This window comes from Schistocerca nitens, chromosome 12 (genome assembly GCF_023898315.1).
Source record: "Schistocerca nitens isolate TAMUIC-IGC-003100 chromosome 12, iqSchNite1.1, whole genome shotgun sequence".
Taxonomy (NCBI): domain Eukaryota; kingdom Metazoa; phylum Arthropoda; class Insecta; order Orthoptera; family Acrididae; genus Schistocerca; species Schistocerca nitens.
In genome coordinates this window covers 91,169,580-91,313,758 of record NC_064625.1, presented here as the reverse complement: position 1 = coordinate 91,313,758, position 144,179 = coordinate 91,169,580, and the positions used below count along the sequence as shown (strand labels likewise).

The 144,179-nt window shown below is 45.4% G+C and overlaps 1 non-coding gene across 1 annotated transcript; it reads right to left on the bottom strand.

The window, feature by feature from the left end:
* Positions 1 to 111,819: 111,819 nt before the first annotated feature.
* LOC126215472 (U6 spliceosomal RNA) lies at positions 111,820 to 111,926 on the bottom strand. Its single transcript, XR_007542135.1, has one exon. It is a non-coding gene; the product is annotated as a U6 spliceosomal RNA (small nuclear RNA).
* Between the last annotated feature and the right edge of the window lie 32,253 nt (positions 111,927 to 144,179).

Below are 144,179 nucleotides of genomic sequence, written 5' to 3'. Positions count from 1 at the left end.
GGCTCTACCCTTCGCACCAACTGAAAACGTCTGGTTAATGATGGCCGAGCAGCTGGCTCGTCACAATACGCCGGTCACTACTCTTAATGAACGGGTGGTATCGTGTTGAAGCTGCATGGGCAGCTGTACCTGTACACGCCATCACAGCTCTGTTTGACTCAATGCCCAGACGTATGAAGGCCTTTATTACGGCCAGAGGTGGTTTTTCTGGGTACTGATTGCTAAGGATCTATGCACCCAAATTGCGTGAAAATGTAATCACATGTCAGTTCTAGTATAATATATTTGTCCAATGAAAACTCGTTTATCATCTGCATTTCTTCCTGGTGTAGCAATTTTAATGGTCAGTAGAGTACATATTCAGCGAAGGTCTGCGAAATGCATGACAGACACTGACTCCTATTATATCATTTGTTAGGGCTTTCCCCCGTTCCAGTAGCGTATGGAATGCAGTAAGGATGTGTACTTCAGCGCCTCTGTGCGGATCTTAGTGGATCTAAACTTGTTTTCACGGGCGCTGTGCCATCAGTACGTAGCCGGCTGAAGAACGTCTCTCATAATACTGATTACTGAAATTTTGTAAGTACGCTTTCGGGGGATAATAATTGGCGTCTGTCCTCTAGAATCCAACAACTCAGGTTTTTCAGCATCTCCGTGACCCTCTCACTAACTTGTACCATTCGTGCTGCCCTTCTCTGTATACGATAAATATCCGCTGTGAGTCACATTTGGTATTGGTCCCACACACTTGAGCAATATTCTATACTGAGACGCACAACTGAATTGCAAACAGTCTCCTTTGTAGATTCCAAGTCTCCTGTCAATGAATCGAATTCGTCCACCTGCCTTATCTAAGACTGAGACTACGTGATCACTGCATTTCGATCGTTCCAGATTCTTAAAAAATTGATGTTTGTATAATATGACTGGTTCTAATTGTGTAAAATTCATTCTGTGGATGTAGGCACGGCATATTTTCGTTTTTGAAGCGCATAATTTTATATTTCTGTACTTTTAAAGCAGACAGACAGTCTTCTACGCCTACATTTACGTGAGTACTCTGCAGTTCAGAATTAACTCCTTGGCAGAGGGTTCATTGAACCACCTTCAGGCTATTTTCTACCGTTGCACTCTCGAACGGCGCGCAGGGAAAACGAGCGCTTAGATTTTTCCTGTGCCAACTCTGATCTCTCTTAACGTAGTTCAGCGCAAACAAAATATTTTCGCAACCGAAGGAGAAAGTTGGTGACTGAAATTTCATGAGATGGTCCTGCCGCAGCGAAAACCGCGTTTTAGTGTCCACCACCACAATTCGTGTGCCATATTGATGGCACTCTCTCTCTACCATTTTTTTTTAGCGTCATTATTCCTCTGGTTTTATGCGGCCCGCCACGAATTCTTCTCCGGTGCCAACCTCTTCATGACACAGTAGCACCTGTATAGTCATCAATTATTTCAAATGTTCAAATGTGTGTGAATTCCGATGGGACCAAACATCTGAGGCCATCGGTCCCTAGACTTACACACGACTTAAACTAACTTACGCTAAGAACAACACACTCACCCATGCCCGAGGGAGGAATCCAACCTCCGGCAGGAGGGGCCGCGCAATCTATGTCACGGCGCCCCAAACCGCACAGCCACTCCGCGCCGCATCAATTATTTGCTGGATGCATTCCAATCTCTGTCGTCCTCTTTTTACCCTCTGCAACTCCTTCTAGTATCATGGAATCTGTTAGATGATGTTTTAACACATGTCCTATCATTCTGTCCCTTCTTCTTGTCAGTGTTTTCTATACTTTCCTTTCCTCTCCGACTCTGCACAGAACCTCCTGATTCCTTACCTATCAGTCCATCTAATTTTCAACATTCTTATATAGCACGACAACTCTGGTTTTCCCACAGTCCAAATTAATCTGTCATACAACGCTGTGCTCGAAACGTACATTGTCAGAAATTTCTTCCTCAAATAAAGGCCTATGTTTATTGTGAGTTGATGCTAGTCAAGAAAGCCTTTAAGAAGATAAAGACGCCATTACCAACTCCTCGTTGAGTTTGAAAGAGGTCGTGTAATAGAGCTACGAGAATTTGCATGTTCTGCGATACTGCAGAAAAAGGCTTGGTAGGAATGTAGCCACTGTACATGACTGCTGTGAGCGGTAATCACGTGAACGTACAGTCGCGAATAGACTGGACTCCGAATGGCCATGTGGCACTACCATGTTCGGCATATGGCTCTGGCATATCTCACTGCATCTCCAGCAGTCGGCGCGCCACAGTGATACAACGAACCGTTCCATCAAGGACAGCTCCGAGCAAGACACCCTGTAGCCTGCTTTCCACAGACCCCAAATCACCGCCATTTTCCACTTCCCTGGTGTCAAGCGACAGCTCATTGGAGGAGAGGGTGGATATCTGCTGGGTTTTCCGACGAAAACTGGTTCTGCCTCGGTGCTAGTAATGGCCGTGTGTTGGTTAGAAACAGGTCAGTTGATGGCCTGCAGCCCGCAGCTGTGGCCGAGCGGTTCTAGGCGCTTCAGTCCGGAATCGCGCTCCTGCTGCGGTCGCAGGTTCGAATCCTGCCTCGGGCATGGATGTGTGCGATGTCCTTAGGTTGGTTAGGTTTAAGTAGTTCTAGGGGACTGATGACCTCAGATGTTAAGTCCCATAGTGCTTAGAGCCATTTGAACCATTTTTGAGGGCCTGCAATTAAACTGTCCGCTTGCTTGACAGCTGGACCCCACAACTGGAGCAGTGGTCTGGGATGCGATTTCATATGACAGCTGAAGCACTCTAGTGATTGTCCCTTGCACTCTGACGGCAAATTTGTACGTCAATGCCGGCCGGAGTGGCCGTGCGGTTCTAGGCGCTACAGTCCGGAACCGAGCGACCGCTACGGTCGCAGCTTCGAATTCTGCCTCGGGCATGGATGTGTGTGATGTCCTTAGGTAAGTTAGGTTTAAGTAGTTCTAAGTTCTAGGGGACTGATGACCCAGAAGTTAAGTCGCATAGTACTCAGAGCCATTTGAACCATTTATTTGTACGTCAATGTGGTGATTCGACCTTTTGTGCTGCTATTCAGAAACATCATTCTAGTGAGTGTTTTCCAACAAGATAACGCTCACTCACATGCCGCTGTTGTAACCCAACATGCTCTACAGTGTGTCGATATGTTGCCCTTGCCTGCTCAAATACCTGATCTGTCGCCAATCGAGCGTGTATGTGACAAACGGACGACAACTCTGTGTCATCCACAAACAGCATTAACATCACTGTATTGACCGAACAAGTGCAACAGGCATGGAACTCCATCCCATAAACTGACATCCGGTACCTGTACGACACAATACATGCATGGTTTCATGCTTGCACTCAACATTCTGACAGCTACACAGGTTATTAAGGTACCATCATTTCCCATTTTCAAGGGCTTAGCTCGCGCTTTTATTAACCTGTGATCTTGTAATGTTGATGATGATGAAGTCCCATACTCCGTGACAGAGCGTAGGGGAACGATGCTGGAGACCCACACCGCCGTACTAGGCATTGCCGTAATGGGGATGAATGATGACGATGAAGACGACACAACTACACCCAGTCATCTCGAGGCAGGGAAAATACCTGACCCCGCCGGGGATCGAACCCGGGAGCCCGAGCTCGGGAAGCCAGAACGCTACCGCGAAACCACGAGCAGCGGACTCTTGTAATATTAATTACTTACATATGTCACGTAGACAAATGTATCTCCTAAATTTCATTAAACATAACTCCTCCCGAACACGCTATGAAGGCCCAACGGTACCGACCGGCCGCCGTGTCCTCCTCAGCCCACAGACATCACTGGATGCGGATATGGAGGGGCATGTGGTCAGCACACCGTTCTCCCGGCCGTATGTCAGTTTCCGAGACCGTAGCCGCTACTTCTCAATGAAGTAGCTCGTCAGTTTGCCTCACAAGGGCAAAATTTCATTACTCTATGTTAATTATTTTTGGTGTTGCCATTTTTTCCATCAGCGTAATTGCGGGAAACTAGGTTTTACATATGAGCGGTAGCAGCTGTATGCGTGAGAGAAAGGGCTGGGAGATGAATAGGGAAACACGGGATAACACGCATTAATGAATATAAGGGTAGAGGAGGTGGCACGACTCAGAGACAGCGGAAGAGAACGAACCGTAACTGGGAAAAGCTTTGGTTTTACTGTTTCATGGAGGGAGAGCTGGCCACATACGTTAACTTGGGAAACGTTATGATGTTGACAGAAGGAGTGCTTCAGCGTCCTCTTAAAGGAAACAGGGAAACTTAATTGTACACAGACTGCAGGGCAGCTTGTTCCTGAGGCGGATTCTTAAAAACCGGGTTCGCCAAGATCGCTTCTAAATATTTTTATTGATTCTGTGCTGTTCTCATGGGATATGAAAGTTTAGTAAACAAACATTTCAAGGTCAAGGTGGCTAATACATGCACTGTATGAGTTCATACAAACACTGTATACCTTACTGAAGCATTAGAACGTACCTTGTAACAGATTAACAAAAGTTGATGATCTTCACAAACTTGCAAGCCACATTGTGATGTGTGGTTTTTTACAGTCTGTCCTACTGGTAAACCATTTTTCTCGAGAACGGGTAGATATATCGAGCTGAAATGTAAGTCACACAGTAAGGTCTACAGTCCTTTGGCGCTGTAAAAGATTGAAGCTTCTAAGTCAAAGCAAATACAAGATTCGGCCATTTATGTCATATATTTTAATACAAACTCATTTATCAAAACCTCTAGGTTAGCTGGCGTTGGCGTAGAATCATGAAATTTGGCAAGAAGTAAGGCTTCGCTGTGCAAGTGAAGGAAAAGAATCTGAAAATTCTGAATTTGTGATTCTGTCACTCTAGAACTTTTAACTTGCTTTAGTCTGTCTCTTCGTCCTTCTGTTAAGTGGCCCTTTTTCTCAGGAACGGCTAGACGTATTAACGTGAAATTGATGTCAAATTGTAAGATCTACAATCCGTTGACGGTATGCCAAATTTTAGCCTCTAAATCAATGTACCCAAAAGATACGGTAATTTACGTCACATATTTTGGTATACACAAGCTCAATAATGAAAATCTATAGGGCACTTGCCGTTGGCCTAGAATCATGACATTTGGTAAGAAGCAAGGTTTCGCTATACAAATAAAGCCAAAAAAATCTGAAACTTGTTAATTTGTAATTATATCACACGAATTATTTCTTGTTCTTGCACTGCCTAAATGTCACTCCGTCTGTTAAGATCCGTTTTTATCTGGGAGGGATGGACGTTGAAGCTGAATTTTATATCACATACTGAGATCTACATTCCTTGACGCTGTAATAACAGGCAAAAATGGTCGAAATTATCGGTTCCCGTAATGGATGAACTGTCTACATACATACGACGGTGAGTCAAATGAAAACATTAAATATTTTAAATATTATTTATTGTGCAGAAGTGGTACAAAGCTGTATCACTTTTCAACATGATCTGCCTCACGCTCAATTCAAGTTCTCCAGCGCTTACAAAATGCATAAATTCCGTTAGAAAAAAATTCTTTTGGTAGCCCGCGCAATCACTCATGCACCGCGTGGCGTACCTCTTCATCAGAACGGAACTTCTTTCCTCCCATTGCGTCTTTCAGTGGTCCAAACATATGGAGATCACTTATGGCAAGGTCTGGTGAGTATGGTGGATGAGGAAGACACTCAAAATGCGTGTCTGTGATTGTTGCAACTATTGTACGGGCAGCGTGGGACCTTGCATTGTCATGTTGCAAAAGGACACCTGCTGACAGCCATCCACGTCGCTTTGATTTGATTGCAGGCCACAGATGATTTTTTAGGAGATCTGTGTTTGATGCACTGGCGACAGTGGTCCCCCTAGGCATGTAATGCTCCAAAATGACGCCTTTTTCGTCCCAAAAGAGATCGGCATAACCTTCCCTTCTCCTGGTTCTGTTCTAAACTTCTTTGGTTTTGGTGATGAGGAATGGCGCCATTCCTTGCTCGCTCTCTTCGTTTCTGATTGGTGGAAGTGAATCCAAGTTTCATCCCCAGTAACGATTCTTGCAAGGAAGCCATCACTTTCTCGTTCAAAGCACAGAAGAAGTTTTTCACGAGCATCAATACGTCGTTCTCTCATTTCAGGAGGCAGCTGCCGTGGCACCCATCTTGCAAACACTTTGTGAAACTGGAGCACATCATGCACAGTGTGGTGTGCTGACCCATGACTAATCTGTGAACATGCTGCAATGCCATTCAGTGTCACTCGACGGTTTTCCTCCACTATGGCTTCAACTGCTGCATTGTTCTGTGGTCACAACTCCTTGTGCCTGACCTAGACGAGGAAGATCTTCCACTGAAGTCACGCCATTTGCGAACTTCGTACTCCATTCATAGACTTGCTGCTGTGACAAACATGCATCACCGTACTGAACCTTCATTCGTCGATGAATTTTAAAAAAATGGTTCAAATGGCTCTGAGCACTATGGGACTTAAATTCTAAGGTCATCAGTCCCCTAGAACTTAGAACTACTTAAACCCAACTAACCTAAGGACATCACACACACCCATGCCCGAGGCAGGAATCGAACCTGCGACCGTAGCGGTCGTGAGGTTCCGGACTGTAGCGCCTAGAACCGCTCGGTCACCCCGGCCGGCCGATGAATTTCAATAGGTTTCACACCTTCACTACGCAAAAACCGAATAACAGAACGCTGTTCTTCCCTGGTGCAAGTCGCAAGTGAGGCGGCCATCTTTATACTGATACTGCGACGGTATGTGTGCATCTGCACTATGCTGCCACCTACAGGCCATTCTGCACGCTGTTTGTAGCACGCTTACCAACTTACAGGATAACGGCGCGAAATTTCGATTTGTTATTACAAATTTGTTTTCGTTTGACTCACCCTCGTAATTATGTACGGAACCTCCGGTACGCGAGCCTTACATCTGGCCAATTTTTCTAGTATGAGAATTTTGATCTTGTTGATGCTCCGCTGTAATTATCGATAATTTTCGTATCTGTTATTAAATGGTCTTGGTTCTTTACTGCTGTTCCAACATCACTGTGGTGTCGGTACTCACTGCTCCAGAGAGTATCCCACCGCAATCGATAAGCCGCATTCGAAACACTTGTAGCGCAGCAGCTGTATGGGTTGGCAGTACCAACTGTACCAAGGCCCGCTAGGGGCCGCAGCTGCCAACCTATGGGCATCACGTGTGTCGATAGCGATTGGTCGGCGTTTCTTTAAATACCGGAGCACTGCTACGTCGGACAGTTGTCTTCAGTGGGTCGAGTCGTGTACAGTCTGCAGTTACCGCCGAGTCTACAAGTTGCAGTGTTCGTCCGTCGCCTCCGAGACTAAGGCGCTCCGTAGGCCAGCTCTGGAGTCCGCGTAGGCGTCACCGAGAAGCACAGAGAGAGGACTTTAATATTTTAGGGGACCTGTAAAGTTAAGTATTTCTTCATATTTGATAAGTATCATTTTATTACTAATCGTTGGGAATCTTTCCGATTGAAGATAACCTACGCCGTCCTCCCGCCTTCATAAGATTTACGTGTAAAATCTAACCTGAGACATTTAATGGCAAAATTTGGTGTCTTGCCACTAACAAAAGGAGATCTATCGCTACGGCGAACATCGTCATAGCTGAGGGCTCGATTTATATTAATGAAATCCGTCATTTCTTCATTTATCACAATTGTCGAACTTGACGAACAGTATATGGTAGGATTGCTGCACTTAACTTAGGATCCACTAAACAACTAATAAATACACGAAACCATCCGTTGCTAAATTTACCTTTATTGTAATTTTAATTAACGTGGAATACATAAAAACTCCAAACATGGAGGCAAAATGTACGCATGTAAAGGCTACTTAAAAAAGGAATAAAATCGCTTAAATTTGCTTCCACAAGAGGAAAATACAACGTCCCAATTCGGACCTCGCTAACAGATTCGAGTCTCAGTCCGGCACACAGTTTTAATCTGCCAGGAAGTTTCATATCAGCGCACACTCCGCTGCAGAGTGAAAATCTCATTCTGGAAACATCCCCCAGGCTGTGGCTAAGCCATGTCTCCGCAATATCCTTTCTTTCAGGAGTGCTAGTTCTGCAAGATTCGCAGGAGAGCTTCTGTATAGTTTGGAAGGTAGGAGACGAGGTACTGGAGAAGTAAAGCTGTGAGGACGGGGCGTGAGTCGTGCTTGGGTAGCTCAGTTGGTAGAGCGCTTGCCCGCGAAAGGCAAAGGTCCCGAGTTCGAGTCTCGGTCCGACACACAGTTTTAATCTGCCAGGAAGTTTTATATCAGCGCACACTCCGCTGCAGAGTGAAAATCTCATTCTGGAAACAATCTTTATAGATGAGAATACGACTATATCCACGAAGGGTCGCGCCCTGGCAAGGGAGATAGTTAACTTCATCATATAAGGTGATTACAGTAAGCCATAATTCCACTCGACAAACGTAGTAACGATATAAGCGAGACAAATGTACTGGAGGAGGCTAGCCGGATGTGCCGTAACGTAGTAAAAAGGGCCACTATCAACACCGTCAGGACGCGACCCTCGTGAACACGTCAGTTTCAGCTACCTGCAACACACACAGAGTCATTTGTAGCTTCTTAAAAACAATTAACACGAAAAGGCACAACGCGTAACACACCAATAAAATATAAACTACTACTACACAGAACTAGCTCCTCTCTAGACAAAGCAAACAGCAGAATATTAATAACACGTAAAATACTTCTAACCTATAACAAACTAAGGTACCACGTAATAGGATATCGTCTTGAGCTCATAGAATACTCAATTTCACTTGCCTGTTTATAGATCTTACAACTCAACAGCGTCAGCTTAAGCAAACCCGCGAATACAGAACTCGAAATATGACAGGAATAATGATTGAAGCCACTGACAATGCTGGGCTGCCACACAGAGGAGACAATAGTAATTTATAGCGGCACACATCCGAGCTTACATCTCCAATTTAGTATAATCAGAATAAACAATTTTGTGTATAATAATTACTTACAGTACCATGACAACCGCCGAATAACACCTATTACCCAAGGTAGGTGCTAGTATCGAAAGGCACCTTTAGTAATACAGAGTTCGAGTGTATTCACTTATTGGAAGGGTTTCAACTTTACATCCCTTTCCACATAACTCTCTGTTTACACAGTTTTATAACTTCTGGAACTAAAGAAGGGCATATAAATGCACATATAACTGACACAGATTTAAGCAGAATAAAACAGTACCTTAGTATGGCGCAAATGGCTTCATTTGGTTTACACGTGGGATATCTTTACCATTCAGTAATTCCGAAATATATTCAACAAGGCGTGAGAGCAAGACGTCGCCGTGGTATCAGCTATTTACTTCACATAATTTCCTGCACGGACACAAGGCAGACGAAGCGTTTTCACGTCCAACAGCGGCGAGCATCACACATTTCGTCCGTCACGCCATAGAGACATGTCAATTTCAGTGGCCAGTAACAAGAACCTATACATGCCCTCGCAGCAGAAAAGCCCCAAAAACACAACAGTGCACCACAGCGATACCAAACCAGAGGTCCCATCAAGTCATTGCCGGGATCGCTCGCTGAGATGTCAAGGGGTAGCGTCTTCCATTAAAAATCTAAACGGAGCCCGGCTTCGAACCCCGCCACCGCTAAAATTTTTAATAAAAATCATCAGCAGTGGCGGCCGAAGACTTCCGGCATAAGAACTCGCCCCTCATTCTGCCAACGGCCTTGTCAAAGGGGGTGGAGGAGCGGACAGAGGTTCACGACACTTTCTTGCCCTTGGGGGTGGGAAACTGCCGCTATAGGCGGAAGAATCAGCAATGATCAACGGCATGAGGATGCGGAAGGCAATGGAAACCACTGCATTAAAAACATATGATGTGTATCCACAGGACATGTGGCCTGTAATTGTGACGGGCCTCATCACACCAGTCAGAAGACTGAGGACTCAAAAAAACAAAAAACAAAAAAAAAAAAAAAACGAAACGAAGCTACTAGTGAGTTAATCTGTCAAACACAATAACTCAATTCATATTATGAGCTGCACTCTCTTTTGTTGTCGACTTTGCCTCCATCAAGCTCTTACAATCAGTTACGGACTGTACTACGGATTTGGCCTAATGGGTGATTGTCGGGTGTATGATATGATTCAATTCACCACATGTTTCAGTCTAATCTCCAGTGCTCTACTTAATATCTTATAATAGAAGTTCAAAAGCCAGGAATGAGAACGACTATAACATTTTTAAAATCTTATGTAATATCGTCGTGTGCCCAAAATTCCGGTTATCGACACCACCATTTTGGTACAAAACTTGGCAGGTAGTCCACCCAAGCCTGGTGACATCCCTTTTGCGACTTGTCTTACTGATTCAAGAATAGTTTCCACGCCGGCCGTAGTGGCCGACCGGTTCTAGAGACTTCAGCCCGGAACCTCGCGACTGCTACGGTCGCAGGTTCGAATCCTGCCTCGGGCATGGATGTGTGTGATGTCCTTAGGCTAGATAGGTTTAAGTAGTTCTAAGTTCTAGGGGACTGATGACCATAGATGTTAAGTCCCATAGTGTTCAGTCATACACTCCTGGAAATGGAAAAAAGAACACATTGACACCGGTGTGTCAGACCCACCATACTTGCTCCGGACACTGCGAGAGGGCTGTACAAGCAATGATCACACGCACGGCACAGCGGACACACCAGGAACCGCGGTGTTGGCCGTCGAATGGCGCTAGCTGCGCAGCATTTGTGCACCGCCGCCGTCAGTGTCAGCCAGTTTGCCGTGGCATACGGAGCTCCATCGCAGTCTTTAACACTGGTAGCATGCCGCGACAGTGTGGACGTGAACCGTATGTGCAGTTGACGGACTTTGAGCGAGGGCGTATAGTGGGCATGCGGGAGGCCGGGTGGACGTACCGCCGAATTGCTCAACACGTGGGGCGTGAGGTCTCCACAGTACATCGATGTTGTCGCCAGTGGTCGGCGGAAGGTGCACGTGCCCGTCGACCTGGGACCGGACCGCAGCGACGCACGGATGCACGACAAGACCGTAGGATCCTACGCAGTGCCGTAGGGGACCGCACCGCCACTTCCCAGCAAATTAGGGACACTGTTGCTCCTGGGGTATCGGCGAGGACCATTCGCAACCGTCTCCATGAAGCTGGGCTACGGTCCCGCACACCGTTAGGCCGTTTTCCGCTCACGCCCCAACATCGTGCAGCCCGCCTCCAGTGGTGTCGCGACAGGCGTGAATGGAGGGACGAATGGAGACGTGTCGTCTTCAGCGATGAGAGTCGCTTCTGCCTTGGTGCCAATGATGGTCGTATGCGTGTTTGGCGCCGTGCAGGTGAGCGCCACAATCAGGACTGCATACGACCGAGGCACACAGGGCCAACACCCGGCATCATGGTGTGGGGAGCGATCTCCTACACTGGCCGTACTCCACTGGTGATCGTCGAGGGGACACTGAATAGTGCACGGTACATCCAAACCGTCATCGAACCCATCGTTCTACCATTCCTAGACCGGCAAGGGAACTTGCTGTTCCAACAGGACAATGCACGTCCGCATGTATCCCGTGCCACCCAACGTGCTCTAGAAGGTGTAAGTCAACTACCCTGGCCAGCAAGATCTCCGGATCTGTCCCCCATTGAGCATGTTTGGGACTGGATGAAGCGTCGTCTCACGCGGTCTGCACGTCCAGCACGAACGCTGGTCCAACTGAGGCGCCAGGTGGAATTGGCATGGCAAGCCGTTCCACAGGACTACATCCAGCATCTCTACGATCGTCTCCGTGGGAGAATAGCAGCCTGCATTGCTGCGAAAGGTGGATATACACTGTACTAGTGCCGACATTGTGCATGCTCCGTTGCCTGTGTCTATGTGCCTGTGGTTCTGTCAGTGTGATCATGTGATGTATCTGACCCCAGGAATGTGTCACTAAAGTTGCCCCTTCCTGGGACAATGAATTCACGGTGTACTTATTTCAATTTCCAGGAGTGTATGAACCAATAGTTTCCACGACGTAGCGCCTGCGTAGTTATGTCCTGCGACTAGATTGTTTGTCACATACCGCAAAAGGTCGTGAGGGTCTTTATCATCGGCAACACACTCTCCACGCAGGTTTTGAAGGAGTATTCACGAACATCTCGTAGAATACCTTTATGGTCTCAAATGGTACGAGGCTGTTGGTGACCGACTTCGATGGCTAGTTTGGCTCCTAGTTTCGGGGCATGCAGATGTAGCGATTTGATACGTAAGTTTTTGCCTTGACCTCATTACTACCTTGTCTCTCACACAACATACGTCTTATTCACGGAGACATGAATAGCAGAAATTTAAGGTGCCCTCTAGTTCCCTCTTCCTGCAGTTTGAAATGTTTATTAACCGTTTTCTACTCATTTGCTTTGCCAGTTTTACCCACCAGTCCAGGGCATTAGGATATTTCTGTCCATCCTTTGTACAGGACCCCCATACGCCTTGAGAGTCGTGTTCTAATTCAGCCCCCATAGCCATTTTGCTCGTCTGACTTGCTGTGGTTGTCTGTCGTGTGGCAGCAGTGGCCTACAGGGCGAGAGGAGCTACACTACTGGCCATTAAAATTGCTACACCACGACGTGCTACAGACGCGAAATTTAACCGACAGGAAGAATATGCTGTGATATGCAAACGAATAGTTTTTCAGAGCATTCTCACAAGGTTGGCGCCCGTGGCGTTGCCTGGTCAAACGTTGTCGTGATGCCTCGTATAAGGAGGAGAAATGCGTACCATCACGTTTCCGACATTGACGAAGGTCTGATTGTAGCCTATCGCGATTGTGGTTTATCGTATCGCGACATTGCTGCTCGCGTTGGTCGGGATCCAATGACTGTTAGCAGAATATGGAATCGGTGGGTTCAGGAGGGTAATACCGAACACCGTGCTGGATCCCAACGGCCTCGTGTCACTAGCAGTCGAGATGACAGGCATCTTATCCGCATGGCTGTAACGGTTCGTGCAGCCACGTATCGAAATGTTCGACTGTTACCCCGGCCAGCTCATTCTCTAGATCTCTCACCAATTGAAAACGTCTGGTCAATGGTGGCCGAGCAACTGGCTCGTCACAATGCGCCAGTCACTACTCTTGATGAACTGCGGTATGGTGTTAAAATTGCTTGGGCAGCTGTACCTGTACACGCCATCCACGCTCTGTTTGACTCAATGCCCAAGCGTATCGAGGCCGTTATTACCGCCAGAGGTGGTTGTTCTGGGTACTGATTTCTCAGGATCTATGCACCAAATTGCTTGAAAATGTAATGTCAGTTCTAGTATAATATATTTTTCCAATGAATACCCGTTTATCATCTGCATTTCTTCTCGGTGTAGCAATTTTAATGGCCAGTATTGTATTTCTGAAGGGCATTCCAGGGAGTGTTTTCCAACAGGATAACGCTCGCTCACATAACCCTGTTGTAACCCAACGTGCTCTACAGAGTGTCGACATGTTGCCTTGGCCTGCTCGATCAACAGATCTCTCTCCAGTCGAGCACATATGGGACATCACCGGACGACGACTGCAGCGTAATCCACAAACAACCTTAACTTTCCCTGTATTGATCGGCCAAATGCAGCAGGCATGCGACTCAATCACACAAACTGACACCCAGAACTTGTACAATACGATTCTTGTACGTTTGCATGCAGCATTCTGGCGATTACACCGGTTATTAATGTGCCAGCATTTCATATTCTCAATGGCTTATCTCATGCTCACATTATCCTGTGATCTTGCAATGTTAATAATTGGAATATGTTATCTAGACAAGAGAGAGAGAGAGAGAGAGAGAGAGAGATGTGTTCGTGCAAGCAGGATCTTAAGGGGGGGCTTACTATCTTTTGGTTCAAGAAATCGATATTTTTAAAATTGCATTTTTGGGTCCATAAAAGTGTTTAGAATCGACCCCTGAAAATGTTTCCTCCGAATACGGAACGGAAATGTTTGTTAACGCGTTTGAACAAAAAACTGCACCTGCCTGAAATCGGACTTTCTCACGCACCTGTGTTTTTCTTTCGGAGGACTAGTTATTGCACCGGTGCTTAGGAGGAAACACACAAAATTCAAATGAAAGTTTGAACGCGTGTGTTTGGAAGTTAGCCCCCAAGCATTTGCATTCTGGTGCGAAGACTGTGGATATTGCGACTTTCCTGGCAGTGAGTAGCTTCAACGAAGGATATTCAGCAATTCTGAAGATCATGACAAGATGGACGTCACCCTGGGACTCTATTCGACGCAGTTCGTCAAGCATTCGGACGACCACCGGATTCAAGCGGCCGAAAACCGCTTGCCACCGGCCGTACGAGCGGCTCTGGAGCAGCGCAGGATGGCCCAGATCGAGCAGAACGCCCTCTACGAGGAAGAGGAAAGCCTAGTTTATGAACCCGGAATAGCAGCTTGAACGTACGTTGCATAATATTGCATTTATATGTAGTCAAAACTTCAAACGCGTTTTTCGCGAAATGACTTTTTTTCGCGCGGTACGGTAACTTCAAATCTACTGAACCGATTGGCATGATTCTATGTTTCCGACGAAGCTAACTAAATTGTGTAGGAGTTGTACCACTTTTATTTCGATCCATCAACTATAAATATTTTTACTTGGCCGACGAAATCGAAAAATCGATGAAAAAACCGTATTTTTTAAAATGCCGCCGTTTTTTTTCTTATGGTCCAAATAACTTAAGCGAGGTTCAACTCCTAAAGAATCTTATATACTTCGCTAACGTCAACTCAATTTTGATTTCAGACGAGCCGGCTGATCTGTGACATACAGCGCGTGGGGGTCTACATCGAAATTTTGTTTCGTTCTGACGGCACTTCCGCCTTTGCTCTTAGACATTTCCGGTCGAAAAAATTTCAGTTTGTAGAGGAAATATCAAAAACATTTTCACCAAATTTGACATTAATATCTATAACACATCCCGAGAAGTCGGCCGGGGTGGCCGAGCGGTTCTAGGCACTACAGTTTGGAACCGCGCGACCGCTACGGTCGCAGGTTCGAATCCTGCCTCGGGCATCGATGTGTGTGATATCCTTAGGTTAGTTAGGTTTAAGTAGTTCTAAGTTCTAGGGGACTGATTACCTCAGAAGTTAAGTCCCATTGTGCTCAGAGCAATTTTGAACATCCCGAGAAAAAAATTCTCAAAGAACATGCTTTTTTCGGGCCAAAGAACTTAAGAACGCATTTAAAGATTGGTGAACTTCCTATTTTAAACTTATAAAATATCCTAGTGGCTATTTATTTTAAGGATAGATCCGACAACAGAACTTTTAGGTGATGAGACACCGAATTCGCAGCTATCAAGGCTTGTTCCATACAGGCGGGTTTAATTTCGTGACAGGGTATGGCTCCCAGCAGAATCATAGGTATGTCGCATTTTTCGAATCGCTGCTGTATCGCCTTCCAAAGGTGAACCAATTTTCTGTGAAGCGTGTGGTCATAATGTTTTGACTCATCAGTGATGAACAAGAAAGCGAGCGAGATTCTGTGTTCCTGACAGATTTGCAATTTCTAAGCTTTCGAGTTGCTTTGTTCCTCTTCCTCTTCATTAGTTCAGAGTAAAAGTGCCCTTCTTCGGTGGCCGGCTTGAACAAGTCAGTGGTTTTCTTCAGGTCCTCGTCGGGGGGCTGCTACCTCCTTTCCCTCCGTTGAACTACATTATCGCGCCAGCTGTACGGAGATATCCTGCCTTACGTAGACCCCAAATCACAGTGTAATTTAAGGTTTTTCTACGTATACCAAACTTTATCAGAGCTGAAATAAGCAATAAGTGGAAAAAAACTAGCACCAACCGGGGAATGATCTTCGTATCTTCAATATCGTGGACTTAACACATGCCGATATTGCCACATAGTCCCCGAGACCGCATAGAATAAATCTAAACGCGCACCCAAGATTGCTCTCTACTATACATTTTCTAGGCATACCGTGTACATCTTTCCCAACTGATATTATGTTATACTGATGAGAGAACGTGGTCTTTGCTACTACAAGGGAATTTCCCCATGGCAACCCCCTCAGATTTAGTTATAAGTTGACACAGTGGATAGGCCTTGAAAAACTGAACACAGATCAATCGATAAAACAGGAATACGTTGTGTGGAACTATGAAAAAAATAAGCAAAATATACAAACGAAGTAGTCCATGCGCAAGGTAGGCAACATCAAGGATAGTTAAGCTCAGGAGCGCCGTGGTCCCGTGGTAGCGTGAGCAGCTGCGCAACGAGAGGTCCTTGGTTCAAGTCTTCCCTCGAGTGAAAAGATTACTTTCTTTATTTTCGCAAAGTTATGATCTGTCCGTTTGTTCATTGACGTCTCTGTTCACTGTAATAAGTTTAGTGTCTGTGTTTTGCGACCGCACCGCAAAACCGTGCGATTAGTAGACGAAATGACGTGCCTCTCCAATGGGAACTGAAAACATTTGATCGCAAGGTCATAGGTCAACCGATTCCTCCACAGGAAAACACGTCTGTATATTCTATACGACACTCGTGACGGCATGTGCGTCACATGACAGGAATATGTTGTCGACCCACCTAACTTGTACACTTGGCGAATGGGTAAAAAGATTCTTCTACCTTGCCCGATTTAGGTTTTCTTGTGGATGTGATACTCTCCCAAAAAAGTGATGAAAACAAGAGTTTGTCACATAAACTGCAACAAATGAATGCAACTGTTTCACAGTCGCACAGTTTTCCCTGTGCTCCGTCAAAACATGTTTTTAACGTTTTCAAATTTTTCCCTTTGTAGACCGTCAAATCCTGCATTTGTCCAAGCATATCTGTACATGTCCTGGAATTTTGGAGAGCGAAGTGGATTATGTGTGACTGCCTGAACTTTGATAATTGTCTGAAAATAAAAAATTAAACTTTTCACTCGAGGGAAGACTGGAACCAAGTAGCTCTCGTTCCGCATCTGCTCACGCTAACCACGGGACCACGGCGCTCCTGAGTTCACGTTATCCTTCATTTTGCATATCTTGCGCATGGACTACTCAGTTTGTATATTTTGCTTATTTTTCTCATAGCTCCACACAACTCTTTCCTGTGTTCTCTATTGATCTGTGTTCAGTTTTTCAAGGCCTATCCACTGTGCCAACTTATAACTAAATCTGAGGGGGGTGCGATGGGGAGGTTCCCTTGTTAGCGTCGGTTCATAAATGAAATAAGTGTCTTCAATTGTTGTGAATATATACGATACGAAGTTCTGGTATTTCAGGCACTAAATACAAAAAGAGTTGTTTAATTAAAGACTGTAATATTTGAAGAAATACTTCAGAGCAAGATCGCGCTTAAACATTTATTTTGAATTGATAACCGCTTTCTGTAGCATTATGCTGTCATCTTCGGATCTCATCTTCTTCAAATTAAAAATAATTATTTAAACGCTACCTCGCCTCTGAAGTATTTCTTCAAATATTACAGTTTGCCCCCTAATCAGATTATCTGTAATATATTAGCGAAGAATTTTTAACTGCAAAGCAATTTCATGAAGTGGACCTACATTTATTTTCCTCTTTCGGAGGATGCTTCAGATCGTTGACAGCATCACAGTACCAGGACCATCAGAATGTGCGATTCAGGTGAATACAAAAATTATCCTTCTTGGACGATATACTTCGGGTTGAAACTTGCTTTAACACTTTCGAACTTCGGCAGCTTTCTCCACGAATTCGTCCTCCCACACACATACGTACTGCAAAATTTAAAAGTCGAAGAATGTTCCAATAACCCGCAGCTGAATTATATGATTCATGATACTTAAAATATTCCTAGAGGATTGAAATGTGTGTTGTTGCTGGTTAATCAGGAACTCAGTTCTCACTGGTCGTTGATTGGTTTGTCTAAGGCGTGTCTGATAGCAAGTTTAGTCTGCTGGATGACAAGAAGATACAGATAAGGTTACGAATAAATTTCGTCGTAATGTGTTCGTTTTCACATTGCCGTTTGCAACGAAACGTTGTGTTTCAAGTCTACATGAGCGTATTATGCACTTAGCGAGCTACTGTGAAGTACAAGCCGAATTGTCGTACTCTTCCCATCGCATTAAGAATGGCTTTTTAAAGATTCCTTTGCCGGCCGGAGTGGCCGAGCGGCTCTAGGCGCTACAGTCTGGAAACGCGCGACCGCTACGGTCGCAGGTTCGAATCCTGCCTCAGGCATGGATGTGTGTGATGGATGTCCTTAGTTAGGTTTAAGTAGTTCTAGGGGACTGATGACCTCAGAAGTCAAGTCCCATAGTGTTCAGAGCCATTTGAACCATTTTTGAAATATTCCTTTGTCCGCTCTATAATGAGTGTAACCTTGTCTTCATCGCCCCCACAGGTGTAGTACGTAGAGAGGTGTTTGCACGTGATGCTGTCGTTTATCGTCCAGTAAAGTCACGAGAAGAGCAAAACGACTTACAAAAGATATCCGTATAGTATGAAAAGTGGCTATTGACCCTAACTGATGAATAGTTAAGATCATCCATATGAGTGCTAATAGGAATACGCTAAACTTCGATAAATCAGTCAATTCTAAAGGCCGTAAATTCAACTAAATACCTAGGAACTACAGTTACGAACAAGTTCCAAATTACGAAGGATCACATAAAATATTGTGGGGAAGGCAAACCGAAGACTACGTTTTGTTGGCAGAAGTCTTAGAGTATGTAACAGATCGACTAAAGAGACTGCCTACACTACCACTGTCCGTTCTCTTTTGGATTGCTGCTGAGCGGTCTGGCATCCTTACAAAAGAGGATTAACGAAGTACATCGAGAAACTTCAAAGAACAGCAGCACATTATGTATTACCGCAAAATATTGGAGAGAATGTCACTATGATACATAATTTGGGGTTCTTCGTTTGTGTGGCTATTGTGTCCGTAGTTGCTTCATAATTCTTGGGGGTATTTTTGGTCTGTCGTTGCAACTACAAAAAGTGTGATTTTTTTCACCAGACGCGTTTCGCTTTATTGAGGTAAAGCATCATCAGTGGTCTGTAATAAAGTTATTTGCATATTAGTTTGCTTTTTAGATCGAAAAACAGTTCGTTAAGAATAGGTTGATTTGTACTTATGGTGATTTTCCGGCTGATTTCTCGCTTATATTGGGAAATGCGGTCTGACACTGATAATTTTGGTCTAATTTTTAGATGTTCTACAGTACTATGCGTTTCTCACACCACGCTTTTATACGCACCACTGTATTCTGTTTCTTTTTGTCCTTTAAGTATGTGTTGTTGTTTGTGTTTTGTAGTGTTGCCAACACAACCTTTCGCTACTTTGTCTTCTACCTACAACATTTTTTTTTATAATTTAGATTGTTGTATGTGTGTAATTCTATTTAATTATGTTTCTGTGTATTTATGTACTGTGTAAGAGTAGAGAAACAATAGCGATGTAGAGATTTTTTATGTTTATTTCCATTTTTTTTTTTTTTAGGTGAGGGCGAAACTATGAATGAATGAACGAACGATCATAATTTTTTTGTGGTCATAATTTCTTGCGCTATTTAATCTTATGATATGCTGTTAGCTTAATGTGCAACAAATGTGTGTGAAATCTTATGGGACCGAACTACTAAGGTCATCAGTCCCTAAGCTTACACACTACTTAACCTAAATTATCCTAAGGACAAACACACACCCATGCCCGAGGGAGGACTCGAACCTCCGGCGGGACCAGCCACACAGTGCATGACTGAAGCGCCTCAGACCGCTCGGATAATCACGCGTGGCAATGTGCAACCGTTTCATTGTTGGGACTCCTGGTTCCCGTCTGTCAGAGGCAGGCAAGGTCGGACACATTCAGTATCGCCTACCGCTGCAATAGAGGTAACATGCGAGGGACAATATGCGCCTTTGAAATTCTGCTTTCGCCTCAACAGATCTTCACCTGAGGCTTGCTCACACGTCAGTAACTGGATGGTACTACAGGGATGTCCTGGGAACATTGCAAGTCCATATCAGGCGCAAAAGACCAAATTTCCGTGGAGCAGGCCGGATGCTGCACTACGATAATGCGTGGCCGCATATTGCCAATGTGGTTGCTGAGTATCTTGCAAAAATCAACGTGAAATGCATCTCTCACCCTCCTTACAGCCCGGATTTAGCCCCATTTGCCTTTTTTCTATTCCCTAACACGAAGAAACGCCTTCGCGGGAGGCATTATCAATCATCAGAAGCAATGGTGAAGGCCGCCGAGCCGATTTTGAAGGTCCTCTCAGAAAATGGTTTCCAGCATGTATTTGAAGACTGGCAGATACGCTGGGACAAGTGTATCTCATTCATAGGAGACTACTTTGAGAAGCACTATCAAAGTTATGAGGATGAATAAAGGTGTGTTGTCAAAAAAAATTATAATCATTCTTTACTGAACAACACTCATATATATATATATATATATATATATATATATATATATATATATATATATATATATATATATATATAGGGTGTTACAGAAAGGTACGGCCAAACTTTCAGGAAACATTCCTCACACACAAATAAAGATGTTATGTGGACATGTGTCCGGAAACGCTTAATTTCCATGTTAGAGCTCATTTTAGTTTCGTCAGTATGTACTGTACGTCCTCGATTCACCGCCAGTTGGCCCAATTGAAGGAAGGTAATGTTGACTTCGGTGCTTGTGCTGACATGCGACTCTTTGCTCTACAGTACTAGCATCAAGCACATCAGTACGTAGCATCAACAGGTTAGTGTTCATCACGAACGTGGTTTTGCAGTCAGTGCAATGTTTACAAATGCGGAGTTGGCAGATGCCCATTTGATGTATGGATTAGCACGGGGCAATAGCCGTGGCACGGTACGTTTGTATCGAGACAGATTTCCAGAACGAAGGTGTCCCGACAGGAAGACGTTCGAAGCAATTGAGCGGCGTCTTAGGGAGCACGGAAAATTCCAGCCTATGACTCGCGACTGGGAAAGACCTAGAACGACGAGGACACCTGCAATGGACGAGGCAATTCTTCGTGCAGTTGACGATAACCCTAATGTCAGCGTCAGAGAAGTTGCTGCTGTACAAGGTAACGTTGAGCACGTCACTGTATGGAGAGTGCTACGGGAGAACCAGTTGTTTCCGTATCGTGTACAGCGTGTGCAGGCACTATCAGCAGCTCATTGGCCTCCACGGGTACACTTCTGCGAATGGTTCATCCAGCAACGTGTCAATCCTCATTTCAGTGCAAAAGTTCTCTTTACGGATGAGGCTTCATTCCAACGTGATCAAATTGTAAATTTTCACAATCATCATGGCTGACGAGAATCCGCACACAATTGTGCAATCACGTCATCAACACAGATTTTCTGTGAACGTTTGGGCAGGCATTGTTGGTGATGTCTCGATTGGGCCCCATGTTCTTCCACCTACGTTCAATAGAGCACGTTATCATGATTTCATACGGGATACTCTACCTGTGCTGCTAGAACATGTGCCTTTACAAGTACGACACAACATGTGGTTCATGCACGATGGAGCTCCTGCACATTTCAGTCGAAGTGTTGGTACGCTTCTCAACAACAGATTCGGTGACCGATGGATTGGTAGAGGCGGACCAGTTCCATGGCCTCCACGCTCTCCTGACAACCCTCTTGACTTTCATTTATGGGGGCATTTGAAAGCTCTTGTCTACGCAATCCCGGTACCAAATGTAGAGACTCTTCGTGCTCGTATTGTGGTCGGCTGTGATACAATACGCCATTATCCAGGGCTGCATCAGCGCATCAGGGATTCCATGCGAGGGAGGGTGGATGCATGTATCCTCGCTAACGGAGGACATTTTGAACATTTCCTGTAACCAAGTGTTTGAAGTCACGCTGGTACGTTCTGTTGTTGTGTGTTTCCATTCCATGATTAATGTGATGTGAAGAGAAGTAATAAAATGAGCTCTAACATGGAAAGTAAGCGTTTCCGGACACATGTCCACATATTTTCTTTCTTTGTGTGTGAGGAATGTTTCCTGAAAGTTTGGCCGTACCTTTTTGTAACACCCTGTATATATATATATATATATATATATATATATATATATATATATATATATATATATATATATATACGAGGTTTGTTCAATAAAGAATGATTATAATTATATATATACCAACAGAAAAGCCCAGCCGTGCAGCGAGATGTTTGATTGCGATCCCTCGATCTTCTCGAATGAGAGTGTCCGCACGTTCCAACAGTGCAGCAGTCATAGATGTGTGCGGCTGGCCGGCAAGCGGGACATCGGATAGGTTGGCGCGACCTTGTTGCGATGATGACAGACGCCTCCCCAACGACTCACCGTTCTTTTGTTGACTGCTAAGTCTCCGTAGACTTCCTGGAAGCGCCTATAAATACCTGCCATGCTTTGGTTTTTTTCAAAAAGAAAGTCAATGGCAGCTCTCTGCTTGAAACGCACCTCCCTCTGAAACGACATTTGAGGGTTACTCATAGCGCCGCTAGGTGTCGGAACTTTATGGAACTATAGGTACCGAAGGGGAAGTATTCGACGACGTCCCACAACAAATTCCACACCTTTCCAGCCGAATCTGGCAGAGACGCAAATGCGTTGCATTACTTACTGAACGCCCCACAATTAACTGTAAATCTATACATATTATAAAGTACCCCTACGCATTTTTCTGTCTGTATTTGAAGACTGATCTCAGGAACTTCTGTAGGGATTATGATACTGTTTTGGCCAATAGGGAGATTGACTGACATAAAAGGTTTTTGTGTATGATTTACCACCCCTAAACCAGATGAGTCGTCTGAAAGCAGTTACTTTGTACTACCCGTGCGAAGCCGGCCTAGGTCGCTATTGTAAGAAGCAGAAATAAATGAAGAGTTGCCACAGGTACAAGGCCTTTGAGGACTCGATAAAGAAACAGTCAGTGCTCGGTCACGCTTGAGAGGCAGGGAAAATCGCAGCCCCAAGGGTTCCATCGTACCACGCGCAGAGATGAGGCGGCATTTCCACGCAGCCCGCGTAGCGCGGGTTGCCGCGTCGGCAGGGGTTCCCACACTCGCGCGTTCCCATCGTATCGCGTCGGAGCGTAATTGAAACGTCGCATCGGCAGGCGCGGATGGGGTCGCCGATAGAATCCGGGAGGGGAGAGTCTGCCAGAGCCAGGGGTAGATCAGCAGGATTACAGGGGCGCGGCGTATAGGGGAGGGGCTGCCTAGAGGTGAGGGGAAATTGCGTCGAATGATTCCCACTCATCACTCACTCAGCAAGCCTCTGGAAGGGATATTTCCCGTCGACGTTTCTAGCACCCCAGTATATCACCTCGAATGCCGTAAATATACAATTGCTCAGCAATGGCTTACCTCACCGGTGAAGGCCAACGTGACGTCTTGCACTAGTTCTACACCATCCTTTTTTAAAGAGATTTGGCCCCTCCGCGCTCACACAGACGTGATGGCTAACACAAAAGGTCTACTGCCATCTCTCCAAAGGGATTAGTTTTCACTACAGTGAGGTCTCGCAGGATGTGGATACTGCGATGTCTGGTTAAGGTTAACCATTAATACGCGCTCAGCTGGAGATAGATTGGGTAGCGGTTTGAAGGGCACAGGGGAAAAAAGTGCCAAGGCAAGAGCCAAGGGAAAAAAAAATTTGCGGTAGTTGGGTCGGGCTGTAAGAGCAGTAGCGGTTTTCTTGCTGCCTGCGACAGGTCATATAAAGGTAGGCTTTGTTAGTAGTGGGTATCATGCAGGTCGATACCTTTGACGTTGAGCGGTGGTGTTACTTGGCGGTATAATTTTATGTGAGCCTCACTGACCCACCCCCTATTTTAACCAATTTGTCATCATCATCATCATCATAATTTAAGACTGATTATGCCTTTCAGCGTTCAGTCTGGAGCATAGCCCCCTTATAAAATTCCTCCATGATCCCCTATTCAGTGCTATCATTGGTGCTTCTTCTGATGTTAAATCTATTACTTCAAAATCATTCTTAACTGAGTCCAGGTACCTTCTCCTTGGTCTGCCACGACTCCTCCTACCCTCTACTGCTGAACCCATGAGTCTCTTGGGTAACCTTGCTTCTCCCATGCGTGTAACATGACCCCACCATCTAAGCCTGTTCGTCCTGACTGCTACATCTATTGAGTTCATTCTCAGTTTTTCTTTGATTTCCTCATTGTGGACACCCTCCTGCCATTGTTCCCATCTACTAGTACCTGCAATCATCCTAGCTACTTTCATATCCGTAACCTCAACCTTATTGATAAGGTAACCTGAATCCACGCAGCTTTCGCTCCCATACAACAAAGTTGGTCGAAAGATTGAACGGTGCACAGATAACTTAGTCTTGGTACTGACTTCCTTCTTGCAGAAGAGAGTAGATCGTAGCTGAGCGCTCACTGCATTAGCTTTGCTACACCTCGCTTCCAGTTCTTTCACTATGTTGCCATCCTGTGAGAATATGCATCCTACGTACTTGAAACCGTCCACCTGTTCTAACTTTGTTCCTCCTATTTGGCACTCAATCCGTTTATATTTCTTTCCCACTGACATTACTTTCGTTTTGGAGATGCTAATCTTCATACCATAGTCCTTATATTTCTGATCTAGCTCTGAAATATTACGTTGCAAACTTTCAATCGAATCTGCCATCACAACTAAGTCATCGGCATATGCAAGACTGCTTATTTTGTGTTCACATATCTTGATCTCACCCAGCCAGTCTACTGTTTTCAACATATGATCCATAAATAATATGAACAACAGTGGAGACAGGTTGCAGCCTTGTCTTACCCCTGAGACTACTCTGAACCATGAACTCAATTTACCGTCAACTCTAACTGCTGCCTGACTATCCATGTAAAGACCTTTAATTGCTTGCAAAAGTTTGCCTTCTATTCCATAATCTCGTAGAACAGACATTAACTTCCTCCTAGGACCCCGGCCATATGGCTTTTCTAGATCTATAAAGCATAGATACAATTCCCTGTTCCACACATAACACTACTCCATTATTTGCCGTAAGCTAAAGATCTGGTCCTGACAACCTCTAAGAGGCCTAAACCCACACTGATTTTCATCCAATTTGTCCTTAACTAATACTCGCACTTTCCTTTCAACAATACCTGAGAAGATTTTATCCACAATTCGTGTCTGATTTTATTCTGGGAAGCTCAGTAATGTATGTACATACCGTAAATGTAAATTTGATTCAAAAAGTACTTGAAGTGAAGTGAAGCGCAGTTGGACAGCAACAAACTCTTTAGCGTCAAATCCCTGCAACGATAGTAGTTGTGAATCTTTGAGTATAGACTGTAAAAAAAAAAAAGACAATTGATTTATTAAAAAAAAAAAAAAAAGAGGACTGTTAATCTGTATCTTCTGGAAAGAGGGCGTGTTGCTAGGCCGTCGCTCAGAACGTATTGTTACATTTAATGAAAATTGATATTTTAGTGATAAAACCGAGTAAAGTATGTGTAAGAGTTGCCAAACATTTATGTATACAAATTGTCTGGAAGTGAAGAATAGAAATATCTTGTTTTTGGAAATGGAGGTGAACTTCATTGTCGTCGCCGTCAATCAATCGACAGAATTGTAGATGTACAAAGTTCACTAAAATACAGGAAAAGAAATGCATTCTCTACAGTTCTCATTCAATAAGTAACAACCTCTCATAATTTCTTAATTACAGTAATTGGATTATGTTCTTGTACAACAGTATGGTGCTGAACTCCACTGACCAATTTTGATGTAGCAGGACGTGTAGTTTGAAGGAAGTTTGTGTGCCAAACATTCTCCTTTTCTCACGAAAAGCAGATTGCTGTTTGATCTTATTTACTTACAACAGTGGTCCCTTAGGTATGAAAAGCTACGAAAACTTGGGCTCAAAGCTATCCGCAATACGGCCCAGTAACTAACAGAGTCGTATTTTAAACCTTAAAGAACAATAACTTCCTCCAAATTGTAATACGTCACCAACTGGTGCAGAAGCTGATCATTCAAGGCGGCAGCTACCAAAATTCAGGTACCAGTAACGACTTAAAGTAAAAAATCTCAATCAAAAATCATTCTCTCTTTCTCCAAACTCATATATCAATATTCATATTATTTAACAAAAAAGTCATTTTATAGCGGCTGCCGCTGAGTGCCGGTGTTGATTTCTCCGTCAGCGTCAGCATACCTGTCACAGTTAGCTTTATCATCGTTTTCTGTCCGATAGGTCATATACCAGATTCACAGTGTAGGGCAATGTTGGCAGTTTGTTTGTGCGTCAGTGTGCGAGCTTGTCGGTTTTCCTGCTGTAGCCTGTTGGTCGATTTTAATAGCATCTGGTATATCCAGTCAACGTTGCTGATATGCAGGGGCTTGCCAACGTTGTCACTTGTGGGTGTATGTTAAGTTGCCATAGGTGGTTATGCCCTAGCTAGTAGTGTCTTTGGCCGCTTATGCTTCGACCTATGGTTGTGATCATAGTTTCCCAGAGTAAGCATGAAAGGTCACTGTGAGCTCAGAAATGCGAAGCGCGACGTGATGCTATCTAGGGTGATACTAGAGACACTGCCCAACACATCTTTGCAGAGCTTTATCGGATTTTCATAGTCGTTTCCACTTCGCGACTGACCGGAATGTACTTTCTGGACACCGCTCGTAATATCTGTGTGGTGTGTTTTTTTAATACTTCCTTGAGGGTTTCAAGGCGGTATTCATTGTGAAGGTCCACGGTGCATGTGTAGCGTGGAGCGTTGCTAATGATGCGTAGCACTTTGTTCTGTATGATCTGCAGGCGGTGCTGGCGTGTAGGAGCTGCGTATCCCTAGACGGGAGTTGCGTACGTCATCACAGTTCTAACCAGTGCCATGTATATGGACCTCGACACCCTCCTATTCAGTGTACTTTCCCTGTTCTACACCATCTCCAGGGCACCTATCTATATATAGGGTGATGTCATTTTATGCAACCCATAATGTTATATCGGGTCTGCCTGCCGGTGTGGCCGAGCGGTTCAAGCCGCTTGTCTGGAACCGCGCGACCACTACGGCCGCAGGTTCGAATCCGGCCTCGGGCATGGATGTGTGTGATGTCCTTAGGTTAGTTAGGTTTACGTAGTTCTAAGTTCTAGGGGACTGGTGACTTCAGATGTTAAGTCCCATGTTGCTCAGAGCCATTTGAACTATTTTTTGACTTTCATTGACTGGCCGTATTACTCCATCTGCGTAGCCGAGCACTTTCAAATTGTAAAACTGATGTTTGTGTAAATTTTACCAAATAATTTGTGAGTTTTAACAACATAAAGTAAACAATAACATCGTTGTATTCGTCAGGCCTTCCGACAACGAAACTACTGTGCTTGTAAGGATTAACTTTGCCTCGCTGTCAATGTAATTAGTTATAGCGTAACAGCTGCATAAATCGTATTTCGTTCATTGCCGTCACGGCCACATTTAAATTAATAATGCTAACGAAATAAACACCAACGCTGATGGCGTAATAGCCCAATCAACGAAGATAAAAAAAGAGTTCGAATAACGGTAATAATACATGTAGTTCGAAATTTTAGCTACTGTGTTGGGGAGGGGAGGGGGGGGGGGAGTTCCTCGAACAACATACTGATGAGGCATACGCGTGGGGCTGCAGCTGCGTTCGAAGGTCACTTTTGTAAGTTTTTCTTGAATGGCTCAAAAACCGTGACCGCCAGCGAAAACGTATCTCATTTCAAAATTTAACTACATGAAACTTCCTACAAAAAAGGTCCTGTTCATTTTTTTCTGTAGGACAACAATTCGCGCGTACCAAACGAGAGAATATGAAAAATCATCAAATGTTTCTGAAATTTCAATCGTTTGTTTGTCTGTACATGTACAACACATCTATTGATTTCCGTCTCATTTGTACGATTCGACGTTGCGCGTCTTTTTGTCTGTGTTAGTTATACGTTCACAATGATACACAGCAGTTATATAGATAAGTTTACCGTATTGTCCGAAATGCACCGTGCATCTATAAGTAGACTCCTACGGGAAATGTGATCCTCATGTCTTAAAATGACTGCATAGTACAGACTTTTTACAGCTGTGAGGTCATCACCATAGAGCTGTGAGTACCGGGCGTGAGTCGTGCTTCGGTAGCCCAGTTGGTAGAGCACTTGCCCGCGAAAGGCAAAGGTCCCGAGTTCGAGTCTCGGTCGGGCACACAGTTTTAATCTGCCAGGAAGTTTCATATCAGCGCACACTCCGCTGCAGAGTGAAAATCTCATTCTGGAGATTTTACCTTCATTGCCAACGGCCACGAAGTGCACATACAAACTACCGGCAGGTGTGTGAATAGGTATGACTGCTGTTCTCTCAGGCAGATGGAACGACCACCATATTGCAAAAAGAGAGTTACGAAATTGGTGGCAAAGTGTCAACGGATGACGAGGGAACATTTACTGCAGTTTTAACTGATTGTGGCTGCTTTGCTGCCAATAAAGTTTGTAGCTGTTGACTAGTCTGTTCATTAAGTACTTCCTGTTTCTCATTGTAGGGAACTTGCTCCACAAGAGAGTCCATCGACTTGTTAGTACTAACTGACCGTGTCTGTGCCTATCTCATGCATTTTATGTTTCTCTCTTTTATCTAAATCAAACTAGTATTACTTCCAATACCTCAATAGCCGCAATTGCAAAAACAATCCAATTATTTCCAATTCCTAAGCCTATTCATTAACCAACCACACTCCGAATAATCGTCTGCTGTGTGAATATATTTTCTACACGTAGTACACGTTGTTGGTACACGTCTACCACACGGTGCACTAGAACAAGATACTCTTGCCGACTGTTATTCTTGAACTGCGATAAATCTGCCGATTGTCACGGTCTATGCAAGGTAATTTCAAAGTCTTCAGGTGGACATTGCAAAGAATACAATTTCTCCTATTCAGAACAAATGACATCTTCTCCTTGACTCACCCTCTGTGACTGTTGCTGATGTTGGTGTGCCAGATCGTTGTCCTCCAGCTCTTACTGGCGCTATGATGGAGCACAAATTTGCAGGGGTCACCCACTGCTGGGCTGGACACCCGCTACTGTTTTCTCAGAATGCAGACCGAGAACCTGTGTGCCATCATTAGACTCAATAAAACAGTATTCAAGATTATTCCACTTACTGCTGTGTGTTCCGTAACAGCTGGTGTCTACATAATCCGGGACCTTTGCCTTTCGCGGGCAAGTGCTCTACCATCTAACCGAAGCACGACTCACGCCCCGTCCTCACAGCTTTACTTCTGCCAGTACCTCACCTTAACTTTACAGAAGCTCTCCTGCGAACCTTGCAGAACCAGCAGTCCTGAAAGAAAGGAGGCGCGAGTCGTGCTTGGGTAGCTCAGATGGTAGGGCACTTGCCCACGAAAGGCAAAGGTCCAGAGTTCGAGTCTCGGTCCGGAAGTTTAATATGTGATGTGTTCACTCTTAGCCATTATGATGGCTTGCACTCCGCTGGGGTCACTTTCAGTGGCGAGTCTGAATGTGGAGGATTGGAGACCCAGTCTTCCCCATGAGCGGGAACCAGAGAATGTTATGATGTTGGACCCTTCGGTTTGCAGTGAAGTAGACTTTCTAACTCATCCCAAAGGTGTTCCACTGGATTCAGGTCGCTATTCTGGGCAGGCCAGTCCATTTCAGGGATGTTATTGTCCACAAACCATCGCCTCGAAGATGGTGCTTTATGATAGGATGGTTAGACCTGCTGATACAATCATCGTCTCTGAACTGTTCCTCTGCTCTATGCTGTACTCACTGCTGTAAAATTTGATCATACCCTTCCGTCTTTAGCGTTTTCTGAACCACAATAGGGGGACTACACGGTCATTTATCGGTTCCTTCTCCGTGCACAGACATCCTCCGATGTTGCTCAAGGGCTGAAGATGATCTTATGATGATCGGAACCAGTCAGCTTTTAATAAAAGTGCCTTGCGGTCTAGAATGTTTTATAATTAATTTCAAATATTCAAGTCTTGGTTTTGAAATGCTGAAGTAACCACTGTACACTCCTGGCCTATACTGCCTGACAAATAAGGTGAAGTAAGCAGAAGTGAAGAAGGAAAAGAGTTGAAAGGGTATATGATATCATTGCAGTAATAACACAATAGAATTGAGTGGACAAAGAAATTGTCAGTAGGAGCCCTGATATCAGATTGACCAACAACTGTAGCAACTGCCCTTGATATGTTGGATACTTGCTCTGGAACAGAATCGATGTAAGAGCTGGTCCCACACGTGTTGTACCGAGGACAGAGCTGTGGATCTTTCTCCACGCATCGCACAGACAGTTCACAATGAAAGTGCATTGTCATGCTGAAAAATGGCACCATTATGCTGTTGCATGAGGGGTGACACATGAGGAGCCAGATGTCAGTGACGTACTGCTGGGCCATCAGAATTCCCTGTATCACTACCAGCCATGACTTGAAGTCACACCCGATGGCTCCCCACACCTATAGAGGACAGACCTGTGAATCGTCCTCCACACATGAGTACCTCAGCATCACACACACACAGTTCATAGAGACAGGTGCTGTGTGAAAGTGTATTGTCATGTTGAAAAATAGCACCATGATACTGTCGCATGTGGGGTGACACCTGAGGAGCCAAATGTCTCTGACATACTGTTGGGCCATCAGAATTCCCTGTATCACTACCAGCCATGACTTGAAGTCATACCAGATGGCTCCCCACACCTATAGAGGACAGACATGTGGATCTTCCTCCACACATGAGTACCTCACCATCACACACACAGTTCATAGAGACAAGTGCTGTGCGAAAGTGTATTGTCATGTTGAAAAATAGCACCATGATACTGTCGCATGTGGGGTGACACCTGAGGAGCCGAATGTCTCTGACATACTGTTGGCCATCAGAATTCCCTGTATCACTACTGGCCATGACTTGAAGCCACACCAGATGGCTCCCACACATGTTCTATAGAGGACAGACCTGTGGATCTTTCTCCACACATGAGTGCCTCAGCATCGCACAGACAGTTCACAGAGGAAAGTGCTTTGTGAAAGTGTATTGTCATGTTGAAAAATAGCACCATGATACTGTCGCATGTGGGGTGACACCTGTGGAGCCAAATGTCTCTGACATACTGTTGGCCATCAGAATTCCCTGTATCACTACCAGCCATGACTTGAAGTCACACCAGATGGCTCCCCACACTATTACGCCACTGCTGCACCTCTCCAAAACATTGCAACAATGGGACACTTCCCAAGGATGCCAAAATACTTGCCAACAATGGTCATTCAGGATAGAGCAGAGCTGCATTTAATCACTGAAGAGAATGTCACGATATTCGTCAGCGTGGAGACAAAGAGGGAAAAAATGTACTAACAGTTATGACTTTTGGAAAAAATTTAAGTTTACGTAGTTTGTGAGCACGATGTATGAGACAGGCGAAATTTCCTCAGACTTCAAGAACAATATAATAATTCCAATCCAAAGAAAGCAGGTGTTGACAGATGTGAAAATTACCGAACTATCAGTTTAATAAGACACGGCTGCAAAATACTAACGCGAATTCTTTACAGACGAATGGAAAAACTCGTAGAAGCCGACCTCGGTGAAGATCAGTTTGGATTCCGTGGAAATGTTGGAACACGACAGGCAATACTTATCTTAGAAAATATATTGAGTAAAGGCAAACCTACATTTCTAGCATTTTTAGAATTAGAGAAAGCTTTTGACAATGTCGACTGGAATAGTCTCTTTCAAATTTTGAAGGTGGCAGGGGCAAAATACAGGGAGCGAAAGGCTATTTACAATTTGTACAGAAAGCAGATGGCAGTTATGAGAGTCGAGGGGCATGAAAAGGAAGCAGCGGTTGGGAAGGGAGTGAGACAGGGTTGTAGCCTCTCCCCGATGCTATTCAATCTGTATATTCAGCAAGCAGTAAAAGAAACAAAAGAAAAGGTCGGAGTAGGTATTAAACTCCATGGAGAAGAAATAAAAACTTTGAGGCTCGCCGATGACATTGTAATTCTGTCAGAGACAGCAAAGGACTTGCAAGAGCAGTTGAACGGAATACAAAGTGTCTTGAAAGGAGGATATAAGATGAACATCAACAAAAGCAAAACGAGGATAATGGAATGTAGTCGAATTAAGTCGGGTGATGCTGAGGGAATTAGATTAGAAATGAGACGCTTAAAGTAGTAAAGGAGTTTTGCTATTTGGGGAGCAAAATAACTGATGATGGTAGAAGTAGAGAGGATATAAAATGTAGACTGGCAATGGCAAGGAAAGCGTTTCTGAAGAAGAGAAATTTGTTAACATCGAGTATTGATTTAAGTGTCAGGACGTCGTTTCTGAAAGTATTTGTATGGAGTGTAGCCATGTATGGAAGTGAAACATGGACGATAAATAGTTTGGACAAGAAGAGAATAGAAGCTTTTGAAATGTGGTGCTACAGAAGAATGCTGAAGATTAGATGGGTAGATCACATAACTAATGAGGAGGTATTGAATTGAATTGGAGAGAAGAGGTGTTTGTGGCACAACTTGACGAGAAGAAGGGATCGGTTGGTAGTACATGTTCTGAGGCATCAAAGGATCACCAATTTAGTACTGGAGGGCACCGTGGAGGGTAAAAATCCTAGAGGGACACCTAGAGATGAATACACTAAGCAAATTCAGAAGGATGTAGGCTGCAGTAGGTACTGGGAGATGAAGAAGCTTGCACAGGATAGAGTAGCATGGAGAGCTGCATCAAACCAGTCTCAGGACTGAAGACCACAACAACAGCAGTTTCTTCTATCTTGTTTTCATTTGTCTGTCCCTTATAATAACACTTTTATTCAGAATACAGTTACAGGAAGATATAACACTACGAAGCAACTGTATAATGTGGGATACAACAAGACGCGGCGCTCAACAAGTAACTACCTAGGGGAAGACATCAACATGCTAGTAACTCCGTTAAAATTGTGTGATGGACCCCTATCAGTGATGTGGAAGTTTACTGCGCTGAATATTTCCTCTCATGTGGTTTGCCGAGGGAAAGAATTCTGCACCAGCTATGCCTCCTGCCGTCCATTGTAAAGCCGCCAGACCTCGAACGATAACATGTTGCGTTGTTGGAGTGGCTGTTGTGCTACGCGGAACTGTTGTCTTAGTTCGCTTGCAGACACTTGTACCGACAGCGAATGACGCCTGGGGCTAGGCCACCCGCACGACGGGAGTGCGCGTGCGGTTGCAGTCCAATCAGAGTATAGGTGGTGATATCACAGTAGAAACCGGAGCCTGCTAGATGCCGTGTTCCTTAACTGATGGCTCTGATCACTATGGGACTTAACATCTGAGGCCATCAGTTGTTCCTTAACTTCCGTAAGGCACTTGATTCAGTTGCACACTGCTGCCTAATGAACTAAAGACGAGCGTTCGGCCTGCCGTTGTGACCGAGCGGTTCTAGGCGCTTCAGTCCGGAACCGCGCTGCTGCTACGGTCACAGGTTCGAATCCTGCCTCGGGCATGGATGTGTGTGATGTCCTTAGGTTAGTTAGGTTTCCGTAGTTCTAAGTCTATGGTACTGACAACCTCAGATGTTAAGTCCCATAGCGCTTAGAGCCATTTGAACCATCAACGAGCGTACGGAATATCAAATCGTCTTAACGTACGGAAGAGATTCTTGCGAACAGAACGCAGCATGTCATTCGCAATGTTCCGGTCTTCAAACGAAGAAATAACTTTTGGCTTACCCCGCGGTAGTGTTACAGGATCATACTTCTTATAATATACACTATCCAACAACATTAATGTGATCACCTTCTAAAAGCCTGAATAACTTACTTTTGCAGCCCGGATAGTTGCGATACTGGCAGAAAGAGAGTCGGTGAGGTTTTGGAAGGTACAGACAGGGATGTGGAACCACGCAGAGTCCTGTGGCCAGCTGCTCCAGGTACTTCGGTTGAGGATCAATGGCGAAAACAGCCCAATCAAGTAGGTCCCACATATTCTGGATTGGGTTTAAATCCTGGGAGTTTGGTGGCCATGGGTGCTCTTTGAACGACGCACATACACTACTGCCCACTAAAATTGCTACTAAAAGAAGAAATACAGATGATATTCATCGGACAAAATATATTATACTAGAACTGACATGTGATTACATTTTCACGCGATTTGGGTGTATAGATCCTGAGAAATCAGTACCCAGGACAACCACCTCTGGCCGTAACAACAGCCTTGAGACGCCTGGGCACCGAGTCAAACAGGGCTTGGATGGCGTGTACAGGTATAGCTAACATGCGGTTGTGCATTATCCTGCTGAAATGTAGGGTTTCGCAGGGATCAATTGAAGGGTAGAGCCACGGGCCGTAACACATCTGAAATGTAACGTCCACCGTTCAAAGTGCCGTCAACGCGAACGAAAGGTGACCGATACGTGTAACCAATGGCACCCCATACCATCAAGCCGGGTGATATGCCAGTATGCCGATGACGAATACACGCGGCCGATGTGCATTCAACGCGATGAGACCATCATAATGCTGTAAACGGAACCTGGATTCATCCGAAAAAATGACGTTTTGCCATTCGTGCTCGCAGGTTCGTCGTTAAGAACACCATGTCAGGCGCTCCTGTCTGTGATGCAGCGTCGAGGGTAACCGCAGCCATGGTCTCCGAGCTGGTAGTCCATGCTGCCGCAAAGTACGTCGAACTGTTCGTGCAGATGGTTGTTGTCTTGCAAATGTCTCCATCTGTTGACTCAGGGATCGAGACGTGGCTGCACGATCCGTTACAGCCATGTGGATAAGATGCCTGTCATCTCGACTGCTAGTGATACGAGGCCGTTGGGATCCAGCACGGCGTTCCGTATTATCCTCCCGAACCCACCGATTCCATATTCTGCTAACAGTCATTGTACCTTGAACAACTCGAGCAGCAATGTTGCGATACGATAAACCGCAATCGCGAGAGGCTACAATCCGACCTCAATCAAAGTCGGAAACGTGATGGTACGCATTTCTCCTCCTTACACGAGGCATCACAATAACGTTTCAGCAGGCAACGTCGGTCAACTGCTGTTTTTGTATGAGAGATCGGTTGGAAGCTTTCCTCATGTTAGCACGCTGTAGGTGTCGCCACCGGCGCCAATCTTGTGGGAATGCTCTGAAAAGCTAATCATTTGCAAATCACAACATCTTCCTGTCGGTTAAATTTCGCGTCTGTAGCACGTCATCTTCGTGGTGTAGCAATTTTAATGGCCAGTAGTGTACTTTGAGAGCTGTGTGACACGTTCTATTGTGTTGCTACGAGATGTCCTTGTGCCGAGGCAAAACATACTATATGTAGTGTTGTGCACTCTCGATTAATAGCTGCATAATGGTTTGATCCACAGTGCCTTCCAGAATGATAACATCACCCAGGGAATGACACGAAAACATTCCCCAGATCATAATTCTCCCTTCTTGTTTGCTTCCAGATGTTTAGCAAAAAAAATGGTTCAAATGGCTCTGAGCACTATGGGACTTAACTTCTGAGGTCATCAGTCCCTTAGAACTTAGAACTACTTAAACCTAACTAACCTAAGGACATCACACACATCCATGCCAGAGGCAGGATTCGAACATGAGACCGTACCGGTCACGCGGTTCCAGAATGAAGCGCCTAGAACCGCACCGCCAAACCGGCCGGCACGGAAATGAAACCGCATAATATTGCGCAACGGTATGCCATTTCTTTTTGCGTTAAATTGGGTGAGAACGCGACGACAGCTTACGATAAGTTTCAGACGTCTTTTTGGGATTAGGTTATGTCAAGAGGTGAAGTTTTTCGTTGGTATAAAATGTTTAGTGAAGGCAGAACGAATGTTGAAGACCGCAGTGGACAACCGTCAACCTCACGGACGGATATCAACTTGGCCAGGGTGCGTGAACTCGTACGATCTGAGCGAAGATTATCCGTGAAAATGATTGCAGAAGAACTGAACATCAATCGAGAAACGGTTCATGTAATAATAACTGAAGATCTTGCTATGAGAAAGATTTGTGCAAAAATGGTCCCCAAAAATCTCACTCCACAACAGCGAAAACACGGAAAAATGCGGCAGCCGATCTGTTACAGCAAACGGAAATCAATCCCGGTTCTAGGCGCTCAGTCCGGAGCCGCGTGACTGCTACGGTCGCAGGTTCGAATCCTGCCTCGGGCATGGATGTGTGTGATGTCCTTAGGTTAGTTAGGTTTAAGTAGTTCTAAGTTCTAGGGGACTGATGACCACAGATGTTAAGCCCCATAGTGCTCAGAGCCATTTGAACCATTTTTGAAATCAATCCAGAATTGTTGAGCCGTGTTGTCACTGGTGATGAAAGTTGGTTTTTACAGTACGATCCAAAGACAAAATGCCAAAGTTTGCAATGGTGCTCAAAGGGATCGCCCAGACCAAAAATAGCTCGCATGTCAAAGTCAAAAGTGAAATGCATACTTGTGTGTTTCTTTCATTCCAAAGGAATTGTTCATAAAGAGTGGGTGCCTCCTGGACAAACAGTTAACCGATATTCCTACAAAGACATTTTAGAAAGACTTCGTAAAAGATTTCTTCGTGTCCGTGGCAACATTGCAGATAATTGGATTCTGCATCACGATAACGCACCATCCCATACTGCTCTGTCAGTACAGCAATTTTTAACCTCAAAACAAATTTCAGTACTACCACAGACACCTTATTCACCAGATATTGCTCCGTGCGACTTTTTTCTATTTCCAAGAGTCAAAACGGCGGTCAAGGGACGCCATTTTCAAACAACACAAGATGTCCAAAAAGCTGTGATGAGGGTCTTGGAGGATATTACAGAACATGAGTTCCAGAAATGTTACCAGCAATGGCAGAAGCGCTGGAAAACGTGTGTGCAGTCAGAAGGGAACTACTTACAAGGAGACAACACTAAACTTGACTAACACGGAAAGCAACATTTTTTTTTCACATCAGTCTCATTACTTTATCGTCGCACCTCGTACTACTTCCACTCTCGCAGACATATCTCGTCTCACAACAATGCTTAGAATAGCGCTCCGATGTTTCGCCCTGAGATTGTTACTATCGATGTCTGAGTGCTTACACAATGCAGAGAATAGCGTTAAGTTGGATATATTGTTTTATGTAATGGAGGGTTCTGACATACTCCTTACAATAGGGTCTATCGACCCGAAAAAACGACAATGTAAAATGGTGCAAGATGTTCGACATTCTGAGGAAAATAGGGGTCAGCTATAGGGAAAGACGGATAATATACAATATGTACTAGAGCCAAGAGGGAATAATAAGAGTGGACGACCAAGAACGAAGTGCACGTATTAAGAAGACTGTAAGACAGGGATGCAGCTTTCGCACCTACTGTTCGATCTGTACATCGAAGAAGCAATGATGGGAATAAAAGGAAGGTTCAGTAGTGGAATTAAAATACAAGGTGAAAGGATATCAGTGATCTATCCTAAGTGAAAATTAGGAAGATTTACACAATCTGCTGAATAGAATAAATAGTACGAAACTAATCCCAAAAGTAAGGTCTCCAATTTTTTTATAAGTACAGAAATCTGTTTGTGTGGCAGTTGGTCACACTGTTATGAAGAGTGCTTCACGCGCTCTGCGTAAACGTGCGCACGCCGCGCTGAGGCGCTCAGTCTCGGCTTGGCAGCCGTTGAGAATCGAGCTCCCGTTGGTAGTCCAGTCAAATAGTAGATATACCTTGCAAAAGGTGGGGTAGAAGAGCTTATTTTTTCAACTCGTTCATATGGTTGGAAAGATTAGAGAACCGAGTTTTGCCAACAAAATTTCGCTTGGGAAAACTTTCTGCAGTCAAAAAACTTCGAAAATTTCGGACTTTTTTCAGTTTTTTCAAAATATCTCAGTTTCATTTGCTCCTATCGTTTTAACGTCCTGTTTCTTTTTTTAAAGAGCACAAAATTCTCTACAAATTTGATTCTTCCCATTTTTTTCTACTCCCAATATCTACGGCGCTACAGCGCATCAAAAAATACCAATTTTTCAAATTTTGAGCATAGTGGCAAGATACCTTATTTTTGAACACTATTTTTTCAGTTTCTGTTTGTGTAGTATAAATACATTATACATCATGTTACAAGTTGGAATTTACCACCCCACTTTCAGGTATTCAATTTCTCTGTATGCAACATGAGGATTGCTGAGCACCCAACTATTGTGATTCTTACATCACTACCTGAAGTTCACTATGGGCCACCTCAGCCCTGGTATTTGTAAAACTATAAATATAAAAATACATCATTAAGAGACATAAACACACACACACGCACACAAAATAAATTGTCTTAGGAAACTGAACTATTATTAGCTGCAATAGGCAACCTAATTAGGTAGGTAATTATTCTTGTGTATAAAAGCCACTTAGTTGACATTAAAAATAAGTAGCTTTATTACAGTTAAAATGCATTGTCAGTTACTAAAAAATGTTGACAGTTCTGGGTGTGTAATACTTGTAATATTGCACTTAAGCGCACTTTAGACAGATATGAGCATCACTTCCAACGTTTTGATGGGCCAGGTTCCTCAGTGTCACCACAAATACCTTGAGTTACGGATTCAGGGTCTGTACATAGAGTTGAACCCAGATTGACCTCTTCTTTAAACAGCGAGTCAGCCTCAGGAAGTTCGTTGGTTTCGTCAGCGGTTTCCTCAACATCCTCCATAACATCTTCTTCACTGTCTTCATATAAAAATTTTGGCACGTTTTCACAGTTGACCCCAATACATTTCTTGCAAATTGAAGAACATTTTAAACCCAATTTTCTGCAGGAGCACGCTCCGCCACAGTTCAGCTTGCATGAGCATGAAACAATGTGAAGAAGTGCTTCAGGTGCTGGTTCTTGGCTCATTATAACGGGTATTGGACCGTGGTCACTGTGATTCCAGCCCCATTTCTCAGGAGGTTCCCATCCAACTTTGTACTTGTTGGTAAGCCCGCAACGAATGATGTTGTGCAGCATCTTGTGTAGGTGGCAACCGTGCAAGAATCAGTTTGCTTTTTGTGGCAGACTTGGCGAATAGCTGGTACCGCAAATGGTCTAGTGTGTGGGAACTGCTGACACCTCCACTATACAATGCGATAGTAACCTGTTCTCCTGCAGTTATTATTTCTTCACGGGGAGCAAGTGGTTTATTGAACGTGCAAAGCGCTGAGGAGTTCATTTTTCGCAACAATATTGCAGCACTTAATTTTTCCTTGACCAAAAAAAGCAGATGTTGTATCACATCCGCTAAAGGCGTGAGTGAACAGAATATATTCACTGTCAAACTTGTAAGATGCAGTGGAAAACCACTTGTCTTCTGCATTTCCTCTTCCTGGCTTTAAGAAAAATAAGTTTTCAATGCCTTGCCCCAAACCGGTCATGAGCACAAGCAGGTCAACATCTTCTCCTACAATGACAACACTTCCAAAATCTTTGGTTCTTGAAATGGCAGATGTTACAATTATAACGTCAGCATCTTCTTGTGCCTGGTGCACTTCAATGTTACACTCCAGAAATTCCATTTTAAGAACTTGTCCTGAGGGACTTGGTTCACCATCTCTGATTCAACCAAAACGTCAACCGAAGAATGTTGTTTGGACCTACGAATCCTCTCAGCACTCTTTGTGCTACATTTGTCTCCCTCACATGGATACCCATCAAATACAATAGCAAATTGAGATCCAAAATGACGTTGCAGTAAGAAACATAGCTTTGGGCTATTGACTTGAAGCAAACATTTCGAGTCGAAATCACTTTGTGGATAAGGTACCCTCCATCAATGACAAAAAATTTACTCGGTCCACCTGACTTCACATCATCCACTAGAACGAAGGCATTGTAGAATGAAGATTTTGTTCCTTTTCGCATGCCTTTTTCTGAGAATAGGGACATTGGGTAAGGAGCAAGTTCATATTTCAGAAAGGCTTTTAACTCTTCTTCACTTCGTTTCATTAAATGAATCCTTTGGAAAAGAGTTAAAGGATCAGCATGAGTAATTTTAGTGGTCCCAGGTTTTACAGAATTGAACGTAGAAAGGAGAGTCACAACTCTAACTTTTCTACGGAACTTTACATCGTGGAAATTGTCACCAACTATTCTTTGCTCGAAATTTGAAAAATTGGTATTTTTTGACGCCCTGAAGCGCCTTAGATACTGGGAGTAGAAAAAAATGGTAACAATCAAATTTGTAGAGAATTTTGTGCTCTTTAAAAAAGAAAAAAGACGTCAAAGCGATAGGAGCAAATGAAACTGAGATATTTTGAAAAAACTGTAAAAATTCCGAAATTTTCGAAGTGTTTTGACTGCAGAAAGTTTTCCTAAGAGAAATTTTCTTGGAAAAACTTGGTTTTCTAACCTTTCCAACAATATGAACGTGTTAAAAAAATAAAATCTTCTACCCCACCTTTTCCAAGGTACAGGCTTCTTTTCTGACAGTTTCACTGGACTATGGATGTTACCACCAAGTGCGAACTGTGCGCAGTTATTCGGTTTTTGAACGCAAAGGGCACTGCGCCGATTGAAATCCATCGCCAATTGACGGAAGTTTATGGTGAGTCGTGCATGGATGTCAAAAACGTTCGTAAGTGGTGCAGAGAGTTTGCAGCAGGTCGGACCAAAATTCACGACGAACAAAGGAGCGGGAGACCGTCAATTTCTGAGGAGACAGTGTTGAAGGTTGAGCGAAGCATGCGTGAAGATTGGCGGATCACCCTGGATGACCTCTGCACGTTGTTTCCTGAGGTTTCCCGAAGCACCTCTCACAGGATTTTAACGGAAACATTGAGGACCACATGCGGCAACGAGTTGATGCTTCCTGCGCATTTCTTCACCGCCTTGCAGCCGAACAGGACAACTTTCTGGACTCAACTGTCACGGGTGACGAAACCTGTGCATACCGCTTTACACCTGAGACCAAGCAACAATCACGCCAGTGGCGGCATCCTTCTTCGCCAAAGCCGCGCAATTTCAAACAAATACAGTCTGCCGCTAAAGTCATGACAACCGTTTTTGGGATCGGAAAGAGGTATTTTTGGTTGACTTTACGCCAACTGGGACCACAATTAACGCTGACAGATACTGTACTCATACGGGCAATTCAGAACCAGAGAAGGGGAATGCTGAACAAGGGCGTACACATTATGCGTGACAACGCTCGCCCACATATCGCTCGGCAAACCGTTGCTTTCCTGCAACAGTTTCAGTGGAACACAATCACCCATCCACATTATAGTCCTGACTTGGCGCCCAGTGACTATCACCTGTTCCCTAAGTTAAAAGAACATTTGGTCGGAAAGCGATTCAGATCCGACGACGAGGTGAAAGAAGAGGTTCATAACATTCTGAACAGCATGGCGGCGAGATGGTATGACATGAGCATACAAAAACTGCCACAGTGTCTACAAAAACGCATCGACAGAAATTGTGATTATGTCGAAAAATAGCTAAATGTTCAAGCTGTAAACTGATGTAAACCATTGTAGAAATAAATACACTCATGGAAATGGAAAAAAGAACACATTGACACCGGTGTGTCAGACACACCATACTTGCTCCGGACACTGCGAGAGGGCTGTACAAGCAATGATCACACGCACGGCACAGCGGACGCACCAGGAACCGCGGTGTTGGCCGTCGAATGGCGCTAGCTGTGCAGCATTTGTGCACCGCCGCTGTCAGTGTCAGCCAGTTTGCCGTGGCATACGGAGCTCCATCGCAGTCTTTAACACTGGTAGCATGCCGCGACAGCGTGGACGTGAACCGTATGTGCAGTTGACGGACTTTGAGCGAGGGCGTATACTGGGCATGCGGGAGGCCAGGTGGACGTACCGCCGAATTGCTCAACACGTGGGGCGTGAGGTCTCCACAGTACATCGATGTTGTCGCCAGTGGTCGGCGGAAGGTGCACGTGCCCGTCGACCTGGGACCGGACCGCAGCGACGCACGGATGCACGCCAAGACCGTAGGATCCTACGCAGTGCCGTAGGGGACCGCACCGCCACTTCCCAGCAAATTAGGGACACTGTTGCTCCTGGGGTATCGGCGAGGACCATTCGCAACCATGAAGCTGGGCTACGGTCCCGCACACCGTTAGGCCGTCTTCCGCTCACGCCCCAACATCGTGCAGCCCGCCTCCAGTGGTGTCGCGACAGGCGTGAATGGAGGGACGAATGGAGACGTGTCGTCTTCAGCGATGAGAGTCGCTTCTGCCTTGGTGCCAATGATGGGCGTATGCGTGTTTGGCGCCGTGCAGGTGAGCGCCACAATCAGGACTGCATACGACCGAGGCACACAGGGCCAACACCCGGCGTCACGGTGTGGGGAGCGATCTCCTACACTGGCCGTACACCACTGGTGATCGTCGAGGGGACACTGAATAGTGCACGGTACATCCAAACCGTCATCGAACCCATCGTTCTACCATTCCTAGACCGGCAAGGGAACTTGCTGTTCCAACAGGACAATGCACGTCCGCATGTATCCCGTGCCACCCAACGTGCTCTAGAAGGTGTAAGTCAACTACCCTGGCCAGCAAGATCTCCGGATCTGTCCCCCATTGAGCATGTTTGGGACTGGATGAAGCGTCGTCTCACGCGGTCTGCACGTCCAGCACGAACGCTGGTCCAACTGAGGCGCCAGGTGGAAATGGCGTGGCAAGCCGTTCCACAGGACTACATCCAGCATCTCTACGATCGTCTCCATGGGAGAATAGCAGCCTGCATTGCTGCGAAAGGTGGATATACACGGTACTAGCGCTACGGTCGCAGGTTCGAATCCTGCCTAGGGCATGGATGTTTGTGATGTCCTTAGGTTAGTTAGGTTTAACTAGTTCTAAGTTGTAGGGGACTAATGACCTCAGCAGTTGAGTCCCATAGTGCTCAGAGCCATTTTGAACATTGTACTAGTGCCGACATTGTGCATGCTCTGTTGCCTGTGTCTATGTGCCTGTGGTTCTGTCAGTGTGATCATGTGATGTATCTGACCCCAGGAATGTGTCAATAAAGTTTCCCCTTCCTGGGACAATGAATTCACGGTGTTCTTATTTCAATTTCCAGGAGTGTAGGTCTATGTGCTTATAAAAAAATAGGACACTTTACTTTTGGGTTTACCCTCACACAATGAGTACAGAATATGGTCTGAGAGTTAATCGAAGAGAGACGAGAAGTAGTGGAAATGAGCACAGCGACAAACGTCAGGACTGATGGTCGCGAATTAGGTGAAGTTAAGAAATACCACTACCCAGGCACAAAAATAACCAAAGACGGACGGAACAAGGAAGATATCAGAAGTAGACTAGCACTGACAAAAAGGGCATTCCTCACCAGGAAAAGTCTACTACCATCAAATGTAGGGCCTTAATTTGAGGAAGAAATTTCTGAGAATATACGTTTGCAGCACAGAATTGTATTGTAGCGAAACATGGACTATGGTAAAACTTGAACAGAAGAGAATCGAAGCATTTGAGATGTGGTGCTACAGATGAATGTTGAAAATTAGGTGCACTGATAAGGTAAGGAATGAGGAGAATCGGAGAGGAAAGGAATATGTGGCGAAAAAAAACAGTGATAACGAGAAGGGACAGGGTGATAGGTCACGTGTTGAGACATCAAGGAATGACATCCATGGTACTAGATGGAGCTGCAGAGAGCAGAACCTATAGAGGAAGGCAAAGATTGGAATACATCCAGCAAATAATTGAGGACGCAGGTTGCAAGTGCTACTCTGAGCTGCAGATGTTGGCACAGGAGAGAAATTCGTGGCGGCCCGCATCAGACCAATCTGAAGACTGATGCATAAAACAAAAAAATATTGTTTGTTCTTGGTGTTTCCATATTTTTCTGCATCGCCTGTACATTTAGCATTTTTCTTGAGCAGCTGGCACGCTTAGAGTTTTCGCCTCTGTCTTCCCACGAGTAATTCTATGGTCGAGTACCTCTTTTGATACACTACTAGCCATTAAAATTGCTACACAACGAAGATGACGTGCTACAGACGCGAAATTTAACCGACAGGAAGAAGATGCTGCGATATGCAAATTATTAGCTTTTCAGAGCATTCACACAAGGTTGGCGCCGGTGGCGACACCTACAACGTGCTGACATGAGGGAAGTTTCCAAGCGATTTCTCATACCCAAACAGCGGTTGACCGGCGTTGCCAGGTGAAACGTTGTTCTGATGCCTCGTGTAAGGAGGAGAAATGCGTACCATCACGTTTCCGACTTTGATAAAGGTCGGATTGTAGCCTATCGTGCTTGCGGTTTATCGTATCGCGACATTGCTGCTCGCGTTGGTCGAGATCCAATGACTGTTAGCGGAATATGGAAGCGGTGGGTTCAGGAGGGTAATACGGAACGCCTTGCTGGATCCCAGCGGCCTCGTATCATTGGCAGTCGAGATGACAGGCATCTTATCAGCATGGCTGTAACGGATCGTGCAGCCACGTCTCGATCCCTGAGTCAACAGATGGGGACGTTTCCAACACAACAACCATTTGCACGAACAGTTCGACGACGTTTGCAGCAGTGTGGACTATCAGCTCGGAGACCGTGGCTGCGGTTACCCTTGACGCTGCATCACAGACAGGAGCACCTGCGATGATGTACTCAACGACGAACCTGGGTTCAAGAATGGCAAAACGTCATTTTTTCGGATGCATCCAGGTTCTGTTTATAGCATCATGATGGTCGCATCCGTGTTTGGCGACATCGCGGTGAACGCACATTGGAAGCGTGTATTCGTGATAGCCACACTGGTGTATCACCCGGTGTGATGGTATGGGGTGCCATTGGTTACACGTCTCGGTCACCTCTTGTTCGCATTTACGGCACTTTGAACAGTGGACGTTACATTTCAGATGTGTTACGACCGTGGCTCTACCCTTCATTCGATCCCTGCGAAACCCTACATTTCAGCAGGATAATGCACGGCCGCATGTTGCAGGTCCTGTACGGGTCTTTCTGTATACAGAAAATGTTCGACTGCTGCCGTGGCCAGCACATTCTACAGATCTCTCACCAACTGAAAACGTCTGTTCAATGGTGGCCGAGCAACTGGCTCGTCACAATACGCCAGTCACTACTCTTGATGGCCTGTGGTATCGTGTTGAAGCTGCATGGGCAGCTGTACCTGTCCACGCCATCCAAGCTCTGTTTGACTCAATGCCCAGGTGTATGAAAGCCGTTATTACGGCCTGAGGTGGTTGTTCTGGGTACTGATTTCTCAGGATCTATGCAGCCAAATTGCGTGAAAATGTAATCACATGTCAGTTCTAGTATAATATATTTGTCCAATGAATACACGTTTATCGTCTGCATTTCTTCTTGGTGTAGCAATTTTAATGACCATTTTCTTGAGCAGCTGGCACGCTTCGAGTTTTCTCCTCTGTCTTCCCACGAGTAATTCTAAGACCGAGTATTTCTTTTGATATTTCTGAATGAGGAGTTTCACAGCACTGTCCTAACGGAAAGCAACAAGTGACAGAAAGAAGTGTGCCCTCTAAGTCACGCGCACCTTTTTGAGACCATTAGCAGAACCGGGGCGCAACAGCTGAGACGTGAAAAGCTGGAGAGCCGCGCTTGGCGTGTATGCAAATGAGGGCGGACAGTCCTTCTGGGTGTAAACAGACGGGCAGGCCGCCTTGAGCGATACCTTCTGCCTTCAAAAGGCGGTGCCAAACAACAGAAGCGGCCGTAAACGGACGTTTAAGAAAGAGACGGACGGCCCGACGGAGAGTCCGTTGCTGCAGCGACTCGCGAGCAGAGCGTGATTAATGACTGATTAATAGCGGCACACAGTCTCCTCTGCCATTCTTCCGCGCGAGCAAACAGCGCCGCTTTTATGCTCTGCGACTCTGGCTCCGGCGAGAGTATTCATATGCGGAGGCACACGGTACTGTACCCACAGGGCTGCCAACTGCACGGCGTCATTAATATCGGCGCCGTGACAGCGACGTTGGCAGTGCTCCCAGGCCAAACCGAGCTCCACGTGCAGATGAAATGGCGGCAATCGTTACCAATTGCTGGACGGGCCTAATTTAAATACGCGACGGCTCGTGGAAAAATTAGTGAACCCCTCACGGAATCGTGCATCTTCATCAGCATCGAGGATTAGACAGAAGGGGACTGGTACGTGAATGAGTCGAAAAAGTTTTTGATTTTTATCTTAAAACGCTACGGAACATCAAAATGGGGACATGTCACTCAACAGTAGTTTTGAGGTATATTGAAAATAGTGTGTAACATTGAATAGTGTTGGACTTCAACAGATTCATGCAATGGGAAGCCCGTTGTCACCTATTGTAGCCAATTTGTTTATGGAAGACTTTGAGGAACGAGCATTGGAGTCAGCGACCTTGAAACCTGCGTGTTTTTTCACTTTTGTTGTGTGGCCTCATGATAGTGAGAATTGAAACCGGTTTTTGGAACATCTGAATTCAATCCACCCGAATATTTAGTTCACTATGGAGGTGGAAAAGAATTGATGCCTTCCTTTCCTTAGCCGGCCGAAGTGGCCGTGCGGTTAAAGGCGCTGCAGTCTGGAACCGCAAGACCACTACGGTCGCAGGTTCGAATCCTGCCTCGGGCATGGATGTTTGTGATGTCCTTAGGTTAGTTAGGTTTAACTAGTTCTAAGTTCTAGGGGACTAATGACCTCAGCAGTTGAGTCCCATAGTGCTCAGAGCCATTTTTTGAACCTTCCTTTCCTTGTGTTGGTCAAAAGGAAGACTGATGGTACGTTGGGACATTCTGTTTATAGGAAGCCCACCCACACTGACTTGTATCTGCGAGCTGATAGTTGTCACCATCCAGCTCAGCCTGAAGGAGTACTTCGCACCTTGGTTCACAGGGCCCATGTTATCTCAGACCCTGAAAGTTTGGCAGCTGAGCTATCACATCTCGAAGTCACCTTTTGTCAGAATGGTTATAGTGAGAGGCAGATCAAATGAGCGTTGCGCCATCAGCCTTCTGTGCAACGGGTGAGTGACGATAGCAACGAAGTGGCACCTAAGTCTACGGCCTTTTTGCCTTACGCAGGAAGCATTTCCAACAGGATTGCCCTTATTTTGCGGAAATATGATGTGAAATGTGTTTTTCGACCACCTTCTAAGGTAAGGCCCTGTTGGCATCTGTAAAAGATGATCTTGGTTTACGTAAGGCTGAGGTCTATCGTATTCCTTGCAGTTGTGGCATGTCATATATTGTTCAGACAATCAGGACTGTGGGAGACCGGTGTATTGAACATTAGCGTCACACACGCTTACAACAGCCGAGCAAATCCGCTATTGTAGAACATTGCCTTTACACCGGTCATCCTATGGAATACAACAACACGGAGATTCTGGCTTGCACGTCCAGCTATTGGGATAGTATTATTAAGGAAGCTGTTGAAATCAGACTGTCAAGCAACCTTATTAACAGAGATGGTGGATTTTGTTTAAATGCTGCTTGGAATCCGGCTCTATCTCTCATCAAAAAACAGAGGGAGAGAATTAGTGCTACCTCACCTGTTGATTAATAGTAACTATCGATATTTCTGATGTTGGTTATCTTTGGTTGTGTTGACACTTGTTCTGTGTGTGGTATCTTCCTTGTTTCTCCTCTATGAACCGAGGTATTAAATTTGCTTGCACATTTTTTCTTCCTTGCATTTGTGCCTTGAGAATGGTAGGGTGTGATCCTGTCGAAATATCGGCGGTGTTCGACGACGTCACCCGGCAGCAAACCCGTAAGTTATTTGAACGTTGAATAGTGTTATTCCCAAACCCTGTAGTTAATACCACATGCTCGTCAGGAAGAATACAACCTTATACCAAAATCTGAAATCATAGAATAAAGGCTGTAAGGTGGTTATAATTTCGCACCTTACAAGAAATCGTCCACATACTTTACCGTGATCTACAAACACAGTTAGGTATCATGTGATAGGTTGTACATCGTATATACACTCCTGGAAATGGAAAAAAGAACACATTGACACCGGTGTGTCAGACCCACCATACTTGCTCCGGACACTGCGAGAGGGCTGTACAAGCAATGATCACACGCACGGCACAGCGGACACACCAGGAACCGCGGTGTTGGCCGTCGAATGGCGCTAGCTGCGCAGCATTTGTGCACCGCCGCCGTCAGTGTCAGCCAGTTTGCCGTGGCATACGGAGCTCCATCGCAGTCTTTAACACTGGTAGCATGCCGCGACAGCGTGGACGTGAACCGTATGTGCAGTTGACGGACTTTGAGCGAGGGCGTATAGTGGGCATGCGGGAGGCCGGGTGGACGTACCGCCGAATTGCTCAACACGTGGGGCGTGAGGTCTCCACAGTACATCGATGTTGTCGCCAGTGGTCGGCGGAAGGTGCACGTGCCCGTCGACCTGGGACCGGACCGCAGCGACGCACGGATGCACGCCAAGACCGTAGGATCCTACGCAGTGCCGTAGGGGACCGCACCGCCACTTCCCAGCAAATTAGGGACACTGCTGCTCCTGGGGTATCGGCGAGGACCATTCGCAACCGTCTCCATGAAGCTGGGCTACGGTCCCGCACACCGTTAGGCCGTCTTCCGCTCACGCCCCAACATCGTGCAGCCCGCCTCCAGTGGTGTCGCGACAGGCGTGAATGGAGGGACGAATGGAGACGTGTCGTCTTCAGCGATGAGAGTCGCTTCTGCCTTGGTGCCAATGATGGTCGTATGCGTGTTTGGCGCCGTGCAGTGAGCGCCACAATCAGGACTGCATACGACCGAGGCACACAGGGCCAACACCCGGCATCATGGTGTGGGGAGCGATCTCCTACACTGGCCGTACACCACTGGTGATCGTCGAGGGGACACTGAATAGTGCACGGTACATCCAAACCGTCATCGAACCCATCGTTCTACCATTCCTAGACCGGCAAGGGAACTTGCTGTTCCAACAGGACAATGCACGTCCGCATGTATCCCGTGCCACCCAACGTGCTCTAGAAGGTGTAAGTCAACTACCCTGGCCAGCAAGATCTCCGGATCTGTCCCCCATTGAGCATGTTTGGGACTGGATGAAGCGTCGTCTCACGCGGTCTGCACGTCCAGCACGAACGCTGGTCCAACTGAGGCGCCAGGTGGAAATGGCATGGCAAGCCGTTCCACAGGACTACATCCAGCATCTCTACGATCGTCTCCATGGGAGAATAGCAGCCTGCATTGCTGCGAAAGGTGGATATACGCTGTACTAGTGCCGACATGGTGCATGCTCTGTTGCCTGTGTCTATGTGCCTGTGGTTCTGTCAGTGTGATCATGTGATGTATCTGACCCCAGGAATGTGTCAATAAAGTTTCCCCTTCCTGGGACAATGAATTCACGGTGTTCTTATTTCAATTTCCAGGAGTGTATGAATATATAAAGGAGACTGACATTGTCACGAACGTCTTGTAAATAATTGTTAACGCTTAATGCATGAAAGGTGACGGAGTGTCTTTATTATAATGCCTATACTAGTAGGGAGATGAAACGGCAGGCAGAACTCAAGCTCTTTGTGAAGGACCCGCACGGGTGTTGCCCCTGCGTAAAGACAGGAAGTAGCTTTACGGACGTCGTGTCACCTGAGCTTTAGAGCACAATAGGGTGGCGGCCGGCCGCTATTGTAGTAGGGGCCGGAAGGATAACCGGATAATACTTCCGAACGCTGAAAATCTTGGACGCAGGTGAGAGGAACGAAGAAGCGGCACCTCGGAAACCACGCACGCAGGGTTATTTTCAAGGATTTTTACTCAGAAACGTACCATTGGACGAGTATAGGTTTTCCTTCGCAAACTTTCCGCGCTGGACGTCAGCGTTCGAAAGAATCCGTAGAAAGGAAGAATATTCTGCAGTTTTGGTAATATGATTCGTTTTCGTAATTACGATGGTGGGGAGCCGAGCCTTGCTGGGAAGCCAGCGCTGGAGAGACGAGGTCTTCTGTTGTGACCGCCCGTGTGTGACGGTCGCTCGGTATCAGCTTTGTTCGTACAGAGGGACTTGCTGTCTTTGCTCTCAGTAGAGTTTATAGTTAGAACAGTTAGGAACTATACTGTTGCGAACCTATAGGTTTCTGGACTTCACCTCCGGGTTGGAAGTCGTAGAGTACGCAGCGTTCCGTAATCGAGAGCACTTCCTCTGCCTATATTTGCGTTGAGACGTTATCTGAACTCCGTCCTCGTGGTTGGGAGTTCGCGTTTCTCGTCTGTAGAACACAGAGAGGAGAAGAGAGTATTAGATCGTCCGCAGCTCGTGGTCTTGCGGTAGCGTTCTCGCTTCCCGCGCACGGGGTCCCGGGTTCGATTCCCGGCGGGGCCAGGGATTTTCTCTGGCTCGTGATGACTGGGTGTTGTGTGTTCATCATCATTTCATCATCCATTGACTCGCAAGTCGCCGAAGTGGCGTCAACTAAAAAGGACTTGCAATACGGCGGCCGAACTTCCCCACATGGGGCCTCCCGGCCAACAATGCCATTCGTTCATTTCAGTTTTCAGTATTAGATTATACTAGTCACAGGACCGCCTTCTGCCGTCCTAGTGTTTGAAAGAGTTTATTTGTGGCTGGAGTTCTTCCATCGTCTCAGGCGCGTGCGAGAACCATCACTTCGACGCACCGTACGCAATACATACGGTGATATCGAAATTTGCTTCGGCTTATTAGGGCTATAAAAGCTAAACAGCAGTGATCACGTTAGTTTATTTCCACTGAGGTTCCACACCATCACAGATCATCTTTGAAAGGGGGGCTCTGAGCACTATGGGACTTAACATCTATGCTCATCAGTCCCCTAGAACTTAGAACTACTTAAACCTAAGGACAGCACACAACACCCAGCCATCACGAGGCAGAGAAAATGCCTGACCCCGCCGGGAATCGAACCCGGGAACCCGGGCGTGGGAAGCGAGAACGCTACCGCACGACCACGAGATGCGGGCCATCTTTGAAAGCAGTGTCTTCTAGTGTTTGATACGTAGATGATATCACTCATTTCGCGTTGGTGATATTAGATCGCGCAGTCATAATAAGGAGCAGAGTTGAGCAGTTGATTAGTAATTTTACTTACAAGGGAACCTCCCCATCGCACCCCCCTCAGATTTAGTTATAAGTTGGCACAGTCGATAGGCCTTGATAAACTGAACACAGATCAATTGAGAAAACAGGAAGTTGTGTGGAACTATGAAAAAATAAGCAAAATATACAAACTGAGTAGTCCACGGGTCGCATAAGCAACATAATGGACAATATGAGCCCAGGCGCGCCGTGGTCCCGTGGTAGCGTAAGCAGCTACGAAACGGGAGGTCCTTGGTTCAAGTCTTCCCTCAAGTGCAAAGTTTACTTTCTTTTTTTTTTTGCATAGTTATTATCTGTCCATTCGTTCATTGACGTCTCTGTTCACTGTAATAAGTTTAGTGTCTGTGTTTTGCGACCGCATCGCAAAACAGTGCGATTAGTAGACGAAAGGATGTGCCTCTCCAATGGGAACCGAAAACATTTGATCGCAAGGTCATAGGTCAACCGATTCCTCCACAGGAAAACACATCTGATATATTCTATACGACACTGGTGACGACATGTGCGTCACATTACAGGAATATGTTGTCGACCCACCTAACTTGTACACTTGGCGAATGGGTAAAAAGATTCTTCTACCTTGCCCAATTTAGGTTTTCTTCTGGATGTGATAATCACTCCCAAAAAAGTGATGAAAACATAAGAGTTTGTCACGTAAACTGAAAATAAAAAATTAAACTTTTCACTCGATGGAAGATTAGAACCAACGACCTTTCGTTCCGCAGCTGCTCACGTTACCACGAGACCACGGCGCTCCTACGTTCCCAGTGTCCTTGATGTTGCATATCTTCCCAAGAACTAATCAGTTTGTATATTTTGCTTATTTTTTCACAGTTCCACACAACTTCTTCCTGTTTTCTCAATTGATCTGTGTTCAGTTTTTCAAGGCCTATCCACTGTGCCAACTTATAACTAAATCTGAGGGGCGTGCGATGGGGAGGTTCCCTTGTTAGGAAATGTAAACTTTGTAATATAAAGGCTTTTTTTTACTCTTCAATAAATAGGCAGGAACAACGTCTATCATTTAGTAGGATTAGTTGCCTTCATCATTCATTTATGTTTAGATTGTAATTTATAGAATTAAGATGGATGGGATGTTTTGGGGGAAGGGACCAAACAGCGAGGTCATCGGTCTCGTCGGATTAGGGAAGGATGGGGAAGGAAGTCGGCCGTGCCCTTTCAAAGGAACCATCCCGGCATTTGCCTGGACCAATTTAGGGAAATCACGGAAAACCTAAATCAGGATGGCCGGACGCGGGATTGAACCGTCCTCCTTCCGAATGCGAGTCCAGTTAGAATTAAGAGATCCTAAGATCTGCTACAGGGGGTAGTCAGACAGGGCCAAATCTTCATTTTAGCTTTTATTATTTTCCGTTGCGCACATTCTTTTTACACCCGCTTGGAGTGGCATCTTGGAAGGCAAATGATAGAGAACGGCAATAGAAAATGACTGACATATACCCTTTTTGATTTAAACAACACTTATTTCATCATAAATATCGTAAACTGAAAAAGAGTATATTTTCAAGAAAAATATTCTTTTTAATTATTTCAACATATTCGTACACGTTCCTTTTTTTTGTGCCATTCACAACTAAACAATACATATCAAAATAGACAATATAATGGAACTCAAAATGCTTTTTCAGTTCTTCGCTTGTGACATAGGAGATACAGTCCACATTTTTTACTTGTTGAACAATCCTGTTTATTTTGTCACACACACACACATGGTCATAAATTTATCACTCTTGATCACTGTCCCTAACTTCAGTTCCAGATTCATTATCTTCCTCTCCACCAGCCACCTGTCTAGAATGTTACAAAATACGTACGTCAATGCCATGTGACGATCTCAATTATGCATGAAATGTCCTGTAGTTTCTCCGTTTTCAGAGGATTTACGTCCATTTGTTCTTGGCACTTTATGAGTATGAGGGACTGTCCCAGTCTTTGTTGTTGTTGTTGTTGTGGGGGTCTTCAGTCCAGAGACTGGTTTGATGCAGCTCTCCACGCTACTCCATCCTGTGCAAGCTTCTTCTCCTCCGAGTAACTACTGCAACCTACGTCCTTCTGAACCTGTTTAGTGTATTCATGCCTTGGTCTCCCTCTACGATTTTTACCCTCCACGCTGCCCTCCAATACTAAATTGGTGATCCCTTGATGCCTCAGAACATGTCCTACCAACCGATCCATTCTTCTAGTCAAGTTGTGCCACAAACTCCTCTTCTCCCCTCATTAGTTACGTGATCTTTTTTTTTTCTCCTCCCCTCATTAGTTACGTGATCTTTTTTTTTTTTTTCCATCAGTCTACTGACTGGTTTGATGCGGCCCGCCACGAATTCCTTTCCTGTGCTAACCTCTTCATCTCAGAGTAGCACTTGCAACCTACGTGATCTACCCATCTAATATTCAGCATTCTTCTGTAGCACGACATTTCAAAAGCTTCTATGCTCTTCTTGACTAAACTATTTATCGTCCATGTTTCACTGCCACACATGGCTAGACTCCATACAAATACTTTCCGAAAACACTTCCTTACACTTAAATCTACACTCGATATTGAAAAATTTCTCTTCTTCATAAACGTTTTCCTTGCCACTGCCAGTCTCCATTTTACATCGTCTCTACTTTCAGCATCATCAGTTATTTTTCTCCCCAAATAGCAAAACTCATTCACTACTTTAAGTGTGTCATTTACTAATCTAATGCCCTCGGTATCACATGATTTAATTCAGCTACATTCCATTACCCTCGTTTTGCTTTTGTTGATGTTCATCTTATATCCTCCTTTCAAGACACTATCCATTCCGTTCAGCTGCTCTTCCAGCTCTCAGACAGAATTACAATATCTTCGACAAACCTCGAGGTTGTTATTTCTTCTCCATGGATTTTAATTGCTACTCCAAATTCCCAGACTTAACCAGAGGAAACTCATATTTCACCATTCCCCTGCTGTTGGGTGAAACAGAGATGCCTGGAAATGGAAAAAAGAACACATTGACACCGGTGTGTCAGACCCACCATACTTGCTCCGGACACTGCGAGAGGGCTGTACAAGCAATGATCACACGCACGGCACAGCGGACACACCAGGAACCGCGGTGTTGGCCGTCGAATGGCGCTAGCTGCGCAGCATTTGTGCACCGCCGCCGTCAGTGTCAGCCAGTTTGCCGTGGCATACGGAGCTCCATCGCAGTCTTTAACACTGGTAGCATGCCGCGACAGCGTGGACGTGGACCGTATGTGCAGTTGACGGACTTTGAGCGAGGGCGTATAGTGGGCATGCGGGAGGCCGGGTGGACGTACCGCCGAATTGCTCAACACGTGGGGCGTGAGGTCTCCACAGTACATCGATGTTGTCGCCAGTGGTCGGCGGAAGGTGCACGTGCCCGTCGACCTGGGACCGGACCGCAGCGACGCACGGATGCACGCCAAGACCGTAGGATCCTACGCAGTGCCGTAGGGGACCGCACCGCCACTTCCCAGCAAATTAGGGACACTGCTGCTCCTGGGGTATCGGCGAGGACCATTCGCAACCGTCTCCATGAAGCTGGGCTACGGTCCCGCACACCGTTAGGCCGTCTTCCGCTCACGCCCCAACATCGTGCAGCCCGCCTCCAGTGGTGTCGCGACAGGCGTGAATGGAGGGACAAATGGAGACGTGTCGTCTTCAGCGATGAGAGTCGCTTCTGCCTTGGTGCCAGTGATGGTCGTATGCGTGTTTGGCGCCGTGCAGGTGAGCGCCACAATCAGGACTGCATACGACCGAGGCACACGGGGCCAACACCCGGCATCATGGTGTGGGGAGCGATCTCCTACACTGGCCGTACACCACTGGTGATCGTCGAGGGGACACTGAATAGTGCACGGTACATCCAAACCGTCATCGAACCCATCGTTCTACCATTCCTAGACCGGCAAGGGAACTTGCTGTTCCAACAGGACAATGCACGTCCGCATGTATCCCGTGCCACCCAACGTGCTCTAGAAGGTGTAAGTCAACTACCCTGGCCAGCAAGATCTCCGGATCTGTCCCCCATTGAGCATGTTTGGGACTGGATGAAGCGTCGTCTCACGCGGTCTGCACGTCCAGCACGAACGCTGGTCCAACTGAGGCGCCAGGTGGAAATGGCATGGCAAGCCGTTCCACAGGACTACATCCAGCATCTGTACGATCGTCTCCATGGGAGAATAGCAGCCTGCATTGCTGCGAAAGGTGGATATACACTGTACTAGTGCCGACATTGTGCATGCTCTGTTGCCTGTGTCTATGTGCCTGTGGTTCTGTCAGTGTGATCATGTGATGTATCTGACCCCAGGAATGTGTCAATAAAGTTTCCCCTTCCTGGGACAATGAATTCACGGTGTTCTTATTTCAATTTCCAGGAGTATATATATATATATATATATATATATATATATATATATATATATATATATATATATATAGGGGACCCATATCACTATAACAGCACACGCCCCACACCATTACAGAGCCTCCTTGAGAATCCGCTGCCGACATCCAGGGTGCAGGGATTCATGAGGTTGTCTTCATACGCGCACACTTCCATCCGCTCGATACAATTTGAAACGAGACTCGTCCGACCACGCAACATCCTTCTATTTATCAACAGTCGATTGTCGGTGTTTACGGCTCCAGGCGAGGTGTAAAGCTTTGTGTCGTGCATTCATCAAGGGTACACGAGTGGGCCTTCGTCTCTGAAAGACCATATCGATGACGTTTAGTTGCGAATGTTGACACCTGTTGATGGCCCAGCATTGAAATCTGCAGCAATTTGCTGAAGGGTACCACTTCTTTCTGTCACGTGAACCATTCTCTTCAGTCGTGGTAGGTTCCGTTCTTGTAGGATCTTTTTGCAGGCCGCAGCGATGTCTGATATTTGATGTTTTATCGGATTCCTGATATCCACGGTACACTCGTGAAATGGTCGTACGGGGAAATCCCCACTTCATCGCCACCTAGAGGACGCTGTGTCCCATTGCTCATGCGCCGACTATAACGCCACGTTCAAACTCACTTAAATGTTGATAACCTGCCATTGTAGCAGCAGTAACCGATCTAACAACTGCGCCAGAAACTTGTCTTATATACGCTTTGCCGACCGCAGCGCTGTACGAGGTGTGGCTAGAAAAAAACCGGACTAGTACTGGTGAAACAATAAAACGAATGCAATAAGGCTGAAAGTCGCGTGGCCTGTCACGTGACTCTCGCTCCGCCTACTGCTCGAGTTTCATCTGCCTCCTGCACTCAGTCTGCCCGTGGCGTCTGTTTTAAGTAGTTGACGTTTTGTCTGTGCGTCGGAAAATGTTGAGTGTACAGAAAGAACAGCGTGTTAACATCAAATTTTGTTTCAAACTAGGAAAATCTGCAAGTGAAACGTTTGTAATGTTACAACAAGTGTACGGCGATGATTGTTTATCGCGAACACAAGTGTTTGAGTGGTTTAAACGATTTAAAGATGGCCGCGAAGACACCAGTGATGACACTCGCACTGGCAGACCATTGTCAGCAAAAACTGATGCAAACATTGAAAAAATCGGTAAACTTGTTCGACACTTTCCTTGTCAACTCCTGTTAACTCAGACACTGCTCTGATTGTTAAACGGCTATCTTGTCGAACAAGTTTACCGATTGTTCCGTTACATTCCCTACTACACTGGTAGAAAACATCCTCTTCAACCTCTTCCACACTTAGTCGGGTTTGGAAGATTGCCCACTGGAACATTTCGTGTTTTATCTGCCTTCCTACGTGGCAGTTAATGGCTCCTGCACACACATGTCGTCTACATGTTAAAATATCTTTGCTGTATTGTGTCACACATTTGCAGCTATAAAAGTTTGTTCGTTTCTAGATCTGTTAATTGTGCTACATCCACATGTTGTCGCCAAGCGACTGCAGATCACCAGTCTCTCGTTTTAGTCGGTGGAGGCTTATGTTTGCGCTTGCATGCATAGTTGTTTAGCATGTCTGTAACTGTATTTAAGGGGGGCTTTAATGTCTGACTGTCATAGCTGTACTCCGTGTTAATGTACATTGTCGGTAATGTCATACCGGTGCGTTTTATTTGCCTGTAGTACAATTGCTTGCAGTTAGGGCAGTCAGGTTGTCCTGCCTTGTCCCATGTCCTGTTTCCATACCTACGTGGTATACATCCAATCATGGCTTCCTCCCGGAATTCTGACGTCTTGTGGCCTGGCTTCGTACATTTTCCGTAGACTGGTTCTTTACGGTAATGTTTTGGCGGGTGACCTAGGCCCCAGAGACTGAATCATCTCCAAACAGCCACAAAATCTTTGATGTATATGGACTCGAACTGAATAGAGACTCTATCCCTTTGCAGCAGCAGAAAATGAAACCTTAGAGTGTCTTCCATTTACCTTTTTAGCCTGTTTTGAGCTTCATTTTGAGTTCCTCGTAGAACTCTTCCTTAGAAATGTGTTCCCTTAAGTGGACCCAATGTAGTTCCTCCCGGAAGTCCTAATCAGGTCGACTTATTGCGACGTGATACACTGCAAAGAGAGGTCCTCACGTCTAATATCTTTTACTTGGGCTGTATTTGCTATGATTTTACTGTTATCTGCTTGTGTTTCCGTCTCTAAGATGACTGCGTTTGCTGTGGATCTAATTGCTTTTATTTTTAGCCCGCATCTCGTGGTCGTGCGGTAGCGTTCTCGCTTCCCACGCCCGGGTTACCGGGTTCGATTCCCCGGCGGGGTCAGGGATTTTCTCTGCCTCGTGATGGCCGGGTGTTGTGTGCTGTCCTTAGGTTAGTTAGGTTTAAGTAGTTCTAAGTTACAGGGGACTGATGACCATAGATGTTAAGTCCCACAGTGCTCAGAGCCATTTTTATTTTTACTTTGTCTTGTCTGGGACTGATTATTTTAGTGACTGTTTCACGTATGGCCTTTGTAAGGGGTCCGTAGGCCCTTACTATAAGTTTGCACTCGGCACAGGTCGACAGGGCAAACAATCGATAGTGTCGGGTTGCGAGAGCGAGCGTGAGTTGAGTCAGTTCCCAGGTTGCGGGCCGAGCCGTGTGGAGGCCTGTTGATGTAATGCATGGTTTACCGACAAAGGGAGTGGCCATCGCCGCGGTTTAACCCCTTTGTGTTAGAATAATACGGGAAAGTGAAAAAAAGTATAATTACGAGAGTAATCAGTGAGATTTCTGTGCCGATATTTTTGGTTTCGCGTCTACCGCGCCGGCATCATTTGGATTGCAGTGTTGGATTGCAGTGTTGGATTACAGTGATTGAATTTGCGTGTGACGATAATGAATAGAGAGGAAGCCTGTGCTGAGATTAGCCGTTATTAAATATGTATGACGAAGGCAGTCGCTATCTCCTTTTTCTTGTGTTTTTGAAACGAATATAGGTCTTGATTAGTAAAGCTGTGTTGGCGTTCTTCTTGTCACCAGACATTTCATTATTGCAGGATTTGAGAAGGACAAAATGGAATGTAACAACTCCGTAGCAGTCAAATCCGATTGCCAGCCCCGTTTGGTACACGGTCACATTAATTAATATTTATTTGGGCTGCTATTCAGATCCCGATCGAGCGGGAAACATAAATCAGAGGTGTTACACCCTGGCGTCTTGGTTGTTTTCCGATTTGAAGAAGAGAGCACTCGACTGTTCTGATTTGGCTCGCCGCATCCGTTCTTCTATTTTCCTCTTCCGTTCTGAAGCTGAGCCAGCGGCCACAACTGCCGCAAAGGACAGTGGTGTTGAAATACTTTCTCTTCTCTGATTTTCTGATTTGAGATGGGTTATTCCTGATTACAGGCGGCATATTCATTCCAGCGCATCTTGTACATTGCCTTTAGCTAATTCTTCACGTAAACGCTCATTTTCTTTACTTCTAATTCTGCCCGTCTAGTTTTGCTTGGGTGATGACGAGAACCGAAATTTTTGTTTTTCACTGTTGCTGGAATAACTGTTTTTCTTCTATGCCTCAGTTAGTTTTGAAGGTCCGTAAAAGAGCGTCGACTACGGCGATCTTTTCCACACGCGACGTATTTGAAGGTATTACCATTGATGCCACTTCGGCAAAAGTACTTCGTTTTATGGCTTCTGTTTTCTGACGCTCGGTGTGCTGTCATTCTGTTTACTACTTTTGGTGATCCGCTGTCGCTACAACGACTAACGGCAGTTATTGCCAGCAGAAAAAGAATGGTTCAAATGGCTCTGAGCACTATGCGACTTAACTTCTGAGGTCATCAGTCTCCTAGAACTTAGAATTAATTCACCCTAACTAACCTAAGGACATCACACACATCCATGCCCGACGCAGGATTCAAACCTGCGACCGTAGCGGTCGCTCGGTTCCAGACTGTAGCGCCTAGAACCGCACAGCCACTCCGGTCGGCGTCGCCAGCAGGGACTAAGTAGTTTTCTCCAGTATCCACGCATTCACGTGGATATGGAGACAGCGCAATCAGAGGTAAAAAGAGCAAGTCCCAAATTCTTCACAAAATGAGGTGTTGGGGGCGAAATTCACTTCCGTTTTTCTAAAATACACTACTGGCCATTAAAATTGCTACACCAAGAAGAAATGCATATGATAAATGGGTACAGGACCTGCAACATGCGGTCGTACATTGTCCTGGTGAAATGTCGGGTTTCGCACGGATCGAATGAAGGGTAGAGCCACGGGTCGTAACACATCTGAAATGTAACGTCCACTGTTCAAAGTGCCGTCAGTGCGAAAAAAGAGGTTACCGAGACGTGTAACCGATGGCACCCCATACCATCACGCCAGGTGATACGGCAGTATGGCGATGACGAATACACGCTTCCAATGTACGTTCACCGCGATGTCGCTAAACACGGATGCGACCATCATGATGCTGTAAACAGAACCTGGATTCGTCCGAAAACATGACGTTTCGCCATTCGTACACCCAGGTTCGTCGTTGAGTACACCATCGCAGGCGATCCTGTCTGTGATGCAGCGTCAAGGGTAACCGCAGCCGTGGTCGAGCTGATAGTCCATGCCGCTGCAAACGTCGTCCAACTGTTCGTTCAGATGGTTGTTGTCTTGCAAACGTCCCCATCTGTTGACTCAGGGATCGAGACGTGGCTGCACGATCCGTTACAGTCATGCGGATAAGATGCCTGTCGTCTCGACTGCCAGTGATACGAGGACGTTGGGATCCAGCACGGCGTTCCGTATTACCCTCCTGAACCCACCGATTCCATATTCTGGTAACAGTCATTGGATCTCGGGCAACGGGAGCAGCAATGTCGAGATACGATAAACCGCAGCCGCGATAGCCTACAATCCGACCTTTATCAAAGTCGGAAACGTGATGGTACGCATTTCTCCTCCTTACACGAGGCATCACAACAACGTTTCACCAGGAAACGCCGGTCAACTGGTGTTTGTGTATGAGAAATCGGTTGGAAACTTTCCTCATGTCAGCACGTTGTAGGTGTCGCCACTGGCGCCAACCTTGTCTGAATGCTCTGAAAAACTAATCATTGCATATCACAGCATCTTCTACCTGTCGGTTAAATTTCGCGTCTGTAGCATGTCATCTTCGTGGTGTAGCAATTTTAATGGCCAGTAGTGCAGTTTTATAGGCTGCCAAATTACGGATGTAAGTCTAGATGTCTACAGTGAGGAGAGGAATGCTGATTATTTCTGAGCACGCTGTTTTTGCAGACTGGTTTACTTTCGCCGTACCTGGCTCCTGGCACGGTCGCCAGCCGTCATTAATCGCATTTAAACGGCGCGCCTTGTCTATGCCGCGGCCGGCGCCTTTGAAAGCGACGCCTGCAGCTCCCGGCAGCGGCAACCATTAATCACCAGCCCAAAGAAGCCCCGGGCAAGCGGGCAGGCCTCTGAGGAACGGAAGAAGGCGCGCAGCAGCTACTGCCTCGCCACGCCACATCGCCGCCGTGCCGAGAATCGCCACAGTGGATCAGCGAAGGACAGCGCTCGATGGAAAATTTGCAACGTCTTGCTAGCTCTCTCCTCAAGAAAAGTCTAATAGAATAGCAGCTTTTCTGCACTCACTATATCTCAAGGTGGCCGCCGTGTCGCCAATGCGTTAACGTCCGCTCTGGTATTTATGGTGGCAAGTGCAATCCAGTAACTTACGCTCTAGGATGGCGAGTGCATGTAGAGCCATTGATGCCACTGTGAGTGCACTCTGTGCAGTTCATACAGTAACCATACAAGACGTGTAAATACACTTCGTCATTTCGCCTGTGTTTAGCAGTTGTTATGAGGGCCGTTTGAAGTCCGTGCAAAAATAAAAACTGCTTACGTGTTTGGGGTAAACCTTTTTTATTTTTCGACATAGTCTCCTTTTAGATTTAAACACTTCGTCCAACGCTGTTCTAATTTGTTGATCGCTTACGAATAATAGGAATTGTCCAAGTGTGCAAAATAGCTATTAGTTGCTGCAATCACCTCCTTGTTTGAATAAAATCTTAGTCCCACCAACCATTTCTTCAAATTGGGGAACAAATAGTAGTCCAAGGGACCCAAGTCTGGAGAATAGGGGGTATGTGAAACGAGTCGGAATCCTATTTCCAATAATTTTGCCACCACAACTGCTGAGGTGTGTGCTGGTGCATTGTCGTGATGGAAAAGGACTTTTTTGCGGTCCGATCGCCGGAGTTTTTCTTGCAGCTCGGTTTTCAAACGGTCCAATAACGATGAATAATATGCACCTGTAATAGTTTTACCCTTTTTCAGATAGTCGATGAGGATTATCCCTTGCGAATCCCAAAAGACAGTCGCCATAACCTTTCCGGCCGAAGGAATGGTCTTCGCCGTTTTTGGTGCAGATTCTCCCTTGGTAACCCATTGTTTAGATTGTTCTTTGGTCTCAGGAGTATAGTAATGTATCCATGTTTCATCCACAGTGACGAAGCGACGATTAAAGTCCTGCGGATTCTTCCTGAACAGCTGCAAACCATCCTTGCAACACTTCACACGATTCCGTTTTTGGTCGAGCGTGAGCAATCGCGGCTCGCGTCTTGCGGATAGCTTTCTCAAGTCCAAATGTTTATGCAAAATATTACGTACCCGTTCATTCGAGATGCCCACAGCACTAGCAATCTCACGCACCTTAACTCTTCTGTCATCCATCACCATATCATGGAATTTATCAATGATTTCTGGAGTCGTAACCTCCACAGGGCGCCCAGGACGTTCAGCATCACTTGTGCCCGTATGGCCACTCCATAAATTTTGAAACCACTTATAAACTGTTCTAATAGAAGTTGCAGAGTCACCGTAATGTTTATCAAGCTTCTCTTTAGTCTCCTGAGGCGTTTTGCCTTTCATAAAGTAATGTTTAATCACTACACGAAATTCTTTTTCGTCCATTTTTTGACAATCACTCGACTTCCTTGATTCACACCAATGCCAAACACAAGGAAATGGACCAATATGGCTGAAACTTGATGTGCGTTCTTTCCAAAGATGCTACTAACTAAGCATGACCTCTATACGCGCCGGTGGTGCCATCTCTTGGATGCTGCACGGACTTTTCAAACGCGTCTCGTACTCTATGTACCGCGTCATGGCGCGCCGCATCGGTCTGAAAGGTCAGCGCGGCTTAATCAGCAGCAGCGTCAGCACCGGCGACTTCAGGAACACCAGACCCATCAGCAACGTCAGCTCCTGTGTGTGAGTAGCTACAAGAAACGTAGCAACAGGGCTACGAAACGTCGTTCAATCGGCATGTGATTTATTTTGCCCTGTGCTCTCTGTTACTACGCTACAGTCAGACTAGAAACAGACTATATTTTTGAAAAACAGTAGTCATGGCTCTATGCAGTATGGGACTTAACATCTGAGGTCGTCAGTCCCCTAGACTTAGAAGTACACTACTGGCCATTAAAATTGCTACACCACGAAGATGACGTGCTACAGACGCGAAATTTACAGACAGGAAGAAGATACTGTGATATGCAAATGATTAGCTTTTCAGAGCATTCACACAAGGTTGGCGCCGGTGGCGACACCTAAAACATGCTGACATGAGGACAGTTTCCAAACGAATTTCTCATACACAAACAGTAGTTGACCGGCGTTGCCTGTTCAAACGTTGTTGTGATGCCTCGTGTAAGGAAGAGAAATGCGTACCGTTTTCGACTTTGATAAAGGTCGGATTGTACCCTATCGCGATTGCGGTTTGTCGTATAGCGACATTGCTGCTCGCGTTGGTCGAAGTCCATTGACTGTTAGCAGAATATGGAATAGTATCACTAGCTGTCGAGATGTTCGACTGCTGCCCTGGCCAGCACATTCTCCACATCTCTCACCAATTGAAAACGTCTGGTCAATGGTGGAGGAGCAACTGGCCCGTAACAATACGCCAGTCACTACTCTGGATGAACTGGAGCAGCTGTACCTGTACACGCCATCGAAGCTCTTTTGACTCAATGCCCAGGCGTATCAAGGCCGTTATTACGGCCAGAGGTGGTTGTCCTGGGTACTGATTTCTCAGGATCTATGCACCCCAATTGCGTGAAAATGTAATCACATGTCACTTCTAGTATAATATATTTGTCGAATGAATACCCTTTTATCATCTGCATCTCTTCTTGGTGTAGCAATTTCAATGGCCAGTAGTGTATACTTTGGAAGGGATCTCACTGTGGCCCTCCATTTGGCTCCCTGGTCGAATCGTGCAATGTTCAGATTTGTTGGGCATTCAGATGTGACAATGGCCTGATGTTGGACTGCATAGAGACGTGAGAATAGGCATAGTCGTCATCAAGATTCCAGTCAATAATACTTCCAGAAGGGAGGCCGGCCTCTGTGGCCGAATGGTTCTAGGCGCTTCAGTCCAGAGCCGCGCTGCTGCTACGCTCGCAGGTTCGAATCCTACCTGCCGGCCGGAGTGGCCGAGCGGTTCTAGGAGCTACAGTCTGGAACCGCGCGACCGCTACGGTCGCAGGTTCGAATCCTGCCTTGGGCATGGATGTGTGTGATTTCCTTAGGTTAGTTAGGTTTAAGTAGTTCTAAGTTCTAGGGGACTGATGACCTCAGAAGTTGAGTCCCATAGTGCTCAGAGCCATTTGAACCATTTGAATCCTGCCTCGGGCATGGATGTGTGTGATGTCCTTAGGTGGTTGTTGTTGTTGTTGTTGTTGTCTTCAGTCCTGAGACTGGTTTGATGCAGCTCTCCATGCTATTCTATCCTGTGCAAACGTCTTCATCTCCCACTACTTACTGCAACCTACATCCTTCTGAATCTGCTTAAGGTATTCATCTCTTGATCTCCGGGCCCGCATCTCGTGGTCGTGCGGTAGCGTTCTCGCTTCGCACGCCCGGGTTCCCGGGTTCGATTCCCGGCGGGGTCAGGGATTTTCTCTGCATCCTGATGGCTGGGTGTTGTGTGCTGTCCTTAGGTTAGTTAGGTTTAAGTAGTTCTAAGTTCTAGGGGACTGATGACCATAGCTGTTAAGTCCCATAGTGCTCAGAGCCATTTGAACCATTTTTTTTCTTGATCTCCCTCTACGATTTTTACCCTCCACGTTGCCCTCCAATGGTAACTTTATGATCCCTTGATGCCTCAGAACATGTCCTACCATCCGGTCCCTTCTTCTTGTCAAGTTGTAACACAATCTCCTCTTCTCCCCAATTCTGTTCAATACATCCTCATTAGTTATGTGATCTACCTATCTAATCTTCAGCATTATTCTGTAATACCACATTTCGAAAGCTTCTAGTCTCTTCTTGTCCAAACTATTTATCGTCCATTTTCACTTCCATACATGGCTACACTCCATACAAATACTTTCATAAACGACTTTCTGACACTTAAATCTATACTCGATGTTAACAAATTTCTCTTCTTCAGAAACGCTTTCCTTACCATTGCCAGTCTACATTTTATATCCTCTCTACTTCGACCACCATCAGTTATTTTGCTCCCTAGATAGCAAAACTCCTGTACTACTTTAAGTATCTCATTTCCTAATCTAATTCCCTCAGCATCACCCGACTTAATTCGACTACATTCCATTATCCTCGTTTTGCTTTTGAGGATGTTCATCTTATATCCTCCTTTCAAGACACTGTCCATTCCGTTCAACTGATCTTCCAAGTCCTTTGCTGTCCCTGACAGAATTACAATGTCCTTAGGTAAGTTAGGTTTAAGTAGTTCTAAGATCTAGCGGACTGATGACTTCAGATGTTAAGTCCCATAGTGCTCAGAGCCGTTTGAACCATTTTTCTGAACCAGAAGGGGGGAACGATGTATTTTGCACCAAGCACATCGTAACACCTTCTAATCTACTCCTGCCATATGGGAAAACGTCATGAACAGAAATGGCTGCATTTGGAGTGTTGCCGTAACCGAAAATAATGGACTGTTGGTCAGTGACGTAGCATTGTGTCCAGAAATGAATTGCGGCACTTCCCTGGATGACCATCGCCTACGATTACAGCAGCGAGCTTGGGAGACATCACATTCTTCTAATGGTTTAGAGACGCACATCGCTATTACTCCAGCCGTGATGGCGTGCGGACTCAGGTCACAGCTCGTGCTGACTGAGGGAACTCTGGCAGAACAGCGATACTTCACGGGCCAGAAATTGAATGAATTACATACTTTCTCAAATGCTGATTCATAGATCAGCCGTTCCTTGCCGCAGTGATTAGACCGGTTCCGGTGAGATCACCGAAGCTCTGTCGGGCGTGGTCGGCACTTGGATGGGTGACCATCCAGGCCGCCATTCGCTGTTGCCGTTTTTCGGGGTGCCCTCAGCCTCGTGATACCAATTGAGGAGTTACTCGACCGAATAGTAGCGGCTTCGGTCAAGAATACCATCACAACGACTGGGAGAGCGGTGTGTTGACCCCACGCCCCTCCTATCCGCATCCTCCGCTGAGGATGACACGGCGGTTGGATGGTCCAGATAGGCCACTCGTGGCATGACGACGGAGTGCTTTTTTTATATAGATCAGCCGTTGTCAGTAAATCTTTACATTAAGCAAAGATTTAATAACAGTAATAACATGGCGATAAACAGACCGACTATAACAAACTTCTCGTACACATACCAAATTTTTTTGTGATTAACATAAATGATTTTAATTGTTCTTGTAGAACATTTTCTGCGTGCTACGTTACATATTGGTTGAAATTAGGGAAATTTAACAGCAGAACTACACCGAAGATCCAAAGAAACAGCTGTAGACATGCGTATTCGAATACAGAGATATGTAAACGGGCAGAATACGTCGCAGTGGTCGACAAAGCCTACACACGACAACAAGTGCCTGGCGCAGTTGTTGGGTCGGTTACTGCTGCTACAATGGCGGGTTACCAAGATTTTAAGTGAGTTTGAACGTGGTGCTATACTTAGTGCACGAGCGATGGGACACAGCATCTCCGAGGTAGCGATGAAGTGGGGATTTTCCAGTACGACCATTTTACGAGCGTACGTGAATATCGGGAATCCGGTAAAACATCAAAAAATGCGGCCGGGAAAAGATCCTTCAAGAACGGAACCAACGACGACTGAAGAGAATCGCTCAACGTGACAGAAGAACAACCCGTCCGCAAATTGCAGCAGATTTCAATACTGGGCCATCAACAAGTGTTAGCGCGCAAACCATTCAACGAAACATCATCGAAATGGGCTTTCGCAGCCGAAGACCTACTCTTGTTCCCTTGATGACTGCACCACACAAAACTTTATGCCTGTCTATGCTCGTCAACACCGACATTGGATTGTAGATGACTGGAAACAAGTTTCTTTGTCAGACGAATTTTTTAAATTGTAACGAGCGTGTGAACGTGTACGGGTACGGAGACAACGTCATGAATCCACGGACCCTGCATGTCAGCAGGCGACTGTTCAAGTTGGTGAAGGCTTTGTAGTGGTGTGGGGCGTGTGCAGTTGGAGTGATATGCGAACCGTGATACATCTAGTTAGGACACTGACAGGCGACAAGTACGCGAGGATCCTGTCTGATCATCTACATCCATTCATGTCCATTGTGCACGCCGGCGGACTTGGGCAATTCCAGCAGGATAATGCGACAGACCAAACGTCCAGAATTGCTACGAAGTGGCTCCTGGAACACTATTCTGAGCTAAACACCTCCGCTGGCCACAAAATACCCCATACGTGCGCAGTGGTAAGACACTGGACTCGCATTCGGGAGGACGACGGTTCAATCCCGCGTACGGCCATCCTGATTTAGGTTTTCCGTGATTTCCCTAAATCACTCCAGGCAAATGCCGGGATGGTTGCTCTGAAAGGGCACGGCCGACTTCCTTCCCCATCCTTCCCTAATCCGATGAGACCGATGACCACGCTGTCTGGTCTCCTTCCCCAAACCAACCAACCAACCAACCCCAGACGTGAACAGTTTTGAACATGAAACTTCCTGGCAGATTAAAACTGTGTGCCGGACCAAGACTCTAACTCGGGACCTTTGCCTTTCGCGGGCAAGTGCTCTACAAACTGAGCTATCCAAGCACGACTCACCCCCCGTCATCACAGCATTCATTCCGCAGGAGAGCTTCTGTGAAGTTTGGAAGGTAGGAGACGAGGTACTGGCGGAATTAGTGCTCTGAGGACGGGGCGTGAGTCGTGCTTAGGTAGCTCAGACGGTAGAGCACTTGCCCGCGAAAGGCAAAGGTTCCGAGTTCTAGTCTCGGTCCGGCACACAGTTTTAATCTGCCAGGAAGTTTCATATCAGCGCACACTCTGCTGCAGAGTGTAAATTTCATTCTAGTTTTGAAAGTATCTGGAATGCCTTGCAACGTGGTGTTCAGAAGAGATCTCAATTCCCCCCCCCCGTACTCTTACGGATTTATGCAAGATTCATGGTGTCAGTTCCTTCCAGCACTACGAGGTGCATTCAAGTTCTAAGGCCTCTGATTTTTTTTTCTCCGGACTGGGAAGAGATAGAAATATGCGCATTGTTTTAAAATGAGGCCGCGTTCATTGTGAATACGTCCCAGAGATGGCAGCACCGTACGGCAGATGGAATTTTACCACCAGCGGCGAGAATGAGAACTGTTTTAAATACTTAAAATAGCGACGTTTTCCTTACTTGAACAGCGTGCAATCATTCGTTTTCTGAATTTGCGTGGTGTGAAACCAACTGAAATTCATCGACAGTTGAAGGAGATATGTGGTGATGCAGTTATGGATGTGTCGAAAGTGCGTTCGTGGGTGCGACAGTTTAATGAAGGCAGAACATCGTGTGACAACAAACCGAAACAACCTCGGGCTCGCACAAGCCGGTCTCACGACATGATCGAGAAAGTGGAGAGAATTGTTTTGGGGGATCGCCGAATGACTGTTGAACAGATCGCCTCCAGAGTTGGCATTTCTGTGGGTTCTGTGCACACAATCCTGCATGACGACCTGAAAATGCGAAAAGTGTCATCCAGGTGGATGCCACGAATGCTGACGGATGACCACATTGCTGCCCGTGTGGCATGTTGCCAAGCAATGTTGACGCGCAACGACAGCACGAATGGGACTTTCTTTTCGTCGGTTGTGACAATGGATGAGACGTGGATGCCATTTTTAAATCCAGAAACAAAGCGCCAGTCAGCTCAATGGAAGCACACAGATTCACCGCCACCCAAAAAATTTCGGGTAACCGGCAGTGCTGAAAAAATGTTGGTGTCCATGTTCTGGGACAGCGAGGGCGTAATCCTTACCCATTGCCTTCCAAAGGGCACTACGGTAACAGGTGCATCCTACGAAAATGTTTTGAGGAACAAATTCCCTCCTGCACTGCGACGAAAACGTCCGGGAAAGGCTGCGCGTGTGCTGTTTCACCGAGACAACGCAACCGCACATCGAGCTAACGTTACGCAACAGTTTCTTCGTGATAACAACTTTGAAGCGATTCCTCATGCTCCCTACTCACCTGACCTGGCTCCTAGTGACTTTTGGCTTTTTCCAACAATGAAAGACACTCTCCGTGGCCGCACATTCACCAGCCGTGCTGCTATTGCCTCAGCGATTTTCCAGTGGTCAAAACAGACTCCTGAAGAAGCCTTCGCCGCTGCCATGGAATCATGGCGTCAGCGTTGTGAAAAATGTGTGCGTCTGCAGGGCGAATACGTCGAGAAGTAACGCCAGTTTCATCGATTTCGGGTGAGTAGTTAATTAGAAAAAAAATCGGAGGCCTTAGAACTTGAATGCACCTCGTACTTCATACATTAGTCGACCCCATGCCACGTCGTGTTGCGGCACTTCTGCGTGCTTGCAGGGGCTCTACACGATATTAGGCAGGTGTACCAGTTTCTATGGCTTTTCAGTGTATAACAATTGCTGTAAGTGTTAAGTTTATCCCTTAAACTATGAATTTCACATGTATTAAGAGAAAATGGACAAGTGATAAGTGTGTTAATGCTATGAATGATCTCTTCAAATTTTCTGTAGACGATAGTTATCTGTCCCATATTAGCTATTTAAGGCTGTATACATAATAAAAGTTACGGTGAGATGATAAACGTATCTTTTAAGTCGTTTACACCTTAAGAATAATAATAATAATAATAATAATAAATTTTAAAAAGCAATATTAGCAAACTTTAATTCACGAAACTCTAACAAAGACTATACGTAGAGTTAAATTTATGGGAGTACTATTTCAAACACTTCAAATAAAAACTGGTTTAGTCAAAAGTAGTGGTTTATCACCTTTACTGTTTGAGTTGTAGAAAAAATGTAATGATCGGGAATTTGAAGCTAAAGAAACACAAAATGGATCCAAAAATTCTAGGATGGAAAGAAAATGGAATAAAGTTAAGTTGCGCGCCTTTTGCAGATGATTTTGCGTTTTTTTCGAAAAATCTGACAGATGCAGCTATTCAAGTAAAGCTTCTGAAAGCAATAACAAATAGAGGGCGGTTAGTTGGGGAAGGAGACCAGACAGCGAGGTCATCGGTCTCATCGGATTAGGGAAGGACGGGGAAGGAAGTCAGCCGTGCCCTTTGAAAGGAACCATCCCGGCATTTGCCTGGAGTGATTTAGGGAAATCAAGGAAAACCTAAATCAGGATGGCCGGACGCGGGATTGAACCGTCGTCCTCCCGAATGCGAGTCCAGTGTCTAACCACTGCGCCACCTCGCTCGGTAATAACAAAGAGAACTGGTCTCAACATTTCAGCTGAAAAAAATTAATGCAAACATAAAAAATCCCCCAAAACTCAGAGAGACTGAAACAAGTATCAATAGAACGGGTAAGTAAATTTAAATATCTTTAGAAAACTGCAGAACAGAATAGACTAGGAAAATTTGAAGTTAATGTCAGATTTAACCAAATGGAGGAAAAAATATGGTTGTACAAAAAATATATACAACAAGAAATGCATATCTAGAAGAACAAAAGTAAAACACTGTTCCACAGTGGTACGACCAGAATGTTTATATAGATGTGAATGCCTAACAATGAACTTAACCTGGACAGAGGTACTTGAAAGATGGATTATTAGAAAAATAATGCGTGCAATACAAACTGTAGATGGCTGGAAAACGAGTAGCAATGAAATCTACTAAAATATTGAGAAAATGTCAGAAGTAAAATCTAAAACAAGATTAATACACGGAATGAATGAGAAAAGGTGCACGAAACAAATACTCCTGTATTTCTGCAAGAAGAAATCGATAGTAGCTTGGACTACAGAAATAAAGAAAGAGCTAGAAAGAAACAATAGCGAAGAATCAGAAATTACAAACAGAAATCTTTCTATGAATAAAATACTTAATTTAGAAGGATTTCAATGCGTAAGCAATAAGAAACCGGAATCAGTCCCCTAGAACTTAGAACTACTTAAACCTAACTAACCTAAGGACATCACACGCATCCATGCCAGAGACAGGATTCGAACCTGCGACCGCAGCGGTTGCGCGGTTCCAGGATGAAGCGCCTAGAACCGCTCGGTCACTCCGTCCGGCTCAACGTTTATAAAACGAAGGAAAAGACAACATGGGGAGAACATGAATAAGTCCTGGAAAAATAGGAAACCACAAGGAAAGAAGAGGAAGTTGTTACGCGATCCTAAAAAAAAAAAATAAAAATAATATGTGGCCTGCAAACAGTCTGCATTTTAAGTCTGTTTTCTTTGAAACTTATTGTCATTTTCCCAGCTGCCTTTTTTGCCTGATGTGACTGTGTTACTGAGTGTAATTTGCCCTCTTCATCGTCATTTTCCCTTCTCAATCTGGGTCGAGAATAACACGCAGATAACTGAGAACGTATGGTCCATATCTAGTTCCTAGACGGCGTACAAGACACCAATCTTCCAATAACAAATAGTCGATCAATTCCTAAATGTCGATGCCGTTGCGTTTTACGAGAAAAAAACATCAACTGTCCCATGAGACAGTGTAACGCGTTGTGTTTTGCCTAGGAAAAATTTCCAGTTTCGTATCAAAACGTGGACGAATCACTCAAATTTGACAACGTCCCGTACACCAGAGCATCATCAGCCAACAACCTCAGATTGCTACCCAATAATAGCGGTCCTATTACACTTCCATTGCTTGCTCCTTATGATATTCTTGTGTCTGATGAACTCTCGCCGTCGATGACAACATACTGGGTCGTATTACTTAAGAAGTCTTCGATCCATCCACATATCTGGGAACCTGTTGCATAAGCTCGTACTGTCGCCAACGATCTGCAGTGTGTCCATAAAGTCTGAGTACATAGAGAGTACGAATAAATAATAATAAAGCACATTAGAGTCGCTTTACTGCTAATAAATACGGCCTTGCCGCAGTGGATACACCGGCTCCCGTGAGATCACCGACGTTAAGCGCTGTCGGGCGTGGTCGGCACTTGGATGCGTGACCATCCAGGTCGCCATGCGCTGTAACCATTTTCCGGGTGCACTCAGCCTCGTGATGCCAATTGAGGAGCTACTCGACCGAAGAGTAGCGGCTTCGGTCAAGAATACCATCAAAACTACCGGGAGAGCGGTGCGCTAACCCCACGCCCCTCCTATCCACATCCTCCGCTGAGGATGACACGGCGGTCGGATGGTCCCGGTAGGCCACTAGTGGCCTGAAGACGGAGTGCTTTTTAATGCTAATAAATAATATTTTATACATGATCTCTGTGCTCCTCAATGCATATTTTGATGAGCTTTGTAAGATTAAAGTTAACTCGATGAAACAGGTCTGAATTGCCGTCGATTTTAGCACACTGACTCGTAATGCGCTCTGCCAGGTAGTTTAAAATTTTAATATTCATCGAGTAAACATTCAGCATACCCCAAAAAGAGAAATCAAGATGGAAAAGGTCTGCAGAACGAGGGGAACACTCCACATGACCTCTTCTCCCAATCGAATGGGGAAAACTGTCATTCAACCAGTCTCTGACAGCTGCAGAAAAATGGACAGGGGCCCCATACTGCTGAAACCAGCCTAGAAGTCCATCACCCATGAGAGGTGGCATGAGCCCCCTCTCATATTTCTATCTTACGATTCTCCTCTCTAATTGCATGCGGTGGAAAGTTGCTATTCCTTCACACGCGGACTTCCCACGTAGCGTCTCTCGTCACCCGGGTGGTCCGGTGACAGGCGGGCTCCTCTGACTTTGAAAGGGTAAGCCGACGGGTGTGGGAGAGTCGAGTGAATGCTTTCCAGACGCCGACATTGTCAAGAGGCACGCCCGCAGTGGCCTGAAGTAGCGGCTGGGCTAGAGGTTCCGTTACTTCGCAGAAACTTAGCGAAAACACTTTCTGGCGGGCTACCAGCGAGGCGTGGGAATGACTTGTGTACCCAGGCAGTTGTGGCGGGAAAATTCCCGCGCTTTCTGCAAAATAGTAACTGTGATTGGCTTACTCAGGGCATAGCTCCGTGACGTAGCAAAATCAGCGCAGAAATTGGCGCCAAGAATCTCCATTGATGGAATGGTAGTGCTCCGGCAATGGAGTGGAATTTTCCGCCGGTTTTCGAGTTGCTGATTGGAACGTTTAACCACGGCCACTGTCGTGGGGGCGGGAATGTTCTGTGTTCGGTTTTGTACGGGTGCTCTTGTGAGTAGTCGGCTCTCGCCTTTCGCTCGAGGACGTCGAAGCAACCAGCCGTGGCCTCCTGTACGCCAGATTGTGTTCTGGCAGTTAAGAAGACAGTTTGGTAATGTATGTCCGCAGCATCGGCAGATAGGGATTTTCCTAGGTGATAATCAGAGCTCAGCAGAGCGCGCCTGTTCGTCTTTTTCTAACTTTGTTCTGTCTTGAGTAGCAGCAATTAATGTTAGGTTAGCTGTGTGTCTCTCATAAGATTTGAGTGGCAAGGAATTGGCTCCACATACCACTTCGTCTTAAACCTCACAATCTAGTTCAGGGACAACTCCACCTTTACAGTGTTTGTATGAGTATCCAATTTGAGCCAATTTGATTTATTGTAAATGTTTCATGTGTTTTTGTTTATTATTTTGTGTTTAGTCTTAATAAATCCTATTGTTATTTTGGACAGAACTTTCATTCTGTTAATCGGTAGAGCAACCCATCATTTCTCACTACGTAATGAAACCTTCCTTTATTTAACTTATTTATCAAATTAAATTATTGCAGGTGCCAAACTCTTTTCTACTCCACTTGCAGGGTTGATTACAGTCAGTTCGCGTATAATTTTTATCCATGTGCAAAAGTCGGAGTTAGAATAGGGGGGGGGGGGGGGGGGGCTTAGAGCATCATTTACATATGTAGGTTCTAGAAGAATTTAGTGTTAAATACACTGCTAGCCCCGGCACCTCGCACCCAAATGCTCTGTTTGAGGCATCAAGCCTCTCAGCATGTTCAGATATGTCTCATCCGTAACATGTTCATCAAAGAAGAATGCGCTTTTCACAGACCACACCAGACCTTCACCTTTTGCTAGTCCTCCTGTTTTGATGGACTTATCCAGTGTGGATTGCCTTGAGACCAGTATCGAAAATTTTGTCTGCTCACTTCACCATTGACATAAAACACACTTTCAGCACTTAACAATACACAGTCTTTCGTACATCTACGTGATTACTCTGCTATTCACAATAAAGTGCCTAGCAGAGGGTTCAATGAACCACCTTCAAGCTGTCTCTCTACCGTTCCACTCTGGAACGGCAAGCGGGAAAAACGAGCACTTAAATTTTTCGTTGCAAGCCCTTATTTCTCTTCTTTTATCGTGATCATTTCTCCCTATGTAGGTGGGTGCCAACAGTATGTTTTCGCAATCGGAGGAGAAAACTGGTAATTGAAATTTCGTGAGAAGATCCCACCGCAACGAAAAACGCCTTTGTTTTAATGATTGCCACTCCAATTCACGTATCACGTCTGTGACACTGTCTACCCTATTTCGCGATAATACGAAACGAACCGCCCTTCTTTGAACTTTTTGAAAGTCATCCGTCATTCCCACCTGATACGGGTCCCACACCGCACAGCAATACTCCAGAATGGGACGGACAAGCGTGGTGTAAGCAGTCTCTTTAGTAGACCTGTTGCACCTTCTAAGTGTTCTGCCAATGAATCGCAGTCTTTCGTTTACTCTACCCACAACATTATCTAAGTGGTCGTTTCAACTTAGGTTATTTGTAATTGTAATCCCTAAGAATTTAGTTGAATTTACAGCCTTCAGATTTGTGTGACTTATCGCGTAATCGAAATTTAGCAGATTTCTTTTACTACTCATGTGAATAACTTCACACTTTTCTTTATTCAGACTTAATTGCCACTTTTCGCACCATACAAATATCTTATCTAAATCATTTTGCAAGTTGTTTTGATCATCTGACGATTTACAAGACGGTAAATGACAGCATCATCTGCAAACAATCTAAGACGGCTACTCAGATTGTCTCCTACGTCGTTAATATAGATCAGGAACAATAGACGGCCTCGAACACTTCCTTGGAGAACGCCGGATATTACTTCTGTTTTACTCGATGACTTTCCGTCTATTACTACGAACTGTGATCTTTCTGACAGGAATTCACGAATCCAGTCGCACAACTGTGGCGATACTCCGTAGGCACGCAGTTTGGTTAGAAGACGCCTGTGAGGAACGGTGTCGAAAACATGAAAATCTAAAAATATGGAGTCAATTTGACATCCCCTGTCGATAGCACTTATTACTTCTTGAGTATAAAGAGGTAGTTATGTTCCGCAGGAACGATATTTTCTGAATCCGTGCTCACTATATGTCAGTAAATCGTTTTCTTGGAGGTACTTCATAATGTTCAAATACAGTATATGTTCCAAAACCGTACTGCAAATCGACGTTAGTGATATAGGCCTGTAATTCAGCGGATTAGTCCTATTTCCCTTTTTGGGTATTGGTGTGACTTGAGCAATTTTCCAGTCTTTAGGTACGGAATTTCTGTGAGCGAGCGATCGTATATAATTGCTAAATGTGGAGCTATTGTGTCTGTATACTCCGAGAGGAACCTGACTGGTATACAATCTGGACCGGAAGCCTTGCCTTTATTAAGCGATTTAAGCTGCTTTGCCACACCGAGCATATCTACATCTATGTTTCTCATCTTCGCAGTTGTTCTTGATTGGAATTCGGGAATATTTAATCCGTCTTCTTTGGTGAAGGAGTTCCGGAAAACTGCTTTTAATAACTCTGCCTTAGTGGCACTGTCATCAGTGACTTCACCGTTGTTATCGCACAGTGAAGGTTCAAAATGGCTCTGAGCACTATGGGACTCAACTTCTCAGGTCATTAGTCCCCTAGAACTTAGAACTAGTTAAACCTAACTAACCTAAGGACATCACACACATCCATGCCCGAGGCAGGATTCGAACCTGCGACCGTAGCGGCCTCGCCGTTCCAGACTGCAGCGCCTAGAACCGCACGGCCACTTCGGCCGGCCACAGTGAAGGTATTGATTGCGTCTTGCCACTGGTGTGCTTTATATATGACCAGAATCTCTTTGAGTTTTCTGCCATATTCCGAGACAGAGTTTCGTTGTTGAAATTATTAAAAGCATCTCGCATTGAAGCACGCGCTATACTACGAACATCTGCCAAGGTTTTCCAATCTTCGGGATTTTGCGTTCTTTTAAATTTGGCATGCTTTTTTCGATGCTTCTGCAACAGCGATCTGACCCGTTTTGTGTACCATGGGGTATCAGTACCATCACTTACTAATTTATGTGGTACATGTCTCTGAATTGCCGTCGATACTATCTCCTCGAAATCATTCCACGTCTTCTCTACACTTATGTCATCAGATCGGAAGGAGTGGAGACTGTCTCTTAAAAAGGCGTTAAGAGCATTTTAATCAGCTTTTTTAAACAGATGTCCTTTGCATTTCTTTTTGATGGTTGTGAGTGTTACGGTATTCATCCTAGCAGCAACTGCCTTGTGGATGCTAATCCCTGTATTCGTCACGATACTATTTGTCCAGGATTATTTGTTGCTAAGTTGTCAAGTATGCTTTCGCAACCATTTACGCTTCGAGTGAGCTCATGAGCTAACTGTTCAAAATAATTTTCTAAGAAAGCATTCAGTACAATTTCTTCGTACATCCATATTTAAACTGGATGAAGGTGGGACACAGCTGGTATAATTTTTATTTAAATGAAATTCCTCCTGCTGTACTTAAGATTTTTTATTTACTTCGCTGCTAGTTTCGACGTTGCGTCAACGCCATCTTCAGACTCGTACACTTAGATGAAATCAGTTGTGTGTGGCTCAGTACCAGAAGTACGCGGTGAGACCGACACTTGCTCACATGAATGGCGGGCAGTAACTTCCAGACTGAACCACACGCAACTGATTTCATCTAAGTTTACGAGTCTGAAGATGGCGTTGACGCAACGTCGAAACTAGCAGGGAAGTAAATAAAAAATCTTAAGTACAGTTGGAGGAATTTCATTTTAATAAAAACAGTACAATTTCGGATGACGCTTTATGCCTGCCACTGGCTTTAAACGTATAATTTTTCCAGCATATCGAGGGTAGATTGAAGTCACCACTGACTATAATTGTCTGAGCAGGGTACCTATTTGAAATGAGACTCCAGTTTTCTTCGAACTGTTCAGCAACTATCTTCTGAGTAGGGGGGTTGGTAAAACGATCCAATTAATAGTTTAGTCCGATCGTCAAGTATAGCCTCTACCCATACTATTTCGCAGGAACTATCTACTTCAATTTCACTACAAGGAAAACTACTTCTGACAGCAATAAATACTCCACCGGCAGCTGTACTTAATCTATCCTTTCAGGACACTGCTAGATCGTTTTAAAAAATTTCGGCTGAACTTATTTCCGGCTTTAGCCAGCTTTCTGTACCTATAACTATTTGAGCTTCAGTGCTTTCTATTAGGGCTTGGAGCTCTGATATTTACACCCAGGTTATCTGCAAACCATCCACACCTCTGCATGCGTCTATCGGGGTCACCTTCATTTAAGTGATGCGATATCTGTAACTTACACGCATCAAAACTCCCGACTGTCAGAAATTTGTGGATGGTTGACCTTGTAACACTCAACTCCGTGGATATCCAACGAAGCAATTTTCTTTGGACTAGCATAAGTATTGGCCAAGGCAACCTCTCTCGTGCCGCTGAAGTCTTTGTTCGTCCGATAGGGGGTGTGTCCAGCATAGTGTCTGTTTCTTTAAACTTGGTGATTGATTTCCCGAAGGCAGTATAACAAATAGGTTGACGATGAGGGTTGTTGTTGTTGTTGTTGTTGTTGTTGTGGTCTTCGGTCCTGAGACTGGTTTGATGCAGCTCTCCATGCTACCCTATCCTGTCCAAGCTTCATCATCTCCCAGTACTTACCGCAACCTACATCCTTCTGAATCTGCTTAGTGTATTCATCTCTTGGTCTCCCTCTACGATTTTTTCTTCTACGGTGCCCTCCAATGCTAAATTTGTGATCCCTTGATGCCTCAGAACATGTCCTACTAACCGGTCCTTCTTCTTGTCAAGTTGTGCCACAAACTCCCCTTCTCCCCAATGCTATTCAGCACCTCCCCATTAGTTACTTGATCTACCCATCTAACCTTCAGCATTCTTCTGTAGCACCACATTTCGAAAGCTTCTATTCTCTTCTTGTCCAAACTATTCATCGTCCATGTTTCACTTCCATACACGGCTACACTCCATACAAATACTTTCAGAAACGACTTCCTGACACTTAAATCTATACTAGATGTTAACAAATTTCTCTTCTTCAGAAACGCTTTCCTTGCCATTGATAGTCTACATTTTATATCTTCTCTACTTCGACCATCATCAGTTAGTTTGCTCCCCAAATAGCAAAACTCCTTTACTACTTTAAGTGTCTCATTTGGGTGTCGGAGGTTAAATTCTTCCGCAATTTAGCAGTTTGAACATCCCTCTCAATTTTGTGATACTTAAGAGTACAAACTCGACGGGTTCTTCTTTATACAGACCCATCATTCAATCTGAAAAAAAATGGAATCATTAGAACTTATTTTATTATTATTTATGTATTAATATACATTTTTAATAATTATAGAATGTAGAATATTTACTAGAATTTGTTAGAATTCCGTATACGCTACAGTCTGGGACCGCGCGACCGCTACGGTCGCAGGTTCGAATCCTGCCTCGGGCATGGATGTGTGTGATGTCCTTAGGTTAGTTAGGTTTAAGTAGTTCTAAGTTCTATGGGACTGATGACCTCAGAAGTTAAGTCCCATAGTGCTCAGCGCCAATTCCCAGACTTAGTTCACACCCAGTAGAATAGAAATATGAAAGCTGCCTGTTTTCCTTCACCTACTGCTACTGAGCTTTGCCTGGCCACTTCTCTCGGTTCTCGCCAACATACTTGACTTTTTTAGAAGTCCCATGAATCACTCTTCCCAGTATTCGTGGAATACGACTAATGTAGGCTAATGCAAGAGCAGTTGCTGCACCGCGATAATGTGAAACAGGGAATCGCACTATGAAGGGAGCCTTGCTCTCTGTAACAGCAAATTGCAACCACTGGTGGAGATACGGGCGGCAGACTGCCTTGCTGTTATTACTACTATTTTCTCTCTCACCCTCTCTCCCGCTCCCTGCGCCCGCCCTTTCTACCTGTGAAGGGCGGGCGACTGTTTGCGCGGCATTCCTGGCCAGGTGGGGCCCTTTGAAGGGCGCGCGCGCCCCGCGCGGCGGCCATTAATCCACGCCACGGCGCAGCGGGGCTGTTTTGTGCGCCTCCTGCCACCCCCGCCGCCTGCCACCCCCGCAGATCGCGGTGGCGGCTGCCGCCGTATTAAGTTTTAATTAATCACCCGCCGGCCGCTTCTTCTGCCCGCCTCGCCTGCTCCCATCTCGGATCACGCAGACCCCCCGCCGCCACCCTCGGCCCAATCCGACTTATTTACCCACCCCCACAAACCCACCTCCTCCATCTCTGTCACTCCTCCAGACAGAGCGAGACCTTCGCCCCTTGCCAATATCACTGCCACTTCGCCCTACCTATTCTTTTTTTAAGGTCTTCGGTCTCTCGACTCGTTTAGTATTGTCCCTCCATCGTTTCCTATCTCGTGTAAATCGTTTCGTCTCTACATAACTACACTGATGACTACTAGAAAAACAACAGGAGGAATGACGGGAATTAAGGAAATATCTAATTTTTGGCATGTATGATACAGGAAGAACAAGTCACCTAAATAAAGTTGCAAGTTATTTGGGTCTACAAATGTGGTTCGCCGGCCGCGGTGGTCTAGCGGTTCTGGCGCTGCAGTCCGGAACCGCGGGACTGCTACGGTCGCAGGTTCGAATCCTGCCTCGGGCTTGGGTGTGTGTGATGTCCTTAGGTTAGTTAGGTTTAAGTAGTTATAAGTTCTAGGGGACTTATGACCTAAGATGTTGAGTCCCATAGTGCTCAGAGCCATTTGAACCATTTTACAAATGTGGTTCAAATGGCTCTAAACACTATGGGACTTAACATCTGAGGTCATCAGTCCCCTACACTTACAACTACTTAAACCTCACTAATCTAAGGACGTCACACACATCCATGCCCGAGGCAGGATTCGAAGCTGCGGCTGTAGCAGCAGCGCGGTTCCGGATTGTGTTTACACGCGGTCAAAATACAGGAGGAGCCATCTCTGGCATGAACAATGAGTATAGCCTGGGTCGACATCAAATCGAACTGAGGTTGGATGATATATATGATATACACTATCGAATCAAAAGTATCATTATATCCCTACATAATAAGGAATCCGTACATATTATAGAAGTGTGTCTATGCATGTGCCAATGGCCTTGACATACTAGTAATACCGGTTCGCATCAGATCACTCAAGCTCAGCAATGTTCGGCATGGCTAGCACTTTGATGGGTGACCAGCCGAGTCTGGCGAGTGCTGTTGGCAAGTGGGGTGCACTCAGCCCTTGTGAGGCAAACTGAGAAGTAGCGGCTCTGATCCCGAAAACTGTCAACCGTCGGAAGAGCGGTGTGCTGACCACATGCCCATCCATATCTGCATCCAGTGACGCCTAGCATCTGAGCATAACACGGCGGTCGGTACCTTTATATACGAGGGCGGTTCAGAAAGTAACCTCCGATTGGTCACAGTGCGGGTTGTGGGGGGAGTAGCGACGCCATCTGTGCGTTCACGCACTCAACAGGTCAGTCGGCATCAAGCCGTGGTCGAGTGAACGTCGTACCTGCGCTAGTTTAGTTTTTGTGGCAGTTTGAAATGTCTGCTGCAATAGAAAACCCCGCCAAATGTGAAGTGCATGCTGTCATAAGGTTTTTTACAGCCAAAGGATATTCTGCATCAGCTATTCATCGTGAGCTTTGTGCCGTGTACGGACCAAGAGTTATGAGTGAAGGAGTTGTCCGTGAATGGGTACGTTTATTTAAAAGTGGACGAGAAAACGTTCGTGATGAAGAGAGGAGTGGTAGACCATCATTCGTGACTGACGAACTCGTTCAGACAGTTGATGCAAAAGTTCGTGAAAATCGACGTTTCTCAATGTCGGAGTTGTCTACTGGTTTTCCACAGATTTCTAAGACTCTCTTGTACGAGATAGTGACAGCAAGATTGGGTTACCGTAAGTTCTGTGCACGATGGGTGCCCAAAATTCTTACCGACCACCACAAAACTCAAAGAATGGCCTCTGCATTAGGCTTTCTGTCACGTTATGAGGACGAAAGAGAACCATCGTTAAACAGAATCGTGACTGGTGACGAAACCTGGATTAAGTACGTGAACCCTGAGACAAAAGAACAATCAAAGATGTGGGCACATTCAAATTCGCCTACCAAACCAAGAAAAGCCTCGCAAGATTTTTCTGCCAGAAAACTGATGGCAACGGTGTTTTGGGATGCCAAAGGGGTGTTGTTGGTTGAATTCATGGAACGTGGTACGACCATTAATCAAGACGTGTACTGTGAAACAATAAAAAAGTTACGACGGGCTATACAGAACAAACGCCGTGGTATGCTGACTTCCGGTATCGTTTTTTTGCACGTTAACGCCCGTCCTCACTCTGCTCGCAGAACAACGGCCCTTCTTGAGTTCTTCAAGTGGGACGTTATCAACCATCCACCTTACAGCCCAGACCTGGCGCCAAGTGATTATCACCTCTTCATGCATTTGAAGAAATGGCTCGGGTCACAGCGGTTTGATGACGACGAAGAGCTCAAAGATGCGGTCACAGGCTGGCTCCAGGCACAAGCGGGTGATTTTTATGCAGAAGGAATTTCAAAGCTTGTGAAGAGATACGATAAGTGCCTCAATCGCTATGGAGACTATGTACAAAAATAGTGCAAAGATATAGTTGTAAGATGTATATATTAAAATATTTTTATTTAACTTGGTGTATTTTTTTAAATCAACCGGAGGTTACTTTCTGAACGGCCCTCGTATATATATATATAAGGTACCGACCGACCGCCGTGTTATCCTCAGATGCTAGGCGTCACTGGATGCAGATATGGATGGGCATGTGGTCAGCACACTGCTCTTCCGACCGTTGATATATGAAACGGACGACTTGGGACGTCAGCTAGTATAATATATGTTAAAAAATGATGAAATTCCTCCAGCTGTATTAAGGTGTTGATTTTATTGGCAACTAGTTTCGATGTTGTTACATCATCATCTTCAGGCCCGTACTTATTGACAGCAACCGTATGTGTCTAACACTAGTAGCCAGTGGTGAGACAGGCGTGTTCCACTGCAGTTACTGCCTTCCGCATGGAACACCCCTATCTCACCACTGACTACTAGTTGTTAGGCCGGCCGGAGTGGCCGAGCGGTTCTAGGCGCTATAGTCTGGAACCGCGCGACCGCTATGGTCGCAGGTTCGAATCCTGCCTCGGGCATGGATGTGTGTGATATCCTTAGGTTACTTAGGTTTAAGTAGTTCTAAGTTCTAGGGGTCTGATCACCTTAGCAGTTAAGTCCCATAGTGCTCAGAGCCATTTGAACCATTTTCAACTACTAGTGTTGGACACATTCGGTTGCTGTGAACAAGTATGGGCCTGAAGATGTTGTAACAACATCGAAACTAGTTGCCAATAAAACCAACACCTTAATACAGCTGGAGGAATTTCGTAATTTTTAATATATATATATATATATATATATATATATATATATATATATATATATATATATATATATATATATATATACTGGCACAGGAGCAGAGCCTTTGTGAAGCCTTAATTGAACCTCATCACGCCTGGGGCTGACCACCCAGCCAAATGAGAGAACCAGCTTGGTCCTAGTGTAGTGCTGTGTAGTGTACTGTTGTGGTAGTGTAGTCAAGAATGAAAAATTGTAAACTTTATCACCAACCAATGTCGCATAGGGTAATAGTCCAGTAGTGTGTGCCTTTTGGATTCTGGATGAACAGATATCTATGCGACAGAAGGTCAGATGATGGTATCCAAACTTTTTTTAGTTATTATTATTATTTTGTTTTAGTATAGTTATTCTATGTAGATTCCCCTCCCCGCTCACCCCCTCAAGTAGCACAATACTTAGTTATTACTGACACATTTGAAATCATGTTAAAATATTACGTGGTTTATTCATGTGCAACTTTGAGTCTGTTCTTTTAAATAGATAACAGACTAAGAAAAAAATTGCAAATAAATAAATGTATGTTCCGTATCTCCTGCTAAGCTACTGGACCGATTTCAAACAGATATGGTACACATATCACTTACTGCCTTTAAAGAACGACTGGGCCGGTAAGAACCACAGACCTGTCAAAGAGCTTACAGTGCGGATGGTGGTCGAGAGACGGGGGGTGGGGGGGAGGGGGAGAAGAAAACAAATCAAATGTGTGTGAATTTCTAAGGGGCCATACTGCTTAGGTCATCGGTCCCTAGACTTACACACTGCTTAAACTACAAGGGCAGTTCAATAAGTAATGCAACACATTTTTTTGCTGAAACAGGGGTTGTTTTATTCAGCATTGAAATACACCAGGTTATTCCCCAATCTTTTAGCTACACAACACTATTTTTCAACGTAATCTCCATTCAATGCTACGGCCTTACGCCACCTTGAAATGAGGGCCTGTATGCCTGCACGGTACCATTCCACTGGTCGATGTCGGAGCCAACGTCGTACTGCATCAATAACTTCTCCATCATCCGCGTAGTGCCTCCCACGGATTGCGTCCTTCATTGGGCCAAACATATGGAAATCCGACGGTGCGAGATCGGGGCTGTAGGGTGCATGAGGAAGAACAGTCCACTGAAGTTTTGTGAGCTCCTCTCGGGTGCGAAGACTTGTGTGAGGTCTTGCGTTGTCATGAAGAAGGAGAAGTTCGTTCAGATTTTTGTGGCTACGAACACGCTGAATTCGTTTCTTCCATTTCTGAAGAGTAGCACAATACACTTCAGAGTAGATCGTTTGGCCATGGGGAAGGACATCGAACAGAATAACCCCTTCAGCGTCCCAGAAGACTGTAACCATGACTTTACCGGCTGAGGGTATGGCTTCAAACTTTTTCTTGGTAGGGGAGTGGGTGTGGCGCCACTCCATAGATTGCCGTTTTGTTTCAGGTTCGAAGTGATGAACCCATGTTTCATCGCCTGTAACAATCTTTGACAAGAAATTGTCACCCTCAGCCACATGACGAGCAAGCAATTCCGCACAGATGGTTCTCCTTTGCTCTTTATGGTGTTCGGTTAGACAACGAGGGACCCAGCGGGAACAAACCTTTGAATATCCCAACTGGTGAACAATTGTGACAGCACTACCAACAGAGATGTCAAGTTGAGCACTGAGTTGTTTGATGGTGATCCGTCGATCATCTCGAACGAGTGTGTTCGCACGCTCCGCCATTACAGGAGTCACAGCTGTGCACGGCCGGCCCGCACGCGGGAGATCAGACAGTCTTGCTTGACCTTGCGGCGATGATGACACACGCTTTGCCCAACGACTCACCGTGCTTTTGTCCACTGCCAGATCACCGTAGACATTCTGCAAGCGCCTATGAATATCTGAGATGCCCTGGTTTTCCGCCAAAAGAAACTCGATCACTGCCCGTTGTTTGCAACGCACGTCTGTTACAGACGCCATTTTAACAACTCCGTACAGTGCTGCCACCTGTCGGAAGTCAATGAAACTATACGAGACGAAGCGGGAATGTTTGAAAATATTCCACAAGAAATTTCCGGTTTTTTCAACCAAAATTGGCCGAGAAAAAAAATGTGTTGCATTACTTATTGAACTGCCCTCGTAACTTATGCTAAGAAGAACACATACACCCATGCCTGAGGGAGGACTCGAAACTCCGGCGGGGCGGGGGAGGGGGGTGGGGCTGGGGAAGAAGCAGCGTAGCCCACGAAGCGCAAATACCTAGACTATATTTATCCAGTTTTTCAGAACCACAGCATTTAGTGACTAACAACTAAATTCATACGTATTGTATTGCATTGTATGTTAACCGGGGGCCTATGGACGACAACCCCACGACCACTACCGCAGTCCACTTCACCCCTCCGCCGCCCCACACCGAACCACTCTTTCAGGGTTGGAACCCCCCCCCCCCCCCCCCCCCGCGAACGTCTCACCTAATAACTAACCTGAGGACATCACACACATCCATTCCCGAGGCAGGATTCGAACCTGCGGCTGTAGCGGTCGCGCGTTTCCAGACTGTAGCGCCTAGAACCACTCGGCCACTGCGGCCGGCAGTCAGCGGACCTGCTGACAAGCTAACCTCCGCTTCACACGACCAGCACACAGCATGGAGTTCAAGGGAACAGCTTAGAAGGTATTGCCGCCGACAACCAATTATAGAGGTGTCAAACTACACACCATGCTGGACAGCGACAACACGATGAGGAAAATACACTGCCTGAATCTATGTCAACGGCCAGGGCACGTAACCGGAACGTTAACGGCCACAAGATTTCGCTGGTGCACTTCGATTCAAATAACCAAGTACAGTTTAACTCCACTGGAGGGTGGCTAAAATTTGCCAACTTGAAAACACACGTTGTTGCTCGTGGGAATATCCCACCAGCTGACAACGAACTCCAAACGACACAGTGTGAACAGTCGTGACTTGCTGGTAGATTAAGTCAAAACTCAACCTTCATGTCCAGGATCGGTGACCCACGAACCTCATAGCAATGGGAACAGCACCACACACTCAGACACCACATAGAGACTGCCAGCGGGCCCCGCCAAACTACGCGCCTCGGAGATTTCCTCGCTGCTCCACGCCATCCGACCGATTGCCCAGTACCGGCAGTGGTGTAAGGACGAAATATACGTCGGCCGATGAGACGACCAACCGAACGACTAACCAAGGGTCGTCCCGCTCCAATCTCCCTCTGTCGGACAGTTCGTGTGTGTCGCCAGCGGTCGACGAGCCCTGGCTGTCGGCGCCTCACTGGCACTCCGTCCCCGACTTCACTGCTGCTGTATCCTGACTGCACTGCTGGTCCGTCTCCAACTGACGTCCAGACACACGACGACCCGGAAATACTATCGCTGGCTCCAGAGATGGTACGACAGTACACTTACCGAGACGTCCTGCTGCTGGTGCTCATGGGCAAATAAGGCAGGAAGCTAGTGACGCCAGTAAATGAAATAAGGAAATGTGGCGGCAGTAACGTAATAGAAGATGACAAACAATAAATGGGATAAACGCTAGCCGTGCACAGCTCACATTTCTAACAAGGGAACCTCCCCATCGCACCCTCCTCACATTTAGTTATAAGTTGGCACAGTGGATAGGCCTTGAAAAACTGAAAACAAATCAATTGAGAAAACAGGAAGAAGTTGTGTGGAACTGTGAAAAAATAAGCAAAATATACAAACTGACTAGTTCATGGGAAGATAGGCAACGTGAAGAACACTAGGAACGCAGGAGCGCCGTGGTGTCGTGGTAACGTGAGCAGCTGCGGAACGAAAGGTCCTTGGTTCAAATCTTCCATCGAGTGAAAAGTTTAATTTTTTATTTTCAGTTTATGTGACCAACTCTTATGTTTTCATCACTTTTTTGGGAGTGATTATCACATCCACAAGAAAACCTAAATCGGGCAAGGTAGAAGAATCTTTTTACCCCTTCGCCAAGTGTACAAGTTAGGTGGGTCGACGATATATTCGTGTCATGTGACGCACATGCCGTCACCAGTGTCGTATAGAATATATCAGATGTGTTTTCCTGTGGAGGAATCGGTTGACCTATGACCTTGCGATCAAATGTTTTCGGTTCCAATTGGAGAGGCACGTCCTTTCGTCTACTAATCGCACGGTTTTGCGATGCGGTCGCAAAACACAGACACTAAACTTATTACAGTGAACAAAGACGTCAATGAACGAACGGACAGATAATAAGTATGCAAAAATAAAGAAAATAAAATTTTCACTCGAGGGAAGCTTTGCACCAATGACCTCTCGATCAGCAGCTGCTCACGCTACCACGGGATCACGACGCTCCTTGGCTCACCTTGTCCATGATGTTGTCTATGCGACCCGTGGACTACTCAGTTTGTATATTTTGCTTATTTTTTCACAGTTCCACACAACTTCTTCCTGTTTTCTCAATTGATCTGCGTTCAGTTTATCAAGGCCTATCCACTGCGCCAACTTACAACCAAATCTGAGGGCGGTGCGATGGGGAGGTTCCCTTGTAAGCCACACACTAGTGTAGTGAGTGTTAGGCAGCGCTTCAAGTGGTGGACAGTGGATGTCTGTAAACGAGTGATTTGGAGTGATGAATCACGCTGTACCCTGTGGCAGTCCGATGGAAGATCTCGGTTTGGCAACAGCCTGGAGCAAGTTACCTGCCATCATTGTGTACCGTCGCAGTGAAGTGTGGAGCAGGTGGTGTTACGGTACTGGGGTGTTCTGCGTGGTTCTCTTACGGCGGTGAAGAAAACGGTAAATGCGGTAGGACGTGAACACATTCTGCAGCTTAGCTTATGGCGTACCGTATAAAAAAAAAATTCGGAGACGATGACTGTATTTCAGCACGACAATGCACCCTGGCATAAAGCAGCATTTGTGAGGGAATGATTTGCGGACAATAACATCACCGAAACTTTGTGGCCTGAGCAGAGTCACGACCCGAAACCAATGGAACGTATTTGAGGTCAGATGGAGCAGATAAATAGCCGTGGCAGAACACGCGCTGTGTGAGACCGACCACATTGTAAAATTTGTAGAGACAGAAGTTCTTGCTGTGGGGAAGAACTAACATACCAGAATGTTCAGGGAAGCTATAGAATTCCACAAACTCTGCGACAGTTCCAACAAACTTACTCTATAGAAATCCACATACTTGCCGCAAACACAGATCTTGCGAAGCTCGGCTCGCACTGTTCCTCCATGAAGTCCACAGCGCTGCAGACATCGGCGTTCAGATTGATGTGTTCCTTCCTACTTCAGGAAGGCACTTTCACACCGTCCAGCACTTCCATTTACTGAAAAAAATTCGAGCTTACCAAGTATCGGAGCAGATACGCGACTGGATTCAAGACTTCCTTGCATACAAAAGTTAACACGTCGCTCTCAACGGAACAAAATTGACAGATGTAAAGTTAAGTTCCCCAAATAAGTGAGACAATGTACCGGGTGATCAAAAAGTCAATATAAATTTGAAAACTTAATAAACCACGGAATAACGTAGATAGAGAGATAAAAATTGATACACATGCTTGGAATGACATGAGGTTTTATTAGAACCCAAAAAACCCACAAAGTATTGCTAGACGCGTGAAAAATCTCTTGCGCGCGTCGTTTGGTGATGATCGTGTGCTCAGCCGCCACTTTCCTCATGCTTGGCCTCCCAGGTCCCCAGACCTCAGTCCGTGCGATTATTGGCTTTGGGGTTACCTGAAGTCGCAAGTGTATCGTGATCGACCGACATCTCTAGGGATGCTGAAAGACAACATTCGACGCCAATGCCTCACCGTAACTCCAGACATGCTTTACAGTGCTGTTCACAACATTATTCCTAGACTACAGCTATTGTTGAGGAATGACGGTGGACATATTGGGCATTTCCTGTAAAGAATATCATCTTTGCTTTGTCTTACTTTGTTATGCTAATAATTGCTATTCTGATCAGATGAAGCGCCATCTGTCGGGCATTTTTTCAACTTTTGTATTTTTTGGTTCTAATAAAACCCCATGTCATTCCAAGCATGTGTGTCAATTTGTACCTCTCTATCTACATTATTCCGTGATTTATTAAGTTTTCAAATTTATACTGACTTTTTGACTACCCGGTATTTATTTGTTCCATTCTTGCAGCTTAAACACAGGCTTCTCGATTCTTACAATAATTATGCAACATATTGTTATTGTTGTTGTTCTTGTGGTCTTCAGATCGAACACAATTTGATGCAGCTCTCCGTGCTACTCCACCCTGTGCAAACCTCTTCATCTCCCAGTACCTACTGCAGCCTACATCCTTCTGAGTCTGCTTAGTATATTCATCTTTCGGTCTCCCTCTACGATTTTTACCCCTCCAGTATCTCATGTCCTAACAACCGAACTCTTCTTCCATCACGCTGTGTCACAAATTTCTTTCCTCCACAATTCTATCCAGTACCTTATCATTATTTACCTAAACTTCAGCATTATTCTGTAGCACCACATTTCGAAATCTATTCTTGTCTAAACTGTTTATCATCCATTTTCCACTTCTAAACATGGCAAACATGGCAAAACTGCATATAAATACTTTCATAAAAGACTTCTGGCACTTACACCATGTTAACAAATTTCTCTTCTTCAGAAAAGCTTTTCTTGTCATATCATCTCCTCTTCCGCCATCATCAGTTATTTTGCTCCCCAATTGCAGAAGTCATCTACTACCTTAAGTGTCTCATTTCCTGATCTAATTCCCTCAGCATCAACTGTCTTAATTCGACAACATTCTATTATTCTCGGCCGGCCGCCGTAGCCCAGCGGTTCTAGGCGCTTCATTCTGGAACCGCGCGGCTGCTACGGTCTCAGGTTCGAATCTTGCTTTGGGCATGAGTGTGTGTGATGTCCTTAGGTTACTTAAGTTTAAGTAGTTCTAATTTCTAGGGGACAGATGACCTCAGATGTAAAGTCCCATAGTGCTGAGAAACATTTGAACCATTTTATTATTCTCGTATTGCTTTTGTTGGTGTTTGTAAACACTATATATCTATCAAAACATACTGTGCATGTTGGATGTCTGTTCTGTAACTAAGCTGAAGTGCTCAGCGATACAAATTTACATGTTTAACGATAGAAATATGGTGGAAATCCAATCAGTGACAAATCTGAAGCGCTCAGTTATGCAAGTTTATGTATGCAATGATGTGAATGAGGCGAAAACTACAAACGTTGTCTGCTGGACGAAAACTATGAAACTACAAACCGATATTACAAGATAACTAATCAGTAAAAAACGCAGCACATGTTGTAATGAAAGCATGCAAGCCGTCTGACGAGGAATCGTAATGATTCGAAATCGTTAACGGTACCTTTTGAACAAAGGAACTTAAAATAAATTTGTGTCTGCTATCTCAACAACATCAACATTTCTCTTCAAATAACAGCCAAGGTGTCCAACCATGTCATCATATGAAAAAATCGCATCTTGTATCCTTCTTTCAAGACACTGTTCATTCTGTTCAACTTCTCTTCCAAGTGCTTTGTTGTCTCTGACAAAATTATGATGTCATCGGCAAACCTCAACGTATTTATTTCTTCTCCCTGGACTTTCAAAAATCGTTCAATGGCTCTGAACACTATGGGACTTAACGTCGTAGGTCATCAGTCCCCTAGAACTTAGAACTACTTAAACCTAACTAACCTAAGGACATCACATACATCCATGCCCGACGCAGGATTCGAATCTGCGATCGTAGCAGTCGAGCAGTTCCAGACTGAAGCGCCTAGAACCGCTCGGCCACTCTGGCCGGCTTCCTGGACTTTAATTCCTATTCCAAATCTTTCTTTTGTTTGCTTTATCGTTCACTCAATGTACAGATCGAATAACATAGGGTATAAGCTACAACCCTGTCTCACTCCCTTCTCAACCACTGCTTCTCTTTCATGTCCCTCGATTGTCGTAACTGCACTCTGGTTTCTGTACAAGTTGTAAATAGCCTTTGACTCCGTGTATTTTACCCCTGCTACCATCAAAATTTCAAGGAGACTATAGCAGTTAACATTGTCAAAAGCTTTCTCTAAATCTACAAATGCTATAAACGTTGGTTCGTCTTTCCTTAAAACTGTCTTAGAAGAAAAGTCGTAAAGTTAGTATTGCCTCGTGTGTTCCTTCATTTTTCTGCAATCCACACTAATATTCCCCTTGGTCGGATTCTACAAGTTTTCCCATTCTTCTGTAAAGAATTCATGTTATTAGTAAGCAATCACGACCTAATAACCTGACAGTTCGGTAATTTTCACACCTGTTAGCAACGGCTTTGTATCGAAATTTGCCTTGATGTCTGAGGGTATTCACCTGTCTCATACATTTTGTCACGGCAGGCTCTCCCAAGACTATCAGTAGTTCTGACGGAAATCATGTTTCCGTGGGGCCTTCTTTCGTCTTAGATCCTTCAGAGCTCTGTCATATTCTACTCCCGGTATCACATCTTCAACTGTAGCATTACTGCCGCCTACATTTTGTATTCGGAATATTATAGTCTTCTTGAAGTGTGATGGATTTCGCCTGCCTCATACATCTCGCATCCCTACCATGGGGAACCGTTTTAATCGTGGTTATGTCTCCGACGTACAGTATCCGGACACCCCCAAAAACATAAATTTTTCATATTAGGTGCATTGTGCTGCCACCTACTGCCAGTCACGCCATATCAGCGACCTCACTAGTCATTAGATATCGTGAGAGAGCAGAATGGGACGCGCCGTGGAACTCACGGACTTCGAACGTGGTCAGCTGATTGGATGACAGTTGTGTCATACGTCTGCACGCGAGATTTCCACACTTCTAAATATCCTTAGGCCCACTGTTTCCGATGAGAGAGTGAAGTGAAAACGTGAAGGGACACGTACAGTACAAAAGCGTACAGGCCGACCTCATCTGTTGACTGATAGAGACCGCCGACAGTTGAACAGGGTCGTAATGTGTAATAGGCATACGAGGTGTGGCTAGAAAAAAACCGGACTAGTACTGGTGAAACAATAAAACGAATGCAATAAGGCTGAAAGTCGCGTGGCCTGTCACGTGACTTTCGCTCCGCCTACTGCTCGAGTTTCATCTGCCTCCTGCACTCAGTCTGCCCGTGGCGTCTGTTTTAAGTAGTTGACGTTTTGTCTGTGCGTCGGAAAATGTTGAGTGTACAGAAAGAACAGCGTGTTAACATCAAATTTTGTTTCAAACTAGGAAAATCTGCAAGTGAAACGTTTGTAATGTTACAACAAGTGTACGGCGATGATTGTTTATCGCGAACACAAGTGTTTGAGTGGTTTAAACGATTTAAAGATGGCCGCGAAGACACCAGTGATGACACTCGCACTGGCAGACCATTGTCGGCAAAAACTGATGCAAACATTGAAAAAATCGGTAAACTTGTTCGACAAGATCGCCGTTTAACAATCAGAGCAGTGTCTGAGTTAACAGGAGTTGACAAGGAAAGTGTTAGGCAGATTCTTCATGAAAGTTTCAACATGAACAAAGTGTGTTCAAAAATGGTTCCAAAGTGTCTCACAATTGAACAGAAGGAACGCCGAAGAATGATTTGTTCTGACATCCTGGAAAACATTGAAAGTGATCCCACCTTCTTACAAAATGTTATTACTTGCGATGAATCGTGGCTTTTTACTTACGATCCCGAAACTAAACGCCAATCGATGCATTGGAAAACTCCTGGTTCTCCACGACAAAAAAAAGCACGAATGTCAAAATCGAAATTCAAGGCAATGATGATTGCTTTTTTTTTTTTTTTGACATCAAAGGGATTGTGCACATTGATTGGGTACCAGAGGGATAAACAGTGAATCAGCATTACTACATTAGCGTCCTGGCTACCCTACGTGAGCCAGTACGGATAAAACGGAACGATTTGTGGAGAAAAAAGTCATGGATCCTTCACCAAGACAATGCCCCAGCTCACAGTGCGTTGTCAGTGAAGACGTTTTTGACAAAACACAACATTCCCATCTTAGATCATCCACCCTACTCACCTGATTTGGCCCCCTGCGACTTTTTTCTTTTCCCTAAAGTCAGCTTTGAAAGGAACTAGATTTGAGACTGTTGAAGCAGTAAAAGAAAAAGCGACGGAAGTAATGTATGGACTTACCGAAAATGATCTGCAGCATTGCTATGAACAGTGGAAAATTCGTATGGAGCGGTGTAGAGACCAAGGAGGAGAGTACATTGAAGGAGATAACATGAAATTGTAAATAATTGTAAATAAATGTTTTTTCCAGCATCAGTCCGGTTTTTTTCTAGCCGCACCTCGTACGTCTATTCAGACCATCACACAGGAATTCCAAACTGCATCAGGATCCACTACAAGTACTATGACAGTTAGGCGGGAGGTGAGAAAACTTGGATTTCACCGTCGAGAGGCTGATCATAAGCCACACATCACGCCGGTAAATGCAAAACGACGCCTCGCTTGGTGTAAGGAGCGTAAACATTGGACGACTGAACAATGGAAAAACGTTGTGTGGAGTGACGAATCACGGTACACAATGTGGCGATCCGACGGCAGGGTGTGGGTATGGCGAATGCTCGCTGAACGTCACCTGCCAGCGTGTGTAGTGCCAACAGTAAAATTCGGAGACAGTTGCGTTATGGTGTGGTCGTGGTTTTCGTGGAGGGGGCTTGCACCCCTTCTTGTTTTACGTGGCACTATCACAGCACAAGCCTACACTGATATTTTAAGCGCTTTCTACTTCCCACTGTTGAAGAGCAATTGGCGACTGCATCTTTCAACACGATCGAGCACCTGTTCATAATGCACGGCCTGTGGCGGAGTGGTTACACGACAATAACATCCCTGCAATGGACTGGCCTCTACAGAGTCCTGACCTGAATCCTATAGAACACGTTTGGGATGTTTTGGAACGCCGAATTCGTGCCAGGCCTCACCGACCGACGTCGATACCTCTCCTCAGTGCAGCAGTCCGTGATGAATGGGCTGCCATTCCCCACGAAACCTTCCAGCACCTGACTGAACGCATGTCTGCGAGAGTGGTAGCTGTCATCCAGGCTAAGGTTGGGCCAACACCGTATTGAATTCCAGCATTACCGATCGAGGGCGCCACGAACTTGTAAGTTATTTTGAGTCAAGTGTACGGATACTTTTGGTCACATAGTGTATCTGAATAATTTCGAGGGAATCTCGTCTAATGAAGTCTATTCCAGATCCGTAACATTAGGCAATATCTCTTTTTTTCAACACATAATGTGAATTATTATAAATTATCAGATTACTTTAGTGCAATTCAGCAAATCGTTTAGAATATACCTCGTTGTGTATGCGTCAAACATCATGCTTTTACTTCCTCTCAGCCTACAATTCATCAACAACTTTTGGCGGTAAATTTACTTGAGTATTCATATATAACTTTTGTTAGTGTCCCAAGAGCGGGCATTCCCTGCGTGGAGAGGGACTGTTAAAACTAAATTCTCGTAAACAGCCACAAGTCGAACTTCGTATTTTTTATTGAGCGGTCTCGCTCTTCAAATGGACAAGAACGTTATTAGATTACACATTGAAAAAGATACAAATTGAGATAACAATGAAAAATTACATTGACTTTACATTAAGTACATATTCTAGTTCCGGTATGGTGGCTTACATTTGAAGTTGACTGAAAGTTGATGAAAGAGTGCCTACTACACACACGCCCATAAAAAGAGTCGAATAAAATATAAATTTCGTTTTCTCTAGTTGTAAATTATCTTTGGATACACTACACCATGGACGTTACAAGTACTGTCATACAGTCAGTATCGTCTTTGACCCTGTCATTGTCATCTACTACTACTGTTGGTTGGTTGGTTTGGGGAAGGAGACCAGACAGCGTGGTCATCGGTCTCATCGGATTATGGAAGGATTGGGAAGGAAGGCGGCCGTGCCCTTTCAGAGGAACCATCCCGGCATTTGCCTGGAGTGATTTAGGGAAATCACGGAAAACCTAAATCAGGATGGCCGGACGCGGGATTGAACCGTCGTCCTCCCGAATGCGAGTCCAGTGTCTAACCACTGCGTCACCCCGCTCGGTCTCTACTACTGTTCCTTAAACGTAAGTTTAAGTACACTGAAGCGCCAAAGAAACTAGTATGGGCAAGCGTGTTCAAGTACAGAGATATGTAAACAGCCGCTGCGGCTCGCAACGCCTATATAAGACAGCAAGTGTCTGGCGCTGTTGTTAGATCGATTACTAATGTTATAATGGCAAGTTCTCACGATTTAAGTGAGTTTGAACATGGTGTTATTGTCGGCGCACGAGCGATGGGACACAGCACCTCCGAGGTAGCGGTGAAGTGGGGATTTGTCCATACGACCATTTCACGAGTGTACCGTGAATATCAGGAATCCGGTAAAACATCAAATCTCTGACATCGCTGCGCTCGGAAAAAGATCTTGCAAGAACCGTATCAACGGCTAGCGAAGAAAATCTTTCAGTGTGACAGAAGTGCAACTCTTCGAAAATTGCTGCAGATTTCACTGCTGGGCCATCAAGGAGTGTCAGCTCGCGAACTATTCAATATCATCTACAGGGTGTTTCAAAAATGACCGGTATATTTGAAACGGCAATAAAAACTAAACGAGCAGCGATAGAAATACACCGTTTGTTGCAATATGCTTGGGACAACAGTACATTTTCAGGCAGACAAACTTTCGAAATTACAGTAGTTACAATTTTCAACAACAGATGGCGCTGCGGTCTGGGAAACTCTATAGTACGATATTTTCCACATATCCACCATGCGTAGCAATAATATGGCGTAGTCTCTGAATGAAATTACCCGAAACCTTTGACAACGTGTCTGCCGGAATGGCTTCACATGCAGATGAGATGTACTGCTTCAGCTGTTCAATTGTTTCTGGATTCTGGCGGTACACCTGGTCTTTCACGTGTCCCCACAGAAAGAAGTCACAGGGGTTCATGTCTGGCGAATAGGGAGGCCAATCCACGCCGCCTCCTGTATGTTTCGGATAGCCCAAAGCAATCACACGATCATCGAAATATTCATTCAGGAAATTAAAGACGTCGGCCGTGCGATGTGGCCGGGCACCATCTTGCATAAACCACGAGGTGTTCGCAGTGTCGTCTAAGGCAGTTTGTACCGCCACAAATTCACGAAGAATGTCCAGATAGCGTGATGTAGTAATCGTTTCGGATCTGAAAAATGGGCCAATGATTCCTTCGGAAGAAATGGCGGCCCAGACCAGTACTTTTTGAGGATGCAGGGACGATGGGACTGCAACATGGGGCTTTTCGGTTCCCCATATGCGCCAGTTCTGTTTATTGACGAAGCCGTCCAGGTAAAAATAAGCTTCGTCAGTAAACCAAATGCTGCCCACATGCATATCGCCGTCATCAATCCTGTGCACTATATCGTTAGCGAATGTCTCTCGTGCAGCAATGGTAGCGGTGCTGAGGGGTTGCCGCGTTTGAATTTTGTATGGATAGAGGTGTAAACTCTGGCGCATGAGACGATACGTGGACGTTGGCGTCATTTTGATCGCAGCTGCAACACGGCGAACGGAAACCCGAGGCCGAGCTGCACGTTGCCCTCTGTGGTTGCCGTACGCGGTCGCCCTACCTTTCCAGCACGTTCATCCGTCACGTTCCCAGTCCGTTGAAATTTTTCAAACAGATCCTTTATTGTATCGCTTTTCGGTCCTTTGGTTACATTAAACCTCCGTTGAAAACTTCGTCTTGTTGCAACAACACTGTGTTCTAGGTGGTGGAATTCCAACACCAGAAAAATACTCTGTTCTAAGGAATAAACCATGTTGTCTACAGCACACTTGCACGTTGTGAACAGCACACGCTTACAGCAGAAAGACGACGTACAGAATGGCGCACCCACAGACTGCGTTGTCTTCTATATCATTCACATCACTTGCAGCGCCATCTGTTGTTGAAAATTGTAACTACTGTAATTTCGAAAGTTTGTCTGCCTGAAAATGTACTGTTGTCCCAAGCATATTGCAATAAACGGTGTATTTCTATCGCTGCTCGTTCAGTTTTTATTGCCGTTTCAAATAAACCGGTCATTTTTGAAACACCCTGTATATGTGCTTTCGGAGCCCAAGGCCCACTTGTGTACCCATGATGAGTGCGCGACACAAAGGTTTACGCATCGCCTGGGCCACTCAACTCCGACATTGGACTGTTGAAACATGTTGCCTTGTCGGACGAGTCTCGTTTCAAATTGTATCGAGCGGGTGGACGAGAACGGGTATGGAGACAACCTCAAGAATCCATGGACCCTGCATGTCATCAGGGGACTGTTCACGCTGGTGAAGGCTCTGTTATGGTGTGGGAAGTGTGCAGTTGGAGCGCTATAGGACCTCTGATACCTTTAGATACGACTCTGACAGGTGACACGTACGGAAGCATCCTGTCTGATCACTCGCATCCATTCATGTCCATCGTGCATTCCGACGGACTTGGGCAATTCCAGCAGGGCACTCCGACAGCCCAGACATCCTGAATTGCCACAGAATGGCTCCAGGAACACTCTTCTGAGTTTAAACTACCCAGACATGAACATTGTTTGAGCATACCTGGGATGCCTTGAGACGTGCTGTTCAGAAGAGATCTCCACCTCCTCGTACTCTTACGGATATATGGAGAGTCCTGCAGGACTCATGGTGTCAGTTCCCTGCAGCACGACTTCAGACATGGGTCGAGTCCATGCGACGTCGTGTTGCGGCACTTCTGCGTGCTCCATACACGATATGAAACGTCCCCTTAAAAAAATTATAAATTACTGTGCTGGTGAACCTCTTACGTTATTTGATTTTCAAACAGCTGAGCAAAACTGAACGTAATCAGACAGTTCTCGCTCTAGTTATTCTGATGATCACTAAACTAGCCGGCCGCGGTGGTCTAGCGGTTCTAGGCGCTCAGTCCGGAGCCGCGCGACTGCTACGGTCGCAGGTTCGAATCCTGCCTCGGGCATGGATGTGTGTGATGTCCTTAGGTTAGTTAGCTTTCAGTAGTTCTAAGTTATAGGGGACTTATGACCTCAGCAGTTGAGTCCCATAGTGCTCAGAGCCATTTGAACCATCACTAAACTGACAAACAATATTCTTTTTAGCGCAACGCAACCTATCAATAATCCCTACAAAAGAATGGCCCTGACTAACAATAACCTATACCTTTCATGAATCACTTACCTCACAAAAATCTTCGTTAGTCGAACTACTGCAATACAGCGAGCGCCACTACTGCCAGCTAAATAAAAGATTCTAACTACTGAAGGCACTAACTACTGATAGGCATAGTTGGCAAATGAAAGATTTTGATAGAGAACGAACAATGTATTTACCTTAATAGTGTTCAAAAGTCATCATCATATATAAATATGACATCCATATATATATATATATATATATATATATATATATATATATATATATACAAGTTTCGTTTTTCTGGCGGACACACGTCCAGATCGTCCACTTATAGTAAACTCTCGAAACTCAGGCATCTCTCCCCCACATCCACCCCTGCTGGCGGCTCACCTCCAACTGCCCAACGCTACGAGCTGTTCACATCCAACAGCCCAACACTACACTAGTGAATATTTCAGCAATGAATCCAACCAGCCACAGACTGCACGCAGCGCAGTCAGCGATTTTCATACAGAGCGCTACGTGGCGTTGCCAACATAAAAACCTAAACAGCCTACTTACAGATATTGGCCTGGTGTACCAGTTTGACTCTTCAGTGTACCACAGTACAGCCACTTTAACCTTCAGGGCGGCAAACATTAAAGGCCCTCTTTAATGCTGTCAGCCAACTTTAAACGTCAGTCACCATACTGGAAATAGAATATGTACTGTACGTAACGTCATTGTAAGTTTTTAGTATTATCTCAATCTGCGTCTTTTACGGTGTATGTATTGATGATGCTCCTCTTCACTTGAAGAGAGAAACCGGTCAGAAGTGTGACTTGTGACTGTTTTCAAAACCTTATTTTTGTTAATATTTTACCTTCTCTGTTCACAGTCTGATACTGTTCTCATTCCAGTAGTAGCTGTGATGCTATGCAAATCCGGCGCCGAGGCGACTGTCATGCAACACGGGCCATATATGACAAGGGCGAACGACCGCTGCAGAGGTGTGCACGGGCGAATAGACGTGCAGCTGTTGAATAACTGACAGGCCAGATGAGCCTAGAGGTTACCAACAGCTTCTCCTCAACGACCGTTCGGCGAACGTTGCTGCGTGTGGGCCTACGCAGTTGGTGCCCGGTACGTGCACCGATGCTTCGTCTTCATCTGCGACGGATGATGGAATTTGTACGCTAATGCCGCAACTGGAGGTCGCTGAATGACGACATGTGGCCTCTCCAGATGAATAACGTTTCTAACATTCTGCGTGGTGTCTGTTTGTTCTAACAAGGGAACCTCCCCATCGCACCCCCCTCAGATTTAGTTATAAGTTGGCACAGTGGACAGGCCTTGAAACACTGAACACAGATCAATCGAGAAAACAGGAAGACGTTGTGTGGAACTATGAAAAAAAATAAGCAAAATATAGAAAATGAGTAGTTCATGTGCAAGATATGCAACAGCAAGGATTGCGTGAGCTCATGAGCGCCGTGGTCCCGTGGTTTGCGAGAGCAGCTGCGGAACGAGAGGTCCTTCGTTCTAGTCTTCCCTCGAGTGAAAATTTTAATTTTTTATTTTCAGTTTATGTGACAAACTCTTATGTTTTTGTCACTTTTTTGGGAGTGATTATCACATCCACAAGAAAACCTAAATCGGGGAAGGTAGACGAATCTTTTTACCCATTCGCCAAGTGTACAAGTGGGTCGACAACATATTCCTGTCATGTGACGCACATGCCGTCACCAGTGTCGTATAGAATATATCAGACGTGTTTTCCTGTGGAGGAATCGGTTGACCTACGATCTTGCGATCAAATGTTTTTGGTTCCCATTGGAGAGGCACGTCCTTTCGTCTGCTAATCGCACGGTTTTGCGGTGCGGTCGCAAACCACAGACACTAAACTTATTACAATGAACAGAGACGTCAATGAACAAACGGACAGATCATAACTTTGCGAAAATAAACTTTTCACTCGAGGGCTGACTTGAACCAATGACCTCTCGTGCCGCAGCTGCTCACGCTAACCACGGGACCACGGCGCTCCTTGGCTCACATTATCCTTGATGTTGCCCATCTTGCGCATGGACTACTCAGTTTGTATATTTTGCTTATTTTTTTCATAGTTCCACACAACTTCTTCCTGTTTTCTCGATTGATCTGTGTTCAGTTTTTCAAGGCATATCCACTGTGCCAACTTATAACCAAGTCTGAGGGGGGTGCGATGGGGAGGTTCCCTTGTAAGTCGTGTCTCCCTACCACTTTCGCGCAACGACGCTCTGAGCGTGGGGTTTTTTTTTTTTTTTTTTTTTTTTTTTTTTTTTTTTTTTTTTTTTTTTTTAAGGGAATTGGCTAGTTTGGACCTGGGACGTGTTGCTGGTAAGGAGACGCCAGACCACACATGACATGTACAGTTCAGAAGAGTTCAGTGAGACTAGCGATGATATAATCAAATACTTAATGATTTCAGCGTCAGCTCCACTGCACTCCTTGTAAAAGAATCTTAATACTAACTAAATTTAGTGAAGGGGTTCAAGGCTTTCCTATTTTTAGTTAGCTGGTAAAATAACGTCGAAAAATCAGTTAAGTTTACCATTGGAATTTTTATTCTACTCACAAAACATTGTTTATAAATTGTACTATTGATAAAAGGAAACATTTTAATACAGGATGATAAAAACCAACTGCGTTCAACAAAAACCCTGAATGGGTTTCCAAGTTCTCTAATGGATCGAAGGATGACCTATGCCATATCACATCTATAACCTAGGTTTAAATTAAGTTTCGTAAGAGAGAAAACTATCAAAAATGATCTGCAGTGACCCTCAATTATGTTTAATTACTTATTTAACTTGTCGTAAATTACAGTGGCTGATGTGGCTTCTCAATAACTATATAACAGAAAAATCATCGCGTTTGAGACTTTCTTCAAGTATCAAATGTGAATACTACAAAGTTTAATTGACAATCGACACTAGTATTACGCAAATTACTGTGTAACAGATGAGACTTCTGCAGTTCTGAGTGAAGCCTTATGCGCTGTTATGCGGCATCGCGTGCGTTCATTACCTTGTCGGTGCTTAGGCAGCGTCAGGGGGCGGCGGGCGGCGCAGCTCCATACAGCTCGCCGTCTCGGAAGCAACTCTCTCGAACTTATCGTTATTACTGTTTACCGAAGTTGATTTAAGAAAAAGGTATCTGGCTGTGTTTTCAACTGACCAGTCAGCGTCTCAATGTTAACCTTAAGCTCTGCCTACAAAAATTCTGTCCATCCAATGAGAAACATTATACTTTTCGTGGTGGGGCAATGTTTTTAATGTATGCTATGTAATAGAGACGCGTATAGTCTCACTCAAAAACTTGCAGCTGGTGTGGCCCTTTTAGTGTTATCGTAAGATCTATACTGTTCTTGTGGAGGGCTCTATCTTTTAACATGGGCTGGGGGATCGACCTCTCAGCGGTCGACCGGCGATGCGGGTGTCCCATTGTCCCACTCTCATCGTATGACAAGCCTACACGGTTCTGCTCTCGGCTTGTGTTCTCGTTTCTCACAGTGGGAAGGTATGACATGCATTTAGATGTTCTTGTGTTAGTCTGTGGTATTCCATTTGCTCACTCGTTGATCGTATTACTTTGGTTAATTTAATGTCACGATTTATTCGGAGCTATGTGACATATTGCCGGATTTGCTATCATGTCAGGGATTACATGTGTTGGATTTCTCTGACCCCTTACACGTTTTATTCTCCATCAGTCAGTGTGTAGCGTCAAACGTCTGAAGGCAATCACTCTGCGACAATCGCCGCAAAGGTCCAGGCGACAGGAGGGAGCGATATGGTCTGGGGCAGTGTTCCCCAACATTTCTGAGGCCATTACACGTGAGTGCAGTCAGGTATTACCTAGTACCGCACACCACTAACGTCATCAACAACTGTGCCTAGTTGAATTTGATAATTAAAAAAATCTGTTTGAACACTTTTATTTTTACACTGACATAAAATAGTTTATGTGGGTGTTTTTTTTTTTTTTCTCACTTCGAATCACCCATCTCTGGGGTATGTCCGACTGGAAAGTAGCACAAGTCACAACAATATTCAAGAAAGGAAATAGGAGTAACCCATATTACTGACCTCAATTTGCAGTAGGATTTTGGAGCATATACTGTACTCGAACATTATGAATCATCTTGAAGAAAATGACTTATTGATACATAACCAACACGGATTCAAAAAATATCGTTCTTGTGCAACACAGCTAGCTCTTTATTCCCATGAAGTAATGAGTGCTGTCGACAAGGCATCTCAGATCGATTCCACATTCCTAGATTTAGAAGGCTATTCATACCGTTCCTCACAAGCGACTATTAATCAAATTGCGTGCATATGGAGTATCGTCTGAGTTGTGTGACTGGATTCGTGATTTCCTCTCAGAGAAGTCACAGTACGTAGTGATGGACGATAAATCATCGAGTAGAACAGAAGTGATATCTGGCGTCCCGCAAGGTAGTGTCATAGGCCCTCTGCTCTTTCTTACATAAATGATCTAGGTGATAATCTGAGCAGCCCCCTTAGATTGTTTGCAGATGACGCTGTAATTTACCGTCTAGTAAAACCATCAGACGATCAGTTCCAATTACAAAATGATTTAGAGAGAATTTCTGTATGGTCCGAAAAGTGGCAATTGGCACTAAACAAAGAAAAGTGCGAGGTCATCCACATGAGTACTAAAAGAAATCCGATAAATTTTGGGTATACGATAAATCGCACAAATCTAAGGGCTGTCAATTCGACTAAATGCCTAGGAATTACAATTACGAGCAACTTATATTGGAAAGACCACGCAGATAATACTGTGGGGAAGGCGAAACAAAGACTGTGCTTTGTTGGCAGAAAGAAGACGCGACAAACCCACTAAAGAGACAGCCTACATTACACTTGTCCGTCCTCTGCTGGAATATTGCTGCGCGGTGTGGGATCCTTACCAGGTAGAATTGACGGATGACATCGAAAAAGTGCAAAGAAGGGCAGCTCGCTTCGTGTTATCGCGCAATAGGGGTGAGAGTGTCACTGATATGGTACGCGAGTTGGGGTGGCAGTCACTGAAACAAAGGCGAGATCTATTTACGAAATTTCAAACACCAACTTTCCGTTCCGAATACGAAAATATTTTGTTGACACCCGCCTACATACGGAGAAATGATCATCATAATAAAATAAGAGAAATCAGAGCTCGAACGGAAAGATTTAGGCGTTCCTTTTTCCCACGCGCCATCCGAGAGTGGAATGCTAGAGAAGTGGTATGAAAATGGTTCGATGAACCCTCTGTCAGGGACGTAAGTGTGGATAGCAGAGTAACCATGTAGATGTAGAATCACTTCTTAGATGCTTGTGATCTCTTTTTCTCCCAGTAGTTCTTCATTCTATGTCATCTCTTCTTTCTTTCCTCCTCTGATATCTGAATCGGTTTCCTGTGTTGATCTTAACTTGGAATCTCTTTGTTTTGTCTTTGGTCACGGTATTGGCTGCACCATTGTTTAACATGACGCTGGTAATCGGGAGTTCTGTCAAGTCCTTTTCCATTTCCTTAAACCACCTGGGTTTAGTCTTTTTGTGTAAAAGAAGTGAAAGATTTGTTTAGTTAGTCTGTCGGGATTCATTCGGAGCATGTGTCCATAGAAATCAATCCTACTTTTCCTCATGGTTTCTGGGGCTCTCTCCGACTTTCCATAGAGGGCTTCGTTTCAATAGGAAACTTGTTTGTTATTTTGGAATTTGGTACCCGTGATCTTCCTTGAAATTTTCCTCTCATTGATTTCTGATTTCTCCATTTGCCCTTTTCTCCCCATGACTAATGTCTCTGCTGCATCGAGTGCTTCCGGCATAATTACTATGTTACAATGTCTTATTTTGGTGTTCCAAGAGAGGGTTTTCTTATTGTATGTGTTTATGTTTTGTGGAAGGAATGTTCAATTTTGGTCCTTCTTGCTTCCATTGCTTTCCCTCCAAGGTTGTTCCATTCAATTCATTCTCCTAGGTACTTGAAACTCCAGACCACTTCTACTTTTTGAGTTCCTACTTTAGTTCTCTTAGGAGTCTCTGTTATATTCGTCATAATCTGCCGGCTCTTGTAACTCGGCGATTTGTTCTTCAGCTTCCTCCCACGTTCCCGCCAGCAACGCCATGTCGTCAGCAAACGCCGAACACTTAATCGTGGTGGCCGTGCGGTTCTAGGCGCTTCAGTCTGGAACCGCGCGACCGCTACGGTCGCAGGTTCGAATCCTGCCTCGGGCATGGATGTCTAGGGGACTGATGACCTCAGATGTTAAGTCCCATAGTGCTTAGAGCCATTTGAACCATTTTGAACTTAATCATGATTCCTTTTTTTTTTTTTTGTTCCAAGTCTTATTCCCCCTCTCGCTCTTGCATTGCATTCCCTCACAACTGTATCGAGTGCAAAGTTAAACAGCAGGGGTGAGAGACATTACCTTGTCGGACCCCCTGTTCTGATCTCAAAAGGTTCCGGTAGTTCACCCATGAATCTGGCTTTAGAGGACGTATTCGTGAGGGTCTCCTTGATGATGATTAGAGTTTTCCCGTCCAAGCTAAACTCCTTCAAAATATTGAACAACGACTCTCTGTTTATGTAATCGTAAGCTTTTTGGAAGTCTACAAAAGACACTACATACGGTTTCGCCCTCTGCTTCTCATATGCTAAAATGTTTCTGAGGTTTTAGATATGTTCAGGGCAGGATCTTAATTTCCTAAACTCTGCACGATACTCCCCAATTTGGCAATCTAACTGAGATTCTGCTATTTCTAGTAAAGCTCTGGACAATATGTTGTAGGTCACATCCACCAGGGAAATCCCTCAATAGTCTTTGGGATGTGGGACCTTTTTTGTGATGAGGGTGTAGCAAAGCCATTTTGCATTCCTCTCGAATGATTCCTTTCTTCCATATTTCCTCAAAAAGTTTCTGGAGTAAGACTATTGCATTTTTGCTGTCATACTTCCATAATTCGGCTTTTATGTGATTTTCCGCTGATGCCTTTAAATTTGTGGTGCTTTATTACATGATTTTGCTTATTTCTGACAGACTATTTTTTACAAAAATGGTTCAAATGGCTCTGAGCACTATGGGACTCAACTGCTGTGGTCATAAGTCCCCTAGAACATAGTACTTAAACCTAACTAACCTAGGGACAGCACACAACACCCAGCCATCACGAGGCAGAGAAAATCCCTGACCCCGCCGGGAATCGAACCCGGTAACCCGGGCGTGGGAAGCGAGAACGCTACCGCACGACCACGAGATGCGGGCTATTTTTTACAGAATGATGAAACACTTACCAGTGCGCCGCGAGTGCCACCTATAACTCCTCTCCAGAAGAGAAAGCTGACTAATCAACCGAATTAAAATGCTTGCGATACACTTGCTGTTTGTAAAAAAAATAGTTCAAATGGCTGTGAGCACTATGGGACTTAACATCTGAGGCCATCAGTCCCTTAGAACTTAGAACTACTTAAACCTAACTAACCTAAGGACGTCACACACATCCATGCCAGAGGCAGGATTCGAACCTGCGACCGTAGCAGTCGCGCGCTTATGGACTGAAGCGCCTAGAACCGCTCGGCCACCGCGGCCGGCTTGCTGTTTGTAAGTTACTTCATTATCAGACCCCTTACTTATGCTTCCAACGCTTTATGTCTGACAACTACTACTAATCACAATAACACTGCGAAGGCCCTGTAGTAATTTAGTAACCATTACGCAATTGCGGTTGTATGGATTACCTGATACCAAATGAATAGCGACGCAATTTGTAGTCCATTGTGGGAACTACCTACCACTCAGAGAAGGCGTTTTGATGAGATGCTAAAGCATATGTGATGTTTACGTCTCAGTTTTCGGTTTGAGGCGTCATGTCACGGATTGCGCGACCCCTCCCGCCGAAGGTTCGAGTCCTCCCTCGGGCATCGGTGTGTGTGTGTGTGTATGTGTCTGTGTGTGTGTTGTTCATAGCGTAAGTTAGTTTAAGTTCGTTTAAGTAGTGTGTAAGTCTAGGGACCGATGACCTCAGTAGTTTGGTCTCTCAGGAATTCACATACCTTTGAACGTTTACTGTCATAGATACACTCCTGGAAATTGAAATAAGAACACCGTGAATTCATTGTCCCAGGAAGGGGAAACTTTATTGACACATTCCTGGGGTCAGATACATCACATGATCATACTGACAGAACCACAGGCACATAGACACAGGCAACAGAGCATGCACAATGTCGGCACTAGTACAGTGTATATCCACCTTTCGCAGCAATGCAGGCTGCTATTCTCCCATGGAGACGATCGTAGAGATGCTGGATGTAGTCCTGTGGAACGACTTGCCATGCCATTTCCACCTGGCGCCTCAGTTGGACCAGCGTTCGTGCTGGACGTGCAGACCGCGTGAGACGACGCTTCATCCAGTCCCAAACATGCTCAATGGGGGACAGATCCGGAGATCTTGCTGGCCAGGGTAGTTGACTTACACCTTCTAGAGCACGTTGGGTGGCACGGGATACATGCGGACGTGCATTGTCCTGTTGGAACAGCAAGTTTCCTTGCCGGTCTAGGAATGGTAGAACGATGGGTTCGATGACGGTTTGGATGTACCGTGCACTATTCAGTGTCGCCTCGACGATCACCAGTGGTGTACGGCCAGTGTAGGAGATCGCTCCCCACACCATGATGCCGGGTGTTGGCCCTGTGTGCCTCGGTCATATGCAGTCCTGATTGTGGCGCTCACCTGCACGGCGCCAAACACGCATACGACCATCATTGGCACCAAGGCAGAAGCGACTCTCATCGCTGAAGACGACACGTCTCCATTCGTCCCTCCATTCACGCCTGTCGCGCCACCACTGGAGGCGGGCTGCACGATGTTGGGGCGTGAGCGGAAGACGGCCTAACGGTGTGCGGGACCGTAGCCCAGCTTCATGGAGACGGTTGCGAATGGTCCTCGCCGATACCCCAGGAGCAACAGTGTCCCTAATTTGCTGGGAAGTGGCGGTGCGGTCCCCTACGGCACTGCGTAGGATCCTACGGTCTTGGCGTGCATCCGTGCGTCGCTGCGGTCCGGTCCCAGGTCGACGGGCACGTGCACCTTCCGCCGACCACTGGCGACAACATCGATGTACTGTGGAGACCTCACGCCCCACGTGTTGAGCAATTCGGCGGTACGTCCACCCGGCCTCCCGCATGCCCACGATACGCCCTCGCTCAAAGTCCGTCAACTGCACATACGGTTCACGTCCACGCTGTCGCGGCATGCTACCAGTGTTAAAGACTGCGATGGAGCTCCGTATGCCACGGCAAACTGGCCGACACTGACGGCGGCGGTGCACAAATGCTGCGCAGCTAGCGCCATTCGACGGCCAACACCGCGGTTCCTGGTGTGTCCGCTGTGCCGTGCGTGTGATCATTGCTTGTACAGCCCTCTCGCAGTGTCCGGAGCAAGTATGGTGGGTCTGACACACCGGTGTCAATGTGTTCTTTATTCTATTTCCAGGAGTGTATATAATAATAATGTCATGTGACTAGGGCCTCCCTTCGGGTAGAACCTTCGCCGGGTGCAAGTCTTTTGATTTGACGCCACTTCGGCGACTTGCACGTCGATGGGGATGAAATGATGATGATTAGGACAACACAACACCCAGTCCCCGAGCGGAGAAACTCTCCGACCCAGCCGGGAATCGAACCCAGGCCCTTAGGATTTACATTCAGTCGCGCTGACCACTCAGTTACCGGGGGCGGACTGATAGATACATGACACAAAGTAAAAAGATTTGTGTGTAAAAAGGAGTTTATGTGAGTAGAAGATATTCATACATTCGTTTCATAAGCTTTAACCTCAAACAGAGTGTGTCACAGGTTAATACTGGTGTTTGAGAGAAAAAAAAGGTATGTAACTTAGTATAATGACCTTTAAAAAAAATGCACTTGCACGCGAAAGGCAAAAGTCCCGAGTTCGAGTCACGGTCCGGCACACAGTTTCAATCTGCCAGGAAGTTTCCTATCAGCGCACACTCCGCTGCAGAGTGAAAATTTCATTCTGGAAACATCTCCCAAGCTGTGACTAAGCCATGTCTCTGCAATATCCTTTCTTCCGGGAGTGCTAGTTCTGTTTTTTTGTGATCTCCCAAAGGCTTTTGATCGTGTAAATCATGGAATATTTCTAGATTAGCTCAAGTACTGTGGTATTAATGGGACAGCGCTCAAATGGTCTAAATCATAAAATCATAAATCAAGAATGCAGAAAGTTGAAATAAGCACTTCACATAACATGCAAAAAACTGGTGATTTCTCAAACTGGGGAACAATCAAGAATTGGGTGCGCCAAGGTTCGGTCTTGGGTCTTCTGCTGTTCTTAATACATATTAATAACTTGCCATTCTATATTCACGAAGATGCAAAGCTGGTACTTTTTGCTGATGATACAAGTATAGCTATCACTCCCAACAGACAGGAATTAAATGATGAAATTGTAAATGATGTTTTTCAGAAAATCATTAAGTGCTTCTCTGCAAATGCGTTGTCATTAAACTTTGACAAAACACATTACATACAGTTCCACACAGTAAATGGAATGAAACCATTAATAAATATGGACTTCGATCAGAAATCGGTAGCTAAGATAAAATATTCAAAATTTCTAGGTTTATTCAGTAATGAGGGGTTGAACTGGAAAAAAAACACACTGAAGATCTGCTGAAACGTTTGAGTTCAGCTACTTATGCTATTAGGTTCATTGCAAATTTTGGCGATATACATCTCAGTAAATTAGCTTACCACGCCTATTTTCATTCTCTGCTTTCGTATGGCATCATATTCTGGGGCAACTCATCATTGGATAAAAGAGTGTTCATTGCACAAAAGCGTGTAATTAGAATAATTGCTGGAGCTCATCCAAGATCATCCTACAAACACTTATTTAAAGAGCTATGGATCTTCACTGTAGCCTCACAATATATACGAGGGTTGCCCAGTAAATAATGCCCCATATTTTTTTTCTCCGAAATAAAAAATATGAGAAATGTGAAACTTTAGGTGCGAGTTATTTGAAGTTTCCCGCGTGTGTATGCAAAGTTTCAATTTCCTCCGACAGAGAGCGGTGGTGTAGGAATGTTCTAAAATGGCGTCTGCAAGTGACATCCGTCAGAAACAACGTGCAGTGATTGAATTTCTCGTAGCAGAGGAAGAAACCGTGGGCAATATCCATAAACGCTTGTGCAACGTCTACGGAACATCTGCAGTCGATAGGAGTACTGTTGGTCGCTGGGCACAGAGGGTGAAAGCATCAGAGGGCGGTGCTGCGGAGCTCCGAGATTTGCCGCGGTCGGGAAGGCCTCCCACGGCTGTCACGCTTGACATGTTGCAGCGGGCTGATGTTCTCATTCGACGGGATCGACGCATTACGACTCGACAATTGGCACTGGAGTTGTCAGTAAGCAAAGGAAGTGTGGATGTGATTATCAATCAGCTTGGATACTCAAAAGTGTGTGCAAGATGGGTTCCTCGGTGTCTTACTGTCGATCACAAATCCCAAAGAAAAGACATTTCTTTCGATTTGCTGCGACGCTTTCACGTTGACGGGGAGGCCTTTTTGTCACGGATTGTGACAGGTGATGAAACTTGGGTGCATCATTTTGAGCCCGAAACAAAAAGACAATCGATGGAATGGCGTCATGCTTATTCTCCACAGAAGAAAAAATTCAAAACAGGTCCTTCAGCCGGAAAAGTCATGATGACTGTGTTTTGGGATTGCGAGGGCGTAATTCTCATTCATGTGATGCCAAAAGGCAGTATCATTAATTCAGAGGCTTATGTCAAAACATTAGACAAACTCAAGCAGCGCTTCCGGCGCCTTGGGCGTCATGTTAACCCACAGGATGTTTTGATTCAGCATGATAACGCTCGTCCTCACACAAGTTTGAGGACTTGTGAACACATCGCGAAACTGGGTTGGATAGTGTTACCCCATCCACCCTACAGCCCCGATTTGGCTCCTTCAGACTTTCACTTGTTTGGGCCAATGAAGAATTTCATTCGTGGAAGACGTTTTGCCGATGACGAAGAAGTGATTCACGAAGTGACAACCTGGCTCCGTAGGCAGAGTAAAGATTTTTACCGGCAGGGAATACACGCTCTTGTGTCTCGCTGGAAAAAGGCCGTCGAACTTGAAGGAGATTATGTGGAAAAATAAAGCAAGTAGACAAAACATCAGTCTTTCACATATGTAAATTTGATTGTTGTGGAATAAATACTTCTGGAGAAAAAAAATATGGGGCATTATTTACTGGGCAACCCTCGTATTTTCACATATGAAACTCGTTATTAACAACCCGAACGAATTCAAAAGTAATAGCAGTGTACATGGCTACAACACTAGGAGAAAGGATGATCTTCACTACTCAAGGTTAAATCTGACTTTGGCTCAGAAGGGGGTAAATTTTGTTGCCACAAAAGTCTTTGGTCTAGACTTGGCCACTGTTTCTATGTTTCGATACAGTGTATCGATACGTGGAACTGTTTCAGTGTTTCGGAACGGCTGTGGTTCACTGTTTCGAAACAGTGGGGTTTCATTCCGCCTCTGTCTCGGATAATCGGACCAGATTCGATCTCGAGCCAGACACAGAAACTGTATCGTTGTTTCAAAATAAGGCTGTTTCAGTCCACCTGTGCTTGGAACGGACTAATTGTATCGAAACAGTGACGTTTCATTCCGCTCTGTGTCGGACAAGATTCGGGCTCGGCACAGGTACAGAAACACAACATACCACTTCATGAAACTCTCTGAAGAGTGTCGAAATCTTTTTGACAAGCATTAGCATGAAGCTTAAGATATCCGAAAATAAAGCTTCGTTTCTAGCTAACTGTCCTATTCCGAAATGGCGTAACATCTGCTTTATAAACACTACCCATACTATTCACATTCAAAATAATAAATATGTGAAAATCATTCAGTTAAATTACACTTTTTTCATAACATACGTTTCTCTGGTGATCCACAGTAATCATATTAAGAAACGCAAGTAAGCCTACAACATTTTGAATATAAAAAAAGGCGTAGAGTGACAGTTATTAGACATATTCATAAATTTGATGTAGGTATAATTGCAAGCAATCTGTTTGACATATCACTTATAGTGTAATGGTGAGCGGGAAGGGCTGGGAAGCATGGGGAATTTATAGTAACGGTTCGAAACACTTTGAAAGACAAAATTTTTTGTGTTATATTTTGTTATTTATTCGAATTATTTGGCGTTATTTGTGAGTCTATAGTCACTGTGCCTATTATCCACAATGATTCCCTTTGTGTGCATGGAAATTAGCTGGATGGGTATATTACCCATACTAACGGAATGTGGGAATTCCAGTAGCATATCCGTTGTTTCTGCAGTTTGCTCCCACCTCCAGTTCCGTTCGTGGTGGTTCTTCTGTCTTCAGCTATGGCTGTCCTCAGCCAATTGAAAAGTATGAAAGTCACACGACACGAAAGCAGCGCATTTGCTGCAGGAAATACGAAACTGCCAAGACGCCTAAGTGATAGTTTCATACTTTCTGCGGCATGATTTGCGCTCTCGCTCCTCATTTGTGTTTATATGGACATAAAAAAAATGGTTCAAATGGCGCTGAGCACTATGGGACTCAACTGCTGAGGTCATTAGTCCCCTAGAACTTAGAACTAGTTAAACCTAACTAACCTAAGGACATCACAAACATCCATGCCCGAGGCAGGATTCGAACCTGCGACCGTAGCGGTCTTGCGGTTTCAGACTGCAGCGCCTTTAACCGCACGGCCACTTTTTTTTTTTTTCCTGTCTTCATTTTGTTCGTTGTTGAGCGTTGTGTTTCTTCGTTGCGGACGTCACATGACATCCGGTTAAGTTCGTTTGTTGATCGTTTCACTCAGTTTTTTTATTACAGAGGCCAACCAGCTCTCTGACCGAACACGCTGAGCTACCGTGCCGGCATTAAAAAATGTGGAACGCTTCACGATTTTGCGTGTCATCCTTGCGCAGGGGCCATGCTAATCTTCTCTGTATCGTTCCAATTTTAGTATATGTACCGCCGAAGCGAGTACGCCACTTCGGCCGGCTTATATGGACATACTTATACAGTAGACATTCAAGATGATAAAATGTGTAGGTTTATTAGATTACAAAACACAAACTGTTTCACTGTTTCGAAACAGCGTATCGAAACAATACATTGTACTGTTTCATTTGTTTCGAAACAGTTACATGTTTCAATTTGCCCATCTCTACTTTGGTCACTTACCTAATAGACAGCCATATAGCTTTTAAAAGGAAATTAAAAGAATTTCTGAATGGCAACTCCTTCTACTCATTAGATGAATTTTTGGGTATAGTAAGTGGGTAATTCCCCCCCCCCCCCCCCCACCCAAAAAGATATTAAAAATGTTTTGTGTAATGTAATATCTTGGATAGACAGACACCTTGTATTAACCTGACACGTTCCACATCATTACGAAGTGTCGTATTCATGATGTATGGAACAAGTACTAACCTAATCTAATCTAATCTAGTCAGTTTCGCAGGAGAGCTTCTCTGAAGTTCGGAAGGTAGGAGACGAGGTACTGGTGGAAGAAAAAGGTGTTAGGAGAGGTCGTGAGTCGTGCTTGGATAGCTCAGCTGGGACGCCGGCACGGTAGCTCAGTGTGTTCGGTCAGAGGGTTAGCTGCCTTCTGTAATAAAAATAACTGCGTCAACGGCTCAACACTGAACTTCAACGGGTGTCCTGAGATATCCGCACCGAACAAATGCAACGAACAACATCGAACAAAATGAGAACAAACAAGAAACTGTGTAGTTTCTTGATCAGGAACGAAAATAACGAACAAAAAGATTTCAAGTAAGCCGGCCGAGGTGGCCGAGCGGTTCCAGGCGCTACAGTCTAGAACCGCGCGACCGCTACGGTTGCAGGTTCGAATCCTGCCTCGGGCACAGATGTGTTTGATATCCATAGGTTAGGTTTAAGTAGTTCTAAGTCCTATGGGACTGATGACCTCAGATGCTAAGTCCCGTAGTGCTCAGAGCCATTTGAACCCATTTCAAGTAATCATCAGGCAAAGTCAATAAAAATGCCAGACAGTGATTACAAACGAAAGGGGCGAGTAGACTGCAACGAAACAAGCAAATAATCCCAATAAACATAGGTCCGACAACCAACGTTTCCCCCAATACCACGTACGTATTAAGGCTCACTAGATGAACACCTCATGAGAGACAATCATACACATTACTGTCCACCTAGTAGCTAAACAAAGTTGTTTTTGATACTTTTTTGTTTATTTCGTTTCTGGAAGGAATTTTTTTTTTCGGGTGATGCTAATCGGACACCGTGTACACAACCACGTGTTGAGTTACAATTTGGTGGCATCATTGTTCACAGCTCTAACAATGATTATTCCAAATTGACAGCTCGAATGTAATTCTCTGTACTACAAGTTCGCGCAGTAAAACCGGCGAGGCTTTTCCGTCTAAATGTGGAACGTGTCTGACACTGCTTTGATCTGTTGAGATGTGTCACTTGTGACAACGACGAAGCGCCTGTCCGAAGAGCTGTCGCCATTGCCCCGTTATCTTTTTCCTTTTTTTTTTTTTCTTTTTACGCGACGCCCACCGGAGCGCGACGCCAGCCGTCGTCGGCTTTCCGATCTGGCGGCGCCGACAGCCGACGCGCGTCACGTTCACGTTCACGTTGCTGGCGCCGTGACAGAGATGGCGTGACGGTGAGCAAGCGCGGACGCCCGGACGCAGCCTAGCCTGACATCTGGCGGCCTTCACGCGCACTGCTCGCCGTGCGCCGCCGACCGGAACGCCGCGCGGCGGCCGGGCTGGGAAGCTCTGCAGGGGTTCGGTGGTACCTGCTGCGATATTCGAGTGCACCCTGCCCGGTAGAAGGTTGTGGTATAGAAATAAACAGAGATCTGGCAAAGAACACACACATCTACTCCACATAATTAACATTAGTGCCTGGGAAAATCTCTTATAAATGGAGCACTATACCTCTAATTTCCCATCTCTACTCGCTAGCCAAGGGCGACCAGCAATTGATCACGATTTTAAGGCAGATGACAAACATCTGAAGATGATTTTAAGGGAGGATTAAGGCAGATTTAGTCGCAAAACATTTCACGCCACAACTACGTCGAATTTTCTTGGATAAGCTGTCAACTGAGATATAAAGATGAAAAACTGCAATGTTTAACTTTCTTTGGTATCACATTTTGAGGTAGCTCCACAAACTGAGAAAAAATTTTTAAAATCAAAAAGCGTGTAGTAACACTAATTTATGGTGTAAATTCAGAAATTAGTATTACACTCAAGTGTTCTAAATATATTTTTTATGTTTTCTGCGATCGTATATGTAGGCGTAATTAGATTGTTTTTTCAGAGTCGATTATTGCGATCTACTATGACGCAGTGAAACGGTACTTTGACTTCAAATATTACGTTATTTAGAATTCAGATAGAGGGCTTGCATATATTAGACAGAAGTGAGTTTTAATTAGATAACCTGAAGTTAACACTATTTAAGAAGTGAACACAGACAATTTCATTCGTAACAACTAATGGACTATGCAACTCGGCGATTGATACGAAGCATATAATTGATAATTCCCCCAACACACGGGAAAGCTTTTTCCTCACGGCTCTGTTAGGACGTGACTAGTATTGTGTAATAAACCAGCATATCGTGTCAATTCACGCATTTATCATTCAAGTTTTACAATATTATTTATAGAGATAACGTGGTGCGATTAGAAACTCTTTGGCGTTAGGAATTAATAACACAGTTATGACTGATTATAGATTTGAGATTACAACCAGTCTATAGGGAATTTGGTGTCGCTGGAACTAATTTGAACTTATCATTAATATTTAAATAGGAACTTATAAACCATCGATTATAAACGATTTAATTACGACATTTGGTGAAGTAAATATTTCGCACAAGTCGCGAGTTCAGTTCATCAATGTTCTGTTTGTAACGTCGATACCGATACATAAGAAATAACAATCTCATTGCTCTACCGCTGATTGTTAGCCAAGACCGAAGATCCGAAGGACGTTACACGGGGACATTTATTTATTTACACAAGCTGCGGAACTCTACAATCTCTTGTCTTCCTGTGCAAATTTTAAATACTCTTTGCTGTTACAACCAAATTTGTTTTGAATAGCTCCTGTTTATAAGAGAGAGAACTCTTTCGAAGCTTTGAGAAATGTTCTTCTGCTGTGTGACCCCATTCAGAAATGAGTACCGTATTTTACGGATTATAAGACACTCAAACTATGAGACGCGCCGTAATTTTTAGGAAATTAAAAAAAATCGTTTTGACCATTTTTATTATGAGTGTGCAAAGACACACTAAAAAAGAAATTCTTAATTTACAAAACTGAACTGATCTTTAAAATCCCTGAGAAATCGTCGTCTGAATTTTCTTCTTCTTCCTCATCTTCTTCTTCTTCCTCATCTTCTTCTTCTTCCTCTTCGTCGTCATCTCTGTTCTGTTCATACACTCCTGGAAATTGAAATAAGAACACAGTGAATTCATTGTCCCAGGAAGGGGAAACTTTATTGACACATTCCTGGGGTCAGATACATCACATGATCACACTGACAGAACCACTGGCACATAGACACAGGCAACAGAGCATGCACAATGTCGGCACTAGTACAGTGTATATCCACCTTTCGCAGCAATGCAGGCTGCTATTCTCCCATGGAGACGATCGTAGAGATGCTGGATGTAGTCCTGTGGAACGGCTTGCCATGCCATTTCCACCTGGCGCCTCAGTTGGACCAGCGTTCGTGCTGGACGTGCAGACCGCGTGAGACGACGCTTCATCCAGTCCCAAACATGCTCAATGGGGGACAGATCCGGAGATCTTGCTGGCCAGGGTAGTTGACTTACACCTTCTAGAGCACGTTGGGTGGCACGGGATACATGCGGACGTGCATTGTCCTGTTGGAAGTTCCCTTGCCGGTCTAGGAATGGTAGAACGATGGGTTCGATGACGGTTTGGATGTACCGTGCACTATTCAGTGTCCCCTCGACGATCACCAGTGGTGTACGGCCAGTGTAGGAGATCGCTCCCCACACCATGATGCCGGGTGTTGGCCCTGTGTGCCTCGGTCGTATGCAGTCCTGATTGTGGCGCTCACCTGCACGGCTCCAAACACGCATACGACCATCATTGGCACCAAGGCAGAAGCGACTCTCATTGCTGAAGACGACACGTCTCCATTCGTCCCTCCATTCACGCCTGTCGCGACACCACTGGAGGCGGGCTGCACGATGTTGGGGCGTGAGCGGAAGACGGCCTAACGGTGTGCGGGACCGTAGCCCAGCTTCATGGAGACGGTTGCGAATGGTCCTCGCCGATACCCCAGGAGCAACAGTGTCCCTAATTTGCTGGGAAGTGGCGGTGCGGTCCCCTACGGCACTGCGTAGGATCCTACGGTCTTGGCGTGCATCCGTGCGTCGCTGCGGTCCGGTCCCAGGTCGACGGGCACGTACACCTTCCGCCGACCACTGGCGACAACATCGATGTACTGTGGAGACCTCACGCCCCACGTGTTGAGCAATTCGGCGGTACGTCCACCCGGCCTCCCGCATGCCCACTATATGCCCTCGCTCAAAGTCCGTCAACTGCACATACGGTTCACGTCCACGCTGTCGCGGCATGCTACCAGTGTTAAAGACTGCGATGGAGCTCCGTATGCCACGGCAAACTGGCTGACACTGACGGCGGCGGTGCACAAATGCTGCGCAGCTAGCGCCATTCGACGGCCAACACCGCGGTTCCTGGTGTGTCCGCTGTGCCGTGCGTGTGATCATTGCTTGTACAGCCCTCTCGCAGTGTCCGGAGCAAGTATGGTGGGTCTGACACACCGGTGTCAATGTGTTCTTTTTTCCGTTTCCAGGAGTGTATATAAGACGGTCTTCACTGACATTACTCATGCCGCACTGCTTGAAAGATAACAACCGATCCCTTCTTATAGTCAAGTTGTGCCACAAATTTCTATTCTCCCCATTTCTATTCACTCTCTCACTCTAGACCACGACTGTTTCATCCACTGACGCACTTGTTTGATTGTATGTCGCTTTAAAAGCTTCCTTCGGCGTGAATTTCATCCATGTCCCGTCTGTTCCCTTCCTTTCTAATATGCGTTTTAAATGGTTTATTTATCGAGACATCAGGAGGTTCCGATTTTGACGTGAGTCCTCCCGGGATAACAGCAAGCTCTGTATCTCCCTGTCTCAATTTCTCTTTCTCAGGATTTTTCAGATGTCTACTAAACTGGTCTAGCACAAGAAAAGAACTCTTCTTCAATAAAGCACCTTTGTATCTCTCCCACTCTCTGTTAATCCATGATTTCGCACCAGCCTCGTCCATCTAACCCTTGTCATGTACGTGAACAACACCTGGCGGTATTTCAAAAGGTTTTGGCATTGTTTAGCGCTTGAAGATGATCACTGGGTTTTTAGTGCCGTCAGCGTTACATAAAAGGACAACAGTGCATTTTTTCGTATCCACTTGTTTTTATAGTTGCAGTTTTAACACTTTCATGGCAACAGGTCTATTAGTCGACACATCAAATGTAGCTATTTGGCTTAGTTCCACGCTGGTTTTCGTTCGATGTTAAATAATAAAGCGATGAAGAGACAAAATTTTCTCTTCGTATTCTTCTGGCATTTTCCGAGATATTTTCGTTTTGGTTCGCATGCCAAGTCCTTGACACTTCGTAAACCTGTAGCACCAACGACCTCTGCCCTTAAAGTCTGTTAAGTTCCATTGTAGCGCTAGCATACGAGCGTGTATTTGAATCATTCTTGTATTATTCCAATGCAATTTTGACGGTGTCCTTGAATCCATTTCAATACATCATCTTCTAGTTTTGGCTCAGTTTTCCTTTAGTAGCCCGCCAATCGTGAATGGCTTTTTCTGTTGGTGGAGGGCTGCATATCCTATTACTTTCAATGTATAGCCCGCATTATTTTTTTTTCCGTTGCCAAACTTGCTACTAACAAAAATATTGTACTGTTACCGAAAACCCAAATCACGATATAGTGATAATTTTTACTTTTAGACCGTCTAACTACAACTGAATGGAGCACAATTTTCGTGCCATGCGCGTTTCACGTTTATTCTTTGCAAGGCATCTTCAGTGGCCTGGAATATGTAAATAATTTTACTATTTAGTTTACATTTTGGGACAGTGTATATTTGTTGTTGTTGTGGTCTTCAGTCCAGAGACTGGTTCGATACAGCTACTCTATCCTGCGCAAGCTTCTTCATCTCCCAGTACCTATTGCAACCTACATCCTTCTGAATCTGCTTAGTGTATTCATCCCTTGGCCTTCCTCTACGATTTTTACCCTCCACGCTGCCCTCCAGTGCTAAATTTGTGATCCCTTGATGCCTCAGAACATGTCCTACCAACCGATCCCTTCTTATAGTCAAGTTGTGCCACAAATTTCTATTCTCTCCATTTCTATTCAATACCTCCTCATTAGTTATGTGATCTACCCATCTAATCTTCAGCATTCTTCTGTAGCACCACTTTTCGAAAGCTTCTATTCTCTTCTTGTGAAAACTATTTATCGTCCACGTTTCACTTCCATACTTTCAGAAAAGACTTCCTGACATATCTATACTCGATGTTAACAAATTTCTCTTCTTCACAAACGCTTTCCTTGTTATTGCCAGTCTACATTTTATATCCTCTCTACTTCGACCATCATCAGTTATTTTGCTCCCTAAATAGCAAAACTACTTTACTATTTTAAGCGTCTCATTTCCTAATCTAATACCCTCAGCATCACCCGATTTAATCCGACTACATTCCATTATCCCCATTGTGCTTTTATTGATGTTCATCTTATATCCTCCATTCAAGACACTGCCCACTCCACCGAGCAAGGTGGCGCAGTGGTTAGACACTGGACTCGCATTCGGGAGGACGACGGTTCAATCCCGCGTCCGGCCATCCTGATTTAGGTTTTCCGTGATTTCCCTCAATCACTCCAGGCAAATGCCGGGATGGTTCCTCTGAAAGGGCACGGCCGACTTCCTTCCCCATCCTTCCCTAATCCGATGAGACCGATGACCACGCTGTCTGGTCTCCTTCCCCAAAACCAACCAACCAACTGCCCACTCCGTTCAGCTGCTCTTCCAGGTCCTTTGCTGTCTCTGACAGAATTACAACGTCATCGGCGAATCTCAATGTTTTAATTTCTTCTCTATGGATTTTAATTCTTACTCCGAATTTTTCTCTTGTTTCCTTTACTGCTTGCTCAATATAAAGATTGAATAACATCGGGGATATGCTACAACCCTCTCTCACTCCCTTCCCAACCACTGCTTCCCTTTCATGCCCCTCGACTCTTATAACTGCCATCTGGTTTCTGTACAAATTGTAAATAGCCTTTCGCTCCCTGTATTTTACCCCTGCCACCTTCAGAATTTGAAAGAGAGTATTCCAGTCAACAATGTCAAAAGCTTTCTGTAAGTCTACAAATGCTAGAAACATAGGTTTGCCTTTCCTTAATCTATTTTCTAAGATAAGTCGTAGGGTCAGTATTGCCTCATGTGTTCCAACATTTCTACCGTATCCAAACTGATCTTCCCCGATGTCGGCTTCTACCAGTTTTTCCATTCGTCTGTAAAGAATTCGTGTTAGTATTTTGCAGCTTTGACTTATTAAACTGATAGTTCGGTGATTTTCACATCTGTCAACACCTGCTTTCTTTGGAATTGGAATTAGTATATTCTTCTTGAAGTCTGCAGGTATTTCGCCTGTCTCATACATCTTGCTCACCAGATGGTAGAGTTTTGTCAGGACTGACTCTCCCAAAGCCGTCAGTAGTTCTAATGAAATGTTGGCTACTCCCGGGGCCTTGTTACGACTCAGGTCTTTCAGTGCTCTGTCAAACTCTTCACGCAGTATCGTATCTCCCATTTCATCTTCATCTACATCCATTTCCATAATATTGTCCTCAAGTACATCGCCCTTGTATAGACCCCCTATATACTCCTCCCACCTTTCTGCTTTCCCTTATTTTCTTAGAACTGGGTATATATAGGTTATAAACTGTTCCGGTGGTTGGCTTTTCCATGGCGTAGTGATATTTTAAATTCTACTTAACAGTTTCCGTGGATGATTTTCTACATGTTGTGTTTTTGTTCCATTTTGGCGCCATTCTTTTTCTTGTAATTGCAATTGGGATTTTGTTTACCATACTTCGCAGCACTGGGAAATGAACACTCGTTTTGATGCTGTATTTTGGTTTGTGTTGCCGACTGTCGTATATTATTGGCAAAGATCGAATGTTACCGCTAACTTTCGAGTGTAATTTTGACATATCTATGGTCTGTGGTCTATTTGTGTGTGTGTGTGTATGTGGGAGGGGGGGGGGGGAGGAGAGAGAGAGAGAGAGAGAGAGGAAGATATGTATTTGTTTTAATGTGGCTGCATGTGCAAGGGAGATGAATTTTATTTTATCATTTATTAAGTGTGGTAGGCAATCTGTACTGATGTGTGTTTGCTCATTTATCACATGTTTGTTGTCAGCAATGGCTCTCTGGATGTGAAAGCTTTTTCCGAATGTATAAGGTATTTGTGATGGCTTTTTATTCTCAATATTTTCATGTCTTTATACATGTTTGTGGGCAACGGCCTTGCCGAAGTGGATACACCGGTTCCCTTGAGATCACCGAAGTTTAAGCGCTGTCGGGCGTGGTCGGCACTTGGATGGGTGACCATTCAGGCCGCCATGCGCTGTTGCCATTTTTCGGGGTGCACTCAGCCTCGTGATGCCAATTGAGGAGCTACTCGACCGAATAGTAGCGGCTTCAGTCAAGAATGCCATCATAACGACCGGGAGAGCGGTGTGCTGACCCCACGTCCCTCCTATCCGCATCCTCCACTGAGGATGGCACGGCGGTCGGATGGTCCCGGTAGGCCACTCGTGGCCTGAAGACGAAGTGCTTCTTTTATATACATGTTAGTAGGATGGTGATTATGGTGCAAATACACTCCTGGAAATTGAAAAAAGAACACCGTGAATTCATTGTCCCAGGAAGGGGAAACTTTATTGACACATTCCTGGGGTCAGATACATCACATGATCACACTGACAGAACCACAGGCACATAGACACAGGCAACAGAGCATGCACAATGTCGGCACTAGTACAGTGTATATCCACCTTTCGCAGCAATGCAGGCTGCTATTCTCCCATGGAGACGATCGTAGAGATGCTGGATGTAGTCCTGTGGAACGGCTTGCCATGCCATTTCCACCTGGCGCCTCAGTTGGACCAGCGTTCGTGCTGGACGTGCAGACCGCGTGAGACGACGCTTCATCCAGTCCCAAACATGCTCAATGGGGGACAGATCCGGAGATCTTGCTGGCCAGGGTAGTTGACTTACACCTTCTAGAGCACGTTGGGTGGCACGGGATACATGCGGACGTGCATTGTCCTGTTGGAACAGCAAGTTCCCTTGCCGGTCTAGGAATGGTAGAACGATGGGTTCGATGACGGTTTGGATGTACCGTGCACTATTCAGTGTCCCCTCGACGATCACCAGTGGTGTACGGCCAGTGTAGGAGATCGCTCCCCACACCATGATGCCGGGTGTTGGCCCTGTGTGCCTCGGTCGTATGCAGTCCTGATTGTGGCGCTCACCTGCACGGCGCCAAACACGCATACGACCATCATTGGCACCAAGGCAGAAGCGACTTTCATCGCTGAAGACGACACGTCTCCATTCGTCCCTCCATTCACGCCTGTCGCGACACCACTGGAGGCGGGCTGCACGATGTTGGGGCGTGAGCGGAAGACGGCCTAACGGTGTGCGGGACCGTAGCCCAGCTTCATGGAGACGGTTGCGAATGGTCCTCGCCGATACCCCAGGAGCAACAGTGTCCCTAATTTGCTGGGAAGAGGCGGTGGGGTCCCCTACGGCACTGCGTAGGATCCTACGGTCTTGGCGTGCATCCGTGCGTCGCTGCGGTCCGGTCCCAGGTCGACGGGCACGTGCACCTTCCGCCGACCACTGGCGACAACATCGATGTACTGTGGAGACCTCACGCCCCACGTGTTGAGCAATTCGGCGGTACGTCCACCCGGCCTCCCGCATGCCCACTATACGCCCTCGCTCAAAGTCCGTCAGCTGCACATACGGTTCACGTCCACGCTGTCGCGGCATGCTACCAGTGTTAAAGGCTGCGATGGAGCTCCGTATGCCACGGCAAACTGGCTGACACTGACGGCGGCGGTGCACAAATGCTGCGCAGCTAGCGCCATTCGACGGCCAACACCGCGGTTCCTGGTGTGTCCGCTGTGCCGTGCGTGTGATCATTGCTTGTACAGCCCTCTCGCAGTGTCCGGAGCAAGTATGGTGGGTCTGACACACCGGTGTCAATGTGTTCTTTTTTCCATTTCCAGGAGTGTATCTTGTTTCATACTTACAACACCTGATGTGTTCTTTGTATCGTGTTTCAAAATTCCTGTGTGTCATGCTTACGTGTACTTCATCACAACATTGACTTTAAAGTGCGTATATTCCTGATCCTTGGAATTTATCAGTCTTGGTTGTTGGTTGGCTTAAGTTTACTTCGAGGGTTTGCACACTTTTTACACTATTTGGAATCCCTGTTTCTTTAATATGTTTGCCACTCTGTGTGTTAATTTATTTGTGTAAGTCACAGTGTACCACCTGCTTCTTTTCCAAGTGATTTTGTCATTGTGTGTGTGTTTTTTTTTTGGGGGGGGGAGGGGTGTTGAGTGTGTTTGCGAGTTTGCAGCTTGTGAGTTATCTTCTATCCTGGATATGTCGTGTTTCTTTTCTATTTGTGTTTTTATTTTTTCGCTGAGTTTGTGTGCTTTATATGTTACGCATTGTTCCTAGCTATTTATATGGTTGTATTCATTTTTTTCATAGTTTCTCTTGTTGAGTGGGATCCTGGTTAATCTATGTAGCACCTCCAGAACGAAATTTTCACTCTGCAGCGGAGTGTGCGCAGATATTAAAGTTCCTGGCAGATTAAAACTGTTTGCCGGACCGAGACTCGAGCTCGGGACCTTTGCCCTTCGCGGGCAAGTGCTCTACCAACTGAGCTACCCAAGCACTACTCACGCCCCGTCCTCACAGCTTCACTTCTGCCAGTACCTCGTCTCCTACCTTCCAAACTTTACAGAAGGTCTCCTGCGAACCTTGCAGAACTAGCACTCCTGAAAGAAAGGATATTGCGGATACATTGCAGAGTGAAAATCTCATTCTGGAAACATCCCCCAGGCTGTGGCTAAGCCATGTCTCCGTAATATCCTTTCTTTCAGGAGTGCTAGTTCTGCAAGGTTCGCAGGAGAGCTTCTGTAAAGTTTGGAAGGTAGGAGACGAGGTACTGGCAGAAGTAAAGCTGTGAGTACCGGGCGTGAGTCGTGCTTCGGTAGCTCAGATGGTAGAGCACTTGCCCGCGAAAGCTAAAGGTCCCGAGTTCGAGTCTCGGTCGGGCACACAGTTTTAATCTGCCGGGAAGTTTCATATCAGCGCACACTCCATTGCAGAGTGAAAATCTCATTCTGGAAACATCCCCCAGGCTGTGGCTAACCCATGTCTCCGCTATATCCTTTCTTTCATGAGTGCTAGTTCTGCAAGGTACGCAGGAGAGCTTCTGTAAAGTTTGGAAGGTAGGGACGAGATACTGGCAGAAGTAAAGCTATGAGGACCGGGCGTGAGTCGTGCTTCGGTAGCTCAGATGGTAGAGCACTTGCCCGCGAAACAGGCAAAGGTCCCGAGTTCGAGTCTCGGTCCGGCACACAGTTTTAATCTGCCAGGAAGTTTTATATAACACGTCATAGCGCTGCAACCTTCTGGTTGTGGGGACGATTAAATGTGAAATGTATTATTGGTGTGAGGCTGTTGTAAATTTTTGAGAAGATCTTACGGGACCAAACTACTTAGGTCATCGGTCACTAAGCTTACACACTCCTTAACCATACTAACTTACGCTGTGGACAACAGGCACACCCATGCCCGAGGGAGGACTCGAACCTCAGACGGGGGAGCCGCGTAGGCCGTGACAAGGCGCCTTAAACCACGCGGAACCACGCGCGTCTGTGGATGTTGGTTTTCTACCAACAGTTGAAGATGTTGAGACAAATCACTTTCAGCTCAAGTTCACTGACACTGTAGACTGCAGTGACACATCATAGGCTAGACAGGTGTTCTGGGTTTGGGATGGCGGGGCGGGAGGAAGACAGTGTTGACAAGCTTGTGAATCCCCGCAACTCATATTTGTCGCATTGGTGCACTGCTGCTGCCTGTAGAATCCAGTGTTACCATATAGAGAGAGCTTTCGCGCGGCATCGAATATACACTACTGAACATTAAAATTGCTACATCAAGAAGAAAAGCAGATGATAAACGCGTATTCATTAGACAAATATATTATACTAGAACTGACATGTGATTACATTTTCACGCAATTTGGCTGCATAGATCCTGAGAAATCAGTACCCAGAACAACCACCTCAGGCCGTAATAACGGCCCTGATATGCCTGGGCATTGAATCAAACAGAGCTTGGATGGCGTGTACAGGTACAGCTGCCCATGCAGCTTCAACACCATACCACAGTTCATCAAGAGTAGTTACTGGCGTATTGTGACGAGCCAGTTGCTCGGCCACCATTGACCACACGTTTTCAATTGGCGAGAGATCTGGAGGATGTGCTGGCCAGCGCAGCAGTCGAACATTTTCTGTATCCAGAAAGGCCCATACAGGACCTGCAACATGCGGTCGGCCGGCCGGTGTGGCCGTGCGGTTAAAGGCGCTTCAGTCTGGAACCGCGTGACCGCTACGGTCGCAGGTTCGAATCCTGCCTCGGGCATGGATGTGTGTGATGTCTTAGGTTAGTTAATTTAATTAGTTCTAGGTTCTAGGCGACTGATGACCTCAGAAGTTAAGTCGCATAGTGCCCAGAGCCATTTGAACCATTTTTGAACATGCGGTCGTGCATTATCCTGCTGAAATGTAAGGTTTCGCAGGGATCGGATGAAGGGTAGAGCCACGGGTCGTGACACATCTGAAATGTAACGTCCACTGTTCAAAATGCCTTCAATGCGAACAAGAGGTGACCGAGACGTGTAACCAATGGCACCCCATACCATCACGCCGGGTGAAAAGCCAGTTTGGCGATGACGAATACACGCTTCCAATGTGCTTTCACCGCGATGTCGCCAAACACGGATGCGACCATTATGATGCTGTAAACATAACCTGGATTCATCCGAAAAAATGACGTTTTACCATTCGTGCACCCAGGTTCGTCGTTGAGTACACCATCGCAGGCGCTCCTGTCTGTGATGCAGCGTCAAGGGTAACCGCAACCGTGGTCTCCGAGCTGATAGTCCATGCTGCTGCAAACATCGTCGAACTGTTTGTGCAGATAGTTGTTGTCTTGCAAACGTCCCCATCTGTTGACTCAGGGAATTGGATCAACGCGAGCAGCAATGTCGCGATACGATAAACCGCAATCGCTATAGGCTACAATCCGACCTTTATCAAAGTCGGAAACGTGATGGTACGCATTTCTCCTCCTTACACGAGGCATCACAGCAACGTTTCACCAGGCAACGCCGGTCAACTGCTGTTTGTGTATGAGAAGTGGGTTGGAAACTTTCCTCATGTCAGCACATTGTAAGTGTTGCCACCAGCGCCAACCTTGTGTGAATGCTCTGGAAAGCTAACCATTTGCTTATCACCGCATCTTCTTCCTGTCGGTTAAATTTCGCGTCTGTAGCACGTCATCTTCGTGGTGTAGCAATTTTAATGGCCAGTAGCGTATATTAATTTTTAATACTAGCGGGAATTTTAAATCAAAACTACACATTTTAGTATTAATTTCGAGCATAAGAAGCACCTGAATTGTGGAGTCAATTTTTCGAAGAAAAAAGTGTGTCTTTAAGTCCGTAAAATACGGACGTAATGAGCGTATTTAAACTCGAACGTCTCTACAATCCTTTTTCGTGACCTTTTACTTCCGTGTGTTATTTGTACCGCAGCTGCTGATCGGTAAGGGGCGAGTGGATTGGCGGGTTCCTGTGCAGTAGTGACAGAGAAACAAGTAAACATTCCGCCTTCTCACGACCCGCCTGGACGTGTAGGCCACATTATTTTTCCTACACTCCTCGGATAACCCTTGAGGCTTACCATCTTCTTTCCGTAGAAGCACGAACCGAAGGATGGCTACATGTCGACATCAGTATCGATTACTATACGTAAACTTTTCGAAATCTGTTTGTCAGCGAACTTGAACTATCGATAGTACTTCGGGGGATCAGTATTTAAAACAGTGATCACTGACGGAATGCACAGGAGAAAGAGGCGATCAGTAAGTGACTCGGGAGTAATAAGAAAATATTGCTATAATACTGGAAGTCCGGAGAAATATCGGAGAGTTGGTCACCCTGCTCTTACCCAGTCCTGTAGCTCACTCAACGACGGCAAAACATATCTAATAGAGGTAAAAGTCTTTTGGACGCTAATTTTTGCACAATGGTAGGAGGGAGTGACATTAACAACCTACTAAAAATCCCCATCGGTAGGCTGTGACCATGAGAGTGGTAAGGCTTTGAACCATAGAACACAAAAAGGGGGAAAATGTTACGTTGCCACCAAAATATTTTACTACTTCAAATATGATTCAAAAGAAGTCGTAATTTATAGGGTATGCTCTAGTTAATCACAATTATTAGGTCTCCAGTTTAGTAAGTCGTGGCTGCAAAATAATGACACGAATTCTTTGCAGAAAATGGAAAGATTGGTAGAAGCCTACCTCGCGGATGATCAGTCTGCATTCCGGTGAAATGAAGGAACACGCGAGGCAATACTGACCCTACACTTATATTCTCAGGAGACAGGTTAAGGAAAGGCCAAAATACATTTATGGTATTTGTAGCTTTCGACAATGTTGACTGGAATACTGTCCATGAAATTCTGGAGGTAGCAAGGGCAAATTACTTGGAGCAAAAGGCTATTCACAAGTGTACAGAAACCATTAAAGAGTAGGTATTAAAATGCATGGAGAAGAAATAAAAACATCGAGGTTCGCCGATGACATCGTAATTCAGTCAGAGACAGCAAAGGACTTGGAAGAGCAGTTGAACGGAATGGACAGTGTCTTGAAAGGAGGATATAAGATGAACATCAACAAAAGCAAACCGCGGATAATGGAATGTAGCCGAATTAAATCGGGAGATGCTGAGGGAATTAGATTAGGAAATGAGACACTTAAAGTAGTAAAAGAGTTTTGCTATTTGGCGAGCAACTGATGATGGCCGAAGTAGAGAGGATATAACATGTAGACTGGGAATGGCAAGGAAAGCGTTTCTGAAGAAGAGAAATTTGTTAACATCGAGCATTGATTTAAGTGTCAGGAAGTCGTTTCTGAAGGCATTTGTCTGAAGTGTAGCCATGCATCGAAGTGAAACCTGGACGATAAACAGTTTAGATGAAGAAAGAGTAGAAGCTTTCGAAATGTCGTGCTACACGAGAGTGCTGAAGATTAGATGGGTAGATCACGTAACTACTGAGGAATTCCTGAACAGAATTGGGGGAGACAAGAAATTTGTGGCACAACTTGACATCAAGGGAGCACCAATTAAGTATTGAAGGGAAGTGTGGAGGAGAAAAATCGTTGAGGGAAACCGAAATAGTCCTTAAACAGATTCAGAAGGATGTAGTTTGCAGTATTTACTCGGAGATGAAGATCCTCCCACAGGATAGAGTAGCCGGCCACGGTGGCCGGGCGGTTCTAGGCCCTTCAGTCCGGAACAGCGCGACTGCTACGATCGCAGGTTCGAATCCTGCCTCGGGCATGGATGCGTGTGACGTCCTTAGGTTGGTTAGGTTTAACTAGTTCTAAGGGACTGATGACCTCAGAAGTTAAGTCCCATAGTGCTCAGAGCCATTTGAACCACTTTGAACCACGGTATTTAGGTGCATAGATCCTGAGAAATCAGTACCCGGAACAACCACCTCTGGCCGTAATAACAGCTTTGATGTGCCTGGGCATTGAGTCAAACAGAGCTTGGATGGCATGTACAGGTACAGCTGGCCATGCAGCAACACGATACCACTGTTCATCAAGAGTAGTGACTGGCGTATTGTGACGAGCTAGTTGCTCGGCTACCATTGACTAGGTATCTGTTCTGTATCCAGAAAGGCCCGTACAGGACCTGCAACATGCGGTCGTGCATTATCCTGCTGAAATTTGGATTTCGCAGGGATCGAATGAAGGATGGAGCCACGGGTCGTAACACATCTGAAATGTAACGTCCACTGTTCAAAGTGCCGTCAGTGCGAACAAGAGGTGACCGAGACGTGTAACCAATGGCACCCCATCCATCACGCTGGGTGATACGCCAGTATGGCGATGACGAATACACGCTTCCAATGTGCGTTCAACGCGATGTCGCCAAACACGGATGCGACCATCATGATGCTGTAAACAGAACCTGGATTCATCCGAAAAAAATGACAGTTTGCCATTCGTGCACCCAGGTTCGTCGTTGAGCACATCATCGCAGGCGCTCCTGTCTATGATGCAGCGTCAAGGGTAACCGCAGCCACGGTCTCCGAGCTGATAGTCCATGATGCTGCAGACGTCGTCGAACTGTTCGTGCAGATGGTTGTTGTCTTGCAAACGTCCCCATCTGTTAACTCAGGGATCGAGACGTGGCTGCACGATCCGTTACAGCCATGCGGATAAGATGCCTGTCATCTCGACTGCTAGTGATACGAGGCCGTTGGGATCCAGCACGGCGTTCCGTATTACCCTCCTGAAACCACCGATTCCATATTCTGCTAATAGTCATTGGATCAACGCGAGCAGCAATGTCGGAATACGATTAACCGCAATCGCGATAGGCTGCAATCCGACCTTTATCAAAGTCGGAAACGTGATGGTACGCATTTCTCCTCCTTACACGAGGCATCACAACAATGTTTCACCAGGCAACGCGGGTCAACTGCTGTTTGTGTATGAGAGATCGCTTGGAAACTTTGCTCATGTCAGCACGTTGCAGGTGCCGCCACCGGCGCCAACCTTGTGTGAATGCTCTGAAAAGCTAATCATTTGCATATCACAGCATCTTCTTCCTGTCGGTTAAATTTGTCGTCTGTAGCACGTCATCTTCGTGGTGTAGCAATTTTAATGGTCCGTAGTGTATTTCCGAGGCTACACAGGACTAAATCTCTTTTGGTCCCACCTGCTAGACGGACCGGTTCTCAGTATAGGTGCATCGCCAGAACTCACGAATTACGAGAGCAACAGCTCCGCGACAAATTACTGCACTGTGCGCTGGGGAGAGACACGGCGTAGCGTTTACTATTCCCCAGACGAGGCAACATTTTTTCCCCCCTCCCAAGTGCAGAACAGGAGCCTTCAGCGGACTTCGCTCCTCGCACTCTGGCTAATGCGAGACAGGAATACAACAGCTGCCCACCGGCGGATATTAACACCCACGCCCATGAATAAAACATTTTCAATCAGGCCGCCCCCCCTTACCGGAATATCTAATTGAATTTACATGCAAAGCATGCGCACAGTCCGTTATCCCTCCGCTCCTCTGTTGTTGGACAAAGTAGTTCCTCCCTTCTACCTCCACCATCGTTTGTAGACCGTGCTGGAGCGTATCAGCCGAAGAGAACTCTGAATAATGAACTTCTTATATGCGCCATCAGTCTTGCAGGTTGCTCCAGGAATAACCTTGTGGCTGTCTTCGAGTGAGGGGTGGAACTTGATGATGTTAGAAAACCAATGTTTATTTTCTGGCGTTTCATCGAGCCGCTTCCTCCTCCACCACTAAGCACAAAAATTCGTTCGTTTTCTTGTCTTTCATGCCGTTGTTTCGTCCAGCATATAGTATCCCACAGTGTTCGGCCAGTCAACTTAGTAATAATTCAAATATACTCGCAGTTGCGAACACGAATTTCGAAGGTAAAAAAATTTGTGCCGGACGGGACTCGAACCCGGACTTCGCTCATTGTGAGAGCGGTCGACTTAACCGCTATGGCTGTCGGTCCATGACATGGCCACACGCAAACTTCCATGTGTCATCGTACCTGCGTCACAGTCTGTACTCGTACACACATTAGCTAATTCCTGTTCAGAGGAGGACATTGTAATCGGAAGTCGCATATTCAAAGGAACATCGGATCGTTCATTTTGACACCGGCACTCCAATACAGCAACTTTAGAAAGACGACAAGTCGATTTCCTTCAATTGCAGCGAAAAACTGTATCATCGTTTTGAACAAATTTTAGTCATGCAACATGAAAGAAGAAAGATAGAATGCTCCAAGATGATAATTCTCATGTAGCATCACTAAAATTTGTTTCAAATGATGATACACTTTTCCACTGCCTGTGTTGTTAAGAACAACGATTCAACGTCCCTTGGGCACTGCCATACCGCAACTTTGGTAAGTCGAGCGGTCAATGTCCGTTAAATGAATACCATCGTTTGAAACAAATCTTACTCATTCGACATGACAATTTCGATGTTTTCAGAGTTAAAGGTACTTCCATGCTCATAGCCAACTCAGCATTGTTCAAATGTGTGTGAAATCTAATGGGACTTAGCTGCTAAGGTCATCAGTCCCTAAGCTTACACACTACTTAACCTAAATTACCGTAAGGACAAACACACACACACCCATGCACGAGGGAGGACTCGAACCTCCGCCGGGACCAGCCGATAGCCAACTCCAGAAAACAAAAACATACAACTGTTGTAAGTTCGGCAAGCTCTCAAATGTTGCTCAGTTTGACAAACTTCCAACTGCTGTCAACTGTTGACAAACGTTGACAACACTTTCAAACTCTTGTAAACAAACATTCGACGTCTTTCTTCGTTACAGAAAGGCAATGGAAATGGATTGTGACAGCGAGGATGCATTGGCACTTTGTGCTGTAATCCTTGGTCTAACTGTCACAAAAAATCAACCTAAAAAGAGACGTATTTGGTTCAGAAAATTTTTGTTAGAAAGATAAATTCATGGAACTTACAGTTCTGTACTGCAGGATTTTATATTGAAGCTAGGCGAGATTTCAAGAAGTTTTTCAAAATGACATGTGGGCACTTTGAAAAAATGTAACACCACATACTGCTGTTGTGGTCTTCAGTCCAGAGACTGACTTGGTGCAGCTCTCCATGCTACTCTATCCTGTGTAAGCTTCTTCATCTCCAAGTACCTACTGCAACCTACACCCTTCTGAATCTGTTTAGTGTATTCATCTCTTGCTCTTACTCTACGATTTTTACCCTCCACGCTGCCCTCCAATACTAAATTGGTGATCCCTTGATGCCTCAGAATATGCCCTACCATCCGATCCCATCTTCTAGTCAAGTTGTGCCACGAATTCCTCTTCTCCCCAATTCTATTCAGTACCTCCTCATTAGTTACGTGATCTATCCATCTGATCTTCAGCATTCTTTTGTAGCACCACATTTCGAAAGCCTCTATTCTCTTCTTGTCTAAACTATTTATCGTCCATGTTTCACTTCCATACATGGCTACACTCCATACAAATACTAACAGAAAAAACTTCCTGACTATTAAGTCTATACTCGATGTTAACAAATTTTTCTTCTTCAGAAACGCTTTCCCTGCCATTGCCAGTCTACATTTTGTATCCTCTCTACTTCGACCATCATCAGTTATTTTGAATAGTAAAACTCATTTACTGCTTTAAGTGTCTCATTTCTTAATCTAATTTCCTCAGTATCACCTGATTTATTTCTTCTATATTCCATTACCCTCGTTTTGCTTTTGTTGATGTTCATCTTATGTTCTCGTTTCAAGACACTATCCATTCCGTTCAACTGCTCTTCCAGGTCCTTTGCTGCCTCTGACAGAATTACAATGTCATCGGCGAACCTCAAAATTTTTATTTCTTCTCCATGGATTTTAAAACCTACTCCAGTTTTTTTCCTTTGTTTCCTTTACTGATTGCTCAATATACAGGTTGAAGAACATCGGGGATAGGCTACAACCCTGTCTCACTCCTTTCCCAACCACTGCTTCCCTTTCATGCCCTGGACTCTTATAACTTCCTTCTGGTTTCTGTACAAATTGCAGATAGCCTTTCGTTCTCTGTATTTGACCCCTGCCACCTTCAGAATTTGAAAGCGAATATTCCAGTCAACATTATCAAAAGCTTTCTCTAAGTCTACAAATGCTAGAAGCGTAGGTTTGCCTTTCCTTAATCTACCTTCTAAGATAACTCCTAGGGTCAGTATTGCCTCACGTGTTCCAACATTTCTGTCTTAGGGTCAGTATTGCCCCACGTGTTCCAACATTTCTACAGAATCCGATCTTCCCCAAGGTCGGCTTCTACCATTTTTTTCCATCTGTCTGTAAAGAATTCGTGTCACTGTTTGTCAGCCGTCACTTATTAAGCTGATAGTTCGTTAATTTACACACATGTCAACACCTGCTTTCTTTTGGATTGAAATTATTTTATTCTTCTTGAAGTCTGAAGGTATTACGCCTGTCTCATACATCTTTCTCACCAAATAATAGAGTTTTGTCATGGCTGACTCTCCCAAGGGTATCAGTAGTTCCAATGGAGTGTTGTCTACTCACGGAGCCTTGTTTCGACTTTAGTCGAAGTGTTGCATCAAATTCTTCACGCAGTTCATCTTCATCCTCTTCCACCTCCATAAGACTGGCCTCAAGTACATCGCCCTTGTACAGACCCCCTATCTACTCCTTCCGCCTTTCTGCTTTTTCTTCTTTGCTTAGAACTGGTTTTCCATCTGAGCTCTTGATATTCCTACAAGTGGTTGTCTTTTCTCCAAAGATCTCTTTCATTTTTCTGTAGACAGTAACTATCTTATCCTTAGTGAAATATGCCTCTACATCCTTACATTTCTCCTGTAGTCATCCATGCTTAGCCATTTTGCACTTCCTGTCGATCTCATTTTTGAGACATTTGTATTCCTTTATGCCTGCCTCATTTACTGCATTTTTATGTTTTCACCTTTCATCAATTAAATTCAATATCTCTTCTGTTACCCAAGGATTTCTACCAGCCCTAGTCTTTTTACCTACTTGATCCTCTGCCACCTTCACTATTTCATCTCTCAAAGCTACCCATTCTTCTTCTACTGTGTTTCTCTCCCGCATTCTTGTCAATCGTTCCTTAATGCTCTCTCTGAAACTCTCTACAACCTTTGGTTCTTTCAATTTATCCAGGTACCATCTCCTTAAATTCCTACGTTTTTGCAGTTTTTTTCAGTTTTAATCCATAGTTCATAAGCAATAATTTGTAGTCAGTCCACTGAGCCATGGTAAAAATTGTTGTTTTGAAGAGCGCGCCGCAGCACGTAGTGTGAAGCAGTCGCCCTCCGTTTCTGGCGGTGGCGCTGCTGTGGCAATCGCGGCTTTGGTGTCTCCCTCTGGTGGGAAAGGGGAAAGGTTGGCTGTTCACGTGCATTTAAGGGGCGCTATGCGCTCAGGGGGTCTCTCTCCACCTCCACACCCTCCATCTCCTTCATCAGGGCAATTTCCAACGCCTCCCCCTCCCAGATGACGAACTTCGCCGTGACATCTACCCTTTCTTCCAACTATAACCTGGCCTTGTTCCCCCCCCCCTCCCCAGGGCCCCTTTCCCTCTTTCCTCCTTCTCCCGGAGCGGATTTTCCTCTGTCCCCCCCCCCTCCCCTGAGACCCTGCACCCCATACTTGCCTCTCTCCTTCCCACATCCCTCCCTACCTGGCCCTCTTCCGCGCGCCCCCCGGTCACCTCCCCCATCTCTTCCCCTCCCTCCCTTCTTCAGGTCTCCCTCATCTCCTAGCGCTTGGCAGATCCTCTGTATTGCTCTTCATCAGTGTGCCACGTCAGTGTTGTTTAGTGCTGTTTCACGTGTGCGTCAAGAGGTGTGATTTTAATTGTGTCCTGCCTTGAGGTTCGCCGTCAGTGTTACATTATGTGCTATGCCATCCGTCGCTACCTTTATGCTCCAGTCATACTGTGCCTAGTGTTCTTTTAACCGTCGCAGTGTGTGGCTTTTTGTGTGTGCTACTTTTAAACAGTTTTTTTATCTCCATTTTAGTCACCCCGTTTTTTTGTCTATTGCCTTCCATGATCCCCTTTTTTATATCTATGTTCACCTTATTCTCTCCTTTGCTGTTTTTAATTGTCTTCTATTGTTTTGTTCTGTGTCTTTCGGCTGAAGAGCAGCGCCTATGCTGCTGCCAGCCCGCCCCGATGGGGAATAGAAATACAATAAAGGAAAAAAAAAACTCAGAGGGTCAGTCAGTCGGAGGCAGTTGGTCAGCCAGTGCAGTCTGTCAGTCTGCGAAACTCTGGTCAGTTGGTCAGCCGGGTCAGTGTGGGGCACTCAGTGTCTGTCAGTCGTCCAGAGTGTTAGTATGTGTCAGGCCGCCAGTCTGCTCGAGTTTGTTCAGGCTGTGGTCAGTGGCGGTTGAATCGATCGGTTGGTCGGTCGCGCAATGGGACACAAGATGACTTGTCCGCCTGGAGCGTCGGCGCATGTGAGGTCGCCACGTGAGTCCAGTGGGCCGCAGCGTAGAGCGAGGGGTAGTGGCTTCGCGGCCGACATGAGAGCAACAGGAGTCAACCCACGACATCAGTCTGGCTGGTGCGAGCTGCGTCGCCGTGAGACGGGAGATCGGCGCGCCTTCCTGTGTCCATTGAAGCGGCTGGCAGCGGACGGTTCGGAGAGCGTTTTGGGGGCGCTGCGCCACGTCTTTGCCAGAAATCGCGGTTATTAGAAGTTAAGTGATTCGTGATACGTCGTTTCATTTACTTGTTAAATTCTACTTGTTTTCTTGGTCAGTCTCTCGTCCCCTGCTTGCTCGTCTGTCTCTCGTCCGGATTTGTTAGGCAGTTAGTGTCGGTCTGCCTGTCTGTCTGCCTCTATCATGTTTGTCGGATTCGGTGTTGATGAATTTATTGCTTAAAGGCCGAATTCTTGAAACATGTTTCTATCTAGCTTATCATCTTGCGAGGTGGTATATGTGTAATGTAGAGCATGTTGTACATTTTATGTACGTCTGCATTTTATAGGTTTTATTTAAATAGTTATTTTAGGTTATAAGCTTGCCACCCTTCCACCGTAAGAGCCCTTAAAAAAAATCAAATTGCACTTTCGGTGGCAAATAATTTGATGGTTGTACCATTTCCAATCCTCTTACGAGGTGCATAGTTTACATGTTTGTGTGAGTTGTTAAAAATTTTTGTTTAAAGTAATCTGGTGTGTTGCAGATTTGCACCAGCGTACTCTTTCAGAGGTTGTTGTGAGCGGTCATGATTACGGCCGTGTTGAAAGGGAGCAGGCAAGCTTCGCAGCCCGAAGGCTCCTACTGTTAATATTGTCTTTGCCTCTAAATAAAACTGTAACTTGGTATTTCGAGGGTGCTTTTCTGCTTATAATATTAAATCTGTTTTGAAAAAGCTTTTAGGAATAAATTCACCTTGAATGAGATTTTCACTCTGCAGCGGAGTTTGCGCTGATATGAAACTTCCTGGCAGAGGTACTGGCAGAAGTAAAGCTGTGAGGACGGGGCGTGAGTCGTGCTTGGGTAGCTCTGTTGGTAGAGCACTTGCCCGTGAAAGGCAAAGGTCCCGAGTTCGAGTCTCGGTCCGGCACACAGTTGTAATCTGCCAGGAAGTTTCATAAATTCACCTTTGTTAAAAGAAATTTTCCATCGGTTACTTCCTGGCAACCACTTCCACGCTCACCTAGTGTGATTAAACGTGTCAATGTTCTTGATGAATCGCCAGTAAATAAAGTAAATTCTTAAAAAAAAAAATTGAAAGTAAATTCACGGTTCATCCACATCTGCACTTGGAAATGTCTTATAATTTAAAACCTGGTTCTTAAATCTCTGTCTTACCATTATGTAATCAACCTGAATCCTTTGGGTGTCTCCAGGTCTCTTCAATGTATACAACGTTCTTTCATTTCCCCAGGGTGCTCACCATTCTTTGGCGGATCCGTGCTTGGCTACCATGGACACCCCTCCTTTGCAGCATCTTTTCCATTCCGTGCTGCATGTCTATCCTCCTGCTATTGTTTTTCCCCTCCCTTGGGGTACATGTCTGTGGTATTACTGGGAATGTTCTGAATTGTCTGCCGCTGACGTAAGAACTGTCTCCCCACTGTTTTTCGCTCCCTTTTCCTTTCTTTGCTTCTCTTCTCCTCTCGTTCCTCCGCTTCGACGTTTGAGGTTCCTCTTTTTCTTCTTCCTCCCTGTGCACTCCTGAAAGCCGACCCACGCCTCTGACGCATAACAGGTGAGTGGGAAACATGTAATTTCCAGCCCGGGTCGACAGGTGGGGTTGGCACATACCCCCTGGTACAGCCCAGGTCCAGGAAGGGGTGATTGCCTGAGCTGCTTCTTCTTCTTCTTTCTTGGCTCTACAGCTCATGATGAGCCTTGGCCTCTTCTACAATTTCCTTCCATCTCTCTCGGTCCTTTGCCAATACTCTCCATAGCCCATCTTCCTAAGATCTTCGATCACTCCATCTTCCCATCTGGCTCTTGGTCGACCATGTCCTCTCTGCCCTCCTGGCTTTCCTTGTAATATTCTTTTTGCTACTTCTGTATCATTCATGAGAGGCACATATCCCGCCCACCTCAGTCTGGATGATTTCACTGTCCTTCTGATGGGTTGGCCTTTGTACACTCCTGGAAATGGAAAAAAGAACACATTGACACCGGTGTGTCAGACCCACCATACTTGCTCCGGACACTGCGAGAGGGCTGTACAAGCAATGATCACACGCACGGCACAGCGGACACACCAGGAACCGCGGTGTTGGCCGTCGAATGGCGCTAGCTGCGCAGCATTTGTGCACCGCCGCCGTCAGTGTCAGCCAGTTTGCCGTGGCATACGGAGCTCCATCGCAGTCTTTCACACTGGTAGCATGCCGCGACAGCGTGGACGTGAACCGTATGTGCAGTTGACGGACTTTGAGCGAGGGCGTATAGTGGGCATGCGGGAGGCCGGCTGGACGTACCGCCGAATTGCTCAACACGTGGGGCGTGAGGTCTCCACAGTACATCGATGTTGTCGCCAGTGGTCGGCGGAAGGTGCACGTGCCCGTCGACCTGGGACCGGACCGCAGCGACGCACGGATGCACGCCAAGACCGTAGGATCCTACGCAGTGCCGTAGGGGACCGCACCGCCACTTCCCAGCAAATTAGGGACACTGTTGCTCCTGGGGTATCGGCGAGGACCATTCGCAACCGTCTCCATGAAGCTGGGCTACGGTCCTGCAAACCGTTAGGCCGTCTTCCGCTCACGCCCCAACATCGTGCAGCCCGCCTCCAGTGGTGTCGCGACAGGCGTGAATGGAGGGACGAATGGAGACGTGTCGTCTTCAGCGATGAGAGTCGCTTCTGCCTTGGTGCCAATGATGGTCGTATGCGTGTTTGGCGCCGTGCAGGTGAGCGCCACAATCAGGACTGCATACGACCGAGGCACACAGGGCCAACACCCGGCATCATGGTGTGGGGAGCGATCTCCTACACTGGCCGTACACCACTGGTGATCGTCGAGGGGACACTGAATAGTGCACGGTACATCCAAACCGTCATCGAACCCATCGTTCTACCATTCCTAGACCGGCAAGGGAACTTGCTGTTCCAACAGGACAATGCACGTCCGCATGTATCCCGTGCCACCCAACGTGCTCTAGAAGGTGTAAGTCAACTACCCTGGCCAGCAAGATCTCCGGATCTGTCCCCCATTGAGCATGTTTGGGACTGGCTGAAGCGTCGTCTCACGCTGTCTGCACGTCCAGCACGAACGCTGGTCCAACTGAGGCGCCAGGTGGAAATGGCATGGCAAGCCGTTCCACAGGACTACATCCAGCATCTCTACGATCGTCTCCATGGGAGAATAGCAGCCTGCATTGCTGCGAAAGGTGGATATACACTGTACTAGTGCCGACATTGTGCATGCTCTGTTGACTGTGTCTATGTGCCTGTGGTTCTGTCAGTGTGATCATGTGATGTATCTGACCCCAGGAATGTGTCAATAAAGTTTCCCCTTCCTGGGACAATGAATTCACGGCGTTCTTATTTCAATTTCCAGGAGTGTATATGGTATACAACTCATGGTTGTATCTCCTCCTCCATCTTCCTCTTTCACAGATTGGACCGATAATTCGTGTAAGTACCTTTCTTTCAAATGCATCCAGTGTTTCAATATCTTTAGTTGTTAATGTCCAGGCTTCAGAGGCAAATGTAAGCACTGGTCGTGTAAGTGATTTATACATAGCTAATTTCGTGGTACGAGTCAGGAGCCTTGGGGATAGAATTCTTGTTAGGACGAAATAGGCTCTGCTGGCCAGTATTAATCTCTGCTTAATTTGAAAGGAGGTATCATTTAGATGTGTAACTGTCGAGCCTAGATACTTGAAATGTTCAACTGTCTCAAATGTATAATTGCCCATTGTTATTGCATTTGGCACATTTTCTCTATGTGCTTTTCCAGCTGCCATATATTTTCTTTTTTGTCATTAATAATTAACCCCATGTTCCTACTGGCCTGTTCAAGAGCTGTAAATGTCTCTTCCATTGCTTTTTAAGTTCTTGCTATTATATCTATGTCATCTGCTTAGGCCAGTATCTGCACCGATTTATAGAAGATCGTTCCTCTGTTCACAAGTTTTGCGTTTCTCATCACCTTCTCCAGGGCGGCATTAAAGAGAAGGGATTCCAATGCATCCCCTTGTCGCACTCCATTTTCAATACTCAATGTGTTGGACATCATTCCTCCTATTCTTACACTACCTTGTGTTTCGTTCATTGTCATTCTCACCATTCTTACCAACTTTCTCGAGATTCCCAGTTCATCTAGAGCTTGATATAATTGCTCTCTATTTATGCTATCACAAGCCGCTTTGAAATCTATAAAGAGGTGATACGTGCCAACTCCGTATTTTTTTTTCCAGGATTGTCTTAAGGTGAATATTTGATCTATGGTTGACTTCCCAGGAAGGAATCCGCATTGGTATGGCCCCGTCTCCCTCTGTATGATTGGGAGTATTCTGTCGAATAGTATATTAGAGAGTATTTTATATCCCAAATTAAGTAGTGTGATCCCTCTGCAATTGCGACACTCCATCTTATCTCTCTTCTTATATGTGTGACATATGATACCCTATTTCCATTGTTGGGGCATTTTCTCCTCTCCCATATTCTGGTGACCATTTTCAGATGGCTTTGTTCCAGCTCTCTGCCTCCTTGCTTAAACACTTCTGCTGGAATACCATCTGACCCTGCCCCCTTGTTGTTTTTCAACTTCTTCATGGCAGTTTTCACTTCTTCTATATTTGGTGGGGTAGTGTTGTTGTCTAGGTCCTCTTCCCCATTCGTGTCTGTTGGGTTCTCTGGTATAGTTATTCTAGGGTTGAGGAGACTATCAAAATACCTGCGCCATCTTTCGCATGTTCCCTTCCCTTCACTTATTATATTCCCTGTCTCATCTTTTATTAAGCTTGTTTTGCTACCAAAAGGCTTCCGTGCCGCATTCACCTCTCTATAGAATTTTATTATTTCATTTTTGCTTCTCATGAGCTCCATTTCTTTGACACTTGCTTTCATCCATTCTCTCTTTTTTTCTTTGAGTCCTCTTTTCAATACTCCGTTTTTCTTTGTATTCTTCTACTATCCTCCTCGTACGGTGTGATCGCAGTGTCCTTCTATATGTTTTGTTCTTTTCTTCAGTTACTATTTCGCATTCAGTATTAAACCATGATGGTCTTACTTTTCTTGTCCCAATTCCAAGTGTCTCTCTTGCCGATGTCTCCACCGTCGTTTTTATCGCTTCCCACTGATCTTCAATATTGTTATATTCTCCAGCGTTTTCCAGAATCCGAGTTATCTTCTCCTGATACTGTTCTCTTACTTCCACTGATTCTAAAGTTGTTATATTTCTGTGCCCTGGGTCGGTCTCCTTTCGCTGCGTTACATATCCTTGCCCTCACCCGAGCCCATACCAGAAAATGATCTGTATCTATGTTTGGGCCTCTGAGACTCCTCACGTCCAATACGTCCGATTTGTGTCTCACATCTATCAACACATGGTCGATCTGGTTTGCTGTGTTTCCATCCGGTGAGTTCCATGTTCCCTTATGAATTTCTTTATGTGGGAACAGTGTTGATCCTATTACCATATTTCTAGATGCTGCGAACAGTATAAGCCTTGTTCCGTTATCATTACTTGTTGCGTGTTTGCTGTGGGGGGGGGGGGCAATTATCGGTCTATAAATTTGTTCTTTCCCCACCTGAGCATTTAGGTCTCCAGCTGTTAATATCATGCCCTGTGCACTTATCATATACTCTTTCCAAAGGTTCATAGAATACTTCTTTCTCTTCTTCTTGGGATCCTTCTGTTGGTGCATGGGCATTAATTATGGAGTAGGTAAAGAATTTCCCCTTTATCCTGAGTGTTGATAATCTTGGACTAATGGGTGTAAACCCTATTACCAAATGCTTTAATTGATGATGTACAACAAATCCTGTCCCCAGCTCATGATTTCGTTCGCTGCAGCTATAGAATATATTAGCTTCTTTCTTTTCTAAAACTCAACTCCCCGTCCATCTAATTTCTTGCAGTGCTATTATACTTTGCTTCAGAGTCATTATTTGATCCAGCATTACTTTCAGTGCTCCTGGTCGATATAGGGATCTCATATTCCAGGTACCAATATATAGGTCTGATCTACGCCTTATATTTCTCTTCTTCCTAATTTTCCCTCCTTCATTTACATGTATTCCATCCTCTTTGTCCTTTACCATGCCAGGTCCGTCTTCCTTCATCCGTCCGACTATATTTTGTGGAAGTTTCGCAACAGTTGTTTTTTACATAGCGGGCTGCCTTCCCAAATTTCCAATTGGCCCCTCTGTCAGGTGTTCAGGAAGTGTGATCTGAGGTGTGAACAATCCCCTAAGGCGGGTGCGACCCCATGTGAATGGTGTCCCAAATTGGAAGGAGCACACCATCGGAAACGCTGGCAATCACGGGGGATTTTCTCGCAATGAGTCATTCATCTTCACAATCAACGTCTACGAAACGTAAACATAATGAAGCTGCCGATTCAAAGACCCTTCCTGCTGCACTACGGTTCCTCGTGATCTCACATACCGCAAACTGTCACTACTTTGCCACCGTAAATCCATTAAGGGGCTCCGGAACGCCCTATACTTGCAATGTTAAAATAACGCTTATAAAGTACATCTTTCCTCACAAAGTATTTGAGGTAGGAAGTTGAACTTTTTACAGATTATTTATTGGAATATGGGCTACAACTTAGGGATTTTACAAAATTTTAGTTCAGTTATTAAAGATGATTTCTTTTCAATTGTAATGAAAATTCACAACATTTTTTTGCAATTTTTTATTTATATATTCAAAAATATACAGTTTTTTGGAAAAAGGCTGTGTTAAATTATGCAGAAGGTACTGTGTAACATTTACGGAAAGTTTGAAACAAATATGTTTGGAAGATCCTTAGAAAACATGTAATTAGTATGAGAAAATAAAAGTTTTGGGAATCGAGCGACAAAGATTGGATTAACTTTTTAGTGCATTCCAGGTCCATAGGATGGATTATCTTCATCTTCTGCAAACTCCTCCTCCAGCTTCCTCTTGTTCCTCCTCCTGTTTACTCTTGCTTGTATTTCTAGACTCTTTACAGCCCTGTCTGCAGCCCGAAGGCGTTCCTTGTCTAAAGCAAGCATCGCTCGTACAATGTTAGAACCTATCTTCATTCCCATATTTCTAAATACCTTTGGCTTTCCAACATTTCTCCTTTTCTTAAAAGCCTTCAGAGGATTTCTAATAACTTTACTTTTACTCATTATTATACTTCAACAAAACAGAGACTCAAGAAACAGAATTAATTACGAATATTTTCGAGATAACGACAGAGTAAATAAACATGAAACAATCGACAATCACACCAGCGATATATATTGAACCATCACAAGTTAGCCACAACACATACTTTATCTCACATCACTAAAATGTACCTGATGATCACGGACGTTAATAATAACACCATTTGACAGCAGTTTAACAGCGCCACAGTGGGTCACGCCCATGTAGAACACATTTCAAAAAAAATTTAAAAATAGTTGTAGTCTTCGGAATTGAATAAATTATATATCTATTAAAAGGTAATAGTCTGCAGATTCAGAAAACGCAAAAAAGTAAAAATTGAACTTTTCATGATTTTGAGCCTTTCCGGAGCCCCTTAATTACTCACAAAGCTGTTGATGCAATTGCTTGCCCTGTGGAATCGTGCTCTCTCTTTTACAGAAAGGCACTTTGCTTTTGGAGACTACTTCTGATTCGCAAGCACAACAAGTGCCTGCCGCCTCGCTTCTCCACTGCAACCCAGTTCGTGTCAAGTCCCATAGAACTTTTAATTCTTCCCGTGGTGTTACGTACACTAGGTCGAAAGCCAATCTTACCTCTCCAATCAGGATGTCATTGCTACCCATCGCGTAATGAAAATGGTAGGTTCCTACCTAGTGCCCACCTGCACCATTTTTCTCACCTTTGATAGAGTGGTGTTTCCATCCAAGATCAAAGCAGGCTATGAAATTATCACAGCACAGCTGTAAATCCCGAACCCAACGAGTATCATCGTTTCAGCCACACTAGAATGTCTTATTGAAACCAAGCCCAGTGTGTTACCCGTGGTAGGGATGTTCACTAGGGCGATTGTCCACCTCGTCCTTCCGCTGTATCAACTGCAGTGGCGGCCATGCTGTCTCCTCTCGGGATTGTCCCGTGTACCGTCATGAGCAGGCTGTCCAGGAGATCTGGGTAAAGGAAAATGTGCCTTACCCAGTCGCTCGCAACTTATTGGTTAGTTGCAAACCCTGTGTTCTCCCACCTGGCACTTACAGTTATTGTCACCTCTTGCTCGCTGAAAGCCATAGCCACACGGACATGACACCTCAAATTCAGCTCTGAGGTTGTGAAATCGCCCATTGTCGAGGTAGCATCGCCATCCGCCCGTCCAGCTGTGAAACAAGCCATCAGACTCTCACCTCAAGGGGCGAAGCCACCAACTACACAATCAGTAGGCCGGAAAGGACAGAAGGAGTACTCTCCCGTGAAGACTCCCTGCATCCCTCCAGCCGGCCACTGTGGCCGAGCGGTTAGTGACGCTTCAGTCCGGAACCGCGCTGCTGCTACAGTCGCAGGTTCGAATCCCGCCTCGGGCATGGATGTGTGTGATGTCCTTAGGTTAGTTACGTTTAAGTAGTTCTAGGAGACTGATGACCTGTTATGTCACATAGTGCTTAGAGCCATTTGAACCATTTGAACATCCCTCCAGCGAAACAACACCTGAGTCTTCCTCTAACCAGAAAGACTCAAACAAGTCCACCAAAGGCAGGATCCGTGTTGTTGCCACATGATACCTTAGCCCAGCCGGCCTCCATGTGGCTGGTGCACACCACTAACCATTTTTCAGCGATGCACTCCACAGACCGACAGCACAATCAAACCGATGATTGTGTAGACCCTAGGGAGCAGGATTCTCCTGCTTTTGTGCCCTGTGCCAGTGACCCTTCACAGGCTGTCACTCAGTAGCTGCCTAGCTGACATCCCTACATCTCTTCCTCATCATGACTCCTTCAATGGAACGTTCGCAGCCTTCAGCCCCACAAAGAGGATTTATGGCTGCTTTTGCAGTGTCCCCTTGTACTCTGCCTTCAGAAAACGAAATTGCACCCTCACGACCGCTTTGAGCGTCCGCATTTCTTCTCAGTTCGTTTTCACCTTCCCCCCGAGGTCTACACTCCTGGAAATGGAAAAAAGAACACATTGACACCGGTGTGTCAGACCCACCATACTTGCTCCGGACACTGCGAGAGGGCTGTACAAGCAATGATCACACGCACGGCACAGCGGACACACCAGGAACCGCGGTGTTGGCCGTCGAATGGCGCTAGCTGCGCAGCATTTGTGCACCGCCGCCGTCAGTGTCAGCCAGTTTGCCGTGGCATACGGAGCTCCATCGCAGTCTTTAACACTGGTAGCATGCCGCGACAGCGTGGACGTGAACCGTATGTGCAGTTGACGGACTTTGAGCGAGGGCGTATAGTGGGCATGCGGGAGGCCGGGTGGACGTACCGCCGAATTGCTCAACACGTGGGGCGTGAGGTCTCCACAGTACATCGATGTTGTCGCCAGTGGTCGGCGGAAGGTGCACGTGCCCGTCGACCTG